The 144,179-nt window shown below is 41.2% G+C and overlaps 3 protein-coding genes, 1 long non-coding RNA gene and 2 pseudogenes across 9 annotated transcripts; all 6 read right to left on the minus strand.

The window, feature by feature from the left end:
- Positions 1 to 16,312: 16,312 nt before the first annotated feature.
- Positions 16,313 to 27,953, minus strand: LOC149991054 (uncharacterized). Of its 2 annotated transcripts, none has more exons than XR_016508656.1 (2): positions 27,896 to 27,953; positions 16,313 to 16,571 (listed from the first exon to the last, which is right to left on the minus strand). It is a non-coding gene; the product is annotated as an uncharacterized LOC149991054 (long non-coding RNA). The 2 variants fall into 2 exon arrangements; XR_016508655.1 differs by lacking the exon at positions 27,896 to 27,953 and adding an exon at positions 24,441 to 25,087.
- A 7,945-nt stretch (positions 27,954 to 35,898) lies between these two features.
- Positions 35,899 to 93,261, minus strand: TCEAL1 (transcription elongation factor A like 1). Of its 4 annotated transcripts, none has more exons than XM_090263937.1 (2): positions 93,202 to 93,261; positions 35,899 to 36,967 (listed from the first exon to the last, which is right to left on the minus strand). In XM_090263937.1, the coding sequence occupies exon 2, from the start codon at positions 36,953 to 36,955 to the stop codon at positions 36,476 to 36,478; it is 480 nt and encodes a 159-aa protein (XP_090120063.1). In that variant the 5' UTR covers positions 36,956 to 36,967; positions 93,202 to 93,261; the 3' UTR covers positions 35,899 to 36,475. The 4 variants fall into 4 exon arrangements, with proteins under 4 accessions (XP_090120063.1, XP_090120064.1, XP_090120065.1 ...); XM_090263938.1 differs by lacking the exon at positions 93,202 to 93,261 and adding an exon at positions 37,805 to 37,857; XM_090263939.1 differs by lacking the exon at positions 93,202 to 93,261 and adding an exon at positions 37,696 to 37,780.
- Positions 48,017 to 66,808, minus strand: LOC149991056 (large ribosomal subunit protein eL39-like; annotated as a pseudogene). The gene is made up of 2 exons (XR_016508560.1): positions 66,670 to 66,808; positions 48,017 to 48,763 (listed from the first exon to the last, which is right to left on the minus strand). The product of XR_016508560.1 is annotated as a large ribosomal subunit protein eL39-like (transcript).
- TCEAL3 (transcription elongation factor A like 3) lies at positions 80,620 to 82,483 on the minus strand. The gene is given in 7 exon segments (XM_090264802.1): positions 80,620 to 80,713; positions 80,715 to 80,757; positions 80,759 to 80,830; positions 80,832 to 80,876; positions 80,878 to 80,936; positions 80,939 to 81,235; positions 82,361 to 82,483. Coding segments are annotated over 6 exon segments (522 nt in total). The 5' UTR covers positions 81,209 to 81,235; positions 82,361 to 82,483; the 3' UTR covers positions 80,620 to 80,680.
- Positions 91,218 to 93,260, minus strand: TCEAL4 (transcription elongation factor A like 4). Its single transcript, XM_090263935.1, has 2 exons — positions 93,202 to 93,260; positions 91,218 to 92,859 (listed from the first exon to the last, which is right to left on the minus strand). Exon 2 carries the CDS (start codon positions 92,830 to 92,832, stop codon positions 92,182 to 92,184), a length of 651 nt encoding a protein of 216 aa, XP_090120061.1. The 5' UTR covers positions 92,833 to 92,859; positions 93,202 to 93,260; the 3' UTR covers positions 91,218 to 92,181.
- A 10,817-nt stretch (positions 93,262 to 104,078) lies between the features above and the next one.
- LOC149991059 (alpha-globin transcription factor CP2 pseudogene) lies at positions 104,079 to 105,477 on the minus strand (annotated as a pseudogene).
- Positions 105,478 to 144,179: the final 38,702 nt, after the last annotated feature.

Consider the following 144,179-nt stretch of genomic DNA (forward strand, 5'->3'; position numbering starts at 1 on the left):
GAAAGGGCCAACTAACAGCAGCTGTGATCTTAAGGATGTAGTTAGTCACAGAGACCTTAAAAAGAATCAGAGAATCCAGGATGGGGGTGGGGAGGATAAATACCTGACCTCACTGTTCCTTCCTTTTTATCTGCTGCTGGATATTTACCTTTGGCCAAATTGGAAGCCAGAGTGCAAGGAAGACCTGATGTAGTCTATGTAGACACAGAACCCAGGGGAAAAGTAGATCAGGGGGACAGATGAGAGATTTTTAGTACACACATTCCTGAAATAACCATACTTTGTACTTTTCCATGTATTCTTAGAAGAATTATGTCCTGGGACCTAGGGCCTGCAACTAGATGAGTTCTTAAGAACTCTCATCAATTCAGAGGACAGTTGTAAAATAGATTGTGACACTCATGAAACACTGATTTGTTTCCTTTGTTACTGAAACTGAATAGGAGGCCTAGTGAAGGGATGGGTGTTAGAAATATCACATTTTAAAATTGGCTTTAACTGAATGTAAATATGACCCTGAGATCCAACCATAGCATGTTAGTGGGATATCCATTTAAGTTATTGGGGGTCCCCATCTCCATTAGCTGTACAAACATTGTATGCTGTTACCTAGCACCAAATCCTGAGGCGCTCCCCACTGTCATCAGATGTCTATCCACACTGATAAGGATGAGATGCACATTTACAGTATTGAGGCTCCCTTGTCCCTGCTGCCTCTGTCCAGTCCTCTGGTTAGGGAAATATTTGGCAAGACTGGGTGTCCAGCTTCCCTTTGCCCACCACAATCTCCCTTGGGTCCTGACATGGAGAAATACTCATCTCTCTGATACTGGAAGGACCCACAAACCCTGACCTCTCCTCTTAATGCCCTCAAATGCCCTCCATTCCCATCAAGGGACATCTGGCTTGATTTCATCAAGGAATATAATCCTTTTTGAAATACAAAAAAGCACTGGCTTCCAGCAGCTTCTACTTCCATCCCTGACACAAGCCTCCCTCTCCTGGATCTCTGCAGGAAATGGGAGAGAAAAAAATAAGAACACAGTATACATGTTAGCATGTCAATGACTGATAATTCAGTATTTTCCAGTTAAGTTCATAGGTGGTTTCTTTTTATTTTAGCTGATTTCTTCTTGTTGATTGTTTTATTTTAAAGAAAATACCATAGGAACATTCAGGAGAAGCCTAAAGTACTTTATTAGGACCTAAATCAGGCTATCCCATTGATAAAATAAAGCAGTTATAATAAGTGTACCCAGATCTCTGTTGATTTAGCAAGGTTCTCAATTCTTAAACTACTCAAGTGATGTACTTTCATCTAACCATCTAGATACCTAAATGGCTTTTCCTTCTAAAACTAAAGGGTGGTTATGCAGTACTGTATATTTTCCCCATGAGGTTCAGCATCCAGCTGACATGGTGGGTCCATAATAAATAGCTGTTACGATTATTATTTTCATCAGTATCATTATCAACATAAATAAGCCCACTTTCTATTCTGGAGAATGAATGTGGAATGGTACAGAAGCATATTGTGAAATAACTCTCATGACCCCATAAAACATTCAAAAAGTAAAGAAGGTAGCCATTAAATATAAGGCCTGTCCTACCTAAGACAAATTTCTGGCACAAAATAAATGTTCAAACATGATCATTCTCTCTCCCCAAAAGGAAAAGGTGAAAAATACATTCCTAAGATCTGTGGTTCTCAACCTGGGGTCCACACACTCCTAAGGTCTTTAAAGATACCCTTAAGAACTAAAGAACTCTTGCCCTGGCTGGTGTGGTTTAGTTCATTGTAGCATCATCGCATTAATTGAAAGGTTGCTGGTTCGATTCCCAGTCAGGGCACATACCTAGGTTGCAGGCGTCATCCCCAGTCCAGGCACCTATGGTTGTGTATGGGAGGCAACCAGTCAATGCTTCTGTCTTGCCTCTCCCTTCCTCTCTTTCTAAAAGCAATGAAAAAGCATAGAGACCAGGCTGACTGCTGTGGGTGGTGATTGCAGGGGGTAGGGGGATAGGTAGAGGTGGAAGAGGGTATAGAGGGAATAAATGATAATGGATAAAAATGCGATTAAAAAAACATAAAAGCAATGAAAAAAAGTCCTCAGGATTGAACGGAAAAAAACTAAAGAGCTCATCTCATCTTTCCTTTCTTTTTCCTAATCCATTATGAAGGTAACAGTTGAGCTACTACTTAGCAAGTCTAAATTAATTATTCCGTAAGCCCCAGAGAGCTTCAATAAAAACAGGAGGTAGTGTGGTAGAATGGGGAGAAGGTAGAATTTTGTTCAGATGAATCAGAGTTAGAACACAGGTTTGGTTTATTTATCTGCATATCTCATTCCTCACTTGTAAAAGTAATTGAGTTTCGATTAGTGTTTCTGAATTGGGGAGAGAGGAATCTCTGGTATTTTGAAAGTGACCAACGATGTTCCAGTCAGCCAGCATCCCTGACAGACTGTGGGAAGCATGGCCCCCTCACTCCTGACCTTCTCAACACATGTTGGGCATTTATTGTGTGTTAGAAGTACACCTTTGCTGTGTTAAGCCACTGGGGTTTGGGGGTTGTTACCCAGCATAGGATTAGCCTAACCTGATAAACTAAGAAATGGCTCTGAAAGTTTAGAGTGTAATAGTCACCTGTGAAGCTTGTTAAGATGTATGTTGTATGATAAAAATATACTGGGGGACAGACATGAATTACTGATGATGGGAGAAAACTACATGATTATCTTTTCAGCTCATTGACATATCCTTTAGAATTGTATACTTTTTCATGTTTTAACCTTGTAATAGTATTTGTTACCCAGATAACATATATTCTGTTTGGAAAAATGAGAAGGCACAAGCTAAGAGGAAAAATTAAAATAATAATCCAGAACTCTGACACACATAGATATTTTGTTAACATTCCAGTGTGTTATGTCAGGAATTTTCTTGTGTATAAAGGCCATCTTTTCCCTACAGGAGAGGAATGGAAAAAAAATCCATAGTATCTTTTGAGAGTTTCATGCACACGCACACACACACACACACACACACACATGCATACAAATGGCAGGACAAGAGTATAACAAATGCACACACACGTGGGGAAGGGTAGGGGTAGGGAATGCACACTTGCAGCCCAATGAGAATAGAAAATGCACAACCATGGCAGAGCGAGAATGTAGGGAATACACACACAGCAGGAGGAGAGTATGGGGAATGAACAAACATGAGGCAGGAATAAGTACATGACAGGGCAAAAGTATGGAGAATGCACATACAGGGAGAGAATGTGGGGAAGGCACATAAACACAGAAGGAGGAGAACGTGGGAAAGGAACACATGGCAGGATTAGTGTGTGAGGAATGCACACACAACTTGCACACGGCAGAAGGAGAGAGTATAGGAATTTCACACTCATGGCAGGGTGAGAGTTTATGGAATGCACACTTATGGCAGGGAGAATGAATTTGGAATGCATACACACAGTATAGTAAGCATATGGGGAGCAACACACATCACAGTGAGAGTGTGGGGAATATACATAAAATGCAGGGCAAGAGTTTGGGGAATTCACATACACAAAAGGGTTTAAGTGTCAAAAATGAATACACATGCACACCACATGGCAGGAGTGTGAAGTACATACAAACATACATGGAAGGGTGAGTATATGGGGAATGTGCACACAGCAGGATGACAGTAAGGAATGCACACACATGCACAAATAAGGGCGAGAGTGTAGGCAATGTGCACAAATGGGAATGGCAGGTCAACAGCATGGAAACGTACATACAGGCACATGGCAAGGCAAGACTGGGGAGTGCACATACAACTTGCACAGAGCAGGGAAAGAGTGTGGGGTATGTACACATACACAGCTCGGTGAGAGTGTATAATACAGCACAGCCAGAATGTAGGGAACGCACACAAGCAACAGGGAGCTAGTGTGGGGAATGCACACACAGGCAGGGCAAATGGTTTGGAAAGAACACTAACACACATGGCATGTTGAGACTGTAAGCAATACACACATGCAAATGGCATGGTGAGAGTGGGGAATGTACACACACACATGGCAGGTGGAGAGTGGGCAAAAGGCACACACAGAGCAGAGCAAGAGTGTAGGAAATGCAAACATATGGCAGGTCAAGAGTGTGAGGAATGGACACAAGCACATATAAGGGCAGGAGTGGGGGAAGTGCACACAAATGGACATGGCATGTTGATACCGTGGGAATACACATAGGCACACAGCAGGGCAAGACTAGAGAATGCACACACAACTTGCACACAATGGGCAAGAGTGTGGGGAATACATACAGATGCAGGCCCAGAATATAGATAATGCACAAGCAAATGAAGGATGAGAATAAGGGGAATGCACACAAACAGCAGAGCAAGTGTAGGGAATGCATGCACATGACAGGGTGAGAGTGTGAGGAATGCACAAACACAATAGAATGAGTGTGAGGAATACATGCACACTGCATGGCGAGAGTGTGAGGAATGTACACACATGCACATGGCAGAGAGTGTGGGGATGCACAAACAACTTGCACACAGCAGGTGAGAATCTGGAAAATGCACACACAGCTGGCCAAGAGTGTAATACACATACACAACAGGGTGAGCATGTGCAGAATGCACACACATGCACACAACGAGGCATGGGTGTAGGGAATGCACACACAAAATAGGACTAGTGTGGGTAATACAGCGGGCGAGAGTTTAGAGAAGGCACACACATGGCAGGGTGAGATGTGGGGAATACACACAGGAGGGCTAACGTGTTTGGAATGCGCATGCACACGCACAAGGCAGGAGGCAAGTGTGGGGAATGCATTCATGGCAGGGTGAGAGCATGGGTAATATACAAACAGAGCAGGACAAGAGTGTAGGACATGTACACACAAGGCAGGTGAAGAATGTGGGAAATGCACACACATGCACACCGTGTGAGTGTAAAGAATGCACACAGCAAAACTATAGTTGAATGCACACGCAGCAGGGTGAGTGTAGGGAATGCACACAGGTACAGCAGGGAAAGTGGTTTGGAAAGCACACTAACACACATGGCATGTCGAGTTGTAAGGAACGGACACACACAGCATGGTGAGAGTGTAGGGTATGCATACAGAAGCACACAGCAGGTCAAGTGTGGGGAATATGCACACAAGGCAGAGCCAGAGTGTAGAAAATGCACACGCCACAGGGTGAGAGTGTGAGGAATGCTCACTACAGTAGGGAGAGAGTGTAGGGAATATTCACACAAGCACAGGGCAGGACGAGAGTATGAGGAATGCAACATGCAGAAAACAGGGCGATAGTTCGGGGAATGCACACACGATAGGTCCAGAGTGTGGGAATGCACACACATGGTAGGGCAAGAGTGTGGGTAATACACAAACATGGCAGGGAGAGTGTGGGAATGGACAGACATTCACCGCAGGGCAAGTGTTTGGAATGCACACTAACGCACACGGCAGGTATGGAGTGTGGGGAATGCACACACAGCAGGTGGAGAGTTGTGGAAAGTGCACACACTCGCACACCACAGGGCGAGATTATGGAGAATGCACACTCACGCAAATGGCAGAGCGAGGCAGTAGGGGGTGGAGTGCTGTTCCGGGAAGCATTCGAGTCCAAGTCTGCTCGGCCCCTACCCCTCGGGGCTGCAGGTATTCGTCACTCTCGCACCCATCTGCAAGCATCGGGGGTGCTTACCTCTTTTCCTCCATCTTTCTCGCTTGGACACGCCCACATCCTCCGCAGTAGGAAGCTGAAGCCTACGCAGGCCCCAGCATTCCCCATAGCTCACCATTTTGTGAATCAAGATGGATAGAGGACGTGGCTGTGTTGCAGGTCTGCTCACCGCCCCCCTTTTCCTTTCTGGTATTTTGCAAGTGGCTCCCACCTTCAAATCCACTTGCAGGGAAGCCTGTGTCTCTGGCCCAGAAACCAGCCTACTCTCCTTGCAATAAGGAGCTCGTACCCAAACCTGACTGCGGATCCCTCTCGACCCCTCCCCAAAATGTACCGAAGGAGGGGCAGGAAAGGGACAAAGTCAATACATTGGACCTGCTTTGGTGTTGACCCTCGCCTTCCAATATCCTGTGCTTCTTCAGACTTCCTCAGATCCGGGGCAGTTGGTAGCCCTCTTTGTAGTCTGGTGTCCAGAAGCATGCCCGCCTGTTTCCAAGGGAATAAGATGATGTTTGGGTGGGAAAGGACTCAGACTATACAATAACTTTAATTCATGTCAGCCCTTTGTCCAGCGAGGCCCGTGTTAACTGTGAGCTTGGGTCCCAAATTAACCTAACAGTGCCTCAGCAGAAGCTGGATGATAGCTCCCTGTCCTGCCCCCACCCCACTTGACACTGTTCATCTTTTCAGTTTTTGCCAGAAGCGTGAAAAAATGTGTCATCTCCCTGGAATTTATTTTTGCCTTTCTCAGATTATCAGAGAGGATGCTTTTTTTTTTCTCTCCTACTCCCTACACTCCCCACCTCTCCTACCCCAAGACCCTAAGGTCTGTCGTTTTTCTTGGCATCCTGTCCAGGTAGTGAAATAGGGTTCTGGAAATGAGGCTAGGACTGAGAGTGAAAGATTTTTACTGAGTATTTTTACTAATTGTCCGTTCTGTTCTTATGGTTATTATTATCACTAATGTTATTACTATCAGCCTACATCCAGTTAGTCATTAAAAAATAGAAAAGAGCCATCTATGGCCATTTGGGAAGCAGGAGGTGTGTGTGTGTGTGTGTGTAGGGGGGTAAATAACCCAGCCACCTGCTTCCCTGTTTGGTGATAATACAAATATAGATCCTTTAGGCCGCCCCTTTTTTTTTGAAGTGTGAAATATATACAGCAAATGGAGGTGCCCCTTGTTGGGGGGCCTCTGTGTGTGTGTGTTGGGGGTAGAGGGCTTTCCATGAAGTCAGACTCTTAGGGCACATAATTTCATAGTACCAATGTTCTGGTCTTCAAAATTATTATTATAAAAACCTCACAACTACTCTATTTGCCAGTTTTCTACCACATCCACATCCCTATTAACCCTTTCCAATTGCAACCAAAATTTCCTACTACTACTTACCTTCTCAAGGACATATCTAGGCTGTGGGGCCTGAAACACTATTCGGGGGACCCTTGTGAAGAAAAAAGGATATTTAAAAAGGTATGGGCAATGTAGGCAATTAGGTACAAAAGTTAATATTTATTTATAATGAGAAATCACAGCAAGTTACAAAATTTGAACAGCTAACATATACAAAACATTCCAATTTCCATACAAAACATTTTGATTAATTAACTGCCTGGCACACCTCTCATTTTTTCCCCTACAATTTGTGGCTACAAATTCTTTGATTCTCTCTTCATATGCATCTTTGTAATATCACTTATCCTAGAGAAAATGAAAAAAATAATTCAATTATTTTGCATGGTTAATCAATTTATTATTATTTTTAATTAATTATTTATTTATTTTTAGAGAGAGGGGAAGGGAGGGAGAAAGAGAGGGAGAGAAACATCAATATGTGGTTGCCTTTTGCGCACAAACTGGGGACCTGGCCAGCAAGGCAACCCAGGCATACACCCTGACTGGAAATTGAACCAGTGACCTTTTGTTTCTCAGGCCAGCACTCAACCCACTGAGCCACACCAGCCAGGGCTCACTTTATTATTATTGATAAAAGTTTCAGCTTTACAACTCATTATTGGTGATAGGTAAATTTTTAGTATTGTTAAATTTAAGTAAACCGCTGTCAAACTCTGTCTAGTTTCTTATATGGGCTTAAGATTTGTTATTTTTCTTGTGTAGATTCTTATCATAAATATTTTTAATAACTACACTCACAAACCAATTTAACATCAATATCTTGAAAGCGAGTATAATTTGCCACACCAAAATATGCCTGTTAGACATAAGGAGTATTTTAGGCTGATTATTTGGAAAAAATGCGGCAGAAATAGGAAAAGCTCTGAAAACTGAGTAGAAGTTACCCTTTTGTCAGACACATTTACATTTATAAGGGGAAACATTTGTAAGAGTGAAGAAAAGGAAGACTAAAACACCAGAAACTCTAATCAAGGGAGGAGGAAGGACTTAAGTCTGCATAACAATCTTACTCTTGGTTACTGTGCCTGCTTTTCCAGGTAACCTCCCCTACCTGACCTCCCCCACCCCCACATCATCTTTCACCTCTAGCTGGACATGGTATTTAAGGTTGTGGCTTGGGCCAGTTTGGAGAGTTGCTCAGTTTTCCTGGGTCTCCCAAGTATATAGGAGGTATACATGTTATTAAACTTGTTTATTTTTCTCTTGTTAATCTGTCTTTTATTATGCAGGGATGGAGGTGGGGGCTCTCTGCCAAGAACCTAGAAAGGTAGAGGAAACATTATTTTCCTCCTCTGCCCGTAGTCCTCATTGTAGTAGATTTTGAGCTCTATGGTATCTTTGTTAATGTCAGTGTCTCCTGCCAAATCACCAAAAAAATTAATATGGATCTGTGTGGATGGCAAAGTCACAAGCATGGTTGGTATAACTGATAGGGAAAATAATCGCCATGTTCTGTCTCTCTAACTGTGCTTGTATATTTGCATCAAAAAAGGCATAACTGCCATGTTCCGTTTCTGTAATTGTTTGTATTTGCATCAGAAAAACTTTTTGAACAGTTTTCTCATGAACAATCTGCCAATGAACAGTTTGCCCACGAACGATCTGCCAATGAGCATTGATTCCCACGATTGCTGGCAAAATGCCATAAAAGCCTGCGAGGTGTGCAGCCCCGGGCTCAGACCTTTGAAGACTACTCCTCTGGGCTCACATGCATGAATAAAAGTTTATTCCTCCGCCTCTCTGAGTGCTGCTTGAGTTTCTCACTACTGGTAATTTCCCGCAACATTTGGTGTGTTGGCCAGGAAACCCAACCGCGCTGGTCACTTGTGCCACCGGTTTAGGGTGCTGGCCGTGACCCGCAGGGACCTCCCCCTGACTGAGGTGGTGCCACCCATCCAGTTGACGGGGCCTCTCTCAAATGAGCCCTTCCCGGGGACCATGTCCGCAGTCTGAGCCCAACTCAGAGGAGAGGTGGACCAAACTGCCTGCCAGTGAAATCGCCAACTGGTAAGTCCCCAGGGACCAACCCGAGACAGGCCCATCTCTGGACGGAAGGGGAGACTGATCACCTCCCAAACCCTAGTTGGCTTCCAGGTAGGGCTATGCCCCAAAGAGGGGTAGACTGTTTAACCTCTGAGTGAATGTGTGTGTGACTGTGGGACACTGAAGGCTTGCTTGCCTCCAGTGGTTATATCTGTGGCCCCACGGTTTTGACTATGGAGCCTGAGTGGGCCCTACCCTGCGGGTCCTCAGCTATGTCATACGACCTAATGGCTGACCCGGATTCTACACAGGCAGCCTGAGTCAAGATGAGCCTAAGTTCTCGAGAGAGGAGAGGCCAGGCGGGCATCTGAGATGTCTCCTTATCCAGAGGCACCCTTCCCTTGTTTGTTTTGCAACACCGTTCATGAAATGGGAGGGAGACAGTCTGCCCACACAGTGTTAGGATATATAATCAAGAATTTCAGTAAGTTTAGGGCAGATTATGGAAAACCTCTGGGCATGTTTTTGGATTCTACCCTTTAAGGGAGTAAGGGAAGTGCTGGGTCCTGTGGGAGAACAGGGCTCTGAGCTGAAGTGATTACTGCCCTCCCCAGGCTGGAATACTATAAAGGCCTGTTTTCCCCAACACTAGTTGCTGGGTTTTACACCAAGGCGCCACCTGAAAGAACCCCCTTTCGCTCCGTAACAGTTTTGGTGACCCCAGATGGGACTAATGGAACCAATAGCCAGGACCCAGACACGCGGGGCAGACTGACCCCTGGAGCATGGCTGTGGGGATTTCCCAGTATCAGGGAACCACCCTGCAGCCCAGCTCAAGTTGCCAGTTGCCAGGAACATCACAATGGTATAAGAAAACAGGTTCAGGAAAGGAGGAGACCCCTAGGCTCTTTGAACTGAACCTGCATGCAGGTTGTGGATTGGACACTGAACCACATGGGTGCACTGCTATTTTGGGTAAGCCGCATGAGTGCTCCACCATGGTGGATGAGTCACATGGGTCCTCCGCCATCTTGTGGGTGGTACGTACGGGTGCTTCCATCTTTGAACTGGGCAAAATGGTGGGCTTGCCGTGCTCTTCGGGTGATGTGCTTTCTTTGCAAAATGGTATATGTCTAAACATTCAGGTCAATGCTGCATGACAGGGTGTTTGCAAGGTCTAAGCTTCAGAAAACTGTAGAGTATATCTCTGCAAATCTAGGGAACTTTTAGCTGGCAAATACTGAGTTTGAGCATAGTCCTTTACAGTATGGAAAATAACTGGAATGAAAACTGTATGGTTAAATCTGAATGGGTAAATATATGGAAAGGTTGTAAAATTTTTTAAACCTGGGAAGAGGAAACCTCAACAGCTTGTGGTCTGATTTTATGGTTCCTGTACTATTGTATCAGTCTTGGCCAATAAGACCTAGGAAAGGTCGTCTGTAAACTGGTGAGAGGGCACGCCTCTGCCAAGAGACCAGTCAGTGAATTGGTAGGCAAAAAGGATGCCTCTGTTCTGTTCTGTTCTGGAATTCTCTGTATCTGTTTTTAGCCAATAAGACCTAGGAAAGGTTGTCCATAAACTGGTCGAGAAGAATGCCTTTGCCACCCAGGACCCAGGAAGGGTCATTCAGGGATGATGGACATTTCAGCCTAGGCAGCCGAGCATGTCTCTGCCAAGGAACTGAAACTAAAAGGGCACATATCTCTAGGAGGCCAGTGGACATACTGGTAATGGAGTGCCTAGCTTTCTGCATTTTAAATTATTGCTCTGTTTATCCTCTAAAAAGAAAATTAAGGTTTCCCAAGAAAAGTTAAAACTTCACATGTAGAAAAGTGAACAAAAGAAAATATAAGATATGAAAATAAAAAGAGGTTTGTGAAAGGTATATAAAAGGTTTGTTAGAAGTTTGTAAAAGTTCTAAAAAATTGTATGATATTAATAATGAAAGGTATAGTGCATGGAAATGCAATTTGAAAAGACAAGGATTTTCCTCCACTGTATATTTTTCTCCCTACCTAATACCTCCAGTATTTGGAATTCTAAAAAAGGAAGTAATGACATTAGGTTTCTTTGCATAAAACTAATAATACCAGTTGTTAATAGTGGTTTTGTAACCAAAACTTTGACTGGAATGTCATGCCTGAAGGAGGCATGCTTAGGCTCTGGTTGTTACCAGAAAGCCCTGAGGAACTGGAATTGACTTTTGAAACTAAGAAAAGCCCATAAGAAAAAAGGCCTGGTACCTTGGTTAGTTGTGCATTCATAGTAATCTTTCCTGGGAAGGAACAAAGGTTGCTTTCCTAAAAGATGGCTAGGCGTAACATTAAGGCACAATGAAAAACCTGAAGGACTTGGAAAAGCAGGTGTTTACAGGCAAGGCTAAATGGCAGATATGTGGCTCAGCTTCTGTGCCCTGATGGGCAAACTGAAAGTCACCCTAAAGATTCCTTGTGTAAGTTGCAGCAAAGCATACTTAAAAATCATATGTGATAAATCACTGCTCTTGTGTTTATGCAAATGGATAGGGTAAATTAAAACTGGACTTAATGCAGTCCATTTAATGACAAGGAGGGTAATCTTAAGGAGAAAAATTGTGATTTGAGGAAAATCACAATGCTCAGTGGTAGACTATAAACAAGTGCAGCTGTCTTTAAAGTTTGTTTTCATTTGAAAGTTAAACTAGGTCTGTGACATCATCAAAGATGCTTAATTTACAGGCAAGAAGAATGTCAAATGCCTTGCAACTAAATACCTTTCCAATAAAACAGTCTCAGATTCAGAGACTGGTTTGTGTGTTATGTTATATAAATTAATATGTGTGTTCTTCCTTCTGTTTTCATAGGGCATAAGCCTATGACCTCATTACCTGAGTGATTGTCTGTATGTATAGGCCTCACTTGAGCCTATCTGCATTGCTGCCTCCTGAGAATCAATGGTTTGGCTGAACGAAGTGATTGGATTAGTGAAGTATGGGGTGGTCTGTAGGCTTCACTTTAAAACTGGTTTCTCTTTTCTGCCCTAATGGCTTGGACAGGAAGGGCCCAGAGGTCTGAAATGGGGGAATCTAAAAATATTCCCCTCATGCCAAACTTAAGTATAATGGGCAAAAGGGCTTTGGACAGGTGCAATATACCTTTCACACCTTCCTCCAAAAAAGTCATTTCTTTTTTCCTAATGTGGGACATTGAAAAATTAATCCCTGTCTTTTGTCATCTAGTGGTTATGGCCCTAATGATGCTTTTAACCCTGTTACCAAATTTGTTGCCCCCAGAATACCACAAGGATGCCAGCTTGTCCAGCAGTGCCAGCCCTTAGAAACCGATTATGCCGCTGCCTGGGGACAACCAACTGACCTGGACTCTGCAATATCCTTCCCCATGTAGGAAGGCCACCCTCCCCCACAACACCCCCACTCTATTAGGGATTTCTAGACCCAAAGGTATGTAGGACAACGACCATGCCCAGCTTGAAGCAGCTAGAGGAGCATGAGACCTTCGTCCATTGTCCCTTATAAGATTATAAATGGTCTTAAATATGAGAAGGAGGAATTGTTAGAGTGGGGGTCCCCCCACCAAAAAATAATCCCAAAAGCCTATGGGTTGGGTGATGGGGGGAAGGAAACAGCTTTTAAGATGCCTTTGCATAACTATGGCTAGTAACTAGTGTCTTAGTTATGCAAATCGTTTTGGTGCTTCCAAGGCCCCAAGGAGATGGGAGGGGTTTTAACCATAGAGTGGTGAGGGAAAAGCATACGCCTATGCAAGGTTCTGTGAATGGTCAGAACTGATAACCACGCCCACTGCATCACAGGCCATGGTTAGGTGGCAACCATTTTAGGGAGAGGAGGAAATTCGCATGGTTTGCAAGGAGGGCAGAGAAAATCCATGCAGCTTTGAAAGGGCAGGGAGCAGAACTATGGGCCCTGGTGCGGGCATTACAATTAGCAAGGGGCAGGTGGCAAACATCTACACAGACTTGCGATATGCCTTTGCCACCATCCATGTCCACAGGGCTATATACAAGGAAAGAGGTCTCCTCATTATGGATGGTAAGGAAATGAAGAACAAGTAAAAAATCCTCAAACTCCTTACCAGTGGTAGCCTTGCAGAACAGATGAGCATTAGGTCTGCTCACAGCAGAAAAAGGGGGAACCTGCGTTTTCCTCAGAGAAGAGTGCTGCTACTATGTAAACCAATCTGGTATAGTAACTACCAAAGTAAAGGAACCAAGGGGCAGAATCCAGAAAAGAAGAGAAGAGCTAGAGAAAGGGGGCCATTGGGGCCTAAGACAATGGTCATCCTGGCTCCTATCTCTAGCGGTATCCCTTGTCACTATCTTACTACTTGCCACTATTGGACCTTGCCTGGTTAATGCCCTCATAAAATTTTTTAAGTATATCTTATTGATTATGTTGTTATAGTAATTCCAATTTTTCCCCTTTGCTCCCCTCTGCCCAGTACCCCCCTTCCCTCCAGCAATCTCACCCCCCTTAGTTCATGTCCATGGGTCATGCATATAAGTTCTTTGGCTTCACCCTTTCCTATATTATTCTTAACATCCCCCTGTCTATTTTGTACCAATTGATTATGCTTCTTAACCCTTGCACCATATCCCCATTTCTCTTCCTCCCCCCTCCCAGCTGATAATGCTCCAAATGATCCCCATACCTATGATTCTTTTCCTATTCTGGTTTGCTTAGTTGGATTTTGTTTTTATTTGTTAGATTCAGTTGTTGATAGTTGTGAGTTTGTTGTCATTTTAGTGTTCATAGTTTTGATCTTCTTTTTTCTTAAGTAAGTCCCTTTGAAATTTCATATAATAATGGCTTGGTGATAATGAACTCCTTTAGCTTTACCTTATCTGGAAAGCACTTCATCAGCCCTTCCATTCCAAATGATAGCCTTGCTGAATAGAGTAGTCCTGGTTGCAGGTTGTCTTTCATCACATTGAATACTACTTGCCAGTCCCTTCCTGCCTGCAAAATGTCCTCTGAGAAATCAGCTGACAGTCCTATAGGCACCCCCCTGTAGGCAACTCTCTGCCTCTCTCTTGCTGTCCCCAGGACTCTTTATCTTTCACCTTTGGCATCTCAATCATGATGCATCCTGGTGTGGTCCCCTCTGGGTCCAGCTCACCCGGGACCCTCCGTGCTTCCCAGACCTGTATTTCCATCTCCTTCACAAAATTCGGGAAGTTTTCCTCATTGTTTTCAATTCTTGCTTCCTCATTTTGCCCTGGTTGACTGTTTTTTTTTTTTTTTTTTCTTCCTTATGTTCCAAATCATTGATTTGAACCCAGGTTTTCTTCCCTTCACCATTGGTTTTATGTGGATTTTCCTTTGTTTCACTTAGCATAGGCTTCACTTCTCTTATGCGTTTGCCGTACTCAAGCATATCTGTCAAGCCTGTGAACATCTTAATCACCAGTGTTTTGAATTCTGCATCTGTTAGGTTGTCTATCTCCTCATCTGTGAGGTTGGCTATCTCCTTGTCGCTTAGTTCTCCCACTGGAACCTTAATCTGTTCCCCTTTTTGGGCCATACTTCTCTGCCTCCTCACTCTGACAGGTTTCTGTGTGTGTTTGCCTCTTCCTCCCAGGTAGAGCTGTCACTCCTGTTACGTTGTAAGGGGCGGAGCCTTAGGGCTTCGTCAGTACAGCGTGACCTGTTTCACCACGTTGTGGCATTGTATGTGGGGGAGGGGTCCGAGAGGGAACAATGCCGCCTTCCCAGCACTTTCCCCTTTTCCTGGCACCTCTCCCTCTTCCACACCGGACTGGCACCCTTCTAGCTATTGCCCTGGCCGTCATTCCCAGAGTGTGTGGGTCTGCGGACATTCTAGGACCGTGGGGCCCTTTAAACAAGCAGACTCTGCTGAGAGACCGGTAGTTTCTGCCTCCGCCCCAACCCCCACTGGTTTGCACAGTCAGAAGCAATGAAGCTTGATTTTCCCCGGCGCTGTGACAGTGAGCTGCTAGGTCCGGTGAGGAACTGGGAATGCTCCCCAGGTGTCCCTCCTGACATTAAAACGTGACTGCACTTTCTGCAGACCTGACACTACCGCTCCTGCCACCGCACTGCGTCCTCCCCCCCCCCCCCGATTCCTCCCCTCCTACCTGTCTGGATGAGTATTTCTTTATATCTTTGTTTGTTGGACTTCCATGCAGCTTGATTTTCTGGAACTTATGGTTGTTTCTAGTTTTGAGGTAGTTGTATTCCTTTTTAGTTGTGGAGGGAGACACAGTGTGTCTGTCTACACCCCCATCTTGGCCAGAAGTCACCCTCCTAAGATTTATAGAACAGACAGGCACCTGAAGGGCAACCACCAAAATCTTAGCCCTGAGGGGATATCACCCATTAGCCATAAGTGATGCCTTATAGAGAAGTAACGGTATCAAAGTGGGGAATAATAGGGAAAATAATCACTATGTTCTGTTTCTGTAACTGCTTGTATTTGCATCAGAAAAAATTTTCAACAGTTTGCCCATGAACAATCTGCCAATGAACATTGATTCCCACGCTTGCTGGCAAAATGCCATAAAAGCCTGTGAGATGTGCACCTCGGGGCTTGGATCTTTGGAGACTACTCCTCTGGGCCTGCATGCATGAATAAAAGTTTGTTTCTCCGACTCTCCCAGTGCCGCTTGAGTTTCTCGCTACCAGTAATTTCCCACAACATAACAAGGAGCAGGAGTCCACTTTTGATCAATCATACTATATGTCTAGGACAGCATTGGGAACCAAGACTAAAGTATCTTGAAATCAGGTAATGAAGTGGAGAGTAATTATGAAATGCTGGTAAGTGGCTGATGTTAAACTATCATGCTTTTAATTTGAGCTATAAGATTTGTTTGTGGTTCACTGAGCATATGAAAGGCAATAGAGTGTAGCCGTAGGCTCATTAGCATGATAGTCAGACAACCCTAGTTTGAATCCTAGAGCTACTCACTACCCTGTGAACTCGTACTAGTAATTAATTACACATGAAATGGACTGAGAAAGCATGAATAAATTATCCAATTAAAACCAACAAAATGCAATTCCAAGTCAACTTCCCCCTTAGCTGGATCCCAACAATGAAAGAAGTTGAAGTACAAAAAGAAAGTACTCTTAAATTGTGGTTTTTGCTAACTTTACAAAAATATGAGACATAGTATAGCTCCTGTATTAGTTGTATATTGCTATGTAACAAAATACCAAATTTTGCTGCTTAAATAACACTCATTTATTTGGTTCATAGTTCGGTAAGTCAGAAGTCCAGACATGTTGGGACTGGGTTCTCTGCTCAGGATCTCATAAGGCTGAAGTCCAGGTGTCAGCTGGAGCTTAGAGTTCTATCCCAGGCTTACATGGTTGTGGCAGAATTCAATTCCTTGTGGTTGTAGGATTGAGGTCCTATTTTCTTCCTGTCCATAAGCTGGGGGCCACTCTCAGCTCAGCTTGCCACATGGTTCCTCTATCTTCAAAACCTAAAGTAAGGGAGGTAAGATGGCGGAGGAGTGAGGAGAGGTTGCGGTTTTAGGCTCCGGAGACCCGTCTGCAGTTTGGTCTAATTGCAGACAGAACATCTCAGTGAGCAGCTGGACATTGGCGGGAGTTGAGCCAAGGCACTGCTGGATTAGAGAAAATCCATCTGGGAACAACCTGTTTAGTGAGGATAGCGGAGAAAAAGGGGACAAAACGGGATTCCTGACTGGGGCGGCTGCCCGAGCTGTGGCGAGAAGCACACAAAGGATTTTTGGCGACCACAGGCTACCCCAGAGAGGAGTCAGGTGGAGAGCGGATCTCTGCCCGCTGGCAGAGACGGGACTCGACCAAGTGGCATTGGCGCTGAAGGATAGGAGACAGCATGCTGCCGGGCAAGTGAGAACATAATTCTCCTTTATATTTTTCTCTAGTGGACGGTGGAGATGGGAGGAAAGTTTGGGGGTGGTAGGCCGTTCTGGAGGAGCCCAGGCGCAGAGGCCCACTCATCCACTCCTCAACCCTACCATTGGGTCGCAGGGGCGCACATAGGGAAGTGCTCTCATTCACTGGCCCAGGTGCGCGGGGCCGTGAGTCCAGGCGTCCCTCGGACACTCCCCAACGGACATAAGATCAGTGCCCCAACGGGCACAGGGAGGGCCCACTGAACACGCAGAGGACTGTGCACAGACACCCCTAGACAGCTCCCGTGGGCGCAGGGCCCCAGGCCGGAAAGCAGACCACTAGCGCAGGCTCTGTTTGTGCCCGCCCAGACGGGTGAGGGAAGGTGGGCAGCTGCAGCATGGGAACAGCGGGAGGCGGCGACCCACGGACGCTCGATTCCACTGAGCACAAGTGTCCCTGGCCCTGCCCTAAGAGGCGAGAGACCAACTCCCGGAGCTCGGCTCAGCGGGACTGAGGGCACGGGGCGGCGCGCGAGCACGAAAGCACCTCAGCCCGGGGTCAGTGGGCGCCAATCCTGGGGAAAGCTCTCGGGCCGCCCGCGCGGGCAGGGACACCTCGGCACGAACGCGGAACCGCCGCGGCCCAGCGAAGGCAGGAGCCAATCCCGGGGAAAGCACTCGGGCCGCCCGCGCGGGCAGGGACACCTCGGCGCGAACGGGGAACCGCCGCAGCCCAGCGAAGGCAGGAGCCAATCCCGGGGAAAGCGCTCGGGCCGCCCGCGCGGGCAGGGACACCTCGGCGCGAACGGGGAACCGCCGCGGCCCAGCGAAGGCAGGAGCCAATCCCGGGGAAAGCGCTCGGGCCGCCCGCGCGGGCAGGGACACCTCGGCGCGAACGGGGAACCGCCGCGGCCCAGCGAAGGCAGGAGCCAATCCCGGGGAAAGCGCTCGGGCCGCCCGCGCGGGCAGGGACGCCTCGGCGCGAACTGGGAACCGCCATGGCCCGGCAGCAGTGGGCTCCAACCGCGTGGCAAACTCTCGGGCCGCCCGAGAGCGCAGGGGCTTGCGCGCAAGGGCACCTCAACTGGCTCCAGCAAGCAGCAAGGGAGCGCGCCGTGCCGGCAACCGCGGGCGCGCACCATAGCGGCAACCGGGGGCGCACACCAGTCCTGCAAGAAACAAGAACCTCTGACCTGCCACACTAGACCAGCTGCGGACCCAGAAAAAGAAGGCAACACACCAAGGCTAAAACGGAGTAAAAACATCGATTTTTTTTTTCCAAATTTTTTCTCTCAAATTTTTTCTCCCTTGTTCTTTCTTTCTTCTTAATTATTTCTTTTCTTTCCTTCTTTCTTTATTCTTTTCCTGGGGTTTTATTGGGGGTTTTTGGGGGGTTATATATATATTTTTTTTTTTTAATTTTTTTTCTCTCTTTTTTCTTTCTTTCTTTCTTCTTTATTCTTTCTTTTCTATCTTTCTTTGTTCCTTTCTTTCTTCCCTTTTGGGTTTTTTTTTAGGGGGGGTTTTGTGGTAAATTTTTTATTTTCTTCTCTTTCTCTCTTCTTTTCTTTCTTCTATTTTCTTGGGGATTTTTTGGGCGGGTGTTTTTCCTTCATCTCTTCCAATAATAACAAACTTTACCTCTAACGTGTTGCATATAACCTCTCCTCATCCTTTCTCTTTAATCGTGGTTTATTCGTTTGTGTGTCTAGCTTAGCCCCCCTATCACTCTAAATAATATAATATAATTACTATATAAACCCAAATACAATACAATCCCACTTTCTTACTATACTATGTATTTTTCTATCCTTTTCTTCTATTTTTATTAACATACAATGTAAATATTACTAACTGGCTTGCACAGTCTCAACTATTATTAATCTATCACCCCCTCTATCAAAAATTATATTTTTCCTCCCCCAAAACAACTCTTATCTATTCTTCTTATAGTATAAAAGCTCAAATCTCTTTACATTTATATTAATACGGGCTAGTTGGCTAACGATAGCAGGATAGAGTGGGGGATACATTCTGAGGGTGTGGGTCTCCTGCCTGGGCTGTGTGTTTATGTCTTTAACAGCATATCCACAAAAGAACTCAAGACAAAGCAGATAGAGTGACTCTCAACCAAGTAGCCAGAAGAAAGATCCTATCAAAGAACATCTGAAATATAACTGAACAGCATAAACAAACGACATAAAGGGTAACTCAAGACCATCAGGCTCAGGATATCAAAGAGACTGCACCACTGAAACTCCCAGACCTTCGATAAAGAATATTACACCACAAAGGAGGGAAGTCAAAGCAGACTACCCCCCCCAAAATAAATAAATAAATAAATAAATAAAAACAAAAAGAATCCAACATGGTAAGACGCAAAAATAACCCCTCAATGAAAAGAAAAGAGAAATCCTCAGAAAGAGAGATAGACGAAATAGACATAGCCCAAATGTCAGACATGGAATTCAAAACAATGGTGGTAAAGAAGCTCAATATACTCAACATCCTTATCAACTATGACAACCTTCAAGGAAGTTACCAGCAGCTCCAAGAAAATTACAGGGAACTGGCAGAGAACTACACCAGCTTAAAAAAAGACATAGAAATTGTTAACAGGAACCAGGAAGAACTTAAGAATACAATCTCTGAACTGAAAAACACAGTAGAATCAGTCAAAAGCAGACTTAACGAAGCAGAGGATCGGATTAGTGAGTTAGAAGATAATGTAGAGAAAAACTCCCAGACAATACAGCAAAATGAAAAACGATTGAAAAAATATGAACAAGATGTAAGGGAATTACAGGATAGCATTAGGAAAAATAATTTAAGGATCATCGGAATACGAGAGGGAGAAGAAAAGGAACATGGAATTGAAAATCTGATAGGAGAAATAGTGACAGAAAATTTTCCGAACCTGATGAGAGGAAAAGCTATGCAAGTCCAAGAAGCACTGAGAGTTCCAATCAAGAAGAACCCCCAAAAACCCACTCCAAGGCACATCATAGTTAAAATGGCAACATTCCAAGACAAAGAGAGAATCCTAAAAGCAGCAAGAGAAAAGCAGCAAATAACATACAAGGGAGCTCCGATAAGGCTATCAACTGATTTCTCAACAGAAACATTACAAGCCAGAAGGGAATGGTCAAAAATATTTCAAGCAATGAAAAACAAAGGCCTACAACCAAGAATACTCTACCCAGCAAGGCTCTCATTCAAAATAGAAGGTGAAATAAGGAGTTTCTCAGACAAAGGAAGACTGAAAGAATACATCTCCACCAAACCAGCATTGCAAGAGATGCTAAAGGGACTGTTCTAAGAAAAAACGAAGAAAAAAACAAGAGAGGAGAGGAACAGAGGTACAAAGGGAAATGAATAAATACACGCCAATAATAACCTTAAATGTAAATGGATTAAATGCTCCAATTAAAAGACATAGGGTAACGGAATGGATAAGAAAACAGGACCCACATATTTGCTGTCTACAAGAAACACACCTCAAAACAAAAGATTTACACAGACTGAAAGTAAAGGGATATAAAAAAATATTCCAAGCAAACGGACCGGAAAAAAAAGCCGGGGTAGCAGTTCTCATATCAGACAAAATGGATTTCAAAGCAAGGACAATAAAAAGAGACAAAGAAGGACACTTCATAATACTTAAAGGAACAATCCATCAAGAAGATATGACTTTGATAAACATATATGCACCCAACATAGGAGCACCCAAATACATAAAGCAAATACTAGAAGACCACAAAAAGGATATCAACAACAACACACTCATAGTAGGGGACTTCAACACTCCATTATCAACAATAGACAGATCATCCAAGCAAAGAAACACCAAGGATATACAGGCATTGAACAACACACTAAACCACATGGATCTAACTGATATATATAGAACTTTTAACCCCAAAGAAGCAAAATATACATTCTTTTCAAGTGCACATGGGACATTTTCAAAGATAGACCACATGATAGGTCACAAAACAAGCCTCAACAAATTCAAGAAAATTGAAATCATATCAAGCATCTTTTCAGACCACAATGCCTTGAAACTAAAAATCAACCTCAGGGAAAAAAATCAAAGACACCCAAACTCATGGAGATTGAATAACATGCTATTAAACAATGAATGGGTTAACAATGACATCAAAGAAGAAATCAAGAAATTTCTAGAAACTAATGATAATGAGCACACAACAACCCAAAACCTGTGGGACACAGCAAAAGCAGTCCTGAGAGGGAAGTTTATAGCAATACAGGCATATCTGAAAAGGCTAGAAGAATCTCAAATAAAAAACCTAACCACAATGCTACAAGAACTAGAACAACAACAACAAACAAAGCCTAGGGCAAGAAGAAGGAATGAAATCATCAAGATCAGAGCAGAACTAAATGACATAGAGACTAAACAAACAATCCAAAAGATCAACAAAACTAGGAGCTGGTTCTTCGAAAAAATCAACAAAATCGACAAGCCTCTAGCCAGTCTAATCAAGAAAAAAAGAGAGAAGACACAAATAAACAAAATCAGAAATGAAAGAGGAGAAATCACGACTGATACCTCAGAAATACAAATGATAGTTATAAATTACTTCAGACAACTGTATGACAAGAAATTTGACAATCTAGAAGAAATGGACAAATTTCTAGAAACATACAACCTCCCAAAACTAAATCAAGAAGAAGTGGAAAGTCTCAACAAACCAATAACAAAAAAGGAAATTGAAACAGTAATCCAAAATCTCCCGGCACACAAAAGCCCTGGACCGGATGGCTTCACAGGCGAATTCTACAAAACATTCAGGGAAGAACTAACTCCTATCCTCCTCAAACTATTCCAAAAAATCCAAGACGAGGGGAAAATCCCAAACTCTTTCTATGAAGCCAGTATTATCCTAATCCCCAAACCAGGTCAAGACACAACAAAGAAAGAAAACTACAGGCCAATATCACTGATGAACATCGATGCTAAAATCCTCAATAAAATATTGGCAAACAGGATCCAGCAATACATCAAAAAGATCATACATCATGATCAAGTGGGCTTCATTCCAGGGATGCAAGGATGGTTTAATATTCGCAAATCAATAAATATAATACATCACCTAAACAGAATGAAAGACAAAAATCACATGATCATATCAATAGATGCAGAAAAAGCATTTGATAAAGTACAACACCCATTTATGATGAAAACACTCAGCAAAATGGGAATAAAGGGAGCATATCTTAACATAATTAAGGCTATATATGAGAAGCCTGAGGCCAACATCATACTCAATGGACAAAAACTGAAAGCATTCCCCCTGAACTCAGGAACTAGACAAGGTTGTCCACTCTCTCCACTCCTTTTCAACATAGTGTTGGAAGTCCTAGTCACAGCAATCAGACAAGAAAAAGAAATAAAAGGCATCCAAATTGGGAAAGAGGAAGTGAAACTTTCATTATATGCAGATGACATGATAGTATACCTAGAAAATCCTATAAACTCCACTAAAAGACTACTCGATATAATAAGTGAATTTGGCAAAATCGCAGGGTACAAAATAAATATACAGAAATCTAAGGCATTTCTGTACACCAACAATAAAATAGCAGAGACAGAGACAAAAAAGAAAATACCATTTACTATAGCAACAAGAAAAATAAAGTACCTAGGAGTAAACTTAACCAAAGAGATAAAAGACCTGTACTCTGAAAATTACATAACATTGAAGAAAGAAATTAAGGAAGAAACAAATAAATGGAAGCAAATACTATGTTCTTGGATGGGAAGAATCAACATCATCAAAATGGCCATACTACCCAAAACAATTTACAGATTCAATGCAATCCCTATTAAAATACCAATGACATATTTCACAGACCTAGAACAAATACTCCATAAATTCATATGGAACCCAAAAAGACCCCGAATAGCAAAAGCAATCTTGAGACAGAAGAACACAGCAGGGGGAATCACAACACCAGATATCAAACAATACTACAAAGCCACTGTAATCAAAACAGTCTGGTACTGGCATAAGAACAGACATATAGATCAGTGGAACAGAATAGAGAGTCCAGAAATAAACCCAGGCCTCTATGGTCAACTAATCTTTGATAAAGGAGGAAGGAACATAAAATGGAGTGAGAAGAGCCTCTTTAACAAATGGTGCTGGGAGAACTGGATAGGGACCTGCAAAAAAATGAAACTAGACCACCAACTTACACCACACACGAGAATAAACTCAAGATGGATCAAAGACTTAAATGTAAGCCGTGACACCATAAAAGTCCTAGAGGAAAACATAGGCAAGAAAATATCAGATATCTCACGTAACAATCTCTTCACGGATACATCTCCTAAAGCAAGAGAAATAAAGGAAAAAATAAATAAATGGGATTACATCAAACTGAAGAGTTTCTGCTCAGCAAAAGAAAACATCAGCAAGATGAAAAGGAAACCAACCATATGGGAAAACATATTTGCCAATGACATCACAGACAGGGGACTGATTTCCAAAATATATAAAGAGCTTATACGACTCAACATCAAGAAAACAAACAACCCAATTAAAAAATGGGCAAGGGTCCTGAACAAACACTTCTCCGAAGAGGACATACAGAAGGTCCATAGACACATGAAAAAATGCTCAACATCATTAGCCATCAGGGAGATGCAAATAAAAACCACAATGAGATACCATTTTACACCAGTCAGAATGGCCATCATCAACAAATCAACAAGCAACAAGTGCTGGCGAGGATGTGGAGAAACGGGAACCCTACTGCACTGTTGGTGGGAATGCAGACTGGTGCAGCCACTATGGAGAACAGTATGGAATTACCTCAAAAGATTAAAAATGGAACTGCCTTTTGAACCAATGACTCCACTACTAGGATTATACCCGAAGAATCTTGAAACCCCAATTCAAAAGAACTTATGCACCCCTATGTTCATTGCAGCACTGTTTACAATAGCTAAGTGCTGGGAACAACCTAAGTGCCCATCTGTAGATGAGTGGATCAAAAAACTGTGGTACATTTACACAATGGAATACTATGTAGCAGAAAGAAAGAAGGAACTCCTGCCATTTGCAACAACATGGATGGAACTAGAGAGAATTATGCTTAGTGAAATAAGCCAGGCAAAGAAAGAAAAATACCATATGATATCACCTAATACAGAAAACTAAAGAACAACACAAACAAAGGAACTAAATAGAACAAAGAGCAGAATAGCAGTCAATAGGGGGGAGGGGAGAGGGAGAGAAGGGGGATAAGTAAGGGAAGGGATTAATTAAAGAGCCTGTATGAAAGACTCATGGACATGGACAACGGGGAGGGATATGATTGTGGGAGAGGGGGTGGGTTGGGTGGGGGAGAGAAATTGGGGGAAAAGGGGACAACTGTAATTGAAAAATCAAAATAAAAAAATTAAAAAAAAAAACAAAACAAAAAAATAAAACAAAAAACCTAAAGTAGGAAATCTCCGATACATTGAATCCCTTTCATGCTTCAAATCTCTGACTTAAGAAAAGGTCATTTTTTTAAGGGCTCATCTGATTAGGTCAGGCCTACTTATTCATTGGTACTTTTTAAAAAATATGTATTTATTTATCATAGAGAGAGAAACATCAATCGGTTGCCTTGCTTGTTCTCCAACCTAGGACCAAACATACAAGTCAGCCATGTGCCCTGACTGGGAATTGAACTGGTGATGCCCAACCCTCTGAGCCACACCAGTCAGGGCTTCATTGACCTTTTGATTAACTCAATGATTTTGGAACATGGTTGCATCATGGGGAATGATATCACATTTACAGGTTGCATCTATAGTCAAGGAGAGAATCATATAAGTGTGAAGGCCCTTGGGGATCACCTTAGAACTTTGCCTACCACAACCCTACCTGGAGGCCTTAAATGGTGTCTATACAGATGAAGTGGCCATGAAGTTTCAGCTTAAGCTTCATTAGTTTCAAGGTGAATTCACCTCTGCATTTCTTTACCCATTCATAGATTTTTACTTCACCTAAGCAATTGTGTTATGTTCATGAGTCCCCCAAACCTCACCTATACATGATCATGAATTAGTTGCTGCTTACTGTTCTAACAGAAGTTAGAAGTTGAGTTGAACAACATGTTTGCTGATAAGATTTTTAGCATTTACCTAAATTGGGCATGCAACAAATGGCAGTAATGATTTCTTACATATCCACCAGAGTATGTTAGGGTGAGGGTGGATGGGTTGGAGAGATGCAAATGCCATCCACAATAAAACAATACTTGTCCTCTAGAGGCCTCTGAGAACTTCATCATTACATACTGTGCCTGCTAAATGCCTCACATGCAGACAGGTTGCTCTGTATAGGTCAGTGGGCTATCCCACGTGCCTCATCACTAGTTTGTGAGGTAGGGATTATTAGCAGGTCAATAAGAATTTGGAGATGATATTGTCCAGTGTGGATTGGAGTTACCAGAAAAATTCAAAGAATAAGTAAATTATCAAGTTGATTTACCTTATTTCCCAATTGCATCTTGCCATTCTCCTGCTCAAAGGCTCTGGATGGTAACCCCACAATCCACTGAATATTCTTAGGTTCCCTATCCTGACATTCAGGGCTCTACAGCCTGATTCAAATATTCTAAGCTTTGTCAACCATTTTTCCTCTGCCCCATCCAAAAAGACTCCAAATCAGTGTGACCCAAACATACTTGATACTTGTCCACTCTGTGCTCTTGCTGTGCCATTGTCCTAGAATGAGTGATTTCCCCAGACCTGGTACTATAAAGGACTAGGAATAGGTAATATAAAGGAATGTACTTCTCAAAGGAATTGCTCATAGGAATGTTTCAGGAACATAAAAATAGACCACAAGTGCTGAGAGCCATTAACTAGTGCTATGACAGCAAAGGCTTTACACCACCATTGTTTTGGGGGAGAACCAGATTGCTTAGCTTAGGCTAGCAAAACGGGGATTCTTTCAGAGCACTATGGATGCATCACTTGGTTTGTAGTCTACATCTGATCTCACCGCTTATCATGGTACATAAAAGACAACCTTCACTTTGAACACCTTTGATCTCTTCTCCCATCTTTCCTCATGCCTCCTCTTATGCTATCTGTTCCTTCCCATGCACTGTTTGAATAAATACCCTAGGAATTTTCTTCTGCCATACTGAGCATAGGTGGAAATATTCTTCTCCCAGTGAAGTAGATTATGGCCAGCTTCATCCACAAAAAAGCCTCTAAAGTTAACATGCATTGAAAATCCCTTCCCTGAGAGCAAACACAGCAGAGAGGCATTCTCAGTGCTGTTCACAGAAAGAATGTCAAAACCTAGAGCCTGGACATTAGACGTTTTGAAGTGGCTTACTGAGCAGCAGATTTATTGCCTCGTAGGTTTACTTTATTTTGGTAAGACACAAAATACTTGCTTTCTATATCTGTAAGTAATCCTCACAGCTCATTGAAAATGTAAAGAAAAACCTTTCAAAATCTCTTATCAAGAACAGACCAATAGTCCAAAAAATGGTGACCTTTTAACAGAGAAAAAGAAAGTTAAATTTTAGTTTTATATAAGTACACTATTGACATAAAAGCTTATTTGTTTACCCTTATAATAAATTCATTCCATTTTATCCAGCTTGACTAAAATGCAATTATCTCTCCCATCAAGGGGTGTAGTTGATATAACACCCATATAGATGAACTTTGTATGCATAGAAAAAGACCAGAATTGCTCTGACCTGTGTGGCTCAGTTGGTTGGGCATTGTTCTATAAAGCAAAAGGTCACTGGTTTGATTCCCAGTCTGGGCACATGCCTGGGTTGCAGGTTTGGTCCCCTAGGAGAGGCAACCGATCGAGGTTTCACTTTCACATCAATGTTTCTCTCCCTCTTTCTTTCTCCCTTTCCCTCTTTCTAAAAATAAATAAATTAATTAATATATTTTTTTAAAAAGAGGGAGGGGAAAGGAGGGAGAAAGACAGGGAGAGAAACATCAATGTGCAAGAGATATATTGATCAGTTGCCTCTCACACACTCCCAGCTGGGGACCTAGACCACAACCCAGGCATGGCCCTGAGTGGGAATTGAACTGGTGCCCTTTTGGTTCACAGGCTGGCACTCAATCCAGTGAGCCACACCAGCCAGGGCCCTTCTCCTCTCTAAAAATAAATAAGTGAAATCTTTTTTAAGAAGTCTTTATCTTAAAAAAAAGAAAAGACAAGAATAGTAAAATATATATGAATAAATAAAGGTAATTGAATGTATAATATATAAAGTAATATACATGTATACCTTATAAAAAGTACATTGATAAGAGTATATAAAAGGAGATATATATGTTACAGAGCCCCGCCAATGCTGCTCTGAACAGCTGTGGGGTTCAATTGCCTACTGCCAAGAAATGTGACTCCCAATGCAAGAGTTTGGTGGAAAAGGAAAGGAGCTGTTTATTTAAAGGTTATACAGATTTAGAATAGTGGCAGATTTCTGCTGTTAAGTCCTGCTTCTTTAAAACCACCCCAAAACACATAGCCCTGCCTCCCTTTGCCAAACCAGGCCAGTTTCAGAACACGCCACTCAGAGGTGCCATCTTTCAGAAAAGCAGAAGTCTGTAACTCAGCATTCCTGGTCACGGTTCCGCTCCAAGCACCCCTCACAAACCCGGGTGGCTGGCAGGTCCCCACAGCTCCGCCAGCTCTGCTGCTGTCTTCTCCAGGCAGACTCAAATCTGGGTGCTGGGCAGGTCCCCCACCACATCCTTAGCTCTGGTGACTCACTAGACTTCTAGCTTTCAGATCTCCTCTTTCACTTCAGACCTTGTGGCTCTCTCTGACTTTCAGCCCACCCTAATTTAAATGCTTGGCCTGGAACTTCCTGCCTGATCTCATATTTAGCTCTTCCTATGGTGTGTTAGTGCCCACCATTTTTGCCGGTTCCCCAGTATCTTTTGGCTGCCATCTTTAGTCAGGGCGGAAGTTCCCAGCAACGCATGGGCATCTGGGGTGGGCATCCGCCCCCTGCCTCTCACGCAGGTGCTGAATGAGCTCCTCCCCGCTTGGCTAAGTCAGGAGTCACTGCACACTGCCACAGTCACATACACAATTTGCCCTGGGCAGCAGCCCTCTTCCCTTCAGGAAGGCATGGATATTAACTTGCCATTGTTATGCAATATATCCTAAACCCTGTATCAGCCACTCCCTCCTTCTCCCAATCAAGGATTGTGGTAGTTGTTCCCTTATTTTCAGGGGACCCACGCTCTGCACCTCATTACATATATACCTACAATATAAGTACATTCATGTTAATATTAATTCTTTTCTCCAGTTAAAAGAACTGTAGGTAATTTATACCTTCTTTTATACTTTTCTACATTTTTATTTTCTAGTAGAAACATATAATTTCCAAAATCAGAGAAAAAGTGAAAAAAAGACCATTCATTTTTAACACACATGCACACATACACACTTATCTTGACCTGAGAAAAGGAAAAACCATTTAACTGTTTGCTTCTTGTGCCACCTCACCTCTCCCACCCCCTTCCCAGGAACAGGCTGATACTGTGTCAGCCCAGTGTGGGTAGGGTGGAGGCATTCCATCTATAATAACAAGTCTTTCCCGACCCATAATAGCTTTCTCTTTTCCTCACTCCTTTGTTAGCTGCATTCTACTCGCAGTTCTCTCTTTGGTCACCAGATAGCGCACTGACCTCTATTTTCTAAATGCTCTTCAAAACAGGTATTGTCTTGGTAAAGAGATGGTTTAAAGAAAAAGTCCATTCAATAGAATCCCACTTCACTTTGAAAAATACATATTCATATTAAAGGATAGAAGGATATACAATTGCATTCTTCACTCATTCACTCACTTCAATAAAGATGTGCCAAACAGCCACAATCCATATTTCAATGCTAATTTCTTTTCCAAACTCTAGACAGTGATATCTAACTGCTGACTGGATATTTCTACCTGAATAAAGATAATGTGAAAACCCAAAATACACAAGCCAACAAGGATATAATACTTAGCAAGTCTAAGTTATTTATTCTCTAAGCCCCAGAGAGCTTCAATAAAAATAGGAGGCAGTGTGGTAGAATGGGGAGAAGGTAGAATTTTGTTCCGACAAATCAAAGTTAGAACACAGGATTGGTTTCTTATTTATCTGCATAATCTCATTCCTCACTTGTAAAAGTAATTGAATTTCGATTAGTGTTTCTGAATTGGGGAGAGAGGAATCTCTGGTATTTTGGAAGGACCCCAAACTTGAGCCCTCTCCACTGCCTCATCACAAGGACTCCCACTCTCAAGTACTGTCTCCCTAAAGCCAGGGCATCCTGGTTAGCACAGGGCTCTCTCTCCAGGGCCCAAGACCCTCAATGCTGCCTGCACTGGAGTTGGCCAGGCAAGCTGCCTCTTGGGACACGTGATGGAGATACCAGCCTTCTGTCTGGGCAGGGAGGTGGTGAGGGACCTAGAGAGCAAGGCTCTGGATGCTGCTGACCCTCCACCATCAACGCCTTCAAAAGCATCTTCACACCAATTCACAGCTTGATGGCCCTGGCCCTCAAGTTGTGGGCTGGACTTGCAGCACATAGGGGTACTCACACAGGTGGTGACACCCTTTTCTCCTGAGTTGAAGGGCCATATGCTTTTGCAAGCTCCCTTTACCTATGGTCTCCTCTGCCTCTGGGCCTGGGCTGATGCAGACATCATAAGCACTGCACCAGGCACACACACAGCTAGTCACTGCAGAACCACCCAACAGGCCGGAGCACACCCAAGGCCCTTTTGGGAGTCTAAGCAAAGTGGGTAGGAGAGAGATGGATGAGGTCTTATCTGAAGTCCATCTCAATTTGGAGGGTGGGCTACTTCACTGGGCTTGGAGATAAGGGCCAGCCCCTTCTGCTTCAGCTCCAAGTTACCTGGTCATGCCCAGGTCAGTCGTCTTCTTGCTCAAAGATGATCCCAACCAATGTTCCCAGTTAGAAATCCTTGGGGCTTTAGGTCCTCTCCTACAAAAAGTTCCCCAACAGAAAAAAGGAAGTAAGGGAAGGCAAAGTGCTCTGACTTCAGATGAGGCCAGTCGTCTTCTAGTAAATGTGTCCAGACAGCCCAGCATCAGCCTAGGAGGGTCTGCTGCCTGCTGCAGGCAGGAGCAAAGAAACTGAAGTCAGACAATGTAAAGATGAGTGTGGTTTGTCAAGCACTTCCACATCCTGCCTGAGTGCCAGGTAAAGGAATTCATCCTGTAAAACCTCCACAATGAGTCCTTGGACCCTCATCTCGCTCCAGCCAGAATCCAGTCCTACCAGTCTGCCATAACCTTAAAGACTGCTCTGGAGAAAATAAAGATCCCCAAAATGACATCAAACAGTGGGAAAAAAAAAGTCAAGGGCACAGGGCTGGTTGATTACCAAAGGAGAACTTTGAATTTATTTCTGATGCATTCTACTCATATTGGAAGGCAGCAATGCAAGGCATTACATAATGTCTGTCATGAAAAATACACCTTGCTATTTTATCATCTGTCTTAGCTTTTTATTCTGTGTATAGTCTTATTTTGCTACAAGAAATCTAAATTTTAGGTAGTAAAATTGGTGAGGTTTTTAGTTTTTTTAAAATATGCTTGGACAATACTTTCACCCTTTTAATTTTGATACGATCATCTGTATTTTCTTCTATTTATGTCATAGTTTATTCTTACTAAAATCAGGAGCATATTGTATACAGCAGTGGCTCTGTGACTTGTGTGCTAATTTATAGAAAAGCAGATTTAGTGGGTATGGGATAGAGCACTTTTAATAAGAGAAGCACTGATATATAAAATATACAACCAATTTTGGGGATCTTCCGGTTAACATGGAGGCATACGTAAAGACAGCTCGCATCCTGTCACAACCACATCAAAATTAAAACTAAACTATAGAACAGCCATCACTCAGAACCATCAGAAATTGAGTTGGATGGAAGTCCAACAACTTTGGAACCAAAGAAACCGCATCCACCTAGACTGGTAGGAGATGCAGAGACATGGGGATGCAAAGTGGGCTGGTCGCACACCCATGTGTGGTGGATAAAAATTTGAGAGGGTTATCTTGGGAGCAAGAGGTCCCAGCCCCACACCATGTCCCGCAGCCCGGGGTTCCAGTGCCAGGAAGATAAGCTCCTATAACTTCTGGCTGCAAAAACCAGCAGGAATTGAGTTGGTGAAAGGAACTACTGGAGTCCCAAGTTGTGCCTCTTAAAGGACCAGCATATGGACTTACTCAGGCTCACTCCCTCTGAGCTCCAGCACCCGGGGTAGCAGCATGAAAGGCACCAGTGGCATACAGGGAGGAACTGAAGTGTCTGGTATCAGGGCAAGAGCTCTGGGACAGTTTTCTCAGAGACAGAAAGGTGGGCAGAGGCCATTGTTCCTTTTCCAGATTTCCCGCCCTACAGAGCCACAGAGATAGCAGGCAGGGGCCATATCTGAGATTCCATTAACCTGGCTGACACTGTTTGCCTCCACCCTGAGGAATTCCTGAGGCTCTGCCCCACCCAACTATATCCCACACAAGCTGTTAACAGTGGCTTTTCCATCTGAACAGCTGGCCTTGGCTCAGGCTTCACATCTTCCTAAATTCTCTCAAACAAGCAACAAACAGGCTTAATTAGACCCCAGCACCTGCACCACTGGCTCAGTTTCCCCATGCCCAGCACTAGTATCAGCCAACTTTGGAACACAGTTTGGCTTCACCTGGGAACCTCCAAGCCCAGCACAAGTAGCACTCATTTGCAGATTGTTTTGTAGCTTATGCTGGGTGGTCCTGAGCAGAACAAAAGTGGTAGCTGACCCTGGCCTGCACCACCTGGGAAACCCCAGAGCCTGCTCACCCAGTGGACAGCTACAGACCATGTCAGAGCACCAGCACCCTGCCCCTGAACAGCTGATTCCCCACAGAGGGCCGAGGTTGGTGGTCAGTGGTCACAGCCAGTCCTTGCAGCTGACTGGCCTGGTTAAATCTCTCCCATTGACCTGACAACAGCAATTAAGGCTCAACTACAAGAGAAGGGTGTACTCAGCCCACATGGAGGGCGCACCTTGAGTACCCAGATGGGTGACAGGGGAGGCTGTGCCACTGGACCCTACAGGACACCTACTACATTAGGCTATGCTACTAAGACAGGGAGTCATAGCAGCTCTATCTAATACATAGAAACAAACACAGGGAGGCTGCCAAAATTAGGAAACAAAGAAACATGGCCCAAATGGAAGAACAGATCAAAACTCCAGAAAAAGAACTAAACAAAATGGAGATGAGCAATTTATAAGATGCACAATTCAAAATGCTGGTTATAAGGATGTTTGAGGAACTTAGTGAGTGCCTCAACAGCATAAAAAAGACTCAGGCAAAAATGAAGTATATACTAATGAAAAAAAAATTACAGCCCTGACTGGTGTGGCTCAGTGGACTGTCAGTCTGTGAACTAAGGGGTCACCGGTTCGATTCCCAGTCAGGGCACATGCCTCGGTTACGGGCCAGGTCCCCAGTTGGGGGCATGTGAGAGACAACCACACATTGATGTTTCTCTCCCGTTCTTTCTCCCTCCCTTCCCCTCCTTCTAAAAATAAATAAAATCTTTTCAATTAATCATAATAAGAAGAAAAATAATGCAAAAAACAAAACAAAACAAAAATGAGGATAGTGGAAGGAGCCTCTGGGACAGCTCCCAGTGTATAAACATTTGCATCATAAGGCTGTCAGAAGAAGAGGAAGAGGAAAAAGCTAGAAAGCTATTTGAAAAAATAATGACAGAAAACTTCTCTAATTAGGTGAAGGAAATAGACATGCAAATCCAGGAAGCACAGAGAGTCCATACAAGATAGACACAAACAGGCCCACACCAAGACACATCACAATTAAAATGCCAAAGATTAAAGATAAAGAGAATCTTAAAAGCAGCAAGATAAAAGCCGGTAGTTACCTACCTACAGGGGAGTTCCCATAAGATTGTCAGCTGATTTCTCAAAAGAAACTTTGCAAGCTAGAAGGGATTGGCAAGAAATATTCAAAGCCATGTAAAGCAGAGACCTACAGCCAAGACTGCTCTGTCCAGCAAAGGTATCATTTAGAATGGAAAAGCAATGAAGAGCTTCCCTGACAATAAAAAACTGAAGGAGTTCATCATAACAAAACCATTATTATATGAAATGTTAAAGGGACTTACTTAAGAGAAAGATCAAAACTATGAACAATAAAATGGCAATAAACACATACCTATCAACAACTGAATCTAAAAACTAAACAAACAAGAGAAACAGACAGAATCGTGGATACGGAGAGTGTTTTGATGGTTGCCAGATGGGAGGGCAGTTTGGGGGAATGAGTGAAGAGGTCAGGGGATTAAGAAGCAGAAATTGGCTCTGGCTGGTGTGGCTCAGTGGAATGAGTGCTGGCCTGTGCACCAAAAGGTGGCCGTTTCTATTCCCAGTTAGGGCACAAGCCTGGGTTGCAGGCCAGGTCCCCTGTTGGGGGCATGTGAGAGGCAACTGATCGACGTCTCTCTCACACATCAATGTTTCTCTCCCTCTCTTTCTCCCTCCTTCCCCTCTAAAAATAAATAAATAAAATATTTTTAAAAAAAAAGAACTACAAATTGGTAGTCACAGAATAGCCATGGAGATTTCAAGTACAGTACAGGAAATGGAGTAGCCAAAGAATTCATTCACATGACCCATGGACATGAACAAAGGGGTGGGGATTGCCTGAGGGAGTGGGGGGTGCTAGGGGATGCTAGGTGGAAGGGGGCAAAGGGGGGAAATTGGGACAACTGTAACAGCATAATCAATAAAGTGTAATTTAAAAGAAAAAATATATAAACAATTGTATATATCCCCCCCAACAGTGATCCTTTTGGAATTGTCAATCATACTTGCCAGAGAACTTAACACACTCAGCGAAGCTTACATAGTCAAGCAAACAGTATTGGGGTTCAAGACTGAGTCATACTTAAAAAAAATTATTAACTACCATCTGTATTTCTAGAATTAATGGGATTGCCCTGACCAGCTTGGCTTAGTTGGTTAAGCATAGTCCCACAAAGTGAAGGGTTGCCGGTTCGATTCCCGGTCAGGGCACATGACTAAGTTGCGGGCCCGTTCCCCAAATCAGCAAGTGCGAGAAACAACAGATTGATGTTACTCTCACATATTGATGTTTATCTCCCCCTTTCTTTCTCTCCCTTCTTCTCTCTGTAAAAACAAATAAATAAAATATTTAAAAATAAATTTAAAAAATAGAATTAACAGGATCAATAGAACAAAACCGTAGGTTTTATAAGAGTAGTTTAACATGGAAATCATACTTGATACACACACACACATATATATATGCATATACATAGTACTTTTAATGACTTTCAAAATGTTTCTTGTTGATATGGGTGGAGTAGAAGGGAAAAGTCTTAGCTTGAGCCTTACTTTTCTCTTTAGTGTAGACAAGTTGAGCAAGTCAGCTCAATTAAGGCAAGCTTGCTAGAAGAGAACTCACCCTAAAGCAAGTGTTAGGCAATGAAAACCCAAATCCTTAGGGATTATTTGGGAGGGATATTCCAATTCCAAGTACACCGTATTGTGTCTGGCTCACAAATTTGCCTCCTGTCCCATGTTCCAATGAATGCCTGTTATAGTTCAGAGGAGAGAAGGGGGGGCTTTTTAATACACACACACACACACACACACACACACATATATATATATATCGTCGGCAGCCGTCCGTCTCGAGAGACGATGGTGTAGCTTCTTAAGAGTCTATCTGCACCGCCGAGAATGGTTGTGCAGTCCAACTCGGGAGTGACACGGTATCTGTCTCCTCCCGTGTTGAATCGACATCTTGCGATGACGCTGGAGTGTCCTCTCCAGTGAAGCTGAAGCTACAGAGCCTGGGCAGGGTGATATGGAGGGTCTGCTGTTGCCCATGCAGCAGACCCCCCCTCTCTTCGCAGCTGAAGGGTCCAAGGGAAAGACGGAGTCAATACAGCTTGGCTTCAGGTGCGCCGCAGGAGTTGCCGGTGTTGACTACAACATCAAACCGCCTTAGGGACTCCGGCTCCGGATTTTCTGTCGGGGTTTACTCCCTTAGCCTTTCCCCTGAAGAGGTATGCCGCAAGGCAGCGGAGGTTTTTTGGAGTCAGAGTTTTCCTTCTCTGATATATATATATATATAATCTTATTTATTTAGAGAGAGGGGAAGGGAGGGAGAAAGAGATTGGTTGCCTCTCACACGCCCCCAACTGGAAGGACCTGGCCCTCAACCCAGACATGTGCCCTGACGGGAATTAAACCAGTGATAGTTTGTGGGAGGACGTACATCACACTGAGCCACACCAGTCAGGGAAAAGGAGGCTTTCAGAAAAAAAAAAAAATAAGAAGGACTATTTTGCTAGGAGTTCTTTAAGATATTGAGGTTTAAGTAGCACTGGGATGGTAACCACCTTGATAAGTATAATTATTATTATACTTATTAATATAAATATAAGGGGCATCCACCAAATACTTGTAGGATACAGTTCAGCTTTGGCCAAGAAGGGACTCCGGAGCAATCAGTGAGGCTTTGCACCTAGAGTGCCCTGTGATGGGCGGCATGGAAGGAGTAGGATCAGGAGAAGGGGCAGCTGTGCCTAGCAGACATGGTAGTATCCAAGGGAAAAGAACAGTAGGTCAGAAATAAGAATGTGGCTCTCACCTGGAGTCACACAGGAATTGTTTGTGAGTGCAAGCAAGCATTCCTTTAGTTCTCAGCCCCTAGATTTGAAGAAACTCTTCAGGGGTTGGAGTCCTACATGTTGCAGTTGGGGAAAAAGAGCTCACCACATCTTTACCTCATTTACCACAGTAACCCTGTAAGTCAAGTATTATTCCTATCCGAAGAAACATGGGATTTACTTTTTTAAAGTACTGACAAGTATTTATTAAGTGCTACATTGTCTTTATAAGCTGATAGACAGTGTTTAAATTCCTTTACATTTTTCCCATTATATTGGGGGTTGCTTTTTGCAACACAAGTACAATTTGTTCATCCTGAAAAAATGAGAAGTTCCAACAAAGCAAAAATGAAAAACCAGAAATCACCTATTACCTTAGTACAGAGATAGCAACTGCTTTAAGTGTTTGAAGTATATACCTTCAGGTTTTTTTCTTGCATATTAATATATAAATATACATGTTTTTTACAAAAATGGGATACTACATATGCTTTTCCAAAATTGCTTTTTTCACTTCACAATATATAACGTCCATCTTTCCATGCAAATAACTGAGACACGTGATTGAAAGAGGGAGGCTTGAATATTGGGAGGGTGGGGGAGGAAGCCCAATTTTACACCAGTTACAAGCAAAACACCTTAAGTAAAGCCACCAAAAAAGTTAAAATTAAAACGATGGTGAGAAGTATTCGAGAAAATTCAAAGGTCGGGGGTGGAAATACTGAAATCAGGCAAGCCAGCACTGAAGACCATACACATTAAATAGGATACGGACGGTTCCGTCTTGCCTTCCAGTGCATGATCATCAATTTGTTTCGTACTCTTTTCATCTCTTCCATCTCCTCTGCTACCTTTATCATCTCCTCGTTGCTCAAATTCCTGCCGTGTATGTTCCCTTTAAATTGCGGGCGAGAGCGAGCCAGCCTTTCCTTAAAGCTTCCTTCTTCCAGCTTATGTTTTCCTACTCCGCAAGGAGGCTGCTCCATGGGAGGGTGTGCCTGGAACAGGTCCTGACGAGAAAGGCGCTCCCCAGGGGGGCGCTCCTCAGACAACAGCATCTCGGGAAGGAGCTCGGGAAGGAGCTCCTCAGGAAAGAATTCTTCCTCAGAGGACTGCTCCTCCGAAGAAGGCTCCTCTGGACACTGCTCTTCGGGCGACTGCTCCACCTGAGGCTGCTCCTCCTCCGACTTGGGCGCGTTCTGTGGCGGTTCTTCATTTGCTTGGCAGAATTTGTCCATATTGGGAATGGTCTTCATAAACACAGTCATTCAGAACAGACAAGAAAGACAGAGTTGAGTCAGCAAGCATACTTAATGCCTGGACCGAAAGTCTGGCCTTGGATTCTAAAATATGCCTTTTCCTGATTCGGGGCCCAGAACCTCCCACCTATGCTGGCCGAGAGGCCCTGGCACCGTGGACCCGCCCTGGTCGTCCCCTCCCTTCTGAAAGCCCACCATTTTCCCAGCAGGCCTTGCCCCGGGTCTCTCCGGCAGGGGCCGGGCAGTGGCGCTGCTGACTTGGCTACCATCCGTGTCCTCCTTCGCACGCCGTCCCGCTCCCCAGCCCACCCCTTCCGGGACGGGACCTCTCCCGGTCGTTTGCTCCCAGGCGTTCCCTCCTCGAGGTGCCCCGCTGTAACCTGCAGGTCTGCAGACAGACTCCAGACAGGGTAGGGGGCGGCAAGTGTGGGGAGGGAGGAAGGACTGAGTTACACTCAACGCCCTTTTTCTGGGCACCAGACGCTGCCTCCGCGCCAGCCGACTCCAGTTCCTCTCCAGGCCTCCCCCTCCCCCAGGTCTTTCCCCATCTCAAGCTTTGTCCTTCGTGTCCCCCCACCCTCACCACAGTGCTCGTCATTGCTTTTCAGCCAGGATGTGGAAGCAAAAGATTACTTAGAAACTATAAGTCTCCATGGCTCCCTCCCAGGGTTGGCCCACTCCCCTCCCGTTCCTAGCCCCCAAACCACCATTTTCTGTACCGAAGTGCGGTCGCGGGGCTGTCATAGCGAAAGGCCTAAACTGACATAGGGCAAGGCCTGGACTCTGCCATCCCAATCCCAGGAGTTACTGGTCAGCACCAACACTCACACTGATTTTACAGGACCGAGGGGACTTACTTCCTGCTGCTTTTTCCCTCGACCAAAGGGCAATAGGCAGACGGTGTCTGGACTGGCAAAAAGGACCAGGATGAGAGGGACTTGGGCAGACATAGGCTCCTGGTCACGTGAGTGCCGCGCGTCACCGCCAGCTCAGATCCCCGGTTACCGCTTTGACCTGTAGCCGTGCTGCAGCAATCTGCCAGTATTTCCTGACCTCCAACGCCCCTGCCATCGTCACTCACCTCTCTTGGTTTACATTTGCCTTTTCCTGGTTACCAAAGACAGTCAGCATCCACTTTTGGGGGATATTACCTATTCCTTTCAGCAGCTTCCCCTGACAACACCTCTCCCATCATTCTCCCCTCATCAGACATTAAGGCCCATTATTTCCTCTGCAGTTGCTCCGTTGAAATTTGACTATTTCTCCTTAATAAATCAATATCATGTGCTATGTCTCTCAGTTTAAATCCACATTCATAACTCCATCATGTGCATATAGGCTCTGTGCACATAGTTGGCAACTCTTGTCACTTTCATGGGAGATGAGCTTTCCTTTTCCATAACCTAAGAATTTTACTTTTTTTGTGAGCCACCAGACAGACCTATATTGCAAATAGAAGCTCTAGTCTAAATTGGTAATCATTCAGTTCTAGAACTCTAGAAAGAATTAAGTTTGTAAAGTATGTAACTAAAAAGAATGAATACTTTGAATTTCATAGATCAAAATACACCTTTGTCCAAGAGTAGTCTGTAAACTTATTATCTGAAATGGGAGCATTTTCGGTGGGTAGTGTGATGTTACTGTGTGTATGTGTGTGTGTATACTAAATAGTATATATATGTATACCATACATATATATACTATAAAGTCATTTTTCATAGTAGAAGCAATAAATTTTGCTGTGACTCAGATCCTTAACCAGTCATCTTTTGGTGTTGCTTCTTGAGAAAGTATATTCATTAAGTCAGCAAGTACTTGGGCTGTGGGACTGCTTGGCACAAAAAGATAGATTCACCACAGAGGACATTCATATGAAACTATGCAGTAATTCTTTTCTTTTTTTTTTGCCTTTTTTAATTGTCCTTTTACAGTTGTCTCAATATTTATTTCATTGCTCTCCCCTGCCCCCCCACCCCCTCCCACAGTCAGTCCCCACCCTGTTGTCCACGTTCATTGATCATTTATAGATGTTCTTTGACTAGACCCTTCCCCTTCTTTCCCCTCTTATTCCCCCTCCCTTCTGGTCACTGTCAGTCTTCCTTATTTCCATGCCTATGGTTCTATTTTGCAGTCATTCTGTTGACCATACCCTGAGTAGTGGAATTAAAATCATGCTAACACACTCAATTGTCATTACATGTCTATATTACTGGTCTAGTGGTGCTTTATGATCTTCACCTTCATTCCTGCATCTCACTTACATCAGCCTGGATGCTACTTTCTCGTGCAGATGCCCTTTCTTCCAGAGAGCAGACTATACCTCTCCTATCTGTATTTTACACTTTAAGGGTAGGTGGTGATCATATCTGTGAGGGTCCTGGGATTGCTTTTTTCAAATCTGGGCTGACCATCTAGTAAGTTTCCAAACAGAAGTTCATATGTGAAATTTTCCATCTTGTCACTTTGTATCAAACATCTAATTTACTTTCTGCTGAGATATCAGAAAGGCATATACTAGTTAACCTATCTTTTCTATAACTGTTACTTTTCTTTTTTTTCAGATTTTATTTACTTATTTTTAGAGAGAGGGGAAAGGAGGAGAAAGAGAGGGAGAGAAACATTGATTGGTTGCCTCTCACACGCCGCCAACTGGGTAGACCTGACCCTCAACCCAGGCATGTGCCCTGACTGAGAATTGAACCAGTGATGGTTTGTGGGAGGACATCCATCCCACTAAGTCACACCAGTCAGGGCCATAACTGTTACTTTTAAAAACCAAGTTTCACTATACCTTTTTTTTTTCCCACCAAGGCTTGTCTTCATCGTTTGTACGGTTTCGTTCTAAGAGGAGCCCCATTTCATTCATTTTGTTCATTTCTTTATCTCTTACATCCTGTGATGGAGAACTCTCTACCTTAAAAGATACCCTATTGAAAGTTAAGACTTGTTTTTCTGTTGTTGAGCTGAAATCTTCCTCTTAGTAGTTTACGTATATTGATCCTGGTTCTGCCCTCTGGAGTGGTACAAAACAAGTATAAAGTACAAAGGTGCCTTTTACCTTCAATAGTCTGACATTGTCAGAGTTCATCTTCTGGTTCTTTCCCCTTCCCACCTATGAGACAATCTACTTGACCTTTCTGTGATTCAATTTCCTCATCTGCAGAGTTGGAGACATAATAATACCTACCTCATAGGGATGGTAAGAGGAATAACTGGGTCAGTATATGTAAAGGGCCTGGAATAGTACCTAGCATATAGAAAGCACTCTTCTTATTAATATTAATTGAGCACTTATGCTTGACATTACACTAACCACCTTTAATATGCTATCTCATTTAATCCTTAAATAATTATGTTCTTACAAAAACCTCCCCAGTCATTTCACCTCTTTCTGACATTTTTTAAAAGTAATTCACCATTCTACACGCTCCTGAACTTGTAAATGTCTTTGAAAATACTGAATATTCTGACTATTTTAGAATGAAGTGATCTTATCATATCCTTCATTCTAGAATAGCCACTATATATCTATAGATGCATCCTAGGATCATAGCAGATTTTGTGGATGCAATATCACAGTTAAATTCAGTTTAAGTTGCAGTCAACTGAGACCCCCAGATCTGTTTCATGCATCCCTGTTAATGTACTTCTGTAAGTCATTTTAGTTTTAACCCAAGTACAGAAGCTTCTATTTTTCTGGGTTAAATGTTGTCTTGTAAGGTTCTCCCTCATTCTTTGAATCCAGGTTCTGTTATTTAATACATTGGATACAAAATATTAATTTAAAACACATCATTAGTACTAAATAGGATGATAAATACAGCAAACTAAGGAAAGATCTAAGTGAGATCTCAGCTAAGAGCTCTGACTTTAATTTAAAAAATTCATTTTCTTTATGCCTTGCTGTTTAAATGAAGAGTTCTATTTTCATATGATATTATTGAGCAGAAATGTGCTGAAATTCATTAAACCATCCTTGTTTATGAAAAAAAAAATTCATTTTCTCAGTTGAATGTGGTAGCCAGAATTGTGTTCCCTGCTGGGCTAGTTCCCTTCCTTTCCTCTCATTGTGACTCCTCAAGATAGGATTGCTTTCTAGTGTTGCTTATAGAAGGCACAGTTGTCCCTGAAAGCTCTCAAACCAGTATAAATTAACCCTTAATCAAAACTTGGTAAATATGCAGGGTGGGGGTAGGACAAGGGAAGTAGGAGGAATTGGAACCAGGAAAGGAGAAAGACAGTGTCTTGGTATTGGCTCTAAGTCTCTGCCTTACGGCAGCTGATTTGGAGTTCCCTTGAGAGGAAGGGATCTCAAAAAGGAATAGGTGAAGTTGGTTCGGCATGGTGACAACCATTTGTTACAAAGGAATGTGATCAGCTACTTGTCTGTGTGTGACTGGGGTGGGAGCTGTGATATAATCCTTCTGATGGATTTGTTCTGATACTGCTGATGTAAAGTCCTGTGACGATATGTTGCTGGTAAGGATTGAAGTCTAAGGAACTCAATTTTACAGGTAAGACAACCAAGGTTCTGGGAGGTTACAGATTGTTCCCATGGAAATACAGATGATAGTAAGTAGCTGAGGTGGGATTTAAACCCCAGCAATGTGGCATGAGAGATTGAACCTTTACCACTTTGTAAAACTGTTCCTGGGCAGTGGACTCCAGACACCTTTATGTGCAGCCAGGGTGGGCAACACAGGCCTTTTCATGTAGCAGGAGCTAAAGGCAGGCAGGGCAACCAGGATGCAGGGACAAGACTCAGCTTGGATAGCTGTTGCCATGACAACAGTCTCCAGGGGCATGGCCTTTCCTTGAGGGAATCTCAGGAAGTCCAGTGTGAGTTTCTGGTTCCTGGACCCCTGTACCCTGGTGAGGCTGCACTTCTGCGGCAAGACCATACCCTGCCCCCCGACTCTGAGCCCCTCTACAGCACAGACTCCATGGAGGTATGGTTTCACTTTGCAGAGCCATTTGGCTTGGAGTTGAGTTCTGCCCTCTCCAGCCCAGAAGTTCCCTGTGCTGCCACTTCTGCATTTTTTTCCTAATGCCACTCATGGCAGTACTTTGGTCTCAAGACTTGCTAATATGGGCGGCACCAGGCCTTTATCCAGCCTGTGACTCTCAGGCTCCCTGCCCTCACCCACCATCCCAAGGGAAATAGTCAATTAGGAAATGCAATGACTGGAGCTTTCTCTTTTCTGCTTCTGGCCTCATCCTACCTGGGCCTACACACATACACCATATACAGGCCCAGAGGAACAAGGAAGGGTCTTTGAAGAAAGGTGGGGTAGCAACTCAGGCTGCTGGGACAGGGAAGACAGGATCAATCTAGGCCAAAGGGAGACAGTGCCAGGCTCTGGGCTGGGCAAGACTGGAGCTGTCACTAACACGCTGGAGGGATTTGGATGCCTGGGAGCCTTCTACCCTTCTCTGCGCTTTTGTGTCCTCCTTGTCCCTAAAAGGTGGAGGAAGGGGCTGTGGTAGAACAATGAATTAGGTCCCTTACAATTCTAATATACTATGACTCCATGCTGCCTGCCATGCTGGGAAGGGGCTTCTCTTAGGAACACCATTTGGCCTGAGTGGGAGCCTCTGCATTCTGTGGGTGCTGCTGCCTTTCCCAGGATCCAGAAGAGTTCAGAGTACAGAACTCATCATATACTAGCCTTTTTCTGCTGGCCTCTGACACACTCACAGCCTAACTCTTGGCTTTTCAGAGACGCTCAAAAGGGCCCGGACCCTGGTTGGAGGTCTGGGTGACAGGTTGGGACAGAGGCAAGGCAGGCAACATAATTTGCATGGCCTAGTGTAAAATAACAATACAAGGCCCCTTGGTCAAAGACCAAAAATACCCAAGCAAATAAACTCTTTATTGTGGAATACTTTTTTAAAAAACAAGAAAAAAGTACCATTAAAGGTACAAAATACAGCCCTGGCCTGGTGGCTCAGTTGGTTCAAGCATCATCCCATGCACCAAAAGATTGCGAGAGTTCAATGCCTGGTTGCAGGTTCTATCCCAGTCGGGGTACACATGGAAGGCATCCAATCAGTCTCTCTCTCTCTCTCTCTCTCTCTCTCTCTCTGTCGCTCTCTGTCTCTGTCTCTCTCTGTCTCCCTCTCCCTTCTGTGAACCAAAGGGTCTCCGGTTTGATTGCCAGTCAGGGCACATGCCTGGGTTGTGGGCCAGGTCCCCAGTTGGGGGCTTGCAAGAGGCAACCACACATTGATGTTTCTCCCTCTCTTTCTCCCTCCCTTCCCCACTAAAAATAAATAAATACATAAAAATATTTTTAAAGTACTAAAATACAGGTATAAACTTTTTCTTTCTCCTGTGGTCTCTCAAGTTTTCATATATTTTTAATAGATTTTATTTTTTAGAACAGTTTTAGATTTAGAGAAATTGAGAAGATACAATAAAGAATTCCCACATCCTCAACACCCAGTAGCAGCTTACATTTGTTATAATTAATGAATCCATATAGATATAGTGTCATTAACTAAAGTCTTTCCCTGGCTGGTTTGGCTCAGTGGATTGAGCGTCGGCCTGCGAGCTAAGTGTCGCTGGTTCGATCTTCCAGTCAGGGCACATCAGAGAAGGAAAACTCTGACTCCAAAAAACCTCCGCTGCCTTGCGGCATACCTCTTCAGGGGAAAGGCTAAGGGAGTAAACCCCGACAGAAAATCCGGAGCCGGAGTCCCTAAGGCGGTTTGATGTTGTAGTCAACACCGGCAACTCCTGCGGCGCACCTGAAGCCAAGCTGTATTGACTCCGTCTTTCCCTTGGACCCTTCAGCTGCGAAGAGAGGGGGGGTCTGCTGCATGGGCAACAGCAGACCCTCCATATCACCCTGCCCAGGCTCTGTAGCTTCAGCTTCACTGGAGAGGACACTCCAGCATCATCGCAAGATGTCGATTCAACACGGGAGGAGACAGATACCATGTCACTCCCGAGTCGGACTGCACAGCCATTCTCGGCGGTGCAGATAGACTCTTAAGAAGCTACACTATCATCTCTCGAGACGGACGGCTGCCAAACGAACAAACTAAAGTCTATACTTTATTCAAATGTCCTTTGTTTTTATATAATGCCCTTTGTTCTTTTTCTAGATCCCATTCAGAATACCATGTTACTTTTAGTTGTCACCTCTCCTTGGGCTCCTCTTGGCTGTGACAGTGTCTCAAACTTTCTCTGATTTTGATGACCTTTACTATTCTGAGTATACTAGTAAGGTGTTTGTAGAATGCCTGTCTATTGGGATTTGGCTGGTGTTTTTCTCTTGGTTAGACTAGGATTATGGATTTTGGGAAGGACGATCACAGAGATAAGTCCTATTTCATCACATTCTATCAAGGCTACATGCTATCAATTTGATTTATGGCCATTGATATTGACCTTGTCATGGTGCTTTCTATTTATTATGTAATGTTCTAAGTAAAGGAGAATTAAAATTTTAAGTTATTACCATGAATTAAATAATTCATATTGTACAATGCCAATTTTAAATGCAAGTGTAAGAGTATTTGCCTAATGCAAAATCACCAAAATTGCACAGTTCATATTTTTGTAGCTCATATATGCATATTTACTTCTTACCAGAACATTGGAAATGCTGCACAAAATTAACAACTGTTTTATTTCACTTCTTGCAATAGCAGACCCTCCATATCACCCTGCCCAGGCTCTGTAGCTTCAGCTTCACTGGAGAGGACACTCCAGCATCATCGCAAGATGTCGATTCAACACGGGAGGAGACAGATACCATGTCACTCCCGAGTCGGACTGCACAGCCATTCTCGGCGGTGCAGATAGACTCTTAAGAAGCTACACTATCATCTCTCGAGACGGACGGCTGCCAAACGAACGAACTAAAATACGTATACATGTACACATTCTACAGAACTGAAAGGAAAAGGAACTGTGATTGTTCTATCTTTCCCTTTCCTTCTTTGTCATAATTTTCAACACGAGTGGTTGGCAGATACAGGGAAGTAACACATGTTAAGAAAGGATATGATTGGATTTTTTTGTTATTTGTCTTTTTAAAAATAAGATTCTGTGTTGGAAGTAAGTCTTGAATGGAACCAAAAGGGTGGCCTCTCCTGGCTCTCAGTAGTCATATTGATAGAAGTATTGTAACATTCTTACCATTTATTTGCTTTGAGTCTTGCGGAACTCCCCATATATAAAGGGTCCACTGGTATTTTGTGCTTACGGGGCATAGGAAATACAATATGCAAGTAGGGCAGCAAGAAAGGCAGACACACACATTGCGTTTCTTCTCATGTCCTTTTGCAAATACCACGCTGTCTTGATTACTGCAACTTTATATTGTCAGCCGTCTGATATTGCTCTTTTTCAAGATTGTTTTAATTTCTACAGATCCAATGGATTTCCTTATAAATTTTAGATTCAAGTTGTCAATTTTCACACAAAAAGCCATCTAGGGTCTTACTTGAAATTATACTGAATATACAGATCAATCTGGGGAGAACTGCTTTGACAACATTAAGTCTTCTGATATGTGAACATGGTATACATTGTCATTTCTTTAGGTCTTCCATAATTACTCTTAGCAGTATATCATAATCTTCATTTATTGCATAAAATTTATCCCAAATTACTTCATGATTTTTGATGCCATTGCATATGGTACTTAAATTTTTTTCATTTTCTAATTATTGCTAGTATATAAGGGATATACTTGATTGTTGTATATTGACCTTTTCTCCTGAAACCACGCTAAATTCACTTAATAGTTGTAATAACTTTTTATAGGTTCTTAGGGCATACTGCATACATGCTCTGATATTCCTGCAAATAAAGACAGTTTTACGCCCTTGCTGGTGTGGCTCAGTGGATTGAGCGCCGGCCTGCAAACCAAAGTATCACGGGTTCAATTCCCAGTCAGGGCACATGCCTGGGTTGCGGGCCAGGTCCCCAGTTGGGGGCACATGAGAGGCAACCACACATTGATGTTCTCTCCCTCTCTCTAAAAATAAATAAATAAAATCTTTGGAAAATAAAGTTACACATTAAAAAAAAAAAGACAGTTTTACTTCTTTTCCTATTAACAGTCCTTTTTTCCTTGCCTAACTAGGATTTAAGATGCATTGTTGAATAGCAATAGTGAGAACAGACATCCCTGCATCATTACAGGAAGAAAGCATTCAGTCTTTCAGTATTGTAAGTATGATGTCAACTGTAGTTTTTTCATAGTCGCCTTATTTAAGGCTGAGGACTTTCCCTTTTTATATTTTCCTGAAGGATTTTTATCATAAATGGGTATTATTGTCTTTTATAAAATGCCTTTTCTGTATCTAATCAGATGGTCATAACTTTCTCCTTTATTATGTTAATTTGTTAGATTAAATTGACATTTGAATCCTCAACCAACTTTGAATTTCTGGGATAAACTCACTTGGTTATGATGTATTTATTGTACTTCTTGTATATAGCTGGATTCAGTTCCTCAAATTGTTAAAAATTTATGTTTATGAGGTATATTGGTCTTAGTTTTCTTGTAATGTTTTTGTTTTAGTATCAGGATAATTCTGACTTCATTATATATAGAGGGGACTTCTTCCTCTACTTTTGAAAGTTTGGTAAAAATTGGTATTATATCTTCCTTAAATGTTCACTGGAATTCACTAGTGAAGACACCTGGGCTTGGACTTCCCTTAGAAAGCTTTAATAACAAATTAACTTTCTTTTATAGATATAGGCAGTGGCATGCTAGAGTTGACTTGCACCAGCTAATAAGAGCTGATTGTTACCATTTCTTAACATGTCTTCATTCAGTGATGTCACATTGATAGCTTAAAATTGGCCATGGTTTACAGCACAGAAATTAGGTATGCTTATGAATCAGGGGCTTTATTTTCTTCTAGAGAACTGGTGGTATATAACACTCTTCTGTTCAGGTTTTCTATTTATTTTTTGAGTGAGTTTGATTGTTTCTTTCAAGGAATTTGACAGTTTTATCTATGTTATTGAGTTTATTGGCATAAAGTTGTTCATAATATGTCTATACTCTTCTTTAAATGTTTGGAGGATTTGTATTGATGGACCCTTTTAATTTCTTTTTCATTTTTTAACAGCTTTATTGTGATATTGTTTACATACCATACAATCTGTCCATTGGAATTGTCTAATTCAGTGCTTTTTAGTATATTCACAGATATGTGCAACCACAGTCAATATTAGAACATTTTCATCACCTCAAAAAGAAAGCTTATACCCTTCAGCTATCACCCTTTATCCCCCCCCATTCTCCCTAACCCTACACAACCACTAATCTATTTCCTGTATCTATGGGTTTGCCTTTTCTAGTACTTTGATATGAATAGAATTATGTAATATGTGATGTTTTGTGACTAGCATCTTTCACTTAACAAGATGTTTTTAAGGTCCATCCATGTTGTATCATGTATTAGTATTTTATTGTTTTTTTATAGTCAAATAATATTTCATATCACATTTTTTTTTACCTGTCAGCTGATGAACATTTGGATTGTTTTCACCTTTTGGCTATTATGAATAATTTTGCTATACACATTTGCAGGAATTCTGATAGGGATTGTACTTAATTTGCAGATCAGTTTGGAGATTATTGTCATTTTAACAATATGAAATCTTCCAACTCATAAACATGAGATTTTTTTTCATTTTCAAATTTTTAAAAATGATTTTGTTTTCAGAGAGAGGGGAAGGGAGGGAGAAAGAGAAGGAGAGACACATTGATGTGAGAGAGAAACATCAGTCGGCTGCCTCTCACATGCCCCCAGCTAGGGACCTGGCCTGCAACCCAGGCATGTGCTCTGACTGGGAATTGAACTGGCAACCTTTCGGTTCACAGGCCAGCACTCAATCCACTGAGCCACACCAGCCAGCGCCATTTTTAGTCTTATTTAAATAATGTTTTAAGTTTTTAATGTACAGTTCTTTCATTTTTGTTATATTTATCCTTAAGTATTTTATTCTTATTTATGCTATTCTAAATGAAATTGCTTTCTTAATTTAATTTTTGGATTGTTTATTACAGGTATTTAGAAATACAATTGATTTTTGTGCATTGAAATTGTATCCTGCTACATTGCTGAACAAGGGGGCAAGATTCAATTTAATTCTAGTAGTTTTTTAAGTGGATTCCTTAGGGTTTTCTATATAAAATCATGTCATTTATGAACAGAGATTGTTTTACTTCTGTCTTTCTGTCTTTTTCAGTCTGGGTGCATTTTATTTCTTTTTCTTGCCTAACTTCCATGGCTAGAACCTCTAGCACAATGTTGAGTAGAAGTGGAAACAGTAAATATTTTTGTCTTGTTCCTGATCTTAGGGGGAAAACATCCAATTTTTCACAGGTATGTCAGCTCTGCATTACCGTCTTTTTTTTTTTTTTTTAATGGCCTTACGTTTATTAATGAAGCAACCCACCACTGCAGAAAAAAAAAATCAAGAGAAAAATCACGTTTCCTATATTTCCCAATTAAGACACCAAACTGTTCATACAGCAGTGATCTTTTCAGTGATTTCAAGAGGCAGAGACCATGGATAGAGCATAAATATGTGAGATACGTGAGTCATCTTTGATGTGCCCTTTCTTATAGAACCAGTTTGGTTCTTCTCCAATGTCTCCTCTTGGGGTTGTACCAGATTTTATTACCAGTTTTCATCTGAATCCACTGGGGAATGGGATGGTTCTGCTTTTGTTTCTTGGCCAGGAACTCTTGACCTTGAAAATCTCGTGAGAAGACATGATGAAGAACAATCGACCTCATGGACTACTATGGCAGAGAGAGAAGGAAGCAGAAGGACGTGTTTTGCATTTCTCTTTTTAAAAAATGTATTTATGATATATATAGACAAAGTAACATCAATTTGCTGTTTCACTTGTTTAGGCATTCATTGGTTGATTCCTGTATGTGCCCTGACAGGAGATTGAGCCTGCAACCTTGATGTATTGGGGTGGTGCTCTGACACACTAAGCTACCCAGCCATGACCAGCTGTACATTTTTCATAGATGCCCTTTGTTTGATTGAGGAAGTTCTTTTCTGTTCCTAGTTTGCTGTGTGTTTTTATGATGAAAAGGTGTCAGATTTTTTTAAATGCTTTTTCTGCAACTTTTGAGATTGTCATGGGGTATTTGTTTTTTATTCTGTTGATATGGTGTTTTACATTGATTGATTTGGGGATGCTAAACCAACATCACATTCATAGAATAAATTCCACTTGGTCATGGTGTGTAATTCTTTTTTATATGTTGCTGGATTCAGTTTTTAGTATTTTTGTGGCAAATTTTTGCATTCATATTTACATGATATATTAGTCTACAGTTTTCTTTTGCAATGTCTTTGTATGGTTCTGGTAACAGAATAACACTGGCCTCATGGAATGAGTAAGAAAGTATTCTCTCTTCTTTTATTTTTTGGAAAAGTTTGCGAAGTAGTGGTATTAATTCTCCTTTAAATGTTTGGTAGAACTCACCAGTGAAGTCTCCTGGACCTAGACTTTTCCTTCTTGGTAGTTTTTGTTTACTAATTAATTCTTTTTACTTGTTTCGCTTTTTTTGACTAGCATCAGTTTTGGCAGTTTGTATTTTTCTAGGAATTTGTCCATGTCATCTAAGTTATCTAATGTACTGGCATACAAGTATTCAAGTATTCCTTTATAATCCTTTTATTTCTGTAAAGCCAGTAGTTAAGTCCTCTCTTTCATTTCTGACTCTAGTAATTTTGTGTTCTTTCTTTTGTTTTTGCATAATCAATATAAAAGTTTGTTGATTTAGTTCATATTTACAGATAATAAAATTTTATTTTTATTTTTCTATTTTTTTTTAAATTTCCTGTTTTATTAGTTTCAGTCTAGTGTTTATTACTTTCTTCCTTCTGCTTGCTTTAGGTTTAGTTTGCTCTCTTTTTCAGGGTTATATGATGGAAGGCTATTGATTTGAGACTTTTTTTTTATATAGGCATTTAATATAGGTATTAACAATAAATTTCCCTCCAAGCATTGCTTTAGCTGCATCCCATAGGTTTTGGTATGTTGTGTCTTCATTTTCATGCATCTCAATGTATTTTCTAATTTTCTTTTTGATTTCTTTTTTGATCCATCAGTCATTTTCGAGTGTGTTGTTGAATTTCCACATATTTGTGATTTCCCCCAATTTTTTTTTGTTTTCTAATTTCATTCCATGTTAGCAGAAGACATAATTAGCATTATTTATAATCTTTCTAATTTATTGTGGTTTGTTTTATTGCCTAGCATATGGTCTATTTTGGAGTATGTTCCCTGTGCATTTGAAAAGACTATATATCTGGTCGTTGTTAGTTGGATTATTCTATAGATGTCTGTTAGGTCTAGTTGCTTTGTAATATTATTGAACTCTTTTATTTTATCACTGATCTTCTGCCTGGTTTTTCTATCCGTTATTAAAAGTTGAAAGTCTTGCAGAATGGCCTGGTCCAAGAAGGAGGTGTAGTGGGTAAAAATCAGGAGGGACATCTCAGCTGTGGAGTTCCCCCATGAAGAGAAAGGGGTACCAGGCCCACACCAGGCCCCCTCAACAGGGTTCCAGTGCCAGGAAGACAAGTCTACATAACTTCTGGCTATAAAAACCAGTGGTGATTGAGGCTGAGGGAGTGGAGGCTTGTGGAATCCCAGGCAGTTCCTCTTAAAGGGCCCCTACACAGACTAATTTGGACTAACTCCTTCTGAACTCCAGGACAGGGGCAGCAGCTTGAAAGGCAACAGAAACATACTGGGAGGAACTGAATTGTCCAGCATCAGGGCAAGAAATCTCCCTGCTGGGGCAGGGAGATTTCTCCCAGACAGAAATGCTGGCATAGGCCATTGTTACCCTTCTGAGCCCTCCCCCGCCCCCACAGAGCGAGCAGGCAGGCGCCATATCTGAGACTCCATCGACTTGGCTGATACTGTTCACCCCACCATGGTGATTCCATGAGGCCCCATCCCACCCAGCATTTGGGCCCACCCAAGGTGTTTCCAGTTGCTTTTCCATACTAATGCCCTGTCGAGCATGTCACTGCTTCATGCTTCAGATTTTCCTAAAATCCCTCAAACAAAAAACATCTGGCCTCAGCAAAGCCCATACTTCTCCCTAAGTAGCCCCAGACCTGGCACTAACAGCGGTCAGCTTTGGTTCGCAGCTTGGCCTCACCTGAGCACCTCCAAGCCCTGAACAAGTTTCACCCATCTGTAAATCTCTTTATAGCTCATACTGGGTGGCCCCAGGCAGAACATAGGCAGTGGCTGACCTTGGCCTGTACCCCCCAGAAGACCATAAAGCCAGTGCAAGCTATAGAAAGCTTCAGACTGCATCAAAGCACAACCACCACCCAACCACCTCCACAAGTGACACACTCAAGGTTTGGACTCAGCAGGCACAAGAGCCCTATTGAAGTAAGTCCTACTCTGTGGGGTGGACACCTGCACAGCTGATCCTCCACAGTGGTCAGAGGTCAGTGGTCATTGGTCACAGCCAGTCCTTGCGGCTGATCAGCCTGAGAGGTAGATCCCTCCCATTGACCTGACAACAGAAATCAGGGCTCAACTACAACAGGAGGGTGTACACAGCCCACACAGGGCATGTGCATGGAGTGCCCAGCTTGGGTAATTGAGGAGGTTATGCCATTGGACCCTACAGAACACCTACTACCTAAAGCCACTCCACCAAGCCTGGGAGACCTGGAAGCTCTACCTTATACATAGAAACAAACCCAGGGAGGCTGCCAAAATCAGAAGACAAATAAACATGGCCTAAATGAAAGGACAGAGTAAAACTCCAGAGAAAGAACTAAACAAAATGAAGACAAGCACTCTACTAGATGCAGAGTTCAAAACACTGGTTGTAAAGATGTTCAGTGAACTGAGAACCACAACAGCATTAAAAAGGACCAGTTAGAAATGAGGTATACACTGACCGAAATGAAGAATAATTTACATGGAATCAACACTAAAGTAGATGAAGCTGAGAATCAAATCAATGATTTGGAATATAAGGAAGCAAAAACTACCCAATCAGTAGAGCAAAAAAAGAATCCAAAATAATGAGGATAATGTAAGGGAATCTGGGACTTTTCAAGTATATCAACATTTGCATAATGGGGGTGCTGGAAGAAGAGAGAGCAAGAAATTGGAAACCTATTTGAAAAAAATGATGACAGAAAACTTCCCTAACTTGGTGAAGGAAATACACATACAAGTCCAGGAAGCACAGAGGGTCCCAAACAAGATGGCCTCAAAGAGGCCCACAGCAAGACACATCATAATTAAAATGCAAAAGATTAAAAGACAAAGAGAATCTTAATAACAGCAAGACAACAGCAATTAGTTACCTACAAGGGAGTTCCCATAAGACTGTCAGATGAGTTCTCAACAGTAACTTTGCAGGCCAGAGAGGGTTGTCCAGAAATAGTCAAAGTGATGAAAAGCAAGAAACTACAACCAAGATTACTCTACTGAGGAAAGCTATCATTTAAAATCAAAGGACAGATAGAAACTTACCAGATAAGGAAAAGCTAAAGGAGTTCATCACCATCAAACCAGTATTTCATGAAATGTTAAAGGGTCTTCTTTAAAGAAGAAGGAAAAAAAGATCAAAATTATGTACAAAAAAGTGGCAGTAAATACATATCTATCAACAATTGGATCTAAAAAAACAATAAATGAATGAGCAGGAAAGAAACAGAATCATAGATACAGAGAATGTCTTTAGTAGTTGCCATAAGGGAGGGAAGTGGGGGGATGGGTAAAAGTGTTGAAAGCTTAAGAAGTACAAATTGGTTGTTACAGAATAGTCATTGGGATGTAAAGTACAGCACAGGGAATATAGCACAGGGGAACAGTTTTTAACATACTTCCCATTGAGTTTGGTTTTTCAGCTGTTTTAGACTTAAATAGGCATGCTGATTTCAAAACTGCAGTTAGTTTTCTTGTATCACGTCAAGTTTTTTCTGTACAGATTATCTTAATGCGACCACTCTAGGCGGGATCAGGCTGGCCTGGCAGAGAGTGGTAGGGTTATTCTTGGATATCCTAGAGGCATGACATCTGAGGCAAACACCTGCCATTCTTCCAAAAATGTGTAGCTTTTGTATCTTATGTTGTTTTAGTCTGTAAACTAGCCCTAATACTAACAGGAGGGATGATAGTAGAACTCAGGTATTAAAGAGTTTAGCCTTAATTGATAGGTTTAAGTAATTAAAGCTGTAACTAAAGAGTTAAAGAATTTAGTCCTGGCTGGTGTGGCTCAGTGGATTGAGTGCCGGCCTGGGAACCAAAGGGTCATAGGTTTGATTTCTAATTAATTTATTTTTTTAACAAGGTTACTTCATTTTATTTTATTTTTATTTTATTTATCTGTTTTTAGAGAGAGGGTAAAGGAGAAAGAGGGAGAGAAACATCAATGTGTGGTCTCCTCTCACGCGCCCACAACTGGGGACCTGGCATGCAACCTATCATGTGCCCTGACTGCGAATTGAGCTAGCGACACTTGGTTCGCAGGCCGACGCTCAATCCACTGAGCCACAGCATCCAGAGATAGGTTTGATTTCTGATCAGGACACATGCCTGAGTTGTGGACTGGGTCCCTAGTTGGGGGCATGTGAGAGGCAACCGTTCAATGTTTCTCTCCTCTTTTTCTCCCTCCCTTCTCCTCTCTCTAAAATAAATAAAACCTTTAAAAAAGAGTTAAAAGAGTTTAGCCTTAGTTGAAAAGCTTAAGTGCTTAAAGTTGTAACTAAACAGTTAAAGATTTTACCCTTGATAGCCTTAAGTGCCTAATGCATGTGGAAAGCTGTTATTCGAAAATTGTGTTGCTTTTGAACAAAGACTCCTATCCTTTATCATCAAACCTTTGCCTCTGGAATTCTGCATAGAAGGGGGTGCCAGGCAGCAGGACCCTATTTGCTGTTCAGTAACAGTATGATATATATTTTTTATCTTTTTACATTCAATCTGTTTGTATGTTTGAATTTCAAGTGTGTCTCCTGAAGAAAGCATATCATTACAATTTGTTTTTTATATCTCATCTGACAACTCTGTCTTTTATTGGATGGTTTAATCCAGTCACACTTTATATTACACTGGGGAACACAATTTTCATTGAGTTAGATCAGACACTTGTTTTTGACTAACTTTTGGCATCTGAATCCAAAAATGATGTCAGTCTTTCTCTATCACGTCAACATTTTAAGGTACAGGATACCCTCCCTTTGTCCCCAAAATCATACAAAATGTATGTACAAAGGAAAATAAAGAAAAAATTACCCAAATTTACTGTTTATTTAGAGTTATTTTATTCATATAAAGGCTCTATGTTGTTACTGTAAGCCAAATTGTGTACAAGCTGTAAAGTTCTGCTCCCAAACATACATGTTAAAGTATTTTATCTTTTCAAAAGAAAGGCTAGGAAATGCCAAAATGAGATACTTGAAACAGTCTCCTTCAGTTGGCAAAGCTTTAACAAATTGCTTCATGAGACCCAGTTTCATGTGCAGAGGTGAGGATATAATGTTCATTCTGTCAACAGGTGGCTCATGTAGAATGTTTCGATCACCAGGTTTGAGGTCAGATCTTGGAGGCCAATTCTACTCCACTCAATGCTTCTCACAAGCTCTGCTGTTTCGCATACACAGAAAACAGGGATACTTGGTGTATCCACGTTGCTGACCAAGAAGGAAGCAGACCATTTTAAGGTCAACACAGATGACCCAATTTTGCTTCTGATATTGCAACAGATCAATGACTCTCTTTATGTCTTCATATTCTTCACAAAAACAAACTGAATGGCCAATTGGGACTGCACCAAATAAATTGCCATTGTGGAGGAGGACACACTTCAAGCTCCGCTTTGAGCTATCAATGGACAGTCGCCATTCAGTTGCGTTCTAGATTGGAATTCCCAAGTCCTCTATGAAACCATGTACGTTATGGCAATACACAAAGCCACTGTCACTGCAAAAGTACTGCAGAAATGCACCTTCTCTTGATCGAAAGTAGGATGCCTTTGCTCCTTTTTCAAGCAAGTTTTTCTCATGCAGTCTTGATGCTAGGAGTTCTGAAGCCTTTTTGGATAGTCCCAAATCTCATGCCAAATCATTCAACTCATGCTGATCAAATCCCTTAGGAACTGAGTCGTCTTCAGTTTCAAAATCTTCATCGTTGCTGTCACTTAGTTCTTCACCACACTCCTGTTTTTTGAAAGAGGGTAGTTCGATGAAAACTGGCACTGGGATTTCAGCTGAATGAGGCACTGGGCGTATAGCTGATGGTAGACTAGGATACTCTATTTTAATTTATTTTTCTTGTTATATCCTGATGACGTTTTCACTATGCAAAAGTAACAGTCACTTGAATGATCTCTGGGCTCTCGTCAAACCATAGGTATACCAAATGGCAATTTATCACGTATTCCCTTTGTCCACATCCGTAAACTCTCGACACACTGCTTGCACAGCTTGTGAGGGGCCCAAGACTTATCTTGATCACCAAGTTTTACTTTAAAATATGCAAAATAGGCTTGCCTGACAAATGCGCTGATGTTTGTCCTTTGACTGGGAATGGTGAAACTGCCACAGATGTAGCAAAATGAATCAGGGTTGTTTAGGCTCTTACGACGAGAAATAGAGGTGGACGTGATTTGAAGGAAAGGAAATATGTACGTATGTGAATAAAAGAATAAATTCTGTTAACGCCTTGTATACAGACAAGAACTTGGACTACATTTTGAAATATGATTCACTATATAGAGTGGCACACAACCTCTCACCACACTGTCTCATGTGTATCTGAATAGCCCAGATGAGTATGAACCTGTTGCTTGTCTCCAAGGTCGTCCCCCACCCCTTCCCACTCGAGGGAGGTTTGCTCCCAGCCAATAGGAGAGCACTAGGGCTTCCCTCAATCCAGGTTTGATCCCGCCTAGAGTGGTTGCATTAAGATAAGCTGTACAAAGCCCTGGCTGCTGTGGCTCAATGGATTGAGTGTCAGCCTGCAAACCAAGTAGCTCTGGTTCGATTTCCAGTCAGGGCAGATAATTAGGTTTCACGTCAGGTCCCCTGTTGGGGGCGCGAGTGAGAGGCAACCACATAGTTATGTTTCTCTCCCTCTCTTTCTCCTTTCCTCTCTCTCTAAAAATAAAATAAATAATTTTTTTTAAAAAGATAAGCTGTACAGAAAAATCGACGTGATAAAGAAAACTTCTATTTTGAAATCAGCATGCCTATTTAAGTCTAAAGCAGTGGAAAAATTGAACTCAACAGGAAGTATCTTAATAATTGTTCTGCTGTATTTATTGATATAGTTTGATTTATGTCTGTTGTTTTAATTTTTGTTTTCTATATTGATAGGGGAACTCAGTAGTTGATAGGCTTAAATGATTAATTCATGTGGAAGGCTGTTGTTCTAAGAACTGGAATGCATGACCACGTGACTCCAGCAAGACAACCTTTGTACTCCATGGTGTCTGCAAAGATGGAGATATCTAAGCTATTGTGTTCCAGGGAGGGAACTCCATGACCCAGATAAAGAATTGTTGATCCACACATCAAGGACAGGTATCCCTTATATAATACGGTATTTCTCTGACACGGTTTTGCTCTAACACAGAGAATTGGGGAAAACTCCCGTATAACACAAAATTAGGGAAATCCTTGTATAATACTGAACGTGATAAAATTTTGGACTGTATTAATCTAATAAACTCATCCATCAAAGAAATGAAACTGACAACGTTAAATGCTTGTTGGAAAAATATATGACCAGAATCAATTCAAAGTGAAAATCTAATTGAGCCAGCAGAAAACAGGATGGATGCAATAGTAGAACTTGCTAAGTCTTTAGAAGGGGAAGGTTTTAACAATACGACTGTAGAAGATATCCAAGAATTGCTGGTAAAATGTAACAGAACCTCTGGGCTGCTCTGATTGAAACAGAACCCACAGGCTATTTAGTTAGGGGCCCAATTGCCCGCTGCCAGAATTATAACTCTCAGTACTAGAGTTTAGTGAAAAGAAAAAAAGAACTTTTTATTTAACAGTTAAATAGATTTAGATTATTTGCGGATTTCTGCTGTTGAGTCTTATGTTCTTTAAAATATTCACAAACTCATAGTTCTGCCTCCCCCTACCAAACCAGGCCAGCCTTAGAAAAGTCAGAAACACTGTTTCCTACTTCCTAGGCACAGTTCAGCTTTACCAGTAGCTGCCAATCACTCGAATCTGATTGGGGAAGTCCTTTCTGTGCTGTGGTGCCCTCCAGCTCTCAATGCAGAACCGTGTGGATTCTCAGCCTCCTTGTAAACTGCCTTCTTCCTGCAAACCGCATGGATCTCCTCTCCTACTCAAAACTGCATGGTGAGAGCCTGTTACAGCGGCCTGGAGAGCCCTCTCAAAACCACATAGAGAACTCAGCTTCTTTAATCCACATGAAGAAGGCCCCTTCACCAAGCCACATGGAGGGGGCGCGAGAGAGAGAGCGAGCAAGAGTGAAAGTGAGCGAGAGAGAGAGGGAGAGCACAAGACCAAAAGGGCGTGAGACTGAGAGAGCCAGAGAGAGCATGAGACCGAGAGAGCCAGAGAGAATGTGAGACTGAGAGAGAGAGAGTCCGAGTGAGCCAGCCCGCTAAAATGTCCGCAGCTGCTTATAGATCCCTGACTGCGTCCTCTGACGCAGTGGGTGTTGCAACCAGTTCTGACCATTCACAGAACCCTATGCAGCCTCTGTAGGCTCCTTCCATACCATCCCACAGTTCAAGACTTTTCCCATCTTCTTGGGCTGTTGTATTAAATGTGGTCGAGGGCACGGGAGCAATTCCAGCAAGGAGAATGAGTCGGTTGGAGGACTGCCGCACGCTCTGGCAGGTCAGCAGTGAGCAGCGCAAAGACCTCTCCTTTTATTGAGTTTTACAAGTATAGAAATCAATAGGGAGGGTAAGGAATGAGCTCACAGGCACATTCCAATATTGATTACAATATACAATTACTTACTTGGGATTACAACAAAAGGAGGTTAATATATAAACTATAAAGAATGCTTCCTGACAAACAAAACTATATATCATTTATAGATTCAAAAACAGAAAATAACAGGAATTCAATCATCTGTTCTTTTAAGACTATGGGAACAGATACACTGTTCCTTAAACATTAACAGAAAGCACACAAGGTTAAGCACTACCAGCACTACCTGTGCTCAGCTTTGTTTGGTTTCCTTGTCAACATCAGGGATGATGGAGTACTCAGCAAGATTTCTTTTAAGTCACAGAATGTCTTGAAACCCTGAGGCCTGATCAGTCAATGACTGATGGCGCTAGCAAGTTCAGCTCGCCAGCTTGGGTCATAGAACACCTGGACCGAGAGGCATGAGAACATGCCTCAGTTTAGGAACCTTGATTTCCAGCATCATTGGGCCTTGGAAGTATCAAAGCCATTTTGCATAACAAAGACACTAGCAACTAGCCCCAGGCATGCAAAGGTGTCTTAAAAGCTGCTTCCTTTTCCCCATCCCCCAGCCACAAGCTCTGGGGTTTGTTTTTGGACACCCCTGTTTCTGTAACAAAAGAAACTGATGAAGCAGTGTTGGTGGAAATGACATCTGGAATCTGTCAAAGTAATTTAGGGTATGATAGCACTGATGAAAATGAAGAAGTTAAACAGTTTACTCTAAAATGCATGAAGAAAGGCCTAGACTTAGCCTAGTTAAGAGTCATGTTTTTTAAGTGAAGATCCTTGCACTGAAAGGAGCACAAAGTTTAAGAGAGAACTTCAGGAAGGTTTGAAGATGGTGGAGGAGTGAGGGAAGGCTGCACTTTCTTGCTCCCAAGGCCTGTCTGTAGTTTGGACTTATTGCAGACAGAACATCTCAGTTGACATCTGGATACTGACAGGAGTTGAGCCTTGGCACTGCTGGATCAGAGAAGACCATCCGGGAGTGATCTGTTTGGTGAGGATAGCAGAGGAGAAAGGGATGAGACAGGATTTCTGACTGGGTTGGCTTCCCGAGCTGTGGCTGGAAGTACACAGAGACTTTTCAGTGACCACATGTTACCCCAGAGAGGAATCTGGAGGAGAGCGGGGCTCTACCTGCTGGCAGAGCCAGGAGTGGGCCAGGTGGCATCTGTTGCTGAGAGGCAAGAAACAGTATACTGCTGTGTATGTATGAATGGGTTTTTCCTTTTTCTTTTTCTCTTTTGTTTTTTTGCGGAGAGGGGAGGAAAGGTTAGGGGAGAGACTAGATTCTTGAGGCGTACAGGCGCAGAAGCACACTCACCCACTCCGCAACCCTCCCCCTGGGTCACAAGTGCGCACGGGGAGGTGCCCCTGTCCGTCCGCCGGCCCAGGAGCGCAACCAACTCGCAGGCCGTGGTGCCCAGGTGCCCCTCGGGCCCACCCCAACAGGCACAAAATCAATGTGCCAGCCGCCAGGCACAGACTCGCACAGGTGTCTGGGGCCCCGCCCCAAAAGGTGGAAAACCAGCTGCCCCGGGTGCAGCTCAGCAGGCGTGAGGCTAGTGCGCTGGCCACTGCACGCAAGCACCCGGCCCACTCCAACAGGCGCCAAACGAATGCGTCCACCACCCACCGTGCATGTGTGCCACCCTGGTGCGACTCAGTGGGCACGACCCAGCGGGCGCGAGGCTAGTGCACCCAACACCACACGCAGGCTCAGACCGTCACCGCTGCCATGCCCAGGCACCTCTGACTGGCCCCAATGGGCGCCAAACCAACGCACTGGCCACTGCGCCCAGGTGCCACCCAGGCATGCCCCAGCAGGTGCAAGACCAGCAGGCCAGTCGCGGTGCATAGGCACCCACCACCACCACACACAGGTGCCTGTGGCCCAGCCCCAACAGAAACAAAACCAACTCACCAGCCGCCACACACGGGCACAGGCGCCACCTGGACCCACACCAGTGAGCATGAAACCAATGCGCCACCTACCCCAATAGACCCACAACAAACCCGCCTACTGGCGAGTAGAGGCCTCTCCCTCTGCCGGAACAGGACAGCAACCAGTCTGCCTTGGACCCACCTGCCCCAGTGTGCAACGGGTCAACCTGCCCCTGACCTTCATGAGGGAAAGCACTAGCCTCTGGCTGAGAACAAAGGACAGTGAAATGAACTAGAGGAAGTTTGTAATAAGTTTTGGGTGCTAGATCTTAAGAAAGAGCTGGGAGAACAGTGGACTAGGTCCCAGTACAGAAGCATCCCAAGTGCTACAGGAGAACTCACTTAAGCAGACTGCTCCCCTCCAAGTGGCGTCAACTGGAGACAGCAGCTCAACAACTGTATACAAGAAGTTCACACCATAAAGGCAGAAAATAAAAGCAGATCAATCTAAGAAGCAGAAACAAGACCAGTGCCCCAAATGGGGAGGCGGAATAACACCCCACCAAAGAGAAACAACACTCCACCAAAAAGAAAGGAGGAATTTCCAGAAGGAGGGATAGCTGACATAGAAGCAAGCAAGCTCTCATAGAATTCAAAACAATAGTAATGAGAAAGCTCAATGAAATCAACAAACTAAAAGAAAACTATTACGAACCCCAGGGGAACTATAAAGAGCTCCAGGGAAGCTATAAGGAACTTACTGTGAACTACACCAGCATAAAAAAGGACATAGAAACTATCAACAAGAACCAAGAAGAAATGAAAAATAAAATTTCTGAACTGAAGAACGCAGTGGAATAAATCAAAAGCAGGTTAAATGAAGCAGAGGACCGGATCAATGAGTTAAAGAACAAAGTCGAAAAAAATTTGCAAACAATGCAACAAAATGAAAAAAGACTTAAAAAGAGTGAAGAGGGTTTAAGAGAACTGCAGGACAGCATGAGATGGAACAACATTCGAATCATAGGGATAAAAGAAGAAGAAGAAGAGGAAGGGATAGAAAACCTGATTGAAAAAGTAATGACAGAACACTTTCCTAACTTGATGAGAGAAAAAGTCATGCAAATCCAGGAACCACAGAGAGTCCCAATGAAGATGAACCCAAAAAGGCCTACTCCAAGGCACATCATAATTAAAATGACAACATTCAAAGATAAAGAGAGAATCCTAAAAGCAGCAAGAGATTTCTCAACAGAAACACTACAAGCCAGAAGAAAATGGCAAAAAATATTTCAAGCAATGAAAAACAAAGGCCTAGAGCCAAGACTACTCTACCCAGCAAGGCTCTCTTTCAAAATGGAAGGTGAAATAAGGAGTTCCCCAGACAAAGGAAGACTAAAAGAATACATCTCCATCAAACCACCATTGCAAGAGATGCTAAAGGGGATGCTGTAAGAAAAAGAAGAAAAAGAGAGAGGGAGAGGAACACAGGAACAAAGGGAAATGAATAAATGCCTGTCAATAATAACCTTAAATGTAAATCCATTAAATGCTCCAATCAAAACACATAGGGTAGCAGAATGGATACAAAAACATGACCCACATATATGCTGTCTACAAGAGGCACACCTCCAAACAAAAGATATACACAGACTGAAAGTGAAGGCATGGAAAAAAGTATTCCAAGCAAATGGACATGAAAAAAATGCTGGAGTAGCAATAATTATATCAGACAAAATGGTTTTACAGCAAAAGCCATAAAAAGAGACAAAGAAGGACATTGTTTAATACTTAAGGGAACAATCTGTCAAGAAGATATAACCTTTGTAAACATATATGCACCCAACATAGGTGCACCAAAATATATAAGGAAAATATTAAAAGACTACAAAAAATATATCAACAGCAACACACTCATAGTAGAGGACTTTAATATCCCATTGTCAACAATGGACAGACCTTCAAAGCAAAGAAACAGCAAGGATATTGAGGTACTGAACAACACTCTAGATAAAATGGACTTAATTGATATATATATAACTTTTCACCCCAAAGGAGCAAAATATATACTCTTTTTAAATGCACATGAGACATTTTCAAAGATAGACCACATGGTAGGACACAAAACAAGCCTCAACAAATTCAAGAAAATTGAAATTATATCAAGCATCTTCTCAGATTACAATGTCCTGAAACTAGAAATCAACCTCAAGGAAAAAACTCAAAAAACATTCAAACTCATGGAGAATGAATAACATGCTATCAAATAATGAATGGATTAACAATGACATCAAGAAAGAAATCAAAAAATTTCTGGAAACTAATGATAATGAACACAGAACAGCCCAAAACGTGTGGGACACAGCAAAAGCAGTCCTGAGAGGAAAGTTCATAGCAATACAGGTCTACCTAAAAAGGATAGAAGAATCCTAAATGAAAAATCTAACCCTACATCTACAAGAACTGGAACAACAACAAATAAAGCCCAGAGCAAGTAGAAGGAAGGAAGTCATCAATATCAGAGCAGAATTAAATGACATAGAGACTAAACAAATAATTCAAAAGATCAACGAAACTAGGAGCTGGTTCTTAGAAAAGATAAACAAAATCGACAAGCCTTTAGCTAGGTTCATCAAGAAGAAAAGAGAACCCAAATAAACAAAATCATAAATGGAAGAGGAGATATCACAACCGATATCACAGAAATACAAAGGATTATAAGATATTACTACAACTATATGGCAAGAAACTTGACAACCTAGATGAAATGGACAAATTTCTAGAAATATATAATCTTACAAAACCAAATCAAGAAGAAGCAGAAAGCCTGAACAGACTGATAACAAAGAGTGAAATTGGAACAATAATAAAAAAACTCCCGGTACAAAATAGTCCTAGACTGGATGGCTTCAGAGGTGAATTTTACAAAACATTTAGGAAAGAACTAACTCCTATACTCCTCAGACTATTCCAAAAGATCCAAGAAGAGGGGAGACTCCCAAACTCTTTCTATGAAACCAGTATTACCCTAATTCCAAAACCAGGTCAAGACATAACAAAGGAAGAAATCTACAGGCCAATATCACTGATGAATATAGATGCTAAAATACTCAACAGAATATTGGCAAACCAGATCCAGCAACACATTAAAAAGATCATACATCACGATAAAGTGGGATTCATTCCAGGGATGCAAGGATGGTTTAATATTCACAAATCAATAAATGTAGTACACCACATAAACAAAATGAAAGACAAAAACCACATGGTCATATCAATAGATGCTGTAAAGGCTTTTGATAAAGTACAAGACCATTTATGATGAAAATACTCAACAAAATAGGAATAGAGCGAGCATACTTCAGCATAATAAAGGCCATATACGAGAAACCCGAAGAAAACATCATACTCAATGGACAAAAACTGAAAACATTCCCCCTGAGATCAAGAAGAAGACAAGGATGTCCACTCTCTCCACTCCTATTCAACATAGTATTGGAAGTTTTAGCCACAGCAATCAGACAAGAAAAAGAAATAAAAGGTATCTAAATTGGAAAAGAAGAAGTAAAACAGTCACTATTTGCAGATGACATGACAGTATACACAGAAAACCCTATAGTCTCCATGAAAATACTACTCAACCTAATAACTGAATTTGGCAAAATGGCAAGGTACAAAGTCAATATTCAAAAATCAAAGGCATTTCTACACACCAACAATAAAATATCAGAGATAGAAACTAGAAAAAAAATCCCATTTATTATAGCAACAAGAAAAATAAAGTACCTAGGAATAAATTTAACCAAAGAGATAAAAGACCTGCACTCGGAAAACTACATAACCCTGAAGAAAGAAATTAAGGAAGATACAAATAAATGGAAGGATATACCATATTCATGGATGGGAAGAATCAACGTCATTAAAATGTCCATATTACCCAAAGCAATTTATATATTCAATGCAATCCCTATTAAAATACTAGCAACGTATTTCACAGACCTAGAACAAATACTTCAAAAATTTATATGGAACCAAAAAAGACCCTGAATAGCCACAGCAATTTTGAGACAGAAGAACAGAATAGGAGGACTCACAATACCTAATACCTTACATCAAACTCTACTACAAGGCCACTGTAATCAAAACAGTCTGGTATTGGCGTAAGAACAGACATATAGATCAATGGAACAGAATAGAGAGCCCAGAAATAAACCCAGGCCTCTATGGTCAACTAATATTCAACAAAGTGGGAAGAAACATAAAATGGAATGAGAAGAACCGCTTCAACAAATGGTGCTGGGAGAACTGGACAGGGATATGCAAAAAAATGAAACTAGACCACCAACTTACATTACACACCAGAATAAACTCAAGATGGATCAAAGACTTAAATGTAAGATGTGACACCATAAAAACCCTAGAGAAAATCATAGGCAGGAGAATTTCAGATATCCCATGTAGCAATATTTTCACTGATATATCTCCTAAGGCAAGGGAAATAAAAGGAAAAATAAACAAATGGGACTACATCAAACTAAAGAGCTCCTGCTCAACAAAAGAAAACATCAGCAAGATGAATAGGGACTCAACCATATGGGAAAGCATATTTGCCAATGATACATCAGATAAGGGATTGATCTCCAAAAAATATAAAGAACTTACATGTCTCAACACAAAGAAGACAGACAGCCCAATTAAAAAATGGGCAAAGGACCTGAACGAACACTTCTCCAAGGAGGATATACAGAATGTGCAAAGGCATCTGAAAGAATGCTCAACATCATTAACCATCAGAGAGATGCAAATAAAAGCCACAATGAGATACCACTTTACATCAGTCAGAATGGCCATCATCAACAAATCAACAAACAACAAGTGCTGGCAAAGATGTGGAGAAATGTGAATCCTAGTGCACTGTTGGTGGGAATGCAGACTGATGCAGCCACTATGGAAAACAGTATGGAATTTCCTCAAAAAACTAAAAATGGTACTGCCTTTTGAACCAGCAATTCCACTGCTAGGATTATACCCAAAGAATCCTGAAACCCCAGTTCAAAAGAACTTATGCACCCCTATGTTCATAGCAGTGCTGTTTACAATAGCCAGGTGCTTGAAACAACCCAGGTGCCCACCTGTAGATGAGTGGGTTAAAAAACTGTGGTACATTTACACAATGGAGTGCTATGTAGCAGAAAGAAAGAAGGAACTCCTGCCATTTGCGACAACATGGATGGAACTAGAGAGAATTATGCTTAGTGAAATAAGCCAGGCAATGAAAGAAAAATACCATATGCAATCACCCAATACAGGAGTCTAATGAACAACACAAACAAATGGATAAAATTGAACAACGAACAGAGTTACATTTATCAGAGGGGAGAGGGGAGGGAACGAAGGGGGTAAGTAGGGGAAGGGTTTAGCAAAGGAACTTATATAAATAACCCATGAACATGGTCAATGGGGTCGGGATGGACTGTGGGAGAAGGGTTGGGCTGGGTGGGGGGTAGCAATGAGGGGAAAAGTGGGACAATTGTAACAGAAAAACAATAAAAAATAAAAAAAATAAAAAAGAGGACTTCAGTTGTGCTTAGCACCGTATAACGAAATTTATAAAGATTTCTCAGCTGAAAGCAAGCAATAGAAAATAATTTTTTTGCAAAAAGTAGAGCATAGAAATCAAGATAATGCTGAAGAAAGTTCAGAGGATGAGGATATCTTGTCAAAAAACGCATTTGGTTAATGGGGCTTAGTAGTGATGATGAAGAGAACATTACTTAATTCATATCAGTATGTAATACTTTTGATGACAATTGCTTTAATAAATATATTTCTCTTAATTATAAAAATATAATAGTATGTTTTATAATTTTTGGAACCTAACTTCCTTTTTGTACTAGTTCTTTGTTTCACATAACATGGCATTTTTTAGGAACATAACAACCATATTATATGGGGGTTACCTGTAATAGGAAAATTGCCACTGGCCTCCAACTCTTATCCAATTAACCTTTCGTCCAAACACCTAATCTACTCTCTCTTCTCCTTATAAAAAGTTTGGCTTGAAAGATGTTAAACAGTTTTTTGAGGGTACATAACCAGTCATTTTCTCAGATCACTGGCCATTTGAATAAAGCACCCATAAAAATTCAATCCTTGTCTCTACTTATTTTTTTGGGATAGTGACAGATAGCATGAACATTGACTTTTCTGGTTTCATATTCTGTTTGTGGGACAAGTTTGTAACTCTTCACTATGTCTGGGAGTGTCTGGGGTGCTGATTTGGAGACTACCTAGCAGCTGCCAAATGATTCTACTTGGGAACATCTTTCTCTGATTCTCAGCACTACTCATCACCTTCACTTCCAATTGAATCACTGCGCTTTCTGGTAGAACTGCAGTCCCAGGTTAATTAAGGTGCCTTTTTGTTTGCAGAGCACTATCTGGTAAAAAAGAAAGAGAGAAAGAAAGATGCCCTCTTGTACCTCCTGTTTTACAGAGCTCTGTCAGTTAGAATTGCAGTCCCAGGTTATGATTCAGAATGGTTGTCAGGAATTAAGGTGTTTTCTGGTTTATGTGTTACAATAGAGCTCTGTCTGGTAGAATGGGGGGAGTCTCCATTCTAGGAAATGGCCCTTTGGGGTGACTTCTGACTGATTGGTTCACCTATGTTTTTGAACCTAAGGAAAAAAAAATTTTTTTTTACTGTAATACTGCTTGGCTTATATATAATCTGGACTCAGGAGAATACTGGCTGCTAAATTGTTCTTTAAACTACTGTAGTTAGAGTTGTTTTGTCAAAGATCAGGGAAGTGGGAAATGGTCTGGATAAAAGAGAATTTACCTGTGGCTAATAGCAGAAACTCAGAAGAGTGACCAGGAAGATCAAGATGTCATGGCTGCTGCAAGCATGGTCATTTGGCCCTGGGAGATCCTCTTCCTTACTTGACCAAGGGAGCTGAAGGAGGTGAGCCTGAACTGGTCTCTCCATCCTGAACCTGTCAGGGAACCAAATTTGATGGAGGACAAGCCCCTACTGGGGAAGAGCAATCATATGCAAGGGGAAAGGGCACTGGAAAAATGAGTGCCCCAAGCAAGAGAAAGGGAGGTCAGAGTCTGAGAACTCAGGTAAACCTAACAGTGGGGGGACAAATTGTAGAGCTTTTTGATTGATACTGGAGTGACATATTCTGTAGTCAATAGACCTCTACATGAACTGTAACTGGAATTTCTGGAAGCCCTCAAAGCCAATTTTTCTTGTAGCCTATAGAATGTGCTGTGAGAGAGACTAGTGAGCATGGCTTCTAGGAAGGTGGTTAAGCAGAATCACTGTGGGGAAGCTTGGGTATGCCTTAGATCAGGAAAAAGGAGACCTGAAGTGGCAATCATGGAGGATCCAGTGGCATAGGCAGACATGGCTCACCTCTTCTCACAACCACATCAAAATTACAAATAAAACATGAACAATCATCAACCAGAACTGTCACAAATTGAGTTTAATGGATGTCTGACAATTACAGAATTAAAGAAACCACATCCATTGAGACAGAGCCAACAAGCTGATACCATATCTGAGACTCCATCAACCTGGCTAACACTGTTTGACCCATATTGGAGATCCCCAGAGACTCCGCCCCACAGAATGGTATCATTTGAAGCAGAAAATTTTCATTTTGATTATGTCTAACATATCTTATCTTTTGTCACATTTGCTTTTGTTGTTTTATCTAAGATTGTGAAACCCAGAGCCATGAAGATTCACTACTATATTTCATTCTAAGAGTTTTATAATTTTAGTTCTTACATTAACACTTATTGTTACCATTGTACAGAGTTCTTGGGAACTCCCGAAATGGAAACCAAGAGAGTCCACCACAAAAGAGTATTCAAGCAAGAGGTTTATTAAAAAGCTCATGGGGCCTTCCAGTCAAGATGGAGGAGTAGGTAAACATGGCTCACCTCCTCTCACAATCACATCAAAATTACAACTAAACTATAGAACAACCATCAGTCAGAACAGTCAGGAATTGAGTTGAATGAAAGTCTACAACTACAGAATTAAACCACATCCATCCAGACTGGTAGGAGGGGTGGAGATATGAAATAAGCTGGTCCCACACCTATGTGTGGTGGATAAAAATTCAGGAGGGATATCTCAGAAGTGAGGAGTCCCAGCCCAACATGAGGCCCCCCAGCCCAGGATTCCAATGACGGGAAGATAAGTTCCCATAATTCTGGCTGCAAAAACTAGTGGGAATTGAGTTGGAAGAAACTTCTGGAGTTCAAAGCAGTTCCTCTTGAAGGACCCACACATGGACTAACTCAGACTCATTCCCTCTGAGCTCCAGCACCAGGGTAGCAGCTTGGAAGGCACCAGTGGCATACATGGAAGAAATTAAGTGTCTGGCATCAGGGTGAGAGCAAGGGGACAGCTTTCTCCCAGACAGAAAGGGAGACTGAGGCCATTGTCTTTTTTCTAAACCCTCCCCTCACAGAGCCACAGAGCTGGCAGGTGGTTGCCATATCTGAGACTTTCTCAACCTGGCCAACACTGTTTGTCTGACCCTGGAGATTCCAATGAGGCTCCATCCCACCCACCTTATGGGCCCACCCAAGCTGTTAACAGAAGACTTCTTATATGAATGGCTGGTCTTGGCTCATACTTCACTATTTCCTAAATCCTCTCAAACAAGCAACAGCCAGCTTCACTGAGCCCCCAGTCCCCATACCTCTTATGAAGAGTCTCTGGCACAGCACTAGCAGCAGCCAGGCTAGATTCAGAGCTTTGCTTTGCCTGGGAACCTCCAGGCCAAGCACAAGTAGCAGCCATCTGCAGATTGCTTTATAGCTCATGTAGGGTGGCCCTGGGCAGATACAGGTTCAGGCTGACTTTGGTCTGCACCACCCGGGAAACCCCAGGGCCAGTGCACCCAGTGGACAGCTATAGGACATGCTGGAACACCATCACCCTGCCCCTGCACAGCTGATTATCCAAGGAAGGTGGAGGTTGGGGGTCAGTGGCCATAGCCGGTTCTTGCAGCTGACTGGCTTCGGTAAATCCCTCCCATTGACCTGACAACAGTAATCAAGGCTCAACTACAAGAGGAGGGTGTACTCAGCTCACACAGAGGGTGCATCTCGAGTACCCAGCCTGGGTGACACGGGAGGCTGTGCCACTGGACCCTATGGGACACCTACTATATAAGGCCACACTACCAAGGCAGGAAGTCATAGCAGCTAGCAGCTCTACCTAATATATAGAAACAAACACAGGGAGGCTGCCAAATTGAGGAGACAAAGAAACATGGCCCAAATGAAAGAACAGATCAAAACTCCAGAAAAAGAACTAAACAAAAGAGATCAGCAATCTATTAGATGCAGAGTTCAAAACACTGGTTATAAGGATTCCCAGAGAAGTGATTGAGTACGGCCACAAAATAAAGAAAGAAGGGAAGGTTATACAAAATGAAATAAAGAAAAATATACAGGGAACCAACAGTGATGGTAAGGAAGCTGGCATTCAACTAAACAATTTGGAACAAAAGGAAGAAATAAACATTCACCTGGAACAAAAAGAAGAAACAAGAATTGAAAAAAATGAGGAGAGGATTAGGAACTTCTGGGACAACTTTAAAGGTACCAATATCCAAATCATACGGGTTCCAGAAGGTGAAGAGGGAGAGCAAGAAATTGAAAACTTATTTGAAAAAATAATGAAAGAAAACTTCCCAAATTTGGCTAAGGAAATAGACATACAATTCCAGGAAGCACAGAGAATCCCAAACAAGCTAGACCCAAGGTGACCACACCAAGACATCATAATTAAAATGCCAAAGGCCAAAGAAAAGAGAGAATTTTAAAAGCAGCAAGAGAAAAGAAGAGAGTTACCTGCAAAGGAGTTCCCATAAGACTATCAACTGATTTCTGAAAAGAAACTTTGCAGGCAAGAAGGGACTGACAAGTATTCAAAGTGATGAAAAGCAAGGAGCTACAACCAAGATTACTCTATCCAGCAAAGCTATCATTTAGAATGGAGGGGCAGATAAAGTGCTTTCCAGACAAGGTAAAACTAAAGGAGTTTATCATCATCAAGCCCTTATTATATGAAATGTTAAGGGGACTTATTTAAGGAAAAGAAGATCAAAACTATGAGCATTAAAATGACAACAAACTCACAACTATCAACAACTGAATCTAAAAATAAAAACAAAAGCAAACAAAGCAAACGACCAGGACAGGAACAGAATCATAGGTATAGGGATCATTTGGAGGTTATCAGTTGGGAGGGAGAACAGGGAGAAAGGGGGAAATGAAGCAGAGATCAAGAAGAATAACTGGTAGGAACAAAATAGATAGAAGGATGGTGTTAAGAATAGTATAGGAAAGAGTGAAGCCAAAGAACTTAACCTGCATGATCCATGGACATGAACTAAGGGGGGAGGGATTGCTGGAGAGAAAGGGGGTACTAGCCAGAGGGAGGTAAAGGGAAAAATATTGGGACAACTGTAACACATTAATCAATAAAATATACTTAAATTTTCCCCCCTCTAAGCTCTGCTTTAGCTGCATCACATAAATTTTGGTGTGTAGAATTTTCATTTTCTTTCATCTCAAATTAATGTGCAATTTCTTTTGTTCTCTTTTTTGACTCATTGGTTATTAAGGAGTGTATTTTTTATTTCCCACATATTTGTGAAATCCCCAAATGTTCTTATGTTAATGATTTATAATTGCATGCTATTTGGGTTGTAGAACATATTTTGTATTATTTCAATGTTTTTAAATATTTTGTTATTTATTTTATGACTTGACGTAAATACTTGGAAAAGGAGAACAAACTAAACCAAAGCAAACAGAAGGAAGGAAATAATAAAGATTAGAGTGGAAATAAACTTAATATAGGAGAAAAATGGTGATAGCCAAAAGGTGTTTTTTTAAAAAGACCAACGAAATCGACAAACTGTTAGCACACTCACTTAAAAAAAAGCAAGAAGATTCTCATTACTAAAATCAGGAACAAAAGTGAGGACATCACTACTGAACATACAGAAATAAAGAGAGATTATAAGGGAATACTATAAACAACTACATGTTAATAAGTTAGCTACCTTAGAAGAAATGGACATTTTCTGAAAAGACATACTGTACTGAAACTAATTCAAGAGGAATGTGATAATTGGAATAGACCTATATTAAGTAAAAACATTGAAATAGTAATCAAAAAGCCTCAAAAATAAAATCCCAGGCCCAGACAGCTTTGCTGGTTCATTCTACCAGACTTAAAGAAAAATAATCACGAAACCTTTAATATTCTTCCAAAAATAGAAGAGAGAAGACTTCTTAATGCATTCTATGGTGTGAGCATTACCCTGATATAAAATCAGATAAAAACATTTCAAAACCCCTATGGAGTAATTTCCTTATGGATATAAACACAGAATTTCTCTACAAAACATTACCAAAATAATCTAGCATCATATATAAAGGATACCATTATCAAGTGGAATTCACTCCAGGAATGCAAGTCTGGTTCAAACCATAAAATGCTATATCGACACAGTAAAGGAAAAACACATGATCATCTCACTAGACACAGAAAAAGCATTTGACAAAATAGGAAATTTCTTGACCTGTTCAGTATATACCCAAATATAACTATAGCTTACATTGTACTTCATGGTTAAAGATTTAATGCTTTTCTCTTAAGATCAGAAACAAAACATGAATGCTTAATCCCCATACTATGATTTAATATTTTTACTAAAGGTCTAGCTAAGGCAATTAGGAACAAAAAAGAAATGAAAGCCATCTAGATTGGAAGGAAGAAGTAATTCTATCTCTGTTCATAGATAATATGAACTTCTATATAATATTTTTAATGTATCCATACCAAAAAACATTTTGTTTTGTTTTTTAATTGGTGAATTTTAAAAAATATTCTATTTTTAGAGAAGGGGAAGGGAGGGAGAAAGAGAGGGAGACAAACATCAATGTGTGGTTGCCTCTCACATGCCTCCAACTGGGGACCTGTCCCACAACCCAGGTATGTGTCCTGACTGGGAATTGAACTGCTGACCTTCTGGTTAGCAGGCTAGCACTGAATCCACTGAGCTACATCAGCCAGGGAGGTTTTTAAAACTAATAAATGTATTCAGAGAGGTTATAGAATACAATATCACTATACAAAATGAGTTATATTTCTATACAATAGCAACGAACTAATTATATCTGAAAATGAAAATTAATAAAGCGATTCAATTTTCAACAGAATAAAAAAGGAATAAAACATGAGAATAAATATAACCAAAAAAAGCGCAAGATGTGTACACTGAAAAAACAAACAAACATTGTTTAAGGTAATTAAAGAAGACATAAATAAATGCAAATATATCGGGGTCCCCCTAGGAAAGTATTGAGACTTGGAGCCCCACGCAGGCCAGGCGAAGGAAACAAAGCCTTTAAGACCTGACCGGAAAACCGAGAAAAGCTGGGTGCATATGTGCCTCGATGCTATAGCCAGTGGGGCCTGGTGGGAATTGGGCCAGGGGAAAAATGCTTTATGTCCTTTGAAGCTTGCCCTCTTCTTTTACCTCTCTTGATTTCTTTATCGTACCAGCAGCATGGGTTTTAACTTTAACTCAAAATGAAATTACCTTTCCTATTTTACAGCCATCTGAAGTCTTTGTGTTCAACACACCCTGACCTGAGGGAGATCTCAACATTCCTTCAATTATTATCCTGGAACAGTATCTGTTTTCTGTAACCCGCACTGTTTAACATGGGTTCATGAGCTTTATGTGCATGCTATATGCCCATAACAGAGAAGGAAAACTCTGACTCCAAAAAACCTCCGCTGCCTTGCGGCATACCTCTTCAGGGGAAAGGCTAAGGGAGTAAACCCCGACAGAAAATCCGGAGCCGGAGTCCCTAAGGCGGTTCGACGTTGTAGTCAACACCGGCAACTCCTGCGGCGCACCTGAAGCCAAGCTGTATTGACTCCGTCTTTCCCTTGGACCCTTCAGCTGCGAAGAGAGGGGGGGTCTGCTGCATGGGCAACAGCAGACCCTCCATATCACCCTGCCCAGGCTCTGTAGCTTCAGCTTCACTGGAGAGGACACTCCAGCGTCATCGCAAGATGTCGATTCAACGCGGGAGGAGACAGATACCGTGTCACTCCCGAGTCGGACTGCACAGCCATTCTCGGCGGTGCAGATAGACTCTTAAGAAGCTACACCATCGTCTCTCGAGACGGACGGCTGCCGACGACGATATGCCCTTAAGCTTACTGCACTCAATAAAAGACCTTGGAGGAAGGCAACTGAGGCATTTGTCTCTCAGACATTTGCTGGCCTTCTCTCCCCTAGCACAAACTGCCTGGGAAGTCTTCATTTCATCTGCGACACCAGGGGATCTCTGAGGGTTGTGGGTCCCCAATACAACGACATGCTGTGTTCTTGGATTGGAAGACTTAATTTGTTAAACTGGCAATACTTCCCAAACTGACCTGCAGATTCTTGGCAATCCCTATCAAACGTACATATGACATCTTTTCACAACTTGACAAGCTGATACCAAAATTCATATGGATATCCAAAGTAACCCATAATAGCCAAAATGATCAAGAAGAAATAGAAAGTTGGAGGCCTTACAGTTCTCTATTACCAAATTTATTACAAAGCTACAGTAATCAAGCAGTGTGGTACTTGCATAAGGATAGACATTAGATCAATAAAACTGAGAGTCTAGAACTAAACCCTCACATTATGGTCAGTGCATTTTCAACAAATATACCAAGACAGTTCAATGGGGAAAGAATCGTTTTTCAAGAAATGGTGTTAGGTCAACTGGATATCTACATGTAAAAGAATTAATTTAGACCCTTATTCACATGATATAAAAACTCAAACGTTTAAGAGCTAAGCCTATAAAACTTTTAGAAGTAAACATAGTAATAAATATTTGTTACCATAGGTTAGGCAATGGTTTCTTGGAGATTACACAAAAAGCACAGTCAATGAAAGATAAAACAGATTAGTTGAACTTAATCAAAATGAAAAAGAAATTGTGCTTCAAAGGACAGGATCCAGGAAGTTAAAAGGCAATCCACAGAATGGGAGAAAATATTTTCAAATCATATATATGATAAGCGCTTGTATTCAGAATTTATACTGGTCTCTTATGAGTCAACAATAAAAAAGCAAATACCATAATGCTAATTCTAAAATGTGTAAATGTTTTAGGTTTTTGTTTGTTTGTTAAAATTTTTTTATTTATTGATTTCAGAGAGGGAAGGAGGGTGAGAGAGAAACATTGATTTTTTTTTGTTCCACCTATCTATGCATTCATTGGTTGATTCCTGTATTTGTGCCCTGACTAGGGATCAAACCTACAACCTCGGCACATTTGGACAATGCTCCAACCAACTGAGCTACCTGGCTAGGGTTGGGCAAATGTTTTGAAGAGATATTTATCTAAATAAGATATACAAATGGTCACTATACCCAAGAAAATATATTCAATATCATTACCTATTATGGAAATGCAAATTACATCTCAATGAGATATCACTGCTTATTCACTGGGATAGATTTCTTAAAAGACAGGAAAGAACAAGTCCTGGTGAGATTATGAAGAAATTGGAACCTCATACATTGTTGGTGGGAATATGAAATGGTGCAGCCCCTTTTAAAAACATTTAGCAATTCCTCAGAATGTTAAACTTAGAGTTACCACATGATGCATCAATTCTACTCATAGGTATGTACACTCCAAATAATTGAAACATGTTCAAACAATAACTTTTACATAGATGTTCATAGCAGCTTTATTCACAATAGCAAAAAATGAAAACCCAAATTTTCATCAACTGACGAACAGATAAATAAATGTGATATACCATTTAATGGAATGTTATTAGGCAGAAAAAAGGAAAGGAGTACCAATACATGGTGCAGTGTGGGTGAAACTTCAAAACATTATGTTGAATGAAAGAAGCTAGTCACAAAAGATCACACATTGTGTGATTCAGTTTATTGGCAGAAATGTCCACAATAGCCACATCCATAGAGGCAGAAGGTAGATTAGTGGTTGCCAGAAACTGGGTGGGGGAAGGGTGGTGATGGAGAGGACTATGTAGTTTTTGCTAATGTACAGGTTTCTTTGGGGGATGACGAGGATATTCTAAAATTATGTGGTGGTAATGGTTGTACAACTCTGTGAATATGCTAAATACAACTGAACTGTACACTTTAAAGGGCCAAATTTCATGGCATCTGAATTATATCTCAATAAAACTGCTCTCTTAAAAAGATACTTATTTCCATTTAAAGGCAAAACAGTCTCTCTGTGGTGGAAGAAGTCCACTGTAATCAACCTTTTCCAAGTGAGTGGCTGGTAATGCCTAGAAGTGGTGCCATGCTAGGAGCTCAGCATTGGCCTCTGCTGTTGGCAGGGAAGTAAATATTGTTGAGCTTTTGCATAGCTCTATTCCTCCTTCCATGTCCACTTTGTACATGGATGGGCTTATTGAGAAAACATTGGGATTGCTGGGAAGAAAGGCTGAATGATACCTGCAGAGATGGTCATTTTTTCCTCCCAGTTATTCAGAGTTTCCTTTGTATTAGATGCCCCCAGTGGGTACAATCACTATCTGAATAGGTATGGGCTATTTAGAGGAGAATGTGTCCTGGTAGCCTTTAAATCTGAAGATCCTCCCATTGAATGAATGGGATTAGTTCCATTATAAAAGAAACCCCAGAGAGCTCCCTTGCCCCCTCTGCCATGTAAAAATATCTTTTTATGACCCAGGAATCAGTCCTCACCAGACCCCGAATTTGCAGGCACCTTAATTTTTGACTTCCCTGATTCCATAACTGTGAGCAATAAATGTATATTGTTTCAGCCATGCAGTCTGTGGTGTTTCTGTTGTAGCAGCCTGTATTAAAACAATGTCCAATTGTTCCAGCATCATTTGTTGAAAAGTCCACCTTTCTATGAATTATCCTGGGACATTTTAAAAAATGAATTGACTATATACATGTGGGCTTGTTTCTAGACTGTTTTATTTCATTGATCTATATGTCTATCCTTATGCCAGTACTACAAAGTCTTGATTACTGTAGCCTAATAGTTAAGTCTTGAAATCAAACAATGAGTCCTCTAACTTTGTTCTTCATTTTCAAAATGTTTTGGTTATTCTATGCCCTTTGCTTTTCCCTTTAACTTTTAGAATACTGTTTTGCTGGGGTTTCTATTGGGACAGCATTGAATTTATAGATCAAATTTGGAGAGAATTATATTAACACTATTAAATCCATAAAGGGTGTATCTCTCTAAATTCATGACTCCTGATTCAATCATAATTTATTAAGTAAATGTGTTAACTACAATGTAAGGAATATCAGAATGAATAAAAAGTCTGTTTTGAGAAAGGAACATACTGGTAGATTAAATTAAAATGCCTCCCACTGACAGTTTTTAGTATGTTCAAGAGCAGTATACCCGTTTCAGTTGGAATTGGTTTGGAATGGGAAGGGATATTTTCACCTTGAAACTCAGTTGTGTAACCCTCTGTGATTATGTGTGAACAAGTTCCTTGCTTTTGTATAGCAAGCCAGTCAGAAATTTTAGAGAGTAAACTCACACTAAAAATGGCATGTAAATTTAGGGTGGGACATCCGGCCAAGATGGATGTGTGGGCAGAAATGTTCCATCTCCCTCCACAACTAAGAAGGAATACAACTACCTCAAACTAGAAACAACCAGAAGTTCCAGAAAATCAAACTGCATGGAAGATATAAAGAAGAAATACTCATCCAGACAGGCAGCAGAGGTGGAACCGGGGTGGAAAGGATGCAGTGTGGTGGCGGAAGCAGCGGTGGCAATGGCAGACTGGCAGAAAGGGCAGTCACACACTTTAAAAAGTCAGGAGGGACACTGGGGGAGTGTACCCAGCTCCTCACTGGACCTCGCAGCCCACCTTCCCAGCACCAGGGAAAATCAAGCCTCATTGCTTCTGACTGTGCAGACCAGTGGGGGTTGGGTTGGAGGCAGAAACTGCTAGTCTCAGCAGAGTCTGGTTGTTTAAAGGGCCCCCAGGGTCCTAGGATGTCCGCAGACCCAACCACTCTGGGAATGATGGCCCAGGCAACAGCTAGAGAGGCACCAGTCAGGTGTGGAAGGGGAGAGGTGCCTGGAAAGGGGCGAGTGCTGAGCAGGTGGCATTGTTCCTTCTTGGACCCCTCCCCCACATACAGAGCCACAATATGGTGAAACAGGTCACCCTGTACTGACCAATCCCTAAGGCTCCACCCCTTACAACATAACAGGAGCGACAGCTTTACCTGGGATGTGGAGGCAAACAAACACAGGAGCCTGTCAGAATGAGGAGACAGAGAAGTGTGGCCCAAAAGGGGAAATGGATCAAGGTTCCAGTGGGAGAACAAAGCAATGAGGAGATAGACAACCTAACAGATGCAGAATTCAAAACATTGGTGATAAAGATGCTCACAGGCTTGACAGATATGCTTGAGTATGGCAAACACATAACAGAAGAAGTGAAGGCTATGCTAAGTGAAATGAAGGAAAATCCACACAAAATTTTGCGAAGGAGATAGACATACAGGTCCAGGAAGCACGGAGGTTCCCGGGTGAGCTTGACCCAGAGGGGACCACACCAGGGCACATCATGATTGAGATGCCAAAGGTGAAAGATAAAGAGAGAGTCCTGGGGGCTGCAAGAGAGAGGTGGAGAGTTGCCTACGGGGGGTTGCCTATAGGACTATCATCTGATTTCTCAGAGGATACTTTGCAGGCAGGCAGAGAAGGAAAACTCTCAGAGAAGGAAAACTCTGATTCCAAAAAACCTCCGCTGCCTTGCGGCATACCTCTTCTGGGGAAAGGCTAAGGGAGTAAACCCCGACAGAAAATCCGGAGCCGGAGTCCCTAAGGCGGTTTGACATTGTAGTCAACACCGGCAACTCCTGCGGCGCACCTGAAGCCAAGCTGTATTGACTCCGTCTTTCCCTTGGATCCTTCAGCTGCGAAGAGAGGGGGGGTCTGCTGCATGGGCAACAGCAGACCCTCCATATCACCCTGCCCAGGCTCTGTAGCTTCGTCGCAAGATGTCGATTCAACACGGGAGGAGACAGATACCGTGTCACTCCCGAGTGGGACTGCACAGCCATTCTCGGCGGTGCAGATAGACTCTTAAGAAGCTACACCATCGTCTCTCGAGACGGACGGCTGCCGACGATGACGACTTTGCAGGCAGGAAGGGACTGGCTAGCAGTATTCAAGGTGATGAAAGGCAACTTGCAACCAAGATTACTCTATCCAGCAAAGCTATCATTTGGAATGGAAGGGCAGATGAAGTGCTTCCCAGACAAGGTGAAGCTAAAGAAGTTCATTATCACCAAGCTGTTATATGAAATGTCAAAGGGACTTATTTAAGAAAAAGATCAAAACTATGAACACAAAAATGACAAGAAACTCACAACTATCAACAACTGAATCTAAAAAATAAAAACAAAATCCAACTAAGCAAACCAGAATAGGAACAGAATCATAGTTATGGGGCTCATTTGGAGGGTTATCAGCTGGGAGGGAGGAGGGGGAGAAATGGGGATATGGTGCAGGGACTAAGAAACATAATCGGTTGGTACAAAACAGACAGAAGTTGAGAATAGTGTAGGAAAGCGTGAAGCCAAAGAACTTATATGCACGACCCATGGACATGAACTAAGGAGAGTGGGATTTCTGGAGGGAAGGGGGCTACTGGGCAGAGGGGAACAAAGGGGAAAAAATTGAAACTACTGTAACAACATAATCATAAAATATACTTAAAAAATGGTACGTAAATTTAGATATGGTTTCCCTGGGGTACTGCAGTGTTTGTTCAAATTACCATTCATTACCTGGTCCATAGATTACTGTCAGGACACAGCCCTCAAATATCTGAGTTTTATGAAGAGGAAAGAAACTATAAGCAAGCATAAAATGAACTAAAAATATTAATGACTACTTTGCTAAGAACTATGTAATACAGTGGGGCCCAAGTAGCCCTGGGGCAGTACAACTTTGGTGGGTACAACTCTGAGGTTGGGAGATGGGCTTTATCCACACTCCTGTAGGAGTCAAATGGAGGCTTTGGCCCTTTGAACGCTATAGGGAATCAGAGGCCCTTTGTCACCATGAGGAATCCATCATATCAATGGCTGTCAACAGAGAGTACAGGGCACAGCAGAGCAGGAGCTCCTGGTGGATATGACAGTATCCAGAGAGGGTGATACCTCTTCTTAACTACTTAGACTTGTTCCTGAGCACATGTTAGACCCACCTTCAGCTCTCCCATGAGTGTCTGAAAGGGTCCAGGATCCTACTACCACAAAGGAGCTAGCCCAACATAGCTCACATATTCAGTACCTTACATGATCCACTCAACAGTCTGTGAGGCCAATTCAAAAGAACCTATGCACCCCTATGTTCATAGCAGCACTATTTACAATAGCCAAATGAGGAAACAGCCTAAGTGCCCATTGTAGATGGGTGGATCAAAAACCTGTGGTACATTTACACAGTGGAATACTATGTAGCAGAAAGAAGGAACTCCTACCATTTGCGACAACATGAATGGAACTGGAATTATGCTTAGTAAAATAAGCCAGGCAAGGAAAAACAAATACCATATGTTATCACCTAATACAGGAAACTAATGAACAACACAAACAAATGAGCAAAACTGAACCAGAGGCATGTAAACAAGGAACAGACTGACAGTGACCAGTGGGTATGGTGGAGGGGGGGGGAAGAAGGGGAAGGGTTTAGTCAAAGAACTAGTATAAATGACCCACGGACACGGACAACAGGGTGGGGATTGACTGTGGGAAAAGGGGTGGGCAGAGTGGGGGAAGCAATGGGGGAAAAAGTGGGACAACTGTAATAGAAAAACAAATAAATAAACAGTCTGTGAGGCAAGTTTTATTCCCATTTCACATATGTCGAGACTGACCCTTACAGTATTGGATCTGTTGTCATAACCACCAGGTTGATTTCTCTAGCTATGACCCCTAGAAATAATGTGTTCTACTTATCATTTTACATTCTGACAAGAAGTTTAAGTATTTTCCTTGCCCTCATAAGTCCACTGAACATTTCAATTGCTTACTGTGTATTGGTATTATGGATTTCTTTTTTATTATGACAAACATAATTCATATCCTTTAGGGAAAAGTAGAGATTAATGAGCAAAGCAAAAGGGTGACAGATGGGGCCATAGGACAGTAGAGGATCCAGGAGAAGAGACATTAGTGCCTCCTGACATGGTTACAACTAGGCGATGACATAGGGATGGCCATGCCCGCAGAGGAATGGCATGGAGGTACCCAACCATAAGGTGGACTCATTTTTGAGTACAGGCAAGACCTCTTTTTGACTACAATGCAGGAAAAACCATCACCTGCTTTTTAGTGTACACATTTTCAGTTTCTCTGTGCACAAACTCATAATGCAAAGATATTCACATTTCTACAAAACTGAGCTAACACTGCATATGTGGTTCTGAAAACTTTTTTCTTTATTGTTTTCCAAAGTACCATGAACATTTTTTCCATGTACATGGGAGAAAATGCCTTACTGAGACCAAGAGCACTATATAGTTGGATCAAAAGGCTGCTGGTAACAAGGGTGACACCTAAAGTGAAGTATTAGCTTAAGGTTAGAGTAGAGCACATCGCCTGGCAAATGCCCACCAGGAAAGCAGGGTTGGAATAGTCTCATCAAAGAAATCAGAATTGATGTCCAAGGGCATTAAAGGTAGGGGATATCATGTAAGCCCCTCTGGCCTCTGCGTCTTCCCTTCACTCCCCTGACACCCCGTTGGCCCCTTGGGACTAATGGATCCTGTACATCTCTTTGCATCCAATGAAAATCACTTTTCTATTTTTTTCCTTGGCTCTTCCTGAGCCCTTGACATATTTCCACATTCTCTCATCAGTTCCTCACTGCGTTTCCCGTAAGTCCTCCTGATAATCCTTGGGAGAATCATCCGCCCCCTGTTTTTCGCTTTGCTTTCTGGGGCACATAATCTTCAGCTGGGCGCTTTTCACCAGCCTGTCTGTGTGTGGCTGGCTCTCTGGCTTGGCCTGGAGTTCTGGCTTGCCCTCACCGTATGCTTTTCCCTCACCTTCAGACTTGCCCTGCTTTTCTTGTTTCCCCTCATCATGTGGCTGTCCCGCGTCCCGGCGCTTCCCCTCCTGCCTTGACTTCCCCTCCACTTCTGGCTTTTCTTTCTCATCTGAGTTTTCTTCAGCTTCTGTATCTACTTCATCTTCTGGTTTTCCCCCATTTTCCAGCTTTCCTTCATTTTCATTGTGGAGTTTTTCCATGTTGAGATGTCTCCTCTTTTGCCTATTCTAGGGGGCAGGGTGGAGTTGGGTGGGGGAACGAGAGAAAGAAGAGAAGAGACAAGGGAGACTGAGGGCTGGGGTGGAATGCAGGCTCATATAGTACTGGTATCTGGCCACTGGTCAGGGTTCCCCTGATATGGCCTTCTGCCACACTTTCCTCCACTGTTCTTCCCACACCCATGGGCGAACCATTTCTCTTGGCAGGCCCTGCCATCTTCTGTACCAACCTTCAGGGTGGCAGGGGATGTGTATGATATGTGGAGGTAGGATGGGCAGTGGAGCCCTAAAATTCTGCCCAACCTGCGCCATCCACCATCACCCCCAGTGCCCCTTCCAGTTTTCATTGACCTGCAGGGATTCTGGATGGGTTCTTCCTTTTCTAGCCTTGCAGAGCAATGCAGTCAGACATGCAGACCTGCATATAGTCAGGAGATAGGGGCAGTAACTGCATGCTAAGTGGACTGATGTCCCTTTACTGAATTGGAGGCTCCACACCCAGCGTTACCATCCCCTACCTGCCCTGCACCCCATTTGCCATATGGATTTTCAGGCCTCTGACACCAGCCCAGAGCACTCCAAACTGAGCCTCTTTGTCCTCCATCCCTACAGTCAATTGGCCCTAAACTCGTGGAGGTCAGTATTTCCACACAGGTGCAGTGTTAAGGTAGGTTATTTCCAGAATATTCCTACATTTCACTGTTGCAAACTGTTTCAAAAATTGATGGGGAGCCCTAGCCGGTGTGGCTCTGTTGGCTGGAGCATCTTCCTGTAAACTGAAAGTTGGGTTCAATTAGGTCAGGGCATATGCCTAGGTTGCAGGTTGCCCGAAGGTTGCGGTGCACACAGGAGGCAACGGATGTTTCTCTCTCCCTCCCTTCCCCTCTCTCTCAAATCAATAAGCATTTGCTCAAGTGAGGATTATTTTTAAAAGGATGGAGGTTGGCGGAGGTGGGGTGTTGAGGGGGTGGAGGGGCCTATGATAGGCTCCTCCCTCACCATCTGCCAGGCCAACGCTGTGTCCCCCTTCTCCATCACCCCAGGCCTCCTTTGCCCTGCCCCAGCCCCCAGAGCCTCCTCGAATCCACCTCTGCCCTTGCCCAAGCTGCAGGCAGCGCCCACCTCCACACTGACCTGCAGGGCTAGGCCAGGCCTGTGCCTCCTCCAGCTTGTGGGAACCCGCTCACCCCTCAACCGCTGCCCGGGCAGCTCAGGGAGCTGGAACAGCAGGGGCAACTGGAGTGGACAATGCTGGCACCTGATAGGGGGTGGAGTGGGCGTGGGGACTGCAGCCCACGTGGGCACTCAATAGGTCACGTGAGTGCTGCATCACCCCAGCTCTCCCCCCACAACCCCCGCTGCAGATCCCGAGGGACCTGGCAGCTGCTGACGAGGGGGTGGGGTGGGGAACGGTGATGGCAATGGGTGAGTCACCGAAACAGGAAGAGGCTGCTTTCTGACCACAAGCGCAGTATTTACCTTGCACATCTCAGGTTCTCACCCAGCATCACTGTGAGATGCCTATTAGAGCCAGTTCTGACAGCTGATCACAAGGAAGGTACCTGACTCCCCTAAGAGCCCTCAGGTACTGAGCCCTATAGCCCACTTTCCTGATTCGAGCCCCTGCCCTGCCCCCCCCTCCCCGTGGTGGTGCCTGCCAGGAAGCTGCCCTGCCACTTCTTTGAGCAGGGAATTCCTGGGCCTCCCCTCTTTTCAGTCCACATATTCTCGCTCCCCAAGTGATCTCTTGTTCATTTCCCTCTAAGCACAGGTGACTTCCAAATTACATCTCCAGGCCATTCCCTCCCCTGAGGTTAGACCCGTTTTTTTTTTTTTTGTTTGTTTGTTTGTTTTGTTTTGTTTTTTTGCCTTCCCACCAGCAATATAGCTGTGCGTGTTTCCCAGAACCCTTTCTAACACAAAGTGTGACATACTTTTCAATTTCCATTAATATGACAGAATTCTCTCAATAACATTTATTTTGCATTTCTGTTTATTGACAATTTTAACATCATTGTAAACTGTATGTTCATGTCTTTCCACATTTTTCTATTGGGTTGTTGGTCTTTCTCCCCTCATTTCTAAAGTCTTCTTTATACATTAACTGTAATTAGGCCTTCATCAATTATATGTGCTGCAAATATCTACTTCCAGTTTGTTAGTTGCTTTTAGACATTATGGTGTATTTTTGTCATACTTTTAAAAAAGCAGTCAAATTTATCATACTTTTATTTTATTGCATCTAAATTTTGATTCATAGTTAAGAACTCTTTCTTTCTACATGAGGTCAAAGAGGAATTTACCCATGTTTTCTTTCAATACTCATATGGTTACCTTTATTTGTCTTGAGGGCATCTGTTAAGTAATAAAGATTAAGAAAAATAACCATTGCCAAACTTAGTTGAATCTAAAACTGACTCAAGGCACTAGTGTAACAAAAATCAACACTCAAGGCTCATTGAAAGGAGAGGGGTTTCCTAACAAACCATCAACCATATTATGCTACAAATCTCAAATGTTTCGCTTTAAGAGTAATTATAAACTGGAAATAAACTAGCCCTACAAAGTCTTTGAGCTTACTTTTGCAACATCTAAGTGGGTTTTGAGCATAGGTTATGGTAATTACAGACAGGAAGCACCCTTACAGACCTGGAAAACAAAATCTTCTCTGGAGTAAAATTTCATTATCATAGTCCTCAATTATTTCAATAAACAATTGTTTGTGTACAATGTCAATACACAAAAATAACCCAAAACAGCCTTGATGGGTGTGCCACTGCTGGTGGACATTGTCCTACAAGGTGAAAGGTTGCTAGTTTGACTCCCAGTCAGGGCACATGTCTAGGTTGCAGGTTCACTCTCAGGTCATGGCACCCACTAATAGGCAACAGATTGATGTTTCTCTCTCACATTGCTATTTCTCTCTTTCTCTCATCACATGTTCCCTTTCTCTAAAAATGAACAAATAAAATCTTTTTTAAAAAGTAAATAACCAGGACTTCTCGTAAAGATGGAGGTGTAGGTAGACATGCTTCACCTCCTAGCACAACCACAAAACAAATTACAAGTAAATCTCAAAAACAAATAACACCCAGAACTGTCTGAAAATCAAACTGTATGGAAGTCCAAAAGCCAAGGATTTAAACAATCCTCAATCACCCCTGGCTGGTGTGGCTCAGTGGATTGAGTGCTGGCCTGCAAACCAAAGGGTCGCTGGTTCAATTACAAGTCAGGGCATAAGCCTGGGTTGCAGGCCAGGTCCCTGGTTGGGGGCATGCAAGAAGCAACCACAAACTGATGTTTCTTGTCCTTTCTCCTTCCCTACCCCTCTCTTTAAAAATTAAAAAAAAAAAATTTTAACGGAAGGAGCCTCAATTATCCAGACACATAAAAGGGGCAGATATGTGGAGATGGGGTGGAGACAAGATGAGTGTGGCATGGAAAGGTGGCAGTGGAATGGACATGGGTGGTCCCACATTCACATGTGGTAGATAAAAATCAAGAGGGATACCTTGGGAGCCAGTGATCACAGCCCTAAGCCAGACCATACAGCCCAGGGTGCCAGCAACTGGAATATAGATCCCCATAACTTCTAGCTGTAAAAACCATTGGGGAGGGTGTCAGAAGAAACTGCTGGATTTTCAGGAAGCTTCACTTAAAAGGGCTCACATGGTCTTAAAATATATGCAAACCCACCCACTCTGGGATTCAACACCAGGGCAAGAGCTAGAAGGGCTCCAGTCGCATATGGGGAGTGGGTGAAGTGACTGAAAATGGGGTGCCAGGCAAACCCCAAGAAGTCAGGCAGTGGCACAGTCTCCTCTCTGTGCTCTCCCCTTACACAGAGCCACAAAGCAGTGAAGTGGGTGGCTCCACCCTCACAATTACCTAAGGCTCTGCCCCATACAATTTATAGGTGCCTTTTATAGGCAGTCAAAGCACCTCTACCAAATACACAGAAAAAAAAAAAAAAAAAAAAAACACAGGGAAGCTGACAAATTGAAAAGACAAAGAAGTATGGCCCAAATGAAAGAATGGAACAAAATCTCAGAAAAAGAACTAAACAAAATGGAGATAGCCAACCTATCAGATGCAGAGTTTAAAATGCTGGTGATCAAGATGCTCAAAGAACTCATCAAGTATAACAACAGCATAAAGGGAGAAATGAAGGTTACACTAAGTGAAAGAAAGAAAAATCAACAAGGAACCAACAGTGAAAGGAAGCAAGCTGGACTCAAATAAAAGATTTCGAACATAAGGAAGAAATAAACATTCAAGCAGAACAGAAAGAAGAAACAAGAATTCAAAAAAATGAGCATAGTAATAAGAAGACTCTGGGACATCTCCAAACATGCCAACATCCAAATCATAGGGATGGCAGAAGGAGAAGAAGAGCAAGAAATTGAGCACTTATTTGGTGAAGGAAATAGACATATAAGTCCAAGAAGCACAGAGAGTCCCAAACAAGTTAGACCCAAAGAGGACCACACCAAGACACATCATAACTGAAATGCTAAAGCTTAAAGATAAGCAGAATCTTAAAAGCAGCAAGAGAAAAGAAGGGAGTACCTACAAAGGAGTTCTCATAAGACTATCAGCTGATTCCTCAAAATAAACTTTGCAGGCAAAAAGGGACTGTCAAGAAGTATTCAAAGTGATGAAAAGCAAGGATCTACAACCTAGATTACTGTATCCAGCAAAGGTATCATTTAAAATGGAAGGACAGATGAAGTGCTTCCCAGACAAGGTACAGATAAAGGAGTTCATCATCACCAAGCTATTATTACATGAAATGGTAAAGGGACTTATTTAAAAAAAAGAAGATCAAAACTATGAACATTAAAAGGGCAACAAATTCACAAGTATCAACAACAAACTAAAAAAAAATAACTAAGCAAATAACAGGAACGGAATCATAGATATGGCAATCATTTGGAGGGTTATTGTCTTGGAGGAGGAATGGGGAGAATGCGGTAAAAGGTGCAGGGATTTAAAAGCATAATTGGTAGGCACAAAATAGACAGGGGGATGTTAAGAGTAGTATAGGAAATGGAAAAGCCAAAGAACTTATATGCACAACCCATGGACATGAACTTAAGCGGGGTGGGGTTGCTGGAGGGAAGGAGGGAACAGGGCAGAGAGGGGCAAAGGGAGAAAGACTGAAACAACTTTAATAACATAATAAAATATACTTTAAAAAGTAGATAACCAGAAACATAAAGAAAAAAGACATCATTAAATAAGAAGCAATAGAAATAACAGGTAACACAAACAGATCCATTAGCTTTGAATTATCAGATACAGACTATTAAACCACAATGCTTGGCATATTCAGAGAAATAAAATCCAATCTTGATAATTCAACAGGGAACTAGGAATGAAAAAAAGTGAAAAAAAAAGAAAGAGGAAATTCTAAAAACGAAAAATAATTTAGCTGAAATTAGAAACTCAATGGATGACTTTAATAGCAGATTAGATATAGCTCAAGAGAGAATTAAAGAACTTGAAATTATGTTTAGAACAAACTACCCATAAGGCTGAAGAGGTGGTCAAAAAGATGGGAAGCAGTGTTGGGAGGGTATAATAAGGCCTAAAATGTTTTGTTTTTTATTGAATTTATTGGGGTGACATTGGTTAATAAAAATTATATAGGTTTAGGTGTATACTTTTATAATACATCATCTGTATATTATATTGTGTGTTCACTACCTAAGGTCTAACATATGTTTAATTAGAATTCTGAAAGGAAAAGAGAAATGGAATTGTTCAGAGGCAATATTTGAAGATATAATGGCTGAAGATTTCTCAGAATTGATAAAAGACATTGATCCGTAGATCCAAGAAGTCCAACATATGCCAAACAGAATAAAAATAAACTTATGCATAGATACATAATAGTGAACTTGCATAGAATTAAAGGCAAAGAGAAAATCATATAGGTAACCAGAAAAAATAGAGTATGCCTTGAAGAGAACAAAAGTTAGGTTGATTTCTAACTTCTCAACAGCAACAATGGAAGCATGAAAATGGTGGAATATCCTTAGTGTCTTCAAAGAAAATAAATGCCAATATTTTAATTGATAACCAACAAAAATACCCTTCAGAAATGAAGGTGAAATTTATATCCAACATTACAATACAATCTTTTCAAGCTCACATAGAACATTCAGCAAAAGAGTCCATATTTTTGGTCATAAAATACACCTTAACAAATTTAAAAGAACAGAAATTGTAAAATTATGCTTTTAATATAATTAAACTAGAAATCAGTAACACAGAGATGGAAAACCCAAATATTTGGAAATTAAGGAGCACACCTATAAATAACATAAGTGAAGGAATAATTCTCAAGAGAAATGTAAAAATATTTTAAACTAAATAAAAAAAAAACATCAAAATATGGGGTATGTAGCAAAAATAGTGAATAAAGGGAAATTTCTAGCTTAAATGAGAAAAGAAGATCTAACATCAATAACATCAGTTTTCCTTTAGGAAACTAAAGAAAGAACAATAATGTAACCTTAGAGAAAGCAGGAGATAAAAATAGAGAGGAAAACAATGAAAGTGAAAAAAAGAAAACAGAAAATTAACAAAACCAAAAACGGGTTCTTTGAAAGATAAATAAAATTTATAAATCTTGCCAGGGTAACAAAAAAAAAAAAAAAAAAAAGAATGACCTAAATTAACAATATCAGAAATGAAAGTGGGGTTATCACTCCCGGTAGTATGGACATTAAGAAGATAATGAATACTATGAATAACTCTATGCCTACATATTTGACAACTTAGATGAAATAAACCAATTCCTTGAAAGATACAAACTGCTAAAACTCACACAGAAAAAAAATAAACTGAACAGCCAGCTCTGTATCTATTAAAGAAAATGAATGAATAACAACCTTCCAATGATACACATCACCAGGACCAAATTCTACCAAACATTTAAAAATCACCACTGAAGCTGTGGCTGGTGTGGTTCAGTGGACTGAGTGCCAGCCTAAGAACCAAAGGGCTGCTGGTTTGATTCCCAGCCAGGGTATATGCCTGGGTTTCAAGCCAGATCCCAGTTGGAAGTGTGCAAGAAGCAACCAATCTACATTTCTCTTGCACATCAATGTTTCTCGCCCTCTCTTTCTCCCTTCCTTTCCTTCTCTCTAAAAATAAATACATTTAATTTAATTTAACTTAATTTAAAAAAGAATCACCAGTGAATTCTACCAAACATTTAAGGAAGAAATAATACCAATTGCCCACCATCTCTTCCATAAAACAGAAGTAGAGAGAACTATTGACTTATTCTGTGAGGCCAGTATCACTCTAATTCCAAAACCAGGTAAGAGACATCACAAGAAAGCCCTGGCAGAGCAGCTCAGTTGGTTAGAGCATCATCATACATGCCAAGGCTGTGGGCCCTTAAGGGACAACCAATGAGTGCACAAATAAGTGGAACAACAAATCAATGTTTCTCTCCCTTCTCTCTCTCAAGTCAATAAGTTTTTTAAGACATCACAGGAAAAATACTGACCAATCTCATAAACAGACAAAAAATCCTCAACAAAAAGTAGCAAATCAAGTCCAACACAATGCATAAAAAAAAAAAAAATCACACACCTAATAGTGGAACTTATTCTAGGTTTGCAATTCTGATTCAATATCTAAAAATTAATATAATCTGCCATTAACAGACTAAAGAAAAATCATATGATCTTATCACTTGATGTATGAAAAACAATTGACAGAATCCAACACCCATACAAAATAAAAACTCTCAAACTAGAATTAGAGGGGAACTTCCTCAATTTGATTTTTCAAAAATCTACAAGAATCATACAACCAGTATCATACTTAATAATGAGAAAGAGGACACTTCACTCTAAGAGCAAGAACAAGGCAAGGATGTCCTTTCTCATTGCTCCTATTGAACACCATACTGGAAGTCCTAGCTGGTGCAATAAGACCAAAGAGGAAATAAAACATATACAGATTAGAATGGAGGGAATAAAACTGTCTCTATTTGCAAATAACATGATTGTCTATGTAGAAAATGCCTAAGCATTGACAAACTCCAGGCCACAAGGTCTCAGGACGTAAGGTTCATATACAAAAGTCAACTACTTCCTATGTACCAGCAGTGTACAACTGAAATGTGAACTTTAAAAATACAGTTTGTAACAGCACTCCTAAAATGCAGAATGTAACAAAAGAATGCAAGTGTATTACAAATATGAAACAACCTAACTGAGAGGGATGGGGAGTAAGGTGCGGACATAAGTTTGGAAATTGAGTAAAGACTAAAGGCAAAATTTTCTCTGTATATAAATATAAATACACACACAGATTGTTATATGCCCACATATATCCTTGCTCTGTCAACTCAGAGGGCCTAGAAGCAATGACATCCAAATAGTAATGAGTACCTAGCACCCAGGTCCCAATTTTTAATACCATTCTCCAACCAAAGGTATCATTGGAGAAATGGTTGATTCTAGAACTTGGGCAGGAAATATACAAGACTAGAGCCTCTTATAGTGCCTGCCAGAAAGAAAGTGTGACACACACACACACACACACACAAAATGATGGGGGGGATGTCAAATAGATACAAAAAGCCAACTGAAAGAGCTCCCAATGGCCGAAGTTGGAACAACTGGAGCAATGAAAACATAAAAAAAAAAAGTAGATTATAATCTAAAGTATAAAATAAATGAGTCCATGCTGATATAAATAGAATACATTAATAAAAGGGGCAGAATTCAAATATCCTGTACAGAATTCCAAATAAATTTTGTAGATACTCTACCCTCAAAGAGGAGGTATACTCCACTCCATAAGTGTGGACTGTGCACGGTGATTTTCTTCCAAAGAGTACGGTATGGACAGGGAGACATAAAAGAGTAACTTTACCACAGGGAATCCTGGAAAACACTACCTCAACCAGTTGACCAAAATTAACATCAACAGTGATAATACTCATAGTATGTACCATTTATGTTTATATGATGTAATGAGAATGGTACTTTATCTCTGTGGTCCTCTTCCTAAAAGCATTTAATCCCTGTGTAATCACAAGAAAAAAATCAAGCAAACAAAAAATGTGGGATATTATACCAAATACCTGACCAGTATTTCTCAAGGGTGTCAAGGGCATCAAAAACAAGAAAAGTCTGAGGAACTGTCATAGCCAAGAGGAGCCTAAGGAGACATGATGACTAAATGTAAGGTGGTAACCTGGATGGGATCCTGGAACAGAAAAAGGACATTAGGGAAAAAACTGAGGAAATCTGAATATGTACTTTGAGACCTGGCTCGTGTGGCTCAGTAGACTGAGTGCCAGCCTGTGAACCGAAAGGTCACCACTTTGGTTCCCCATCAGGGCGCATGCCTAGGTTGTGGGTTTGGTCCCCTGATGGGATGTGTGTGAGAAGCAACCGATTGATATTTGCACATCACATTGATGTTGCACATCGATGTTTCTCCCTCTCTTTCTCCCTCCCTTCCCCTCTCTCTGGAAATAAATATGTAAAATCTTTAAAAAATATGTAATAATAATAATGAATTGATAAATAATAATGTATCAGTATTGGTTCACTGTGACAAATGCACCATACCAACTCAAATGTTAACAATAGGGGATACTGAGTATAGGGTACAGAGAACTCTGTACCATCTTCGCAATCATCCTGTAAATCAACAGCTGTTCTAAAATTAAACTTATTTTAAAAAACAATATCAGCCAATAACAGGCTAATGAAGAACAGGGAGAAGGGGTAGAGGTGGGAATCACATGGGCCTGTTGAAATGGTAAGGCAGGGCTTAGCAGAAATTTCCTGAGAGACAACGCCCAAGAGTCAGCAGACAAAAAAATTAACAGGTGAAAATAGCACATGCGGTCACTCAAATTTTTCACCTGGCTCAATGTTCAGTATCCAAATCAAGCGGAGATAGCTGTATGCAAACGCACACATAAACCAACAAAAAACTTGGAAAGGAGTATTTTGTACAACTTTATAAAATGTTAAGGCCCAAGTGACAGTTGGTTACTGTCCACCTGAGTTAGAGTTAGCTTTATTGTAGGCAGAGAATTCTCCACCCTTCTGTTGAGACACTGTTGCTTTAGCCTATTATGGTCTCCAGCCCACCAGCAACAGGGGCCTTAGGAAGGTATAGGGCACATGAGAAGCGGCACAGTGCCCAAGAAATATGGCATTACTCAGGAGTGGCACCCACTTCTCAGCTGTCTAGACTTATTCTTGAACACAAGTGGGACCTCTCTCAGACATCTCCCAAACATCAAAAGCAGGGAAGTCAGGGATTCTGATACTGCTAGTGTAGGGGAGAGGGTAGTAGCCAGCCCAGTACCACTTACACTCAGTATTTCATCTGTCTTATCCACAGTCCCGGAAAGTTAAGTTTTATACACCATTCACAGAGAAGACTACCCCTTGCAACAATGTATCTGTAACTGTCAGGTTGATTCCTCCACAACTTTTGAGTCCCAGAGTAATGTATTACTTATCATTTCACATCCTGACAACAGGAATTTTAAGCATCTCCATGGCCTTCATAAGCTCACTGAATCATTCATTTGACTACTTGGTATTGTTTTCCTATTTTATCTTTCATTATTTTCATGATGAAAGAAATATAAACAAAAATATTACCCATAGATAACTACTGTTAATCTTTTAGTAGACACAGTTTTCAGACTTTTCTTCTGTACATAGATCACTAAATAAATATCTTTGCAGTTTTACAAAAATGGACTGATGCTATATAAATGGTTCTGTAAACTGTTTTCTTTTTAATTTTACAATGCACCATAAACATTATTCCATGCAACTGATGAAAATCTACTGAAACAGAGAGTGCAGCAGTTGGATAATGAGAGTGACAACTAAAGCAAAGTATTTGTATATGGTCAAAGCACTGGGCCTGGCAAATACCTACCATGGGCACTACACAAAAGGAATGTCTTCAAAGCCCCTTTGTGGGGCCCTACAGCCACCCCTGAGTTCCCTTGGGCCCCTCGGGTGGAAGGGGTCCTGTAAACTTTTTTGCATCCACATAAACCCCCCCAATTTCTGTCTGGTTTTCTTCACCTCATCCTCTACTCTAGCCATCTCATCAAATTCCCTTATCATCTCCTCATTGCTCAAATGCATATCATGTATGGCCTCTTTGTATTCCTTGAGGCACTGAGCCAGCCCCTTGTTGGTTTTCCTTTTGGCTTTCCTGGGTACATCATCCCCAGCTGGGCGCTTTCCTGTAGCCCTTGGTTCGATGGCTGGTTTTCCTTCTTCTTTGTGCTTTCCCTCACTCTCTGGTTTTCCTTCTTCTTTTGATTTCCCCTCAATCTCTGGTTCTCCCTGGCTCTCTGACTTTCCCTCTATCACTGGCTTTCCCTCCTTCTCTGGTTTTTCCTTATCCTCTAGTATTTCTTCATCTTCTGTCTTTTCCTTGTTTTCTATCTTCCCCTCATTTCCTAACTTTTCCTTGTCTTCCAGAGTATGAGCTACTTCTGGCTTTCCCGTATTCTGAGGCTGCTCATTTTTCATGTTTCCTTGGTTCTCAGGCATTCCTTCATTTTCACTGTAGAGTTTTTCCATGTTGAGATGTTCCCTCCTTTTCCTGTCCTGAGGGTGGGGTGGGAGGAAGAGGAGACACAGGAGAGAAGGTAGACTGAGGGCCTGGGGGTCCAATGCAGGTCTGGATAGTACTGGCATGTTGCCCCTCATCAGAGTTCTCCTGACCTGGCCCAGCCCTCCTTCTGCCTCCCTTTCCCCACCATTCTTGCCACAAACGTGAGCCAACCATTTCTCTGGCAGGCCCTGCCATTTTCTCTGTTTGCTTGGTGAGACAGAGTGTATATAAATGTGTTGGGAGGTGGGCAGTGGGGCCCCAAATTCTGCCTGGGCCATACCACCCACACTCCCACCCCTTTGGTTCCCTGTCCAGCGACACCCTCCTTCACTGACCTGCGGGAATATTGGACAAGGTTCCTCCTTTTCTAGCCTAGCCGAGTGCTGAGAACAACAGACACGCAGACCTGCAGACAGACAGGAGACAGGAGCTGGGCGTTCGGTGGGTGCAGAGGGACTCCAGTCCCTTTACTGAATCCCAGCCCTACTCACCCAACGTTTTCCTCCCCACCTCCTCCCTCCTCCGCACCCAGACGCCATTTCTTTTCTCGCCTCGGGCGCCAGATCAGGATGTTTTCCACACTAATTTTGGATATCTCTCCGTCCTTCTCCCTCGGATGCCTCTCGCCTTCCCACCCTTGAAGTCAAAGTTTTTCCCTATGCACGGGGAACAAGAAGGGGTTTATCTCCAATGTCTCAGTGCCTAAGTGCTCCCCAGATCACCATCTCTGGCTCCAAAATGGACGGAGGTTAGTAAGGAGGATGTTCAGAGAAAGGGGGCTTGGGTACTTGGGGATGTCCGCCTTCCCCACCCTCCGCCCATCAGCTACTCGCTCCCTCCTAGTCATGTCCCCACAGCCCTCTCTATCTACACTCGGACCAGCTTCCCAAGACCTCGACCCCCAATCCATCCCCAACCTCTTTCATTCCTGTGCGCATTCCTTCTTGCCCATTTCAGTGTTCCGCAGGAAGCGACAAAGGCCCTCGCACTGACCTGAAAGAACCTGGAGCAACAATTACGAGTCCGAAGAGTGCTCAGGGTCCGATCGCAGCTAAGGAAGGCGGGACCCGGACTGGTGCCCACATCTGTGCCCAGGAGGTCACGTGAGCTGCGTCACCGGAGCCCAGCCCAACCGGGCCCCGCCCACTAGCCAGCATCTGCCAGCCACATCGCCTGTCTCCTGCAGGTCCCGTTTTACCTCTAGAGGCTCTTTTGTTTTTTACCTTTTCTTGAGCAGTTTGATCAAAGAAAGAATTTTAATAAAAACCGCCCAGACGTTTTATTCTTCAATACCTTGGGCGGTCCAGGGGAGGAGTCTTGACAATGTTGCTTTTAAATTCCATTGAAAGAATGTAGATCCACCCCATGAAATAGTATTAATGTGAAGTTTAATATTGTATGAAGAGTGTAGAATGTTGAATTTAGAAAAAAAATGGGAAAATATTCCCCTAGAAATGAAATGTTCCTTTTTTGCTGACATGCACAAATATAAATTTTCTAAAGAATTAGTATTTAAATCAAAATAAAATTATATTTTGAGTAGAATAAAATAACGATTGACTGTAACACAGGCAATGACCAGACCATATATGACAACAGAACCGTGATCCACAAGTTCTACAGCAAGCAGCCCAGGAAGCCAAACCAGAGCCTCTGCTTCAAACCAGGATTTGATCAATGACTGCAGCCAAAACAATCCCATAAAATGCCTTGCTTCTTGTTAGTGTCCTTCCAATTTCCCCATGCTAACAACCTCCAATCAGACCTGAAGTTTTCCCTGCTTTCATTTTAAATGCAAGCAGGGGAATAGGAAAGCTTGTGATAGTAGCTGACTCGCCTGTGAACTGAAAGGTCGCCTGTTTGATTCTTGGGACACATATCTTGGTTGCAGGCCAGGTCCCCAGTTGAGGGCATGTAAGAAGAAACGGGTAGATGTATAACATGGATGTTTCTCTCCCTCTTGTTCTCCTTCCCTTCCCCCTCTCTAAAAATAAATAAATAAAATATTTAAAAAAATAAAAATATAATAGCAAAGATATGGAAAATAGTGATAACTTTAATTATATGAGACTGTGGACTAGATTTGTTGAGGGATTGGGGAACATATTTGCTTTTCCCTGCCCTTGTTGAGTGCATTGGTAAAATTGTTCTGAAGGGCAATTTTGTATATTGTTTAAAAATAAAAATATTTGATATTTTGTCTCAGTAATTCCACTTCTAATATTTACCGAGGGAGATATTTAAGAACTTGTTAAAATATAATCTTATGTTATAAAATGTTGTGTTTTAAAATTCTAATAACAACTGTTTATTATACATTTATTCTTCAATAGAGCTAGGGCCATAAGAGTGATCCTGTGGGCTTTGTTTGTAATGGAAAAAAATGGAACATAATAATTGTCCATCAGTACAGATATAGTTACATAATTTTCTTAGTACATTTGTTCATCCTGGTTATTTTTAGATGTTTGGTTTAGAAAAATAGTGAATCCTTTTTTATATTGGGTGCTCAATACACAATAAATATAATTATTAACTACTCATAATCCCAAATTACTCTGGGTGGTGGAACGCAATATATAATCACAGGATGTGGTATTGCCCTCTAGAGAATGTCACCTATGTGCCTGATACTGTGCTATCTACATGACCTTAGCTGGTACAGATTTCACATTTCAAGGAGGCAGAATGATTTATAAAGCTACAATCTTAACTCAGTTTGGTACTGGAATAAGCATGGTAAGAGAAATAAAACAGAGAGCCGACTAACATCCCCAAGTATAAAAGGGTTTAATGTGTGATAAAGAAGCATTTCTGATCAATCATAAAAAAATAGTTTATTACAGAAACTATATTTTTGTAATTAGTTAAATAGTTAAAGGAAAATAAGCTTATTTTCTTATATACCCTCAAATTATTTTCAGAGTAAACAAGAAAAATGAAATAAAAGGGCATCCATATTGAAAAGAAAGAAGTGAAATTATCTTTATTTGCAGATGACATAGCTTTGTATATAGAAAAATCTCAAGAAATCCACCAAAGAACTATGAGAACTAATGAGTTCAGCAATATAGCAGAAAAGTAGAAAAAATATTGAAAAAATTAAAGAATTATTGAATAAGTTGAAAGACAGCCTATGTTCGTAGATAAAAAGACTTAAGATTGTTCAGATGGGCAGTATTTCCCAAATTGATCTACAGACGCAACACAAGCTCTATGAAAATCCCAGCTGGCTTCTTGCAGAAATTGACGAACTGATCCCAAAATTCATATGGAAAGGCAAGGAACTCAGAATAGATAATCTTGAAAAAGAACAAAGTTAGAGGCCTCACACTTCCAGATTTCCAAAATTATTATAAAGCTAAGGAAATAAGATGGTGCAGTAATGGCATAAGGACATATAGACCAATGGAATAGAATTGAGAATCCAGATAAACTCTTACTTTTATCGTCAATTGATTTTCAACCAGAGTTCCAAGAAAATCCAGTGGTGAAATAATATTTCTTTCACCAAATGACGCTGAGACAACTAGGAATCCACATGCAAAAATATTCATTTGGACTCCTATATCACACAATATACAAAATTTAACTCAAAATAAATCCAAGTCCTAAATGCAAGAGCTAAACCTCTTAAACTCTTAGAAGAAACTGTAGGTGACATTCATGACCTTGGATTAGGCAATGGTTTCTTAGCATGCCAAAAGCTCAAGCAACAAAAGAACTATAGATAAATGGGACTTCATCAAAATGCAAAACTTGTGATTTAAAGAACAACAATAATAAAGTGAAAAGACAACCCTCAGAATAGGAGAAAAATTTAAAAGTAATGTATCTGATAAGGATCTTTTATCTAGAACATATAAAGAATTCTGACAACGTATTTTTTCAGTTTTTAAATTTTATTGTTGTCCAATTACAGTTATCCCAATTTCCCCCCATTGTTCTTCCCTACCACACCTACCCCTCCCTTCTCTGCTCCCACAGTCAATCCCCACACTGTTGTTCATGTCCATGAGTCCTTTATACTTGTTCCTTGATTAGACCCTCCCTCTTCCCCTCTGGTCACTGTCAGTTTGTTCCTTATTTCCATGTCACTGCTTCTACTTTGCTTGTTTGTTTGTTTTGTTCATTAGTTTCCTTTTATATGTGATATCATAGGGTATTTGTCTTTCACTGCCTGGCTTATTTCACTTAGCATAATACACTCCAGTTCCATCCATGCTGTCCTAAAGAGTAGGAATTCCTTCTTTCTTTCTGCTGCATAGTATTCCATTGTGTAAATGTACCAGTTTTTTGATCTGCTCATTTACTGATGGGCACTGGTTGACAACTCCTCCTGGGTTCCAACCTAGTAGCCATTAGTAACTGCCAGCCATGTGAATGAGCCCTCTTGGATGTCCACCACAGTCCAGCTTTCAGATAACTGTGTCCCAGCTGACATGTGACCTCAAAATCACAAGATACCCCAAAAAAGAACTTATCAGCTAAATTCTTCCTGAATATAAATGATTATTTTAAGTCATTAACTTGCGAAGTAATTTGTTACACAGCAATAGTAACCAGAACAACCTGTATGAGAGGTTATGATAATACTAGGAGTAAGAGAAATTGTAAACAGTGCACAAAGCTTAAAATATTTACTATCTGGTCCTTTACAGAAAAATATTGTCAGTACATGTCTTAGACCAAAGGGAACAACTAAATCTCCCCACCACCACAATCATCAGCATTAATATATGATATTGCATGAGGACTAAAACAGCTACATATCAGGGTACAAGTACCATTCTATTCATTGAGGGAGGGGTAACTTTTTATTTAATATGATTTTTTAAGTGCTGGGAACCCATAATGTAAAAGTTTATAGCCTGGTGTAGTGGGAAGAATCTAAGCACTCATATTTTAAAGTATTTAATCTCTTTTAGACCCAGTTAGTTTGCCCATATGTGAAATGGGAGAATGGCTAACAGTCAAAAGACTGACAATATCAAGTGTTATCAAAGATATAGAGTAACTGGAACCCACATATATCCTCTAGGTGGGATTGTAAATTGATACAATCACTTTAGAGAACTGTCACTTTCTACTAAGGCTAAACATTCATGTGTGTTATGACTTAGTAGTTGTACTCCTGGTGTATTTCAACAGAAATGAGTCCTTGCGCCCACTAAAACACATTAACAAGACTGATTATTCAGCTCAAAACTTAAAGCAACACAAATGTTCATCAACGGAAAAAGTGTTATAGTCCTATAATGCATTACAATACAGAATTGAAAGTGAACAAACTACAGCTACGACCAACATAGGATAAATATCACAAATATAACACTGCTACTTCCATTGTAATTCTTCCATCTCCCTCCTGCCTACAAAACCACATACCTTGGATTCACAAATGGGGCAGATTTGAGGCCACAAGAAAGAAGTCAGGGAGTGGGCAAAGCAAAAGCAGCTCCTGGAACTTAACCTGATGTCTGATATCACCAGCTGTTTGAGTTTAAGGGAAAAACATGCTTACAAATTTTAATTTGAATTAATTACCCACATGGAGATTGAGCTGGATCAAGCAAATTAAGACTGAATTAGCTTTTATTTTTAAACATTTCCTGTCAAGCAGTTAATGTGGAGAAGCACAGTTTCTATAAGTCTCTGATAGGTTGAATACCATGTCTGATGAACCATGCATTAGTGTATGATTCAGGAAATCATTTGAATCCTGGTTTCAGTTCCTACCCATCTGCTATGTAACCTTGGGTAATAACCTTCACCTCTCTGAGAAGTTCTCATCTGGGATACAATTCACTATGGCAATCCAACTATTTTAACAAGAACAATAATTATGAACCTACGCTTTTATTAACTCAGATAGCAATATACCTGCTAAAAAAAGACTCCTTTTGGTTTAATTTAGCTCAAATTCATAACCAAAGCCTAGAAGAGGTCTTTCATGCACACTGCATTACAGTGAGAAGCCACAGACTGGACTTCCAAGTCTCCTGCATTGTGCTCCTGACCTCTGAGTTGATCCTTATAAGAACGCTCCTAGGATTGAAATTTGACCAGTGAGACTGAGACTTCCTCATCCAATTGGAGTTGTGGATCTATAGCCTCATTTGAGTCTTTACCAACCTATCAGAGCAGCTTCATTCCGACCAATCAGGACATTGCTTTTTGGACCAATCAAACTGTGAGGACGTGGATTCCCCAATTACATAGAAATGGACCAATTAGAGACCCGTGGTGGGAACTCTCTATATGAGTCAGCATCTCCTCTATCTCAGTGGAGTACACTTTCAGTTTCCATAGAAGACTGTTTTCCTGGCTGGAGCTCTGACACCAGAGCTGAAGCTGCAACACAAGAGTGGAGCTGTCTCAACATATGGGAGTGGAGCTGGAGAGCTGTAACACCTGTGTGGCCTTGCCTGCGGGCCTCATCCAGGCCACCTTGCCCAAGTTGTTACACAGCAATGCTGTATTATAATTGAGCTGTATCACTGTTGAGCTGTTTGCACTAAATAAAGTCTCTCTTCCCTCACCGGACCCAAAATTGTGTATTCCTGTTGGTTTTGAATTGGGAGTGATCACCTTCAGCTGACACTTTATTAAAACAAAATTCCCAATGTTGTGTGACAAAATACCCTGTCAAACATCATGTCCATCCAAAGTCATATGATCTCCACCTAACTTCAACTCCCAAGAGCAGACGTTGTTCACACTCACCTCTGTGTAAGGAGACTTTGAAGGAAGACTTAGGTGCGTTAAGGACAGGTTTCAGGATCTCAGAAGAAGATGCCATGAGGGGCAGGACTGACCTTGCTAAAACTCTCAGATGGACACTAGGCAATAAAGCAAGAACTGGATTGATGACCTGATATAGGGAAGTAAGGTGCTCTCGTGCTCCACTCATATCTGCCAGTAATCTTAGATATTTTTTTAAAGTCCCTAATAATAAGGTAATATAGTAAATGGCCACCTTTTCCAGCTTTCTCCTCCCCAACTCCACACATTGTCTTCTTATCCAGGAATGAAAGACCATGATCACAGAGAAGGAGAGTGATGATGGGTTAGGAATCAGGACCAACTCCATTTTACTGGCCACTGTCCAGGGGTGAGGTTTTCAGCCTGCCAAGTTAATGTGCTGTTTTATTTTCTCAAGTGTATATGCTTGAAGGTGAAAAAATAATAAAAGAACTCAAAATTCAGATAGCTTGAGGAAAAGATGGTGGGAGGAAAGTCATCCTATTTATCTTAATTGATCGCCATGGTTCCCTTACCATGGTGTAAGAGGCACATCTTTTACTGGCCGAGCCGGTGAAGAATAGGGCATAAACTCATCTTCTCATTTGACATTCTCATGATCAAAGTGATGCATGATAGCAGGTTATTAATGTCTGTGTTTTTAAAAATGAAATACTGTAGACTAGAAAAGAGTATAAGCAAATAAATCTGAACGAAATAGAATAGTAATTTCAGAGTCCAGGGAGCTTGATAAAGGTATTGCCTCTTGAAATTTTTGATTTGTCAATTTCTGGGCTTTTTGTTTGTTTATGTTCTATATTAAAATAAATTTTTAAAAGTTTGTGGTATTTTTATTCTATTAACACTGTTTAACCCAAGATTCATGCTTATAATGTTATTTACTATAGGTCAAGTCATTTCCCTTATTTAGATTTTTTTCCATAAAACACAGAATTAGAGCATGATTGCTCATGTAGTTCCTTAATTTCTTATTCACCTACCAGGTTAAAAATCAGATGTACAGTCAAATCTTGGTTCTTGAACGTTTTGGTTCTCAAACAATTAATTTGGTTCTCAACCAAGTTGTTCACAGAAAAAATGTCTCGGTTGTCTGACAAAACTTCAGGTCTCAATTCTTGACCTGACAGCCCTTTCATGCTGATATTTGTACGATCAGTAACAAGTCTCTCAGGCAACAAAGGAGATTTGTTTCTTGAATAAATTGTTTCTCAAAAACTTTTCTGGAATGAATTAAGTTCAAGAACTGAGGTTCTACTGTGCTCATTTCCCTTCTGGTCTTCAACATCAAGTCCAGTTTTCCTCTCTACTTGAGTTTCATCCATCTCAGTCACTACTGCACTCTCAGCCAAATTACAGTGCATTTTAAATATCCTTTTATTAATGCTTGTGTTTACATTCTGAATTTACAAATGTAAGACATCCAAAACACACCTCTGTCCTAATGGATTTAATATATTAAACTGTCTTCTAATACAGCGTAGAGGAGAACACTGTACTAGCATAACTTTGGTGAAATGTTTGTATGTCATAATGACAAACACTGGCATTTTGAAACAGCGACAATAAGCATGATATAAATTAAGTGACTTAGTGAAACGATTCTTTTTTTTTTCTTCTGAGTATGTCCAGGGCTCTTTCTCTGAACACACACATCCCAGAAAGAACTTTTGCTTTTCCCAAATTTTATTTTGGATGTGTAAGTCTATCATGTGGTGGTCCCCACCTCCACCCAGTGGTTTTACTTGCAGATGATTTTGTGATAGTTTTTCTAGGTCTTTGCAATAAAATCCTTTTTCAAATCCTCTTAAAAGGTTTTTTTGTTAAATATACCAAATAATGATAAATAATAGAGCTAATGAAATAGCTCAACTTTTGTGAATCCTGTCTCTAATGAAACCATGAAACAAACACCATCATATGAACAAAGAGATTTAAAGCATGTTCTGAGGTTAACTGAAGATTTTTTCCCTTTAATATTATATTTGTATCTCTAAATCATATTTGTATTTTTCAATAGGTGAAACATCTTTGCATTCTTGAATAGATCCTGATTTATCTTTTTTGCTCATCTTTTATCATGATGCCAGGTCTAACTGCTAATAACACTGGGGAAAACAATTTTCGTAGTTAGAGCTGACACTTGTTTTGGCATCTGAATCCAAAAATGACACCACTTTTTTTTCTATCATGTCAACTTTTTAGGGTACAGGATACCATCCCTTTGTCCCCAAAATCATACAAAATGTATGTACAAAGGAAAATAAAGAAAAAAATTATCTGAATATACTGTTTATTTAGAGTTATTTTATTCATATAAATGCTCTATGTTGTTACTGTAAGCCAAATTGTGTACAAGCTGTAAAGTTCTGCTCCCAAACATACATATTAAAGTATTTTATCTTTTCAAAAGAAAGGCTAGGAAATGCCAAAATGAGATACTTGAAACAGTCTCCTTCAGTTGGCAAAGCTTTAACAAATTGCTTCATGAGACCCAGTTTCATGTGCAGTGGTGGGAATATAATGTTCTTTCTGTCAACAAGAGGCTTATGTAGAATGTTTCAATCACCAGGTTTGAGGTCAGATCTTGAAGGCCATTTCGACTCCACCCAATGCTTCTCATGAGCTCTGCTGTCTCGCATACACAGAAAACAGGGATACTTGGTGTATCCACGTTGCTGACCAAGAAGGAAGCAGACCATTTTAAGGTCAACACAGATGACCCAATTGTGCTTGTGATATTGCAACAGATCAATGACTCTCTTTATGTCTTCATATTCTTCACAAAAACAAACTTAATGGCCAATTGGGACTGCACCAAATAAATTGCCATTGTGGAGGAGGACACACTTCAAGCTCCACTTTGAGCTATCAATGAACAGTTGCCATTCAGTTGCATTCTAGATTGGAATTCCCAATCCCTCCATTAACCCATGTACATTATGGCAATACACAAAGCCACCATCACTGTGAAAGTACTGCAGAAATGCACCTTCTCTTGATCGAAAGTAGGATGCCTTTGCTCCTTTTTCAAGCAAGTTTTTCTCATGCAGTCTTGATGCTAGGAGTTCTGAAGCCTTTTTGGATAGTCCCAAATCTCATGCCAAATCATTCAACTCATGCTGATCAAATCCCTTATGAACTGAATCATCTTCAATTTCAAAATCTTTATCGTTGCTGTCACCTAGTTCTTTACCATACTCCTGTTTTTCGAAAGAGAGTAGTTCAATGAAAACTGGCACTGGGATTTCAGCTGAATGAGGCACTGGGCGTACAGCTGATGGTAGACTAGGATACTCTATTTTACATTTATTTTTCTTGTTATATCCTGACGTTTCACTACACAAAAGTAACAGTCACTTGAATGATCTCTGGGCTCTCACCAAACCATAAGTACACCAAATGGCAATTTATCATGTGTTCCCTTTGTCCACATCCATAAACTCTCAACACACTGCTTGCACAGCTTGTGAGGGGCCCAAGACTTATCTTGATCACCAAGTTTTACTTTAAAATATGCAAAATAGGCTTGCCTGACAAATGCGCTGTTTGTCCTTTGATTGGGAATGGTGAAACTGCCACAGATATAACAAAATGAATCAGGGTTGTTTAGGCACTTACGATGAGAAGTAGCAGAGGCAGATGTAATCTGAAGGAAAGGAAATAAGTATGTATGTAAATAAAAAAATTCTGCTAACTTCTTGTATACAGATAAGAACTCAGACTACACTTTGGAGTACGATTCACTATATGGAGCAGCACACAACCTCTCACCACACTGTCTCACGTGTAACTGAATAGCCTAGATGAGTATGAGCCTGTCGCTGGTCTACAAGGTTGTCCCCCACCCCTCCCCACTAGAGGGAGGTTTGCTCTCAGGCAATAGGAGAGCACTAGTGCTTCCCTAAATCCAGGCTCAATCCAGCCTAGAGTGGTCACATTAAGATAAGCTGTATGGAAATAACTTGATGTGACAAAAGAAAACTAACTATAGTTTTGAAATCAGCATGCCTATTTAAGTCTAAAACAGCTGAAAAATCAAACTCAACAGGAAGTATGTTAAAACTTGTTCCTTTGTTTAATTTATGTAGAATTTTTTAAAAATATAGATGTTCACTTTTTTTATATTAGAAAAAAGTACACATCTCCATATCACAAAATTTAACATCTTTCCATGAAACATCACACAATTCTCATCATTGTTATGCTCTACATATACCCCAAATGATGTGGAGTTTCCACTGATATTCAACAACAACAGGGTCCGAAAATTTTAACTAAGGAATAGCTGCAGAACTGCATGTTGGACAGTAATCTGTGTGCCACAGAGCTTGGACTAGCACAGATGACTGGGATTCTGCCTCCATGGTCTGGACTCCTCCCAACACAGTCAGATGGGTCAGGTTCCTGCAGACCTTCAAATCTCCATTTTTCAACCCCTTCAGGAGAGGACTTTCCAAGGGATGAAGGAAGCAGCAGCCACTGAGGATGGAATGCCCCACACCTACTTCAGTATGATATGATAGCTATCATTGGTTTCTGTTTTCATTGTGTCCAGAATAAAACAGGCTTCTTCCTGAAAGTTCTGTATCATCTCTTCACTAATGAGCACATGGATTCCTGTTGGCCCCTGCTTGTAGATCTGGCAGATCTGGCAAGGGGAAATGCTGAAAAGCTGAGCAATTTTTTCTGTCAGTTCAACAGCTGTCAGTTCTTCTAGGTAGATGGCATGGTACACAAAGAAAGTACCATTTGAGTCTCCATCCTCATGTTTCTGCTGCTGTTGCTGTTGCTGCTGCTGCTGCTCCCTCAACTGCAAGGATTCCTGACAAACATAAATGATTAGCCTTGGGCGCACCATCTGGCCTTTTAATGCATTAAAAAGTCTGATTCCATCTGCAGGGCCACATATTTGGATCACATAATCTGTAGTTAGTTTCAATAAATCTGCCCCTGAGAAGTTTGTAAAAAGCCTTGTGAATGTAGAAAACCGGTTTCGATGTAACCACTGCTGAGCTTCCTGAGGTATGGTGGTTGGCAAGAGGTTTCTTCTCAAAGAGAAGAACTGCTATGGGAACTGTTGAAGCCAGGTGACGGGGAATTATTGACATAGGTGATTTCGGGCCACGGAGAACACTCTGTGAGTATAGTTGTCTCATAGGAAGGTTGATATTTCTCCTTTTCATGAGGTGTCCGTTTCTCCATTTTCTCCCTATCTGTTTTTTGCTTTCTGTCTGCACCTTTGGGCTTGAAGACTTTGATCTGGCAGCTGGCCAAGCACAAGTGCTCAGTATATTCACCATTCTCATTCTCCTTGAAGGTATCGATTTGTACTCGGAATGGCACCCCATTTTCTCCACCATGTTTTCTCATGGTGAATTCACTTGAATAAACACAGATGTCCTCTTTGAAGGATCCCACAGGAACTCCACTGTATTTAGTTGGTTTGGATTAGCCCTAGGATCGATTACACCCACAGACATTGGGATATCTATATCAAGAATTCTATCTCCAGGTCGGTTCCACTTCCAGCCCTCCAGCTGCTGGTGTTCAGTGTATTGTAGCCGTCTGTCATGGAACACTACACGGAATATACTCTTCACCAACTTGCCATTAATTTCTAGAAGTTCTCCAAGTTTCCTATTGTCTAACATTCGGATTTCATAAGACTGTCCTTGGTTGAGGTATGTCAGGGTTTCATCATGGAGTTTCACTTCTGGAGAGGTGGCAACACAAAGCACATATTGAAAAGGTAGGATTTTATTCTTATTATCAGGAGACAAACTTGACTCTTCTTGCTTAAAAATGGGCAATGCGAGGACATCACATCTTTCTGAAAAGAAGTCCATGGCTTAGTATTCCCAGTCCCAGTTGAGCATTTCAGGCATCTCCCATTAATCCATGCTTGGTTAGGCAGGTCTCCACAATTCCAGCCTCATCAGCCATGCTGCAGTGTTTTCCAGGCAGGTTTCCCAGTGGTTCTCCTCTTTCTTACTCCAGATCTCATGGCAGACTCTCTCCAAACCACATGGCTTCCCTCTTACAAACCAAAGCTCCTAGCCGACTCCAGTCTACCCACTTTCAGACTGTCTTATGTAGAATTTTTATATCCTCATTTGTAAATGTAACTGCTCACAACTCTTTTTAGCATGTTATTTTGTATCATAGTTTCTTTTAAAATCTAATTTTAATATAATATGACACTATTGCACTAACAGGAAAAAAACCTGTTTTTTAATGGCCTGACATTAAATACTTTCGGATGCATGGCCATTGGTGTAGTAACTCATTGAAGATACCAATTTCTTCTATTTCGTTAGTACTTAGGTTCTTTTTGATGGGTTAATTTCTGTAATTTGTATTTTTTGCAATTCCACACATTTTATCAATATTTTCAATTGCGTTATTATAGATATTTGAGAGAACCTTTACATTGAATATTGTTTATATTATTCTTTTCTTCTCTCTAAGCATATTACCAAGATATAAAATTTACTGTTTTTCTAGTCAACCAGCTGTCATATTCTTTACAAATTACATAGTTAAGGGTATTTTGCTATGGCTTAAGTGTTGTCAAGAGAAACAATTTTAATCTTGGTTATTGTTGGAGGGTATTTTACATCTTTATATCTATTTCTGTTCTCGTTACGTATTTGAAGACTTGTTTTGCCATATTTCTTTTTTTCCAGTTCACTGAGATTTTTTATGAGAATTGGAGGCAGTGGCTTGTCAGCTAGGTTCCTCATTTTCCAGGAACTGCTCCCCTAAGGCACAAGCCAGGGTGCTTTAGTCCAAGACGGTAGATTCTGGGTTGGTGGACAAATGACCCAAATGTGACCAGTGTCATGGACCACACTTACAGGAGGTGAGAATTCTCAAGGACCAGAAACTGAAATATCTACAATTTATGTCTTTATCCTGCTTGCCATAAAGACTACAGGAAGCTTTGTGATCATCTGATTCTTCCATGACTTTGAATTAGCTCTTGCCAGGTAGAACTGTCCAATCATGCTTAACATTATTGACAGGGTTTCCTGCATTACATTTCATCAAATCAAATGTCTAAGTCCTCATTTGAATACAGGGCAGATAGAAATAGACAACAGTTTACCAATCAGCTTTCTCTTTCATTTCAGGATACTGGAAAATGATGTCCATCATGACTAAGCAGTCTTCTAAATCTATCTTTTCCAAGAAAGGCATCAGGAAAGCCACTTCCAAAACAGAGAAGGGGAAGATGTGAAAGAGTTGCCCCTAAGACAGTTACTCTAACTATGTCTAAAATGTTTTGAAGCAGATTCACCCTATTATCAGTAATTCATTAGACATCAAATGCATTGTGAATTGTTTCCTCAACATGATATTGTTGAGTGTGTTTCCTACTAGGCTTTCCTCTTGGGCCTGCTCCACTCAGTACTCCACCATTACCTCCAGAGAGATCAAGATGGCCATTTGCCTGCTCCAGGGGAGATGGGCAAGCACAATGTGTCTGAGGCTACAGAATATCCTTGGGCACACCAGATGCAAATGAGCTGCTTTGGTTGCCTGAAGGCTCTATTCAGACCACCTCAGTTTTCATAATAATGGCTATTCTAGTAGGGTCTGATCTACTTTATTTTTTGAAATTGTGGCGTTCTGCTAATATTAAAACATCTATTTTACAATAAACCAATTACTACCGATTTTAGTTTAATATATGTATGGCCTAACTTGTTCAAAATAAAATACTGAGTTTTGTTCAATAACATTACATTATACCACTTTACAAAATAGTCAATTATTTTAGTTAGTTTTTAGGTCAATCTTTCACAAGGGCTGTAAGATAGTGTTATTTACTTTTATACTCTCATTCTCTCATAACTATGGCACAATTTTACAGAGCTATATTATGTACCACAATGACAATGACATCTATTAGGACAGATATTGAAAAGATTTTCAAATAGTTTTTAAGGCTCATTTTATGACTTTTTAGGGAATATATTTTTCATATGAATTTATAATTTAGGTTTATATGATGTAAGGGTATTTTGTTTTAAATAAGTTAAAAATCCTAAAATGTAATATTAACATAGTAAATACAAAGAGATATAATTCACATAAAATTTTTTTAATTAATTAATTTGTTTGTTTATATTTAGAGAGAGGGGAAAGGAGAAAGAGAGGGAGAGAAACATCACTGTGTGGTTGCCTCTCACTCGTGCCCCCAACTGGGGACCTTACGTGCAACCTAGTCATGTGCCCTGACTGGGAATCGAACCAGCGACACTTGGCTTGCAGGCCGATGCTCAATCCAATGAGCCACAGCAGCCAGGGCAACTCACATAAAAATTTTCAGCGCCAACTTCCAGCCAAGATGGAGGCATAGACAGACACACTGCGACTCCCTCAACAAATAAGAATGAATACAACTACTTCAAAACTAGAGATAATCAGAAGTTCCAAAAAGTCAAACTCATGGAAATCCAGCAAACAGATATAAAGAAGAAATACTCATCCAGACAGGTAGAAAGGGCAGAGAGGACTCAGTGTGGTGGCAACAGCAGCAGCACTCCAGCAGAAACCCCAGTCACAAGTTTTAAAAAGTCAAGAGGGACACCTGGGAGAATTCCTAGTTTCTCACCAGACCTTGCAGCCCATGGTCCCAGCACCAGGGAAAATCAAGCCTCATAGCTTTTGACTGTGCAAACCAGTAGGGGTTAGGGTGGAGGCAGACACTGCTGATCTCAGCACAGTGCGCTTGTTTAAAGGGCCCCTGTGGTCCTAGAACATCCGCAGACCCACCCACTCTGGAAACGACGGCCAAGGCAGCAGCTAGAGGGGCAGCAATCCAGTGCGGAAGTGGAAGAGGTGCCTGGGAAAGGGGCGAGTGCTGGGCAGGTGGCATAGTACCCTCTCGGACCCCTCCCCCACATACAGCTCCACAACCTGGTGAAACGGGTCGCCATGTACTGATGAATCCCTAAGTCTCCACCCCTTACAATGTAACAGGAGCAACAGCTCTACCTGGGATGTGGAGGCAAACAAACACAGGAGCCTGTCAGAATGAGGAGACAGAGAAGTATGGCCCAAAAGGGGGAACGGGTCAAGATTCCAGTGGAAGGACTAACTGATGAAGAGATAGCCAACTTAACAGATGAGGAGATAGACAACTTAAGAGATGCAGAGTTCAAAACACTGGTGATAAAGATGCTCACAGGCTTGACAGATATTCTTGAGTATGGCAAATGCATAGCAGAAGAAGTGAAGGCTATTATAAGTGAAATGAAGGAAAATCCACACAAAACCAATGGTGAAGGGAAGGAAACCGGGGTTCAAATCAATGCTTTGGAACATAAGGAAGAAAAATATAGTCAACCAGTGCAGAATGAGGAAGAAAGAATTGAAAAAAATGAAGAAAACTTTCCAAATTTTGCGAAGGAGATGGACATACAGGTCCAGGAAGCACAGAGGGTCCCGGGTGAGCTGGACCCAGAGGGGACCACACCAGGGCACACCATGATTGAGATGCCAAAGGTGAAAGATAAAGACAGAGTCTTGGGGACAACAGAAGAGAGGCGGAGAGTTGCCCACAGGGGCGTGCCTATAGGACTATCAGCTGGTTTATCAGAGGACACTGCCGGCAGAAAGGGACTGGCAAACAGTATTCAATGTGAAGAAAAGCAACATACAACCAAGATTACTCTATCCAGCAAAGCTAACATTTGGAATGGAGGGCAGATGAAGTGCTTCCCAGACAAGGTGAAGCTAAAGGTGTGGGGGAAAGACAGACATGGGGAGATGTGGGAAGCAGACAGGCTTGGCTTAAGAGACTCTGACCGCTGTGCAGAGCCGCCCCCAGATGGGCCCTTGGCCGGAAAGTTGTCTCCCAGGCCTGCTCTGAATCCCACCCTCCATGGGATTTTAAAGATAGAATAGAAATCCAAGGTGGCTTTTAAGGAAAAGGGAACCTGCTCTGTTTTTCTCTGTAAAGCCTCAAATTCTTGTCAGTAAAATGTGAAGAAAAGAACGGTTAAGTAAGAGGAAGTGCTTTTGACCTTGTGTAAAATACCTGGATGTTTCAACCCTGTATTGATCTGCACTTCCCTTTCACTCCCTACCATTTGGGGAAATGCTGCATATTTTCCTTAATTACTTCCGCATGTGGAAAGTGGATAAAAACCCTGGCTAATAAAGAAACGGGGGCGATTTTCCACTAGAGAAAATCCCCTCCTTTCCTTCCTCAGATGAAGAGTATCTGAGTAGTTTCTTGATCCACTCCGAAGGACCCACAGTCCCTCTCAAAAGGAGTTCATCATCACCAAGCCATTATTACATGAAATGTCAAAGGGACTTACTTAAGAAAAAGAAGATCAAAACTATGAACACTGAAATGACAAACTCACAACTATTGACAACTGAATCTAAAAAATGAAATAAAAATCCAACTAAGCAAACCAGAATAGAAACAGATTAATAGGTATGGAGATCATTTGGTGGGTTATCAGCTGGGAGGGGGGGAGGGGGGATATGGGGAAATGATACAGGGACTCAGAAGCATAATCAGTTGGTACAAAATAGAGGGATATTAAGAATGATATAGGGAAGGGTGAAGCCAAAGAACTTATATGCACGACCCGTGGACATGAACTAAGGAGGATGGAATTGCTAGAGGGAAGGGGGGTACTGGGTAGAGGGGAGCAAAGCGGAAAAAATTGGAACTACTGTGACAACATAATCAATAAAATATACTTAAAGAAATTTTTAAGTGCCATAATTTTTAAATTGGTGAAGTGCTTTGAGACCAAAATTGCTGTAGGTATTATTTGGAGTGTATCAGATTAACTGAAAATAGCCTCCTTTCCAGTAATTTTTCTGCAGGAGGGGATAGCTGTTCTTTCCCTACTTTACCAAATTTCACTTGCATATTTCTAGCACGTATTATTTCCATTGCAGTATGCTGCGTAAAGCTTGCAGTTATAAATAGCTCCCATGGAATCTGAATCAAATAACCAAGAAGGTTGTATACATAATTTTTTTGAAGAACAATATTTCCTATATAGTTTCCTTATTTATAATAAACAGTAATCTCAAAGAAAGATTATTTTTTTTGATTCAAGTATTACTGATACACCAACATATACTCATTTGAGGTGTACAGAATAAATGATTTGATATTTGTATATATTGCAAAATGATCACCACAATAAACCTAGTTAACATCTGCCACCATATATAGTTACAAGATTTTTTCTTTCCTTTTTCTTAAGTATATTTTATTGATTATGCTGCTACAGTTGTTCCAGTTTATTTTCCCTTTGCTCCCCTCCAACCAGTACCCCCTTTCCCTCCAGCAATACCACCCCCCTTAGTTCATGTTCATGGGTTCTGCATATAATTTTTTTGGCTTCACCCTTTCCTATATTATTCTTAACTTCGCCCTGTCTATTTTGTACCTACCAATTACGCTTCTTAATCCTGCCCCATTTCCCCAAATCTCCCCCTTCCCCCTCCCAGCTGATAACCCTCCAAATGATCCCTACACCTACAGTTCTGTTTCTATTCTGGTTGTTTGCTTAGTTTGTTTTTGTTTTTATTTTCTTAGATTCCGTTGTTGATAGTTATGAGAATAATATCATTTTAATGTTCATAGTTTTGATCCTCTTTTTCATAAATAAGTTGCTTTGACATTTCATATAATGTCTTGGCGATGATGAACTCCTTTAGCTTTACCTTGTCTGGGAAGCACTTCGTCTGCCCTTCTATTCTAAATGATAGCTTTGCTAGATAGATTAATCTTGGTGGTTGGTCCTTGCTTTTCATCACTTTGAATATTTCTTGGCAGTCCTTTCTTGTCAGCTAAGTTTTTTTTTTTTTTTTTGAGAAATCAGCTGATAGTCTTTTGGAAACTCCTTTGTAGGCAACTCTCTACTCTTCTCTTTCTGTTTTTCAAATTCCCTCTTTATCTTGAGATTTTGGCATTTTAACTATGATGTGTCTTGGTGTGGTCTTCTTTCAGTTTAGCTTGTTTGGGACTCTCTGTACTTCCTGGACTTGTATGTCTATTTCCCTTGCCAAATTTGGGAAGTTTTCCTTCATTATTTTTTCACATAAGCTTTCAATTTCTTGCTCTTCTTCTTGTCCTCCTGGCACCCCTATGATTCAGATGTTGGCACATTTAAAGTCATCCCAAAGGTTCCTAAGCCTCTCCTTGTTTTGTTTTGATTTTTTAGTTCTTGTTTATTCATTCTATATTGGTTGACTGTTCATTTCTTTCTTATGTTCCAATTCATTGATTTGAACCCGGTTTCCTTCCCTTCACCATTGGTCTCGTGTGGCTTTTCTTTTGATTCACTTAGAATAGCCTTCACTTTCTCCTCTCTGTGTTTGCCATACTCAAGGATATCTGTCAAGTCTGTGAGCCCATTCATCACCAGTGTTTTGAACTCTGCATCTGTTAAGTTAGCTATCTCCTCATCTGTTGTGTTGGCTATCTCCTCCTCGCTTAGTTCTCCCACTGAAACCTTGTTCTATTCCCTCTTTTGGGCCATAATTCTTTGTCTTCTCAACTTGACAGGCTCCTGTGTTTGCCTCTGTGTCTTAGGTAGAGCTGTCACACCTGTTACTTTGTAAGAGGCGGAGCCTTAGGTATTGGTCAGTGTGGGGCAACCTGTTTCACCACATTGTGGCGCTGTAAGTGGGGGATGAGTCACAGAGGGAACAATGCTACTTGCTCAACACTCGCCCCCTTTCCAGGCACTTTCCCTACTTCTTGTATGGGACTGGTGCCTCTCTAGTTGTTGCCCTGGCTGTGGTTCCCAGAGTGAGTGGGTCTGCAGCTATTCTAGGACCGTAGGGGCCCTCTAAACAAGAGGACTGAGATCAGCAGTTTCTTCCTCTGCCCCAACCCCTACTTGTTTTCACAATCAGAAACAATGAGGCTTTATTTTCCGTGGTGCTGTAACTGTGGGCTGCATTTTATGGTGTGCTGCTGGGAGTTCTCCCCAGGTGTCCCTCCTGACTTTATAATGTGTGATTGCACTTTCCACCAGCTGGCCACAGCCATTGTTGCAGCCACCGTCTCTGCCACCTCCACACCACAGCCCCTCCACCCTGGCTCTGCCCATTCTACCTGTCTGGATGAGTATTTCTTCTTTATATCTTTGTTGTACTTTCATGCACTCGATTTTCTGGAACTTCTGGTTGTCTCCAGTTTTGAGGTAGTTGTATTCCTTCTTAGTTGTGGAGTGAAACACAGAGTGTCTACGTACTCCTCCATCTTGGCTGTGAGGCCAGGATTCATTTTCATGATGAGAAATTTTAAGTTTTACTCTCTTAGCAACTTACAAATATGCAATACAGCATTATTAACTACAGTTGCTATGCTGTATATTATATCCCTGTGACTTACTTATTTTGTAACTGGATGTTTGTAACTTTTGACTCCCTTCACCCATTTGGCCCAACAGTTTCCCCTCACCCCACCACCACCAAATGGCAACCACCTGGAACTGGCAATGGTCAATCTGTTCTCTGTACTTACGAGCTTGTTTTTGTTTTGTTTTGTTTGTTTATGTACATTCCACATATAAATGAGATCATAGGAGATTTATCTTTCTCCATCTAATTTATTTCACTTAGCACAGTGCTCTCAGGTTCCATATTATTGAAAATGAAAATATTCCATTCATTTTTATAGCTAAATAATATTCTTCTGTGTGTGTATATTATATTTTCTTTGCTTTTTATTTTTTAATCACAATTAAATTCATTATTATTGTGTATCAGCTTCAGCTGTACAGCCAGATGTCCAGAAAACCATGCACCTTAGAGAGTGGTCCCCCTTGCTGCCACAAACACCCACCTGGCCCCATACATAGTTATCATGACACTATTGACTACATAACCCATGCTGTAATCTATATCTCTGTGGCTATTCTGTAACTACCATTTTGTAATCCCTTTATCTTTTTCACTCAGCCTCCCAATCCCCCTCCCTTCTGACCACTGTCAGTTTCTTCTGTGTATCTATGAATCTGCTTCTATTTTGTTCATTAGATTCCACTTATAAGGGGAATCATATAGTATCCATCTCTGTCTGACATTTCATTTAGTATAATACCATCTAGGTTATCCAGTTATTTGTTGATGGACACTCAGATCCTTTGCCAATTCTTCAAAATTTAATTTTATTGTTTTTCTATTAACGTTGTCCCATTTTCCCCCATTGCTCCCCCCACACCCACCCCACCCCTTCGCCCACAGTCATTCCCCACTACGTTGTCCATGTCCACAGGTTATTTATACTAGTTCCTTTACTAAACCTTTTCCCTACATACCCCACTTCTGTCCCCCACCCCTGATTATTGTTACTCTGTTCCTTCTTCAATTTTGTTCATTTGTTTGTGTTGTTCATTAGTTTCCTGTATCAGGTGATATCATATGGTATTTTTCTTTCATTCCCTGGCTTATTTCGCCAAGCATAATTCTTTCTAGTTTCATCCATGTTGTCGCAAATGGCAGGAGTTCCATCTTTCTTTCTGCTACATAGTATTCCATTGTGTAAATGTACCACAGATTTTTAACCCAGTCATCTACAGATGGGCACTTAGGCTGTTTCCTCACTTGGCTATTGTAAAGGGCACTGCTATAAACATAGGGGTGCATAAGTTCTTTTAAATTGGGGTTTCGGGATTCTTCCGGTATAATTTTAGCAGTCCAGTTACTGGTTCAAAAGGCAGTTACATTTTTAGTTTTTTGAGGTAATTCCATACTGTTTTCCATAGTGGCTGCACCAGTCTGCATTCCCACCAGCAGTACACTAGGGTTCCCATTTCTCCACATCCTCGCCAGAACTTGTTTGTTGTTTTGTTCATGATGGCCGTTCTGACTGGTTTGAGGTGCTATCTCATTGTGGTTTTCATTTGTATCTCTCTGATGGCTAGTGATGTTTAGCATTCTTTCATATGCCTATAGACCCTCTGTATATCCTCCTTGGTGAAGTGTTTGTTCAGCTCCTTTACCCATTTTTTAATTGGGCTGTCTGTCTTCTTGGCGTTGACGTGCAAGTTCTTTATATATTTTGGAGATCAATCCCTTGTCTGAGGATTCATTGACAAATATGTTTTCCCATATGGTTGGTTCTCTTTTCATCTTGCTGATGTTTTCTTTGGCTGAGCAGACACTCTTTAGTTTGATGTAGTCCCATTTATTTACTCTGTTCTTTATTTCCATTGCCTTAGGAGATGTATCGGTGAAAATGTTGCTACGTGGGATATGTGAAATTTTCCTGCCTATGTTTTCCTCTAGAATTTTTATGGTGTCACATCTTACATTTAAGTCTTTGATCCATCTTGAGTTTATTCTGGTGTGTGGCATAAGTTTGTGGTCTAGTTTCATTTTTTTCACATGTCCCTGTCCAGTTCTCCCAGCACCATTTGTTGAAGAGGCTCTTCTCATTCAATTTTATGTTTCTTCCCCCTTTGTCGAATATGGTGGAGGTGCCTTGCACACCCTAGGCTCTGTTGGAAGTTACTCTCTCCAGCAGAATCTTCATGACCATGGCGGAACAAACTTTTACCCAGGACACTTTATTACATCTGGGGGAAGGAAGGTGACTGCGTCTCTAGTGGATTACAGTGATTAGACCTTCTTCCGTCATGCCTTTTATTGAGGAGGATACACATGAGAAATACAAGGTCAAGATTCATGAATCATCAATAGTTTGGAGGCATTAGAGTTACAGCTAAGAATAATAGATTACATGTACGAGTACAGGGGGCACAGTGACCAGTCTGTGTTATGGTTTATTAAACGTTTTGGTGCCACACTGGCATTAGGTGTAAGGTTTAATACATTCTTATCTAAAAATTATTTATATTATAATACATATAAAGAAAGCAGAGCAAGTTCTAAAGCATAATAAGCATTTTCTAAATCTAATTCCCACGGAAACCCTCTGAGTGACTTTCAGTTTTGTTTCACACACAGTCTTATGTTGACACTTAAAGACAAGCATGGCCAGAATGCTGGCAGCAGTCATGCTCAGGACAAGGCTACAATTCCCTAAACCATGAAAAGTGGTTCCCTACAGTCAAATATTAGTTGACCATAGAGGCCTGGGTTCGTTTCTGGGCTCTCTATTCTGTTCCATTGATTCATATGCCTGTTCTTATGCCAGTACCAGGCTGTTTTGATTACAGTGGTCTCGTAGTATAGTTTTATGTCAGGTATTGTGAGTCCTCCTATTGCGTTTTTCTGTCTCAAGATTACTGTGGCTATTCGGGCTCATTTTTGGTTTCATATAAATTTATGAAATGTTTGTTCTAGGTCTATGAAATATATTGCTGATATTTTAATAAGGATTGCATTGAATCTATAAATTACTTTGGGTAGTATGGACATTTTAATGACGTTGATTCTTCCCATCCATGAACATGGTATATGTTTCCATTTATTTGTATCTTCCTTAATTTCTTTCTTCAGTTTTATGTAGTTTTCTGAGTACAGGTCTTTTACCTCTTGGGTTAAATTTATTCCTAGGTGCTTTATTTTTCTTGTTGCTATAGTAAATGGGATTTTTTTCTAGTTTCTATCTCTGATATTTTATTGTTGGTGTGTAGAAATGCCTTTGATTTCTGAATATTGACTTTGTACCCTGCTATTTTGACAAATTCACTTATTAGGTTGAGTAGTTTTTTTATGGAATCTACAGGGTTTTCTATGTATACTATCATGTCATCTGCAAATAGTGACAGTTTTACTTCTTTTCCAATTTGGATGCTTTTTTTTTCTTGCCTGATTGCAGTGGCTAGAACTCCCAATACTATGTTGAATAGGAGTGGAGAGAGTGGACATCCTTTTCTTGTTCCTGATCTCAGGGGAAATGTTTTCAGTTTTTGTCTATTCAGTATTATGTTGGCTTCAGGTTTCTTGTATATGGCCTTTATTATGTTGAGGTATGCTCCCTCTATTCCCATTTTGCTGAATGTTTTTATCATGGATGTTGTAGTTTATCAAATGCTTTTTCAGCATCTATTGATATGATCATGTGATTTTTGTCTTTCTTTTTTTTATGTGGTATATTACATTTACTGATTTGTGAATATTAAACCATTCTTGCATCCCTGAAATAAATCCCACTTGATTGTGGTGTATGATCTTTTTAATGTATTGCTGGGTCCTGTTTGCTAAAATTTTGTTGAGGATTTTAGCATCTATGTTCATCAGCAATATTGGCCTGTAGTTTTCTTTCTTTGTGTCTTGACCTGGTTTTGGAATTAGGGTAATACTGGCTCCATTGAAAGAGTTTGGGATTTTTCCCTCTTCTTGGGTTTTTTGGCATATTTTGAAGAGGGTAGGAGTTAGTTCTTCCCTAAATGTTCTGCAAAATTCGCCTGTGAAGCCATCTGATCCAGGACTTTTCTGTGCCGGGACGTTTTTGATTACTGTTCAATTTCACTCTTCGTTATCAGTCTGTTCAGGCTTTCTGCTTCTTCTTCTTTCAGTTTTGGAAGGTTATATGTTTCTAGAAATTTGTCCATTTCATCTAGGTTGTCACGTTTCTTGCCATACAGTTGTTTGTAGTAATATTTTTTTAGCTTTTTATTTTTATAATTTTAATTTTTGATTTTTCAATTACAGTTGTCCCATTTTTCCCCCATTGCTCCACCCCACCCAGACCACCCCCTCTGCCACAATCATATCCCTCCCCATTGTCCATGTCCATGAATCATTTATACACGTTCCTTGACTAGATCCTTCCCTTACTTATCCCCCTTCTCTCCCTCCGCCCTCCTCCCTATTGACTACTATTTTACTCTTTGTCCTATTTAGTTCATTTGTTTGTGTTGTTCTTTAGTTTCCTGTATTAGGTGATATCATATGTTATTTTACTTTCTTTGCCTGGCTTATTTCACTAAGCATAATTCTCTCTAGTTCCATCCATGTTATCACAAATGGCAGGAGTTCCTTCTTTCTTTCTGCTACATAGTATAAATTGTGTAGATGTACCACTGTTTTTTGATCCACTCATCTAGAGATGGGCACTTAGGCTGTTTCCATTACTTAGCTATTGTAAACAGGGCTGCTATGAACATAGGGGTGCATAGGTTTTTTTGAATTAGGGTTTTAGGTTTTTGGGGTATAATCCTAGCAGTGGAATCGCTGGTTCAAAAGGCAGTTCCATTTTTAGTTTTTTGAGGTAATTCCATAGTGTTTTCCATAGTGGCTGCACTAGTCTGCATTCCCACCAACAGTGCAGTAGGGTTCCCATTTCTCCACATCCTCGCCAGCATTTATTGTTGGTTGATTTGTTGATGATGGCTATTCTGACAGGTGTAAAGTGATATCTCATTGTGGTTTTTATTTGCATCTCTCTGATGGCCAATGATGTTGAGCATTTTTTCATGTGTCTATGGACCTTCTGTATGTCCTCTTCGGAGAAGTGTTTGTTCAGGTCCTTTGCCCATTTTTTAATTGGGTTGTTTGTTTTCTTGATGTTGAGTTGTATAAGCTCTTTATATATTTTGGAGATCAGTCCCCTGTCTGTGATATCATTGGCAAATATGTTTTCCCATATGGTTGGTGTCCTTTTCATCTTGCTGGTGTTTTCTTTTGCTGAGCAGAAACTTTTTAGTTTGATGTAGTCCCATTTGTTTATTTTTTCCTTTATTTCTCTTGTCATAGGACATATATCAGTGAAAATGTTGCTATGTGGGATATCTGAAATTTTACTGCCTATGTTTTCATCTAGGACCTTTATGGTGTCATGGCTTACATTTCAGTCTTTGATCCATCTTGAGCTTATTCTCATGTGTGGTGTAAGTTGGTGGTCTACTTTCATTTTTTTTGCATGTCTCTGTCCAGTTCTCCCAGCACCATTTGTTAAAGAGGTCTTCTAACTCCATTTTATGTTCCATTCTCCTGTATCAAATATTAGTTGACCATAGAGGCCTCGGTTTATTTCTGGGTTCTCTCTTCTGTTTCATTGATCTATCTGTCTGTTCTTATGCCAGTACCAGACTGTTTTGATCACAGTGGCTTTGTAGTATTGTTTGATGTCTGGTATCGTGATTCCTCCTGCTGTGTTCTTCTGTCTCAAGGTTGCTTTTTCTATTTGAGGTCTTTTTTGGTTCCATATGAATTTTTGGAGTATTTTTTCTTGGTCACTGAAATATATCATTGGTATTTTAATAGGGATTATATTGAATCTGTAAATTGCTTTGTGTAGTAAGGCCATTTCAATGATGTTGATTCTTCCCATCCAGGAACATGGTATATGCTTCCATTTATTTGTATCTTTCTTAATTTCTTTCTTCAATGTTATGTAATTTGAGAGTACAGGTCTTTTATCCCTTTGGTTAAGTTTATTTCTAGGTGCTTTATTTTTCTTGTTGCTATAGTAAATGGTATTTTCTTTTTTGTCTTTGTCTCTGATATTTTATTGTTGGTGTAACAAAATGCTTTAGACTTCTGTATATTTATTTTGTACCCTGCGATTTTGCCAAATTCACTTATTATATCGAGTAATCTTGTAGTGGAGTTTATAGGGTGTTCTATGTATACTATCATATCACCTGCATATAATGATAGTTTTACTTCTTCTTTCCCTATCTGGATGCCTTTTATTTCTTTGTCTTGTCTGATTGCTGTGGCTAGACTTCCAATACTATGTTGAATAGGAATGGAGAGAGTGGACAGCCTTGTCTTGTTCCTGATTTCAGGGGGAATGCTTTCAGTTTTTGTCCATTGAGTATGATGTTGGCTTCTGGTGTCTCATATATAGCCTTAATTATGTTAAGATATGCTCCCTGTATTCCCATTTTACTGAGTGTTTTCAACATAAATGGGTGTTGTACTTTATCAAATGCTTTTTCTGCATCTATAGATATGATCATGTGATTTTTGTCTTTCATTTTGTTTAGGTGATGTATTATATTTATTGATTTCCATATATTAAACCATCCTTGCATCCCTGAAATGAATCCCACTTGATTGTGGTGTATGATCTTTTTGATGTATTGCTGGATCCTGTTTGCCAATGTTTTTTTGAGGATTTTAGCATCTATGTTCATCAGCGATATTGGCCTGTAGTTTTCTTTCTTTGTTATGTCTTGACCTGCTTTTGGAATTAGGGTAATACTGGCTCCATTGAAAGAGTTTGGAAAGAATGGATATTTTGCTTCTTTGGGGTGAAAAGTTCTATATATATCAGTTAGATCCATGTGGTTTAGTGTGTTGTTCAATGCCTGTATATCCTTGGTGTTTCTTTGCTTTGATGATCTGTCTATTGTTGATAATGGAGTGTTGAAGTCCCCTACTATGTGTGTGTTGTTGTTGATATCCTTTTTGTGGTCTTCTAGTATTTGCTTTATGTATTTGGGTGCTCCTATGTTGGGTGCATATATGTTTATCAAAGTCATATCTTCTTGATGGATTGTTCCTTTAAGTATTATGAAATGTCCTTCTTTGTCTCTTTTTATTGTCCTTGCTTTGAAATCCATTTTGTCTGATATGAGAACTGCTACCCCGGCTTTTTTTTCTGGTCCGTTTGCTTGGAGTATTTTTTTATATCCCTTTACTTTCAGTCTGTGTAAATCTTTTGTTTTCAGGTGTGTTTCTTGTAGACAGCAAATATGTGGATCCTGTTTTCTTATCCATTCCGTTACCCTATGTCTTTTAATTGGAGCATTTAATCCATTTACATTTAAGGTTATTATTGACGTGTATTTATTCATTTCCCTTTGTACCTCTGTTCCTCTCCTCTCTTGTTTTTTCCTTCTTTTTTCTTAGAACAGTCCCTTTAGCATCTCTTGCAATGCTGGTTTGATGCAGATGTATTCTTTCAGTCTTCCTTTGTCTGAGAAACTCCTTATTTCACCTTCTATTTTGAATGAGAGTCTTGCTGGGTAGAGCATTCTTATGTTCATTGCAGCATTGTTTACAATAGCTAAGTGCTGGAAACAACCTAAGTGCCCATCTGTAGATGAGTGCATCAAAAAACTGTGGTACATTTACACAATGGAATACTATGCAGCAGAAAGAAAGAAGGAACTCCTGCCATTTGCAACAACATGGATGGAACTAGAGAGAATTATGCTTAGTGAAATAAGCCAGGCAAAGAAAGAAAAATAGCATATGATATCACCTAATACAGGAAACTAAAGAACAACACAAACAAAGGAACTAAGTAGAACAAAGAGCAGAATAGCAGTCAATAGGGGGGAGGGGAGAGGGAGAGAAGGGGGATAAGTAAGGGAAGGGATTAGTCAAAGAACCCGTATAAAAGACTCATGGACATGGACAACGGGGAGGGATATGATTGCGGGAGAGGGGGTGAGTTGGGTGGGGGAGAGAAATTAGGGGAAAAGGGGACAACTGTAATTGAAAAACCAAAATAAAAATAAAAATAAAAATAAAAAAAGAAAGAGTTTGGAATTTTTCTCTCTTATTGGATTGTTTGGAATATTTTGAGGAGGGTAGGAGTTAGTTCTTCCATAAATGTTCTGTAAAATTCGCCTGTGAAGCCATCCGGTCCAGGGCTTTTGTGTGCAGGGAGATTTTTGATTACTGTTTCAATTTCCTTCTTTGTTATTGGTCTGTTGAAACTCTCTACTTCTTCTTGGTTCAGTTTTGGAAGGTTATATGTTTCTAAAAATTTGTCAATTTCTTCTAGGTTTTCAAAATTTTTGCCATACAGTTGTTTGTAATAAGTTCTTATAATCCTTTGTATTTCTGTGGTATCAGTCGTGATTTCTCCTTTTTTGTTTCTGATTTTGTTTATTTGGGTCCTCTCTCTTTTCTTCTTGATTAGCCTGGCTAAAGGCTTGTTCATTTTGTTTATTTTTTCAAAGCACCAGCTCCTAGTTTTGTTGATCTTTTGAATAGTTTGTTTGGTCTCTATGTCATTTAATTCTGCTCTGATCTTAATGATTTCCTTTATTCTTTTTGCCGTAGGCTTTTTTTGTTGTTGTTGTCCTAGTTTTTGTAGCTTTAGCGTTTGATTTTTTATTTGAGAACTTCTATCCTTTTTAGGTAGGCCTGTATTGCTATGAACTTTCCTCTCAGGGCTGCTTTTGCTGTGTCCCATAGGTTTTGGGCTGTTGTGTGTTCATTATCATTAGTTTCCAGAAATTTCTTAATTTTTTCTTTGATATCATTGTTAACCCATTCATTATTTAATAACATATTATTCATTCTCCATGAGTTTTGATGTCTTTGATTTTTTTCTCTGAGGTTGATTTTTAGTTTCTAGGCATTGTGGTCTGAAAAGATGCTTGATATGATTTTAATTCTCTTGAATTTGTTGAGGCTTGTTTTGTGTCTTATCATGTGGTCTATCTTTGAAAATGTCCCATGTGCATTTGAAAAGAATGTGTATTTTGCTTCTTTGGTGTGAAAAGTTCTATATATATCAGTTAAGTTCATGTGGTTTAGTGTGTTTTTCAATGCCTGTATATCCTTGGTGTTTCTTTGCTTTGAAGCTCTGTCTGTTGTTGATAGTGGAGTGTTAAAGTCTTCTACTATGAGTGTGTTACTATTAATATCCTCTTGTGGTCTTCTAGTATTTTCTTTATGTATTTGGGTGCTCCTATGTTGGGTGCATATATGTTTATCAGTGTTATATCTTCTTGATGGATTGTTCCCCTAAGTATTATGAAATGTCATTCTTTGTCCCTTTTTATTGCCCTTGCTTTGAAATCTGTTTAGTCTGATATGAGTACTGCTACCCCAGCTTTTTTTTTCATGCCCGCTTGCTTGAAATACTTTTTTATATCCCTTTACTTCCAGTCTGTGTAAATCTTTTGTTTTGAGGTATGTTTCTTGTAGGCAGCAAATATGTGGGTCCTGTTTTCTTATCCATTCCGTTACCCTATGTTTTTTAATTGGAACATTTAATCCATTTACATTTAAGTTTACTATTGACATGTATTTATTCATTTCCCTTTCTACCTGTGTTTCTCGCCTCTTTTTTTCTTCTCTTTCTTAAAATATTCCCTTTAGCATCTCTTGCAATGCTGGTTTGGTGGAGATGTATTCTTTTAGTCTTCCTTTGTCTGGGAAACTCCTTATTTCTCTTTCCATTTTGAATGAGAGCCTTGCTGGGTAGAGTATTCTTGGTTGTAGGCCTTTGTTTTTCATTGCTTGGAATATTTTTGACCATTCTCTTCTGGCTTGTAATGTGTCTGTTGAGAAATCGGTCAATAGCCTTATTGGAGCTCCCTTGTATGTTATTTTCTGTTTTTCTCTTGCTGCTTTTAGGATTCTCTCTTTATCTTTGAATGTTGCCATTTTAATGATGATGTGCCTTGGAGTGGGTTATTTGGGGTTCTTCTTCATTGGTACTCTCTGTGCTTCTTGAACTTGCAGAACTTTTTCTCTCATCAGGTTTGGAAAATTTTCTGTCACTATTTCTCCTATCAGCTTTTCTATTCCTCGTTCCTCTTCTTCTCCCTTTTTTAGTTCAATGACTCGGATGTTATTTTTCCTCGTGCTATCCTGTAATTCCCTTACATCTTCTTCGTAGTTTTTCAATCTTTTTTTATTTTGTTGTACTTTCTGGGAATTTTTTCTACTTTTTCCTCTAACTCACTGTTCCAATCATCTGCTTCATTTACCCTGCTTTTGATTGATTCTACTGTGTTTTTCAGTTCAGATATTGTATTTTTCATTTCTTCCTTGTTCTTGTTAATAGTTTCTATATCCTTTTTTATGCTGGTGTAGTTCTTCATAAGTTCTCTGTAATTTTCTAGAAGCTGTTGGTAACTTCCTTGCACGTTGTCGTAGTTGTTTTGAGATTGTCGAGTATATTGAGCTTCTTCACCATCATTGTTTTGAATTCCATGTCTGACATTTGGACTATGTCTCTTCCATCTACCTCTGTTTCTGGGGATTCCTCTTTTCTTTTTAATGAGAGGTTGTTTCTGCATCTTACCATGTTGGATTCTTCTTGTTTGTTTTTGTTTTTTGGGTTTGTCTGCTTTGACTTCCCACCTTTGTGGTATGAGATTCTTTATAGGAGATCTGGGGGTTTCAGTGCTGCAGCCTCTTTGATCTCCTGAGCCTGATGTTTTTGCGTTACACTTTATGTCGTTTTTTTATGGTGTCTGCTTATATTTCAGATGCTCTGTGGTGGAATCTTCCCTCTTGCTAGTTGATTGAGAGTCACTCCGTCGACTTTGTCTTGAGTTCTTTTGTGGAGATGCTGTTAAAAACATAAACACACAGCCCAGGCAGGAAACACACACCCTCAAAAATATCCCCCACCCTCTATGCCATTATTGTCAGCAAGGGATCCAATATTAATATTAGTATAAATGGCTTTTATACTATAGGAAGAATTGATAAGAATTATTTTTAAAGAAGAATAATATGATCTTTTGAAAGAGGAGATGATATATTTGTAACATTTGCAAGTATTATCAAGACTACGCAAGACAGTAGGTAATATTTACATTGTATGTTAATAATAATAAAAGAAAAAGAAGGAAGAATGTAGAATATAATAAGAAAGTGGAATTGTATAGTATTAGATTTATATAGCAGTTATTTTCAATTTATTTACTGTGAAAGGCAGGCTAAAGAAAACAGACAAACAAATAAACAAATATTAAAGAGGAAGGATGAGAAGGAAAGTTTTTTTGAAACCAATTAAAGAGATAGTTTTTTAAAAAATCTTTTTAAATAAAGGTAAAAATTAAAATTAAAAATAAAATAAAAAAATTAAAATAAAATAATAAAATACAAATAAAAAAACTAAAATAGAAATAAAAATTTAAAAAATATATATGCGAAAGGAAAGTTTTTACTCAGTTCAACCTTTGTGTGTCATCTTCTTTTTCTGGATCCACAACTGGTCTAATGAGGCAGGCCAGACTTTCCTGATCTTTGCAGGTTTGGCGCCTGTTTGGAGCCGGCTGGGGAGCTGGTGCACACGCTAGCCTCAGGCCTGCCGAGCCACGCTCCAGGAGTTGGTCTCTCGCCCCTTGGGGCAGGGTCCCGGACACTTGTGCACAGTGGAAGTGAGCATTTGTGAGTCGCTGCCGCCTGCTGTTCCTGTGCCGCAGCTGCCCGCTGTTCCCACACCCACCTGGGCGGACATGGGCAGAGCCCGTGCAAGCGGTCTGCGCTCTGGCCTGGTGCCCACTGGGGCTGGCCAGGGGTATCTGCGCACAGTCTTCTGCATGCCCATCGCACCCTCCCTGAGCCCGTTGGGGCACTGATCTTATGTTTGTTGGAGTGTCTCCGAAGGGCACCCAGACGCACGGCCTGCAAACTGGTTGCGCACCTGGGCCAGTGTATGAGGACACTTCCCTCTGTGCACCCACATTACCCAGGGGGAGGGTTTGCGAGTGGGCGAGTGCACTTCTGTGCCTGCGCTCCTCAAGAGTGGCCTATCACACCCAACCTTTCCTCCGCTCTCTGCGATATACAAAAGAAAAAAAATTAAGTAAAATCACGTTCTCACTTGCACTGCAGTACACTGTTTCTTGTCTTTCAGCACCAGATGTCACCTGGTCCTCTCCTGTTTCTGCCAGTGGGCAGAGATCCACTCTCCTCCTGATTCCTCTCTGAGGAAGCCTGTGGTCGCTAGAAAGTCTTTGTGTACTTCCAACCACAGCTCAGGGAGCCACCCCAGTCAAAAACCCCATCTTGTTTCTTTTTCCTCCGCTATCCTCACCAAACAGGTCACTCCCAGATGGTTTTCTCTAATCCAGCATTGCCAAGGCTCAACTCCTGCCAGTGTCCAGCTGCTCACCGAGATGTTCTGTCTGCAATTAGCCCAAACTACAGATGGGTCTCAGGAGTCAGAAAGTGCAGCCTCCCCTCACTCCTCTGCCATCTTCTCTCTGGTTGTAGTAATTTCTTACAATCGTTTTTATTTCTGTGATATCAGTTGTGATTTTTCCTCTTTCATTTCTGATTTTTTTTTTATTTGAGTCCTCTCTCATTTTTACATGATGAGCCTGGCTGAAAGCTTTTTGATTTTGTTTATCTTTTCAAAGAATCAGGTCCTACTTTTGTTGATCTTTTGAATTGTTTGTTTAGTCTCTGTCATTTAATTCTGCTCTGATCTTGATGATTTTCTTCCTTCTTATTGCTCTGGGCTTTGTTGTTGTTCTAGTTCTTGTAGCTGTAGGGTTAGATTTTTTATTTGAGATTCTTCTATCCTTTTTAGATAGGCCTGTATTGCTATGAACTTTCCTCTCAGGACTGCTTTTGCTGTGTCCCATAGGTTTGGGGCTGTTGTGTGTTCATTATCATTAGTTTCCAGAAATTTCTTGATTTCTTTCTTGATGTCACTGTTAACCCATTCATTATTTACTATCATGTTATTCATTCTCCATGAGTTTGAATGTCTTTGAGTTTTTTCCTTGAGGTTCATTTCTAGTTTCAAGGTATTGTGATCTGAGAAGATGCTCAATATATTTCAATTTTCTTGAACTTGTTGAGGTTTGTTTTGTGTCCTACCACATGGTCTATCTTTGAAAATGTTCCATGTTCACTTGAAAAGAATGTATATTTTTCTTCTTTGGAGTGAAAAATATCTACTAAGTCCATTTGATCTAGAGTGTTGTTCAATGCCTTAGTATCTTTAGTGTTTCTTTGCTTCAAAGATCTGTCCATTGTTGACAATGAGGTGTTAAAGACCCTTCTATGTGTGTGTCGCTGTCTATATCCTTCCTGAAGTCTTTCAAATTTTTCCTTGCATATTTGGGAGCTCCTAAGTTGGTTGCATATATCTTTACAAAGATTATATCTTCTTGGTGGATTTCTCCCTTAAGTATTATGAAATGTCCTTATTTGTCTCTTTTTATAGCCTTTTGCTGTGAAATCTGTTTTTTCTGATATAACTATTACTACTCCAGGTTTTTTGTTTTTTTTTGTGTGTGTTTTTTTTTGTCCATTTGCTTGGAATATTTTTTTCCATCCCTCCCCTTTCAGTCTGTGTATATCTTTTGTTTGGAAGTGTATCTCTTGTAGACAGCATATATATGGGTCATGTTTTTGTATCCATTCTGCTACCCTATGTATTTTGATTGGATCATTTAATCCATTTACATTTAAGTTTACTATTTACAAGTATTTATTCATTTCCCTTTGTACTTCTGTTCCTCTTCCTCTCTCTTTTTCTTAAAGCATTCCCTTTAGCATCTCTTGCAATGCTGGTTTGGTGGAGATGTATTCTTTTATTCTTCCTTTGTCTGGGAAACTCTTTATTTCACCTTTCATTTTGAATGAGAGTCTTGACTGTAGGCCTTTGTTTTTCATTGCTTGAAATATTTTTTGCCATTCCCTTCTGGCTTTTAGTGTTTCTATTGAGAAATCAGTTGCTAGTCTTATCGGAGCTCCCTTGTATGTTATTTGCTGTTTTTCTCTTGCTGCCTTTAGGATTCTCTCTTTGTCTTTTAATGTTGTCATTTTAATTATAATGCGGGTTAGAGTGGACATTGTTGGGTTGATCTTCATTGGGACCCTCTCTGCTTCCTGGACTTGCATGACTTTTTCTCTCATCAAGTTAGTAAAATTTTCTGTCATTACTTTTTCCATCAGGTTTCTATCCCATGCTTCTCTTCTTCCCCTTCTTGTGTTCCTATGATACAGGTATTGTTTAGTTTCATATTGTCTCTTAAACCCTTTTCATTTTTTTTAAATATTTTTTTATTTTGTTGTATTGTCTGGGAATTTTTATCCATATTGTCCTCTAACTCACTGATGTGATCCTCTGTTTCATTTAACCTGCTTTTGATTGCTTCTACTGTGTTCTTCAGTTCAGAAATTGTACTCTTCTTTTTTCCTGGTTCTTATTGATAGTTTCTATGTCCTTTTTTATGCTGGTGTAGTTCTCAGTAAGTTTTTGTAGTTTACCTGACGTTTTTTGTAGTTCCCCTGGAGTTCATTGTAGTTTTCTCTGAGTTTGTCAAGTTCATTGAGCTTCCTTATAACCATTCTTTTGAATGCCATGTCTGATAGTTGGATTATCTCTGTTTCATCTAGCCCTCTATCTGGGGATTGCTCTTTTTATTTCATTGGGAGATTGTTTCGGTGTCTCACTATTTTGGGTGCCTCTTCTTGTTTGTTTTTGTTTCTTAAATTTGTCTGCTTTGATTTCCTGCCTTTGTGTTATGAGATTCTGTGTAGGAGACCTGGGAGATTCAATGGTGCAGTCTCTTTGATCTCCTGAGCTTGATGCTCTTGGGATGTCCTTTATGGCATTTGTTTAAGCTGTCTGGTTGTATTTCAGTTACTCTTTGTTGGAATCTTCCCTCTGGCTAGTTGATTTAACGTCACTCTGCCCACCATGTCTTGAGTTCTTTGGTGGAGATGCTGTTAAAACGTAAACACACCACCTAGGCAAGAAACTCACACCCTCAAAATATCCTCCACCCGTAATCACGCTATCAGCAGCAAATCAGCCAGTATTAACATAAAGGTAAAGAGGTTAAGGTTATTATACTAAAGAAAAAACAGATAAGAGTTGTTTCAACTGAAAGAAAGATGATTTCTGAGAGAAAAGATGGTAGAATAATAATAGTAGCAAGTAGGGTCAAGGCTATGTGAGACAGTAAGTAATATTTAGATTGTATGTTGAAAAAGGGATGGAAGAATGAAGAATGAAGTGAGAAAATGAAAATATATAGTATTAGGTTTACATAGCAGTTATATGTTATATATTTAATGCAAGAGGGAGGATAAACAGAAGAGACAAAAAATAAAGAAGAATAAGAGGGAGAGAAGGTAGGAAACAAATTAAAGAAAGAGCTTTTCCCCAGTACAACCTTTGGGCGCTGTTTTCTTTTTCTGGATGTGCCCCTGGTCAGAAGTCCATGGGTTTCAAATTTTCTTTTCTCACTGGCTGTCTGTGAGAAAATCTATCTGGATTCTGAGGCTGCTATTCACTCACTCGTTGGCCTGCTGCAGCTCTCTGCTTGAGCCACACTGAGTTGGGTCCCTCTCACTGGTCCTGCGGCCCCCTCCAGCCCTCCTCAGGATTGTCTAACAATGCTATTCCGCTGGTGAACCAGTGCGCATGCCTATAGTCCCTGCTGATGCTGAAAATCAAGGTTCCTAAACTGAGGCATGCTCTCATGCCTCTTGGTCCAGGTGCTCTATGACCCGAGCTGGCGAGCTGGACTCGCTGGCACCGACAGTCTTTGACTGATCAGGCTAAGGGTTTCAAGACATTCTGTGACTTAAAAGGAATCTTGCAGAGTACTCCATCTTCCCTGATGTTGCCAAAGAAACCAAACAAAGCCAAGAACAGGTGGTGTTTAACCCTGCATGCTTTCTATTAAAATTTAAGGAACAGTGTGGCCGTTCCCATAATCTTAAACGAATAGATGATTGAATTCCTATTTTTTGCTTTTGATGGAAATCATTCTTCATAGTTTATATATTAACCTCCCATTGTTTTAATCCCAAGTAAGTAATTGTATATTGTAATCATTATTGGAATGTACCTGTGAGCTCATTCTTTACCCTCCCTATTGATTTCTATACTTGCAAAGTTCAATAAAAGGAGAGGTCTCTGCACAGCTCTTTGCTGACCTGCCAGAGCGTGCGGCAGCCCTCCATTTGACCCATTCTCCTTGCTGGAATTACTTCCACGCCCTTGACGCATTTAATACAACACCCTGCACAGCCTCGGGTCCTATCTCCGTTCCTTCTCCAAAAAAGTCTCTGTGTTGCCTCCAAGCTGGAGCACCATCCCTGCGTCCCTGCCTGGCAAAGTCTTGGTGCACGTGTGCATGCACAGAGTTGCCTGCCAGGGGTCCTTACCGAGTCTGGGATTCTGCCACAGGTTTCCAATATGGTCCCCACTTTATGGCTTAGTTCTGCATTTTTTTTTTGTTGGAACTTTGGAGTGTGCCCATGTGCATGCGCAGTATTACCTACCTAGGGTCCCCACCAAGTCTGGGGTTCTGCCACATATTTCCCACGTGGGTCCCTCTCTGAGGTTCATTTCTGTGTTTTTGTCTGGTGGAGCCTTTATCCGAGCACCCACGGGCGCAGGGTCGCCAGCCCAGGGGGTCCCCACCAAGACTCAATTCACACAGTTTCTCACACTCTGGGATGTTCTCTGTCTTCCCACACCTCCAGCTGTTTCAACCGAACTGTCTTGCTGACTCCCTCTGGGACTTTGCTGGTCACGGTGCCTATGGCAGGGGTAAATCTCCAAGCAGATCCTGGCTAATGAGCCAGTCAGCAGCTGCCCCTTTCGTTGCAGTGCCGCAGAGGCGCTGGGCTGGGAATCCCAGTGACTCTACTTGGAGAGTGTGGGCTGAGCTTTCTGCCCTCTTTCACACTGCTCCCACGCTCCCTTCCCTGTTGGCCTTATCTGAAATCTGCACTCACTCACTCCACTCCATGTTTGTACTGCAAGACCTCCCGCGATGGGAGCAGGCAGACAATACTGCTACCTACTCCGCCACCATCTTTTTTCTCTCCCTTTTGCCAATTTTTAAATTTAGTTATTTGCATTTTGTGTTGTTGAGTTGCAGGAGTTGTTTATATATTCTGTATATATTGACTCCTTATCACATATATGGTTTACAAATATTTTCTCTCAGTTGGTTGTCTTTCACCCTGTTTATTGTTTCCTTTGCTGCACAAAAGTTTTTAAGTTTCATATAGTTCCATTTGTCTATTTTTGCTTTTTGTGTCATATTCAAGAAATCATTGTCAAATCCAACGTCATCAAGATATTCTCCTATGTTGTCTTCTATGAGTTTTATAATTTCAAGTCTTACAATTAGGTCTTACATTCATTTTGAGTTACTTTTTATATATGGTGTATGAGGGAGCCTTCTTTTGCATATGGATATCCAGTTTTCCCAGCACCATTTGTAGAAAAGACTATTCTTTTCTCATTGAATGGTCTTGGCACCATTGTTGAAAATCAATTAATCATATGTGTGACCATATATTTCTTCTTCTCTATTCTATTCCATTGGTCTACATATCAATATTTAAGTCAGCATCACACTATTTTGGTTACTGAAGCTTTGTGGTAAGTTTTGAAGTCAGGAAGTATAAGACTTGCAACTTTGTTCTTTTTCAAGATTGTTTTGGTTCCTTAGGGTCCCTTAAAATTTTCATATAAATTTCAGGATGGATTTTTCTATTTCTGCAAAAATATCATTCAGATTTTGATAAGGATTTCATTGAATGTATAGATCACTTTGGACAATATTGACATCTTAACATTAAATCTTCCAATTAGTGAACACACAATATCTTTCCATTTATATCTGTCTTATTTAATTTCTTTCAACAACATTTTGTAGTTTTTAGTGTATAAGTCTTTTGCTTTCTTTGTTAAGCTTATTCCTAAATATATTATTCTTTCTGATGCTAATATAAATGGAATTGCTTTCTTAGTTTCCTTTTTGGATTATTTGTTGTTAGGGTAAATGCAACTGATTTCTGTGTGTTGGTTTTGTATACCACAACTTTGCTGAATTTACTTATTAGTTCTAATAGTTCTTTTGTGGAATCTTTAGGTTTCCCTACATATTTGATCATGTCATCTGTGAACAGGGTAATTTTACTTCTTCCTCTCCAATTTGGGTGCTTTTATTTATTTTTCTTACCTAATTGATCTGGATAGAACATCTGCTGCTATGTTGAATAGTAGTGGCAAAGGTAGGCATCCTTGTCTCTTCCTTGACCTTAGATGGAAAACTTTTAGTCTTTTACCTTTGAATATGATGTTAGCTGTGGCATTTTCAATTGGATTTTTGAAAGTCTGTTATTATTAGCTTATCCTGAATGTAGGAAGGAAGACCAAGAAACTCCATCAGATTTTACATGCAGTATGTATAAATTGGGCAAATTCTTTTTCTCAAGGTTACAAAACTATATCAGAGTTCTTGGACTGCCTGTAAATGGTTTTCCTTTCTCACCTATATGGCTTACAGGGTCAAGTCAGTTTTCTTCAGTGGGCTCTCTACAGTCAACCTTAATTCTCTAACTATAGCTGGTCATACCTGATTAAATGAACATCATTCTCAAATGTGAAGTTTCAGGTAAGGCCTTAGTTGTATAGCCAATGTTTCCAATTATATCCTGTTTAAAGGAGAACAGATTCTTTTAAAAAAGATTTTACTATATTTATTTATTTTTAGAGTGAGGGGAAGGGAGAGTGACAGCAAGAGAGAAACACTGATGTGATAAACATCAATAAATTGGCTCTTGTATGCACCCTGACTGGAGACTGAACCCACAACTGAGGCATGTGCACTGACCAGGAATCAAACTGGTGACCTTCTGCTTTGTGGGATAACACCTGACCAACTGAGTCATACCAGTCAGGGCAGAACACAGATTCTTATTGATTGTGTGCAAATCATAACATTGCCATGAAAATTAAGAAGACCCAATAAGAGTTTTTATATTCTCTGGAGGACTGAGAATCAGTGGGAAAAATAAAGTCATTTACAAATGTTTCACTTCAGCTTACAAATACAGCATCTCATAATCCGCTATGGGTTGTAGTGTAAGAAAGACATAGGGCCACATTATATATCCAGAGCATAGATGACTAAAACAATATCAATGTTACTGAACAGAAAAATTTTAGCTACCCAGCACCAGCAAAGCCAAACACTAAATATCAAGAATTTCAGTGGAGAAAGATTGACTCATTTGTTATGAATGTCACCACCCAGGAAAATGGGAAGCCAATGCTCAACTGCTTGAACTCCCCAATCACACGTAAGTTACAGATTATATAGGGCAAAATCACAAGACGCTGTGAGTTAGGGGATTTGGGGTTATACTGAGAGCTGATTTGTCAAGGTGAGATAAGGGTAATAAATAATTTCTTCAGGACTTGAGGATGGATCTGAGGTCTGTTTCAATGCCCCTCTGTCTGGTTTCATGGGAAAGTAACCAGGGTTTTTTTCCACTTTAGGATTCATAAACTGAAACTTAACTTAGATCAAGATGTTATCTTCAGTTGGCCAGAGGTTAGGACCTTGCAATCATTAGTCAGATCTGGGCTACTCTCTTCTGTTGCCTTGGAGGTTACTGATTATCCAGGGAAGATCTAGGTCTCTAAGTATATACATATACTATGTATAGAGAGATATGATTTCTAGACCTAGGATTTAAAGCTAATTTTAAAAAATATTTTATTTATTTATTTTTAGATAGAAGGAAACGAATGGAGGAAGAGAGGAAGAGAAACATTGATGTGAGAGAGAAAAACATTGGTTGCATCTGGTATGCTCTCTGACTGGGATCAAACCCACAACCCAGGCAAATCAAACCAGCAACCTTTTGTTTTGTGGTGTGATGCCCAACCGAGCCAAAATGGTCAGGACTTAAGCTATATTTAATCAAATTAATAAGGACCATCAGTTTCATCAATAATATTCTAAATGAAAACTATAATCATCCCTTATGAGGTCATTCAGTTCTCCATAATTAACTTTTGTTCTGCTGGCTATTGGGTTAGTAGTCTCATGAACCCATCTGCATCTCAACTAAAAAGCATTCTGGAAATCATGACTCAGTGCATTGGTATGATTTTAAGGTTGTTGAAGAAATGACTTCAGATGTCGGTATGCACAAATGCGCTCTTTCAAGTGTCAATAAGCTGAAATACCTAGCATAGCCCTTTTTTAAGAAACAGTGTAACAGCACACTAGTTCTGCATCCTTGAGTTATTTTAGAAAGACATCACTGTGAGTATGCAAGTGCTGTTCCAAGATGATGCCAGAAGTAAGAATTTTTAGTCTATAGAACTCAAGTAATGGAAGTATGGCCTTGGAACACTTTATGAAGTGAGGGGTCCTTCAATAAGAAAGATCTGGGTAAGAAACCACACAACCTCTCTTCTGCCTCTCTGCCATCTGCTTGGCAGCCACAAAGCAGCAACCATGCATGAGTGTATCTCCATCCACTTTTGCCAGACTGATGTCCAGATGGGTAATGCCTTCTGGGAACTCTACTGCGTGAAACGTGACATCTAGTCTGATGGCAAGATGCCAAGTGACAAGACCATTCGGTGGGAAGAGCTGACTCCTTCAATACCTTCTTTAGTGAGACAGGTGCTGGGAAGTATGTATCCAGGGCAGTGTTTGTAGACCTGAACCCATAGTCATTGATGAAGTTTGCAATAGTACCTACTGTGAGCTCTTTCACCTTGAGCAGCAAACCAGAGGCAAGGAAGATGGTGCCAATAACTATGCCTGCGGGCACTGCACCATTGGCAAGGAGATCATTGACCTCATCTTGGACCAAATTCTTGGAAACTGGCTGACTAGTCCACTGGTCCTCAGTGCTTCTTGTTTTCCACAGCTTTGGTGAGGTAACTGGTTCTGGGTTCACCTCCCTGCTGATAGAACATCTCTCTGGTGATGATGGCAAGAAGTCCAAGTGGGAGTTCTCCATTTTCCCAGGTCCCCAGGTTTACACAGCTGTAGTTGATCTCTATAACCCCAACTTCACTATCCACACAATCCCAGAGCACTCTGATTCTGCCTTCATGGTTGAAAACAAGATCAAATATGACATTTGTTGTAGAAACCTTGATATTGAGTACCCAACCTATAACTAACCTGAGTAGGTTTATAGGTCAAATTGTGCCCTCCATCACTGCTTCCCTTAGATTTGATGGAGCTCTGAACATTGACCTGACTGAATTCTAGCTCAACTTGGTGCCCTACCTCTGCATCCACTTCTTCTGGCCACACACACCCCTGTCGTCTCTGCTTAGAAAGCCTACCATGAACAGTTTTCTGTAGCAGAGATCACCAATGCATGCTTTGAGCCAGACAACCGGGTGGTGAAATGTGACCCTTGCCACAGTAAATACACGGCTTGCTGCCTGTTGTACTGTGGTGATGTGATTCCCAAAGATGTCAATGTTGCCATTGCCACCATCAAGATCAAGGGTACTATGCAGTTTGTGTAATGGTGCCCCACTGGCTGCAAAGTTGACATTATTACCAGCCTTCCACTGTGGTACTTGGTGGAGACCTGGCCAAAGGACAGCAAGCAGTGGGCATGCTGAACAATACCACAGCTATTTCTGAGGCCTAGGATCACCTAGACTACAAGTTTAACCTGATGTACATCAAGTGTGCCTTTGTACACTGGTATGTGATGAGGGCATAGAGAAAAGAAAGTTTTCTGAGGCTTGTGAGGACATGGCAGTCCTTGAGAAGGATTATGAGGAGGTTGGTATGGATTCTGTTGAAGGAGAGGGTGAAGAAGAAGTAGAGGAATACTAAAGTTAAAAAGCCACAATGGTGATACTTTTACAGGAAATCTTATTCTGTTTTATACATTAAAGAGTTGTGATCTGATCAGTAAATTTCTATGTAGCAGTATATACTCTCATATACAATTACTGACTTATGTTTAAAACATAATGCTTTGTTATAGACCCTAGACCCAACTAGTCCATTTCTATGATTGGTTTGAATAAGGTATTCCCTGTCTTAAACAAAAAAAGATCTGGTGTCTAGATCAAATGTGAACAAATGCAGAATTGACCAATCAAACCCTGCCAGATTGGAATTCCTTTGTGCCTTCTCTTGCCCTTTGACCATACGCAATAATTGGCCAAGTTCCAAAACCTTCCAATCAAAACTTGACCCATCAGCATTACCTCATGCCACCCTGTTCTCCCTAACCCTTAAAACTTGTCCGAACCCCAGATCAGGAAGACAGATTTGAGTAGTATCTCTTGTTTCCTGTGGGTCGACTCAGCAATAAATAAGTAACTCTTTCTTTCCTCAAAGGCCTGTGTCTTAATTTTGGCTCCTTTGCACATCAAGCACTGGGCTCCTTCTGAGTAACAAGAGCTAATTTCTAGCACCTCAACATCTTTGAATGTAACAACATTGGTCATACAGGCACAGGTTGTGTTACAGATAGGGATCCCCCAATTACCCACAGCCTGTGGCTTTGGGGGTGGGCGAAAGGGATAGTGCAGCTTTTGGGGTATGTTGCATACATATGGCTGGTAGCTAGTTTCTTAGTTATTCAGATAGTGCTCACCACTGCCTGGCATCAGGAAGATGGGAGGAACTTTGACCATAGTGATGGTAGAGAGCTCACGGGGCCTGCGTGAGATTTCTGCAGATGGTCATGACTGGTTGCTAAACCCACTGTGACACAGGCCATGGTTAGGATGTAAACAAGAGGTGGCAGCCATTTGGGTGCTGGGCCATATGGTTTGAAAGACTGCAGAGGGATCCCACCAGTCAATCATGAAGTGTGATGGGAAGAAGGGTTCCCATCTGTTACAAAGTGGGGGTCTCCAAAAATCCTCAGAGCCTTTGGATTGGGAGATGGGGAACAGGAAGCAGCTTTTAAGATGCCTTTGCATGACTATGGATAGTAGCTAGCGTCTTAGTTATGCAAATAGCTTTGGTTCCTCCAAGGCTCCAAGGAGATGGGAAGGAATTTGACTATGAAATAGTGAGGAAAGAGCATACAGAGCCTGTGCAGGTTCTGTGAATGGTCAGAACAGGTTACCATGCCCACTGCATCACAGGATGCAGTCAGGGACTTAAAAATAGGTGGAAGACATTTTAGCAAGGAGAACTCCATGCAGCTTGGAAAGGAAAAGGAGAACTCCATGTGGCTTTGAAAGGGGAAAGCACATGTTTTCCTGGACTGTTATACAGAGGCTGATGACATCGTACCCCAGATCCTGAAGAAGAAAGCTGACAGATAAGGGATGGGGAACTTCTGAGAGTGTTTTTGGCTTCTATCCTTTTGGGGAGCAAGAAAAGTGCTGGGTCCCATGGGAGAAGAGGGCTCTGAGCTGAAGTGCTCACTGCCCTCCCCAGGTTGGAATACTATAAATAAAGACCTGTTTTCCTCAACACTATTGTTGGGTTTTACACCAAGGCGCCACATGAAGGAACCCCCTTTAAGGAACCCCCTTTCGCTCTGTAACAGTTTTGGCGACCCAGATGGGACTAATGGAACCTGTAGCCAGGTTCGCTCTGTAACACATCCACCATGAGAAGAAGCACAATGGAAGAAGCATGTTAGAGGAGCAAGTTGGAGTAGCAAGTTGTAGCAACCATGTGAGAAGTAGCTATGCAGTTTGTAGTTAGGATTTGGCCTAGTAAGAAAACAGACATGCTGCTGCTTTGATCACGACTGCTCCAGCTGACTCCAAAGCCACCAAGGACTGCTATGCAGACCTGGACTCTATCTAGACTCTTGGAACTTGAGACGTATGGAGAGGATACTCTCTTAAGAGTTGTGCCTCTCCTGGACTTCATCATGATCCAGTGTAACACAGCACATGCTTTCCTGGACTATTATACAGAGGCTGATGACATTGTACCCAAGATCCTGAAGGAGAGAGTTGACAGGTAAAGGATGGGAAACTATTGGGCTTGGTTTTGGCTTATAGCCTTTTGGGGAGTAAGGGAAGTTCTGGGTCTTGTGAGAGCACAGGGTTCTGAGTAGGAGTGCTCCCAGCCCCCTACAGGTTGGGATATTGTAAACAAAGACCTGTTTTTCTCAACACTAATTGTTGTCCTTTACACAAAGGTGCCATGTGAATAAGCACCCTTTGCTCAGTAACAGTAGAAACATTCATTGCTCATCTAAGTCCTGGGAGAGTATCTTTTGGTCTTTCCAGAGCATAGGATCATGCAAGCCTTCTGAGCAGCTGTTACCATCACACCATTTCCCACTCACCCTCATGCCCATCTAGCAGGAGTTTCTTATTTGTTGCTTTCTGGATTCTGATGCAATGTGTCTTTCTATCTCTTTCCTTTGTGGCATAGCTGTAGGCTATACAACTTTAGCTGCAGGACTGACTTGACTCTTCAGAAACAGGGTGTCCCACCATCCAGGTTGCAGTCATTTGGCTGCTTTTGTTTTTCCCACTATAAGGGACAAGGGGGATTATTACCTTTGGCTACTCATCCTTTTAATGTCTATGTAAGTAATGCACGGTCTGAATCTAAAAAGGACTCATTGTTTTCTTGACTAGCCAAATCTGTCATCTTATCTTTACATTCAGAGAAGGAAAACTCTGACTCCAAAAAACCTCCGCTGCCTTGCGGCATACCTCTTCAGGGGAAAGGCTAAGGGAGTAAACCCCGACAGGAAATCCGGAGCCGGAGTCCCTAAGGCGGTTTGACGTTGTAGTCAACACCGGCAACTCCTGCGGCGCACCTGAAGCCAAGCTGTATTGACTCCGTCTTTCCCTTGGACCCTTCAGCTGCGAAGAGAGGGGGGGTCTGCTGCATGGGCAACAGCAGACCCTCCATATCACCCCGCCCAGGCTCTGTAGCTTCAGCTTCACTGGAGAGGACACTCCAGCGTCATCGCAAGATGTCGATTCAACATGGGAGGAGACAGATACCGTGTCACTCCCGAGTCGGACTGCACAACCATTCTCGGCGGTGCAGATAGACTCTTAAGAAGCTACACCATCGTCTCTCGAGACGGACGGCTGCCGACGACGACAATCTTTACATTGACATCCATTTCCAAAGAACTCTAAGACAGTTCTTTAATGGAAACACAATCCCTGGCCTGAGGATGATTTCTGAGTCTTTAAGCAAAAAACAGAGTTAAACAAAAACTATTTATAGATGTGATACTGTGATTTATAATTAAAAATACATATTTGGTCTTTATTCCTGTTCCTGTCATAGAACTCCTAAAACCCTTGAAATTTCCTAAGTGATAACAGAAAAAAAAGTGTCTTTTGTTATGTTGATAAGGTGAATTGGGAGTGCCCTAGGTAACAAAGAATGGGCTGGTTGCTAAGTGAGCCAGCTCAGTGATTGGAGGGTTTGAAATTTCAGTCCACCTTTGGGGAGGGGAGAGGGGCTAGAGATTTAGTTCAGTCACCAATAGGCAGTGATTTAATCAATCGTGCATATGTGCTGAAGGCTCCATAAAAACCCAAAAGGATAGGGCCACAGAGCTTCCAGGTTGGTGAACACTTGGAAATATGGGGAGAGTGGTACATCTAGAGAGGGCAAGGAAGATCTGTGCCCCTTCCCACATACTTTGCACGAGGCATTTCTTCCATCTGGCTGTTTATGAGTTATATCCTTTTATAATCAACTGGAAGCTAGTAAGTAAAATATTTCTCTGAATTATCTGAAACTATAGAAAATTAGTTGAACCAAAGAAGGGGAGCATTGGGATCTCCGATCTATAGCTGATCAGTCAGAAGGACAGGATTTTCAATTGGTAAGAGGGAGAGTATTATTGGACTGAGTGCTTAACCTGTGATATCTGACACTCTCCAGGTAGGTAGTGTCATAATTAAGTTTAATTGTAGAATATCCAGCTGGTGTCAGAGAATTGCTGGGTGGTATGGAAAAAATTACTTCGGAATTGCCATCAGATTGAAGGCTTAAACTGTGGTTAATTTATTGATGGTAATTTTCTAAAGTGGAAGAGCGGAAGAGCTGATGAGTTTATAACAAGAAAAACATAATTGGCAAAGAAATTTTGTTGTTTCTGTGGCATGCAAAACAATGATAATAAAGCCAATCCACAAAGTTTAGACAAAAATATGCATTAGAATTATTAGAATGCATATTTTCTCTCCCTCTCTTTCTCTCTCCTATCCCCATTCTATAAAAATAAATAAATAGCCCTGGCTGGCATGATTCAGTGGATTAAGCACTGCCTGCAAACTGAAAGGTCACTGGTTTGGTTCCCAATTGCGGGCTGGGTCCCCTGGTTGGGGATGTGCAGGAGGCAGCCAGCCAATGTTTCTTTCCCTCTCTCCTTCCTGTCCCCTCTCTCTAAAAATGAATAAATAAAATATTAAATAAATAAATAAGAAAAAGGATCCATGTATATTATGTAACAGATTCAGGGCTATTTCTGTAATAAAGAATGCTATCACAAGAATGAGGAATGAGTTGGGAGAAAAATAGTCTTTCTTGTTGAGTGATTATGCTTTTGCTTTGGTCTCTTTAGGTCCAGTAGCTTCAATTCAGGCCTGTACCTGATGAGCTGGTAGTATGGGAAATTCCTGGAGCTTCAGAGAGATGAGGCATTTAGTAACTGGATTAGTAGGGAGGGACACTGGAGCAAGAGTCAGAAGTGCTGCCTGAGTCTCAGTGGCTGAGCCTTCACTGTTGACAGGACTTTGGAATGAATACCTATGATATTTCAGGCACTGTGCCATCTGCTTAACTTGTATTTCTCCCTTTTTGTCAAACATTTTTGCTCCAGTGGCAAGCACTTTGCTCCACGGAGCAAAGTCCAGCATCCTATAAAAGAGAAAAATACTGGAGATCTAATTTGGATGGTGAGGAGGCAGAGAAATCCTTTCTGAGAAAATACATTTAAAAGGTAACCTGAAGTGTGAAAAGGAGAGAGCTATGGTAGGAAATCCCCAAGTAGGGAGAGCAGCATTTGCAGAAGACTTGCGGTGGGAAGTAGCTTGGCCCTCTTGGAATAGAATAAGGCCACTGTTTCAGAGTGAGTTTGTGAGGTCAAGTGACCCAAGATAGAGATAGTGAGGAAAGCAGGGGCCAGAGCTGGCAGGGCCCTCTAGGAAGTTGTCAGTTTACATTTTACCTTCTGAGTTTTGACAAGATACTGAGGAGTTTGTAAACAGGTGGTAGCCTGCTCGCTTTTGTTAGCCAGGAATGTGTTAAATTCTGAGAGTACAAATATTACTTTTCCTGTGAACAAAGTAGAGCAACCATGAGGAGCATCCCTGTGGATGGAGCCTCTGCTGATGAGGTGACAGAAATGTGTCCTTGTTACTGTTAGAAATAAGGACATAGTGACTCCCAAACCAGTAAAAAGTCATTAGTAACAAAGGGCAAATGTAATTAAAGGGTCTTAAGGGCAAATGTAATTAGAGGACCTCTGAGAAGGGAGCTGACAGCACTGGCATATCTACAAACCACAGAAGGGGCATTTAGATAACCGTGTTAGATTGTAACTCTGGAGTAACCAGTAATGGAGAAACGGGGAAGAAGGAGAGGGGAGGGGGAGCTAATTGCGTTAGGGTGGGGAAGCTAATCACTCTCACTTTAGGGCAAGGAAGATAATCACTTTAGGGTGGCAATTTTAGGGTGGAGAAGATAATCACTTTAGGGTGGCAATTTTAGGGTGGAGAAGATAATCACTTTAGGGTGGCAATTTCAGGGTGGGGAAGCTAAGACTATAAAACCAGTTTTCTTTGTCTACTTGGCACGCACATTCTCCTGGCTGTGAGGGTGTGCCCGGCTCTGCAGATTCGTGAATAAAGGCCTCACTTTACTGCTCAAGTCCTGTGTCCCAGTTTTTATTGTGAGCGTTTCTCACATTACTATGGTGACAGTGGTGGTGAAAACAAGTGATAGGACTTGGGGGTTGGCCAATGAGACCCTTGATTCTCCCACTCCAGTGAATATATTGCAGAAGGTAAAGAGAGCTGATCCTTCACGGGGGTTAGGACAATTTATTGATTCTGCTAAGAGAGGATAGAGGTCACTGAGATGCGCAGTCCCACTTCCCTCATCTGGGTCTGAAACACCTAGATATTCTGCTCATGACAAGAGACCCATATTCCCCCCTGACATTTTCCCTGTTGTAATCAACATGCAGGCACAGTTCCTGAACACTTGATGTTCTTTAAACAATACTATTAATGCCCTGGATGGGTAGCTTAGTTGCTTAGAGCATTGTCTCAATGTTACAGAACCCCTGGGCTGCTCCAATTGAAACAGAACCCACGGGCTCTTTAGTTAAGGGCCCGATTGCTCGCTGCCAAAATTATAACTCTCAATACCAGAGTTTGGTGAAAAGAAAAAGAATTGTTTATTTAACAGTTATATAGATTTAGATTCAGAGAAGGAAAACTCTGATTCCAAAAAACCTCCGCTGCCTTGCGGCATACCTCTTCAGGGGAAAGGCTAGGGGAGTAAACCCCGACAGAAAATCCGGAGCCGGAGTCCCTAAGGCGGTTTGACGTTGTAGTCAACACCGGCAACTCCTGCGGCACATCTGAAGCCAAGCTGTATTGACTCCGTCTTTCCCTTGGATCCTTCAGCTGCGAAGAGAGGGGGGGTCTGCTGCATGGGCAACAGCAGACCCTCCATATCACCCTGCCCAGGCTCTGTAGCTTCAGCTTCACTGGAGAGGACACTCCAGCGACATCGCAAGATGTCGATTCAACATGGGAGGAGACAGATACCGTGTCACTCCCGAGTCGGACTGCACAGCCATTCTCGGCGGTGCAGATAAGACTCTTAAGAAGCTACACCATCGTCTCTCGAGACGGACGGCTGCCGACGACGACGAGATTTAGATTATTTGCGGATTTCTGCTGTTAAGTTTTATGTTCCTTAATACACCCATAAACACATATCCTTGCCTCCCCTTACCAAACCAGGATAGTTTTAGAAAAGTTAGAGAAAACATTTCCCTACTTTCCAAACACAGTTCAGCTTTACCAGTAGCTGCCAATGATTCAATTCTGATTGGAGAGACCTCGTCCCTGTTGTGGTGTCAACCCGCATTTAATCCAGAACCTCGTGGATCTCAGCCTCCTTGTAAACTGCACAGTTAGTCTTTTTGTAATCCACATGGTCAGTCTGTTCCTTTTCAAAGCAGCAAGGTAGATAGATCCCTTCCTTAAAACTGCATCGTCAGTCCCATTAAATCCGCATAGTCAGCCTGTCCCCAGTTAATCCACACGGTCACCCTGTCTAAAATGTCTGCTGCTTATTTTTAAATCCCTGACTACGTCCTCTGATGCAGTGGGTGTTGTAACCAGTTCTGACCATTCACAGAACCTCACGCAGGCTCTGTGTGCCTTTCCCATACCATCCCCTGGTCCAAGACCCCTCCCATCTACCTGAGGCTTTGGATGCATTAAAGCAATTTTGCATAACAAAGACACTAGCCACCAGCCTCAGGCATGTGGAGGCATTCTGAAAGTTGCTTCCTTCTCCCCATCCCCCAGCCGCAAACTCTGGGGATTTCTGGACTCCCCTGTTTCTGTAACACAAATACTGCAAGGTTGCAGGTTCAAACGCTGGTCAGGGCACATACAAAAATCAACCAAGGAGTACAAAAATAAGTGGAACAACAAACTGATGTTGCTTTCTCTCCCACCTTCCTCTCTCTCCAATCTTTCTCTCTAAAAAAGCAATAAGTAAAGTTAAAAATACAAGACTCTATCATTATTTACTCAGGGCATAACATTTTTTCTTAATGGACTATAATTCAGAAATAACACAGATTACATTTATTTGGATTTTTAACTACTTTATATCCACTGAACATGATTTTATTACTTGAATTTTTATATCATAAACTATATGGACCTAGTCATCATTTCTACATTAGTATCAGTGCAACAAGGAGTTAGACAAATGTGGCTTTTTTAAAGTATATTTTATTGATTATGTTGTTACAGTAGTTCCAATTTTTCCCCTTTGCACCCCTCTGCCCAGTATCCCCCTTCCCTCCAGCAATCCCACCCACCTTAGTTCTGTTCATGAGTCATGCTTATAAATTCTTTGGCTTCACCCTTCCCTATATTATTCTTAACTTCCCCCTGTCTGTTTTGTACCAACCAATTATGCTTCTTAATCCCTGCAGCATATCGCCATTGCTCCCCCTCCCTGCTCCCAGCTGATAATCCTCCAAATGATCACGATACCTGATTCTGTTCCTATTCTGGTTTGCTTAGTTGGATTTTGTTTTCATTTTTTAGATTCAGTTGTTGATAGTTGTGAGTTTGTTGTCATTTTAGTGCCCATAGTTTTGATCTTCTTTTTCTTAAATAAATCCCTTTGACATTTCATATAATAATGGCTTGGTGATAATGAACTCCTTTAGCTTTACCTTGTCTGGGAAGCACTTCATCTGCCCTTCCAATCCAAATGATAGCTTTGCTGGATAGACTAATCCTGGTTGCAGGTTGCCTTTCATCACATTGAATACTGCTTGGCAGTCCCTTCCTGCCTGCAAAGTGTCCTCTGAAAAATCAGCTGATAGTCCTATAGGCATCCCTCTGTAGGCAACTGTCCGCCTCTTTCTTGCGGCCCCCAGGACTGTCTTTATCTTTCACATTTGGCATCTCAGTCATGATGCGTCCTGGTGTGGTCCCCTCTGGTCCAGCTCGCCCAGGACCCTCCGTGCTTCCCGGACCTGTATGACCATCTCCTTCGCAAAATTTAGGAAGTTTTCCTCATTTTTCTCAATTCTTGCTTCCTCAGTCTGCACTGGCTGACTGATTTTTTTTTCCTTATGTTCCAAATCACTGATTTGAACCCCGGTTTCCTTCCCTTCACCATTGGTTTTGTGTGGATTTTCCTTCGTTTCACTTAGCATAGCCTTCACTTCTTCTCTTATGCGTTTGCCATACTCAAGCATATCTGTCAAGCCTGTGAGCATCTTTATTACCAGTGTTTTGAATTCTGTGTCTGTTATGTTGTCTGTCTCCTCATCTGTTAGGTTGGCTATCTTCTCCTTGCTTAGTTCTCCCACTGGAACCTTGATCTGTTTCCCCTTTTGGACCATACTTCTCTGTTTCCTCATTGTGGTAGGCTCCTGTGTTTGTTTCCCTCTGTGTCACAGGTAGAGCTGTCACTCCTGTTATGTCATA

This window comes from Furipterus horrens, unplaced genomic scaffold (genome assembly GCF_987537825.1).
Source record: "Furipterus horrens unplaced genomic scaffold, mFurHor1.1.pri manual_scaffold_17, whole genome shotgun sequence".
Lineage (NCBI taxonomy): Eukaryota > Metazoa > Chordata > Mammalia > Chiroptera > Furipteridae > Furipterus > Furipterus horrens.

Excerpts from the sequence above, each read along its gene's own strand:
- TCEAL1 (XM_090263936.1), bottom strand. The coding sequence starts at position 37,926 with ATGTCTGCCCAAGTCCCTCTCATCCTGGTCCTTTTTGCCAGTCCAGAC. Across the intron at positions 36,968-37,833 it reads GAGGGAAAAAGCAGCAGGAA|ACCATTCCCAATATGGACAA; the intron begins GTAAGTCCCCTC and ends GTGTTTATGAAG.
- TCEAL4 (XM_090263935.1), bottom strand. The coding sequence starts at position 92,832 with ATGGAAAAACTCTACAGTGAAAATGAAGGAATGCCTGAGAACCAAGGA.